This window comes from Pinus tabuliformis, chromosome J, assembly GCF_031772625.1.
Source record: "Pinus tabuliformis cultivar Carrire ecotype Pingquan chromosome J, CPIR1, whole genome shotgun sequence".
Taxonomy (NCBI): domain Eukaryota; kingdom Viridiplantae; phylum Streptophyta; class Pinopsida; order Pinales; family Pinaceae; genus Pinus; species Pinus tabuliformis.
Genome location: NC_142295.1, coordinates 665702581 through 665827410, shown reverse-complemented (window position 1 = coordinate 665827410; position 124830 = coordinate 665702581). Strand labels below are relative to the sequence as shown.

At 37.7% G+C, this 124830-nt stretch overlaps 1 pseudogene; it reads left to right on the top strand.

Annotated features, from left to right (window-relative positions):
- The first annotated feature begins 45632 nt into the window (after positions 1-45632).
- LOC149228640 (polyadenylate-binding protein RBP45A-like) lies at positions 45633-99388 on the top strand (annotated as a pseudogene).
- Positions 99389-124830: the final 25442 nt, after the last annotated feature.

Below are 124830 nucleotides of genomic sequence, written 5' to 3'. Positions count from 1 at the left end.
GGCATCCGAGGTATAGGCTCTACTATGGGCCTCTCTAATGAACAGGTTTTGGAATATCAAAAGTAGTTTTAGCCTTAGAAGGCTCTGCCTCTCCATAATCATGAGCTCTAATTGAAATATCAACATGATACTTAACCATATATACATTTGATGTAGATTCCCCATCCTGGTTTCCCCCTGTAGGGGTTCCAGTACTAGCATTCACAACAGAAATTGGTTGTTTCCCTTGGGAAAAAGGGTTGGTAAGCACAACTTGGGAACTAGAAGAACCTTGTTGAGCTAACAAGCATTGAGCATCCTAAATCTTGGGGAAAATATGGGTAAGGTGATCCTCACTACATAACTTGCATGGGAACTTAACCTTCTTCTTAGATTCTTTTTTTCCCTCACTAATGTCATCACTGGGTTTATTAGCATTTCCCTTCCCTCCCTTATCTTTTTTCTTCCCACATCCCTCTTCTTCCCATCATATTTTTTATTTCCTTGGGATTTGAGGACTGGACAACATTATTAACCACTAAATGTTGAGAAGGAAAAACACTTAGATCGTAGTTTGTGTTGCAGAAACATATTGTAATGACAATTGTTGTAATTGATTCAAAAAACTAGTTGTATTACTATCGATCGATCCTATAACTTTGTTGGCATGGGGGCCCAGTTTCGGCTTGGCGAGATCGATTTTTGATCTAGGAGCATCAGGAAAAATTTATAGAGAACTCCTGACTTGGAATAAATGAGCTCTAATTGTTGGGCTCTAAAGATAGCTTGTTCTTCAGTGAACACCCTGGAAAGTGACACATCCTTAGAAATATTTGGTTGCAATGATTTCAAAAACCATTCCAGAAGAAAATCATTAGGGATATAGGCCTTGATCAATCTCTTCCTTTTGCACCACTCTTGAATGTGGTCAAAAATATGGGTAGCCTTGTCCTGCTCAAAATTGTCCAGGAGTTTAGTTCTGGCATCATAATAGACATGCAACTAAAAATGGTTTAGAAACATTGTAGCTAAATCACCAAACATAGAAAATGTCCCCCCCTTTAACTCGATGTACCATTTAGCCACATTTCCAGTTAAGGTGCGTTGGAATAATATCAACCTAATTGAATCATCAATCAGGGAGTTTGAGGAGCACCATAAATGGAAAGTGGTTAATGATCAGCCGGATCCTCACTAGACTTCTATCCAAATTTCAAAATATCGGATGGAAGTTTAGTAGGGACCAGAGGCCAAGCTGGATTATAATGGATCAGATCATTAGTCAATTTCGAAAGATATGGCAAATTAAGTGTTGCCAGGAATGGTAAGCATGGAGGAACAAGAGAATTCCAAGCTCCAAGAGTGGAATTTCCAACATTTGAAAAAGAGTATCCTAGATTTTGAGAGGCACCAAGCTACCAAGGGTTACTCATAGAAGCACCTAAACCATAAGGAAAACCTTGTAGTCCAAGGGTATATGGAGGGTATCCACCCCCTACTACAGGGTTACTAGTCATAGGAAAACTTCCTCCCAGCGGAACATTATATGAAGGGGAAAGCCCCTAGTAAGGATTCCAAGCACTAGCCAAAGGAGGAAAAACCTGTGAAGTACTAGCAGTAGGGAAGGGCATACTCCCCTACTAACCAAATAAATGGGAAAGATTCCCTGACCCAAAAACCACTCACAGAAGTATGTTCCACGCCCTGGTTCCCTTGAAAATGATTAATGTTTTGAGCGTGACCAGAGAAAGGAATTGATCCTAAATTCAACAATGGATTGGAAGGAGGAAATTCCAAATTGAAAACATTGTAAAGGAATTGAACTATTAGCCATCGAAGTCGTAGATGTATAAGCAGCACAAGGTAAAGTTGAAGAAACTGAGGGAATCCCACTAGATGGCATTCCAAAAGGATAATTTCCCGTGAAAGGAGCTAAAGGTTGGGTGCCCCCACTCAGAATCGGGATGGAGGTAGAGCCAATAGCTACTGTACTAGGTGTAATAGTAGATATAGGAATAGTACCACCTCCTAAAACTGAAGGAGGAGTATGCACACTAGTTGTATTGATAGATCCACTAAGATTGCCCATTGAGAAGAGAGAAGGAGAATGAACATGTATAGCTGACCTATGAGTCAGAGTACCCACGTATGATACAACATAAGGAAGATGAGAAGGAAGAGGTTTTGTAGGAGTCTTAGGAGGCTCTGAAACATCTTCAATTTCTACTTCGTCTTCTGATTGGAAGAGTACTCTAGCAAGCACCAGAGCATTTCCATCCAGATTATGGACTAGACTAGGTTCACCCTGTGGAATAAGAGCCCTCGAAGAAGGATCTGTCTCTATTGTGTTAGCTAACACTGGTTCAAAAGCACCAACATAATTACTCCTACGCCTTCTAGGTGAAGGCTTGACACTCATAGGTGAAAGCCCATGAAGCCTTCTAGATTGATGAACCAGTCGGTCAACCACTTTTATATATAAAGATAAATTAAAGACTCAAATCACCTATGGCAAGCTAGGATCATAGAGCACTCACTAAAAATATCCTAAAGATACAACCAAGCAAACAAATTCTAGGTATTTCCACTCCGGGTGATTAGGATTGGACACCAAAATACAAGAAAGTGAAGATAAGGATCTCCTGAAGGTAGTTTGGGATGATGAGGGCCCAATCCTACTAGCGAAGATATCAGAAGCAGTTACATTGACCTCTAGAAAATAGCCTTTGTCGGTGCAAGTATCCAAGCTTTGAAAGGGCACCCTCTAGAAGTACTATGAAAGTGATGCAACGTCTGCCTCAGGTACCACATGCATTCCCCCCCACAATCACTTGTGTGGTCCCTAGGAAAGGCAACTAAGGTCACCAGCTAGTGATCAGAAGATGGATGGAACAGTCGCAGGCGCACGATCCAACAAGTATGAGAGGGGTATCTCTCTTTCCTTATATTCACATGTCCTCGTGCTTAACTCCTATGTTAGAGGATATTTCCTAGAAAAATTCATGTCGACTGGATTTCAAATCTTTAGTAAATTTAAATACTCTCAGTTTAAGTGGCCTTGGAGAGTTTACTCTCCACACCCCTATTCCAAGGCCCTAAATGTCATAGACTAGTTGATTTTTATATGACAAAAATAAAAAGTCTAGTTCATTTTAATTTTAAACACTTATTTTAGTTGGTTGTTATTTATGGCAAGGGAAGTAGAAGTGCAACTGATGATGTTATGACGTAAAATAAATCAATAGAAAACCTAGGCTACATGCACATGTAACACTTTTTTTCTTCAATCAAAGCGCTTTTTACACAAGTTCTATGACAAAGCTAAGAAATTAAAACTCGGTTTCTTTTTCTTTTTCTTTTTTAAGCACTCACACATTCAACACCTAACAAAAAGACTAAATGATGTCCAAAATGAAACTACCCTAATGCACACTAGAATGAAAATGTAAGATTCAAGTAAAGATACATATATAATGAACTCAAAATAAAAAGCAAAATTATCAAGCAAAAATAAGAAAATATCAAAGAAGAAACACTCCTCGAATCAAAAAGACTCTTACCCTTAAACTAGAATTGACACCTTTGCCAAAAACCAAAAAACCAAAAAGAAGAGAAAAGAAACTCAAAGCAAATGTTTTCTTTTTATTTAAAAGCTTTTAAAAGACCAAGAAATTGAGAAAGGAAAACAAGTATCTATTTGAAGACCAACAACATGAAAAGACCAAATCCCTCTAATCACCAATGATCTCAATGATAATTGATGAAAAGACAGAATAAGAGACTTAATCACCCTAAATAATTTGATCAACAAGATACCAAGAATTCTGGAAATTAGAAAGATTTTAGAGGACTGAAATCTCTCACTCATCCAAGAATAACCACCTCTCACAAACAAACAAATAAAATCAAAAAACAAGCCAACTTCAGGGTTGAACAAGAAGCAATCTAAATACTGGGTTATAAACAAGTTCAAGAACAACCAAACCTATTCCAAAAGAAAAGAATAATCAGAGACTTCGTAAAGAAGATATGGAACCCAAATTCAAACACCAAAAGCTTCAAAAACTACAAACCCTAGGTTGACATAATATTTTCACAAACAAGATGAAGAACACCAACAACAGCTGATAAAAAGATAATTTCAGGCCTCATTCATATTAGAAATTCATAAAAAACTTGGTCAAACCCCCAAAAAAAGCCAGAAATGAAAAAATCCAGTATGTGCATGACTATGTCTAAATAAATTCGTGTATACACAAGTTTCTTTGGAAGAAAATGTGTATATACACTATTGTCTACAATAAAAACCGCGTATAAATGGAAAACTAGAGAAAAAATAAAAAGACAACCCTGATCCAAGAGATCAGGTTTAATGACCATATTGTTTAAGAGTCAAGAAACAGAAAACCAAAACCCAGTTCAAAGAACAACAACCCTTCTAGGAAATACTTGATGGTATTTCCCCATTGGAGTCGCCAATTTTGTTGGTGGGAAAAGTTCCCTAAGGTAAGGGTTGAAAACCTCAAAAGAGAAAAACAAGATAATAAACAGAGAGCATTCAAACAAGAATTCCAAACATATGAATTGCTAAACACGGATGTGGAAATGTACCCAAAGGTCCTACGTTTGATGATGTTTTCGTAGGGTTCAAACCCTTTGCTTCCTCTAGAACGAGCAAACATGCAAGTCAATTCACAGAAGCATATACATGATAGATAATTTAATGTGCATACATAAAATATATGTTAGATCATCATATATAAGCATATAAATTACTATTCATGAGACAATAACATATCAGGAACAAGACATGAGCTTCTTTATTGATTAACAGCAATAGGTATAGGAAAGGTACAACCTGATCCAAGCCAAAAGCACCGACGAAGCCTTCCTCCGAATCCATCCAGCTCGAGCCACGAAGACAACCTCTCTAACAAGCACAAGGAGATGCTATAAATATGATGAACATAAAGGAAACCAGGGTTTCCTAGAGACTGGGAGTGCAGGAGGCACGAGAAAAACATACTTGATCTGGGAGAAAAATGGGTATAATGTTGATAGCCCTTCTCTTGTATTTTTTAGGCCTACCCAAGGGGTGTATATATACCACCTGAAATTAGTTAATTCAGTTGTGCCACAGGCTCCTGTAGGTGGGCTCTCAGTAAAACCCATGAACCCTGCCTGAAAAATAGCATTTTATTTTATTTTTTCATATTTTAAAAGGTATACGCGGGTGCAATGTTATAGGACCCGCGTATGTATGTAATTTAGTGTGGGCAGAGTCACGTATGGAATTTGAAATATTATTTTTTAATATAAGATAAATTTTGTATGGAAAAAGGGACTGCCCAGGGCCATAAAAGAGCATCATGTCTACAACAGTGCTAAATGATGCTATAACAAATTCTATGCAATGAAGTTCTCCTAATAACTTCAAATTCATAAGAATAATCATCATCTGAATTTGCTGATTTTAACTACTTCTTTTCTTCAAAGAAACTAAAATTTTCTTCCCATGAATGCTTACCTGCATATTGAGTTTTGAAGGTAGTATCTAAAACGGGTGATGGATGTAAATTGGTATCTTTAATCCTTGCAGCCTCATTTCTTCCCATGAGTTCATACCTGCATCTTGATTTTTGAAGGTAATATATGAAATAAGTGATAGATTGAAATTGGTGTCTTCAATCCCTAGATCATCAATGACTTTCATTTTCATTTTGATCTCCTGAAATGTTTGTCTGGAAGCCTGTGTTTTTCCCTTTCTACCCATTTTCAAATAGCCTATAATAAAAGTAAGAAAAGAAATGACAAACATAATTTATTAAAGAAGTTGAGCAATTTTAACCTGAAATTTCAAAATAAACTAAATACCAACTAGAAAAAAGAAAGTTTTTGTTTTTTCGCAGAAAATGAGGAGTTTTTAGCATACGGGACTTGAGAAACGTTAACGCGGAAAACTCAAGTTTTAAGCATTTAACAGTTTCTCCGGAGAAATAATGGTGAATTATTCACAAATCGTGCAGAATCAATAAAATATGAAAAATGTGTTCTAGTTCATTAATTCTCATCAAATCTGAAATGAAATCCAATTGTTTAAACCGCTCGCAAAATGAGTTCGTACCCAATTGAAGTTTGGAGGTCAGAACATTTTTTCATTTCAAAACTTACTTAAACGATGACTTATCAATCTCTCGATCTCCTATGTTATTTCATTAAACAAAGTGAAATAAAGAAATAATAGAAAAATGAAAAGAATCACATAAGTTAATCGGAGGTTGAGGGTTGGGATTATTAGAGAAGTCGAGAAGTTGGGAGTCAAAGGCTCAAAACTATTGCAAATCAATATATACCTTACGATATCAGAAAATAAAGATGTTCGGAATAGTCGAAGGTCAAGGCAATCGTGTTCAAAAATCAAGGGAAGCTAGATTAGGGTGATTTCTCTAACTTTGATAATTGCTTGTGATGTTCTTTTACTTAAATTGGAGTAATTTGTAGTTAGATTCATATTTACTTGATTATTATAGTGTTCTTATCATCAAACAACTACCAAACTATGAATATCAAAAGAACAACAGGACACAAAATATAGTCTGCTAGTTAGGGCCAAAACCTCTCTTGTTGAGAGGAAAACCCACAAGAATTATTCTCTTCTTATAGAATGTTCTAATGATGAATTCCAAGACCTAATACCCTTGACAAAGTCCCCTCCAAGACCAATTCAAACTTCTCTTTGATGAACTTGCTTCTCAAAAAGTCAACCCAAGTGAAACCTTCTTCACAATTGCTACAACTTCTCGTTCAACCTCTGTTTTGGACCTGCAACTTATGACTGCAATTTTTGGCCTAACTGCAGAAACCCTAGCTCAGATGTGTGGTTGGAATATGGTATAATTGGTCTCTTTTCTCCTTTTCTTAGGGTCTTCTTTTATCCTTAGTAACTTGGCCTTCAAACTTGCTCCTTATTATCCCAAATTTTGATCTTAAGATGACTGCAATCTTCTTCTAGCTACAACAAAATTTTCCCTATTTCCTTCGCTCATGTGGGAGATTGTAGCCCAAAAAAGTCCTTTCAAATTTAGTTTTGTATTCTTATTATTCTCCTCTTCTTCACTAGTTATTTTTTTCCTTCTTGTGCTTCAACAAGCTCGACGGATGACTCCTTGATGAGGTCGAGTTATTCCTTATATATAGGCTACCTTGAGATGTTCGAACAACCCAAATGAGGTTGAATTGTCTTCTCACAGGCCGACTTGGTCCTAGAGGAGGAAATTTTAAGTTTTTTACTCTAAATAAATTATTTTTACATGGTACAACATGCCTAATAGGGTCTTTACATATGACAATGACATTTTGACTTCTTTGACTCTTTGACAAAGACCTAGAAGCACTCAGTGGATGCTTGAACTATAAGTAGATTGATCTTGAGAATGGAACCCATGCTAAAAAATAATAATAATAATTTTTTTTTCTTTACATCAAATACACAATATCAATATTACAAAAGACATTATGAAGACTGAACCTAGTTACATTTTTCAACGCTCCCTCTTAACTAGGGAGGTATTCATAATACATAAGAGGTACACGGACATTCTCATACTAAATAATTCTCATAAGAAGATTTTGATTGCTAAGTAATATCATAAGATATTTATTCAACTTATACTTGTGCATCTCATCATATTAACTAGCATTGTCACATAGCAAGGTGATGACTAACAACTCTATCTCTCCACTAGATTATAGCACAATTTTGGGGAGACAAATGATTTATAGGTACCATCATCATTGTCTCTCAAGGCGCATACCCCATCTGTATGTTCAAGGTATGTTCTTCTAGGACCATTCCAATCTTGGATTTACACATCCTCATGGAATTTCCTCTTCGACTACTCTTATCTATTGGATTCCCTACCTCATCCTCAAAGAGTATCAAAATTTAGATGCTTACCCAATCCTCCATTCTTTATTCATAAAGAAGACAAGAATGATCTATCTATCTCTCCTTCTCAGCTAGGAACGATCTACTCATTCCTATAAAAGGAATATACCCAAGTTCCCTCTTAACTAGGGACTTTCCCATCCTCTCTCTTAACTAGGAACTTGTTTACAACAACAACGAAACATAGTGTTGAACCAATAGTCATGTCATCCTTCTCTTCATAGGAAAGTGTTGTTCTTGTCATTATCTGGCTCTCCTTTATACTGATACCTTTTCCAAGTTATGTTTCTTTCAATATCTTTCATCCAAGCTAAGTTGTAGGTGAACTTCTACAACCCTCTTTTGGTAGCCCTATTCCAATTCAACCAGATGCTTTCTTTTAAAAATAAAAAATGAACATCGAATCAACATTACCTCATTATGATTTCCCTTTCTCAAGACATATGTTTCCTGCAACATCAACATCCTTTCACATATTGTATGAATCCATCTCCAATACATACATTACCAAGGTTCTCCATGCATATCAGGGTCTTTATACCTTCTTCATGGAGATGCCATAGCTAATGCTTCTTGCTATCATATGTTGGATTACTTATCTTACGTGACTATAGATACATATTTCATAAACTCTTCTTTCACCTTTCTTCACATATTGCTTCCTCGGGATCTTCTTTACATATTTCATGTTGTCACTCTTAGAGAGAGCCTCTGGGTTGATGGGAGACCAGTGCCTAGGACATCTTAATTAGTTTTGTCAAATTTATCTTAAAGACTTACAACACCATAGTTTGTCACAAGTAATTCAAATAAGATTGATTCAGAACCATTCATAAAGATACAATGTATGAACCAGCGTACACACAAGAATACACAGGAAATAATCCTCGATCAGTGGTGGCCAAATCAGATTGAGAGCTTGCAACAAATCAGTTGTTAAGACAGATGTAATGGTAGAAGACAATAGAGGAGAAATCCATCATACAAAGCTTAAAATTTAAGAATTATATATCTCTAGATTTAGAGAGAAGTGGGAGTAAGGAAATGCTTATGGAATGCTAAGATACATGGAGCGCTTTTTAAAGACTTTGTTTCCACATCAATACAGGCATTTTCCATCAATAGCTTGATCTAAATGAATCTACATCTAATGATAAATATATCTAGAAGCTACGTGACATGAAATCTGAGAGGAATATTTAACATATATGAAAATACAGAGGGAGATGAACATACTGCAATCCAATAAGTTGGAATCTTGTATTAATCTTTTGAGAAATGTGCATACATCAAGATTCATAACACTGCCTTCACGAAAATAGGAAAGGCCTTTTCCAAGAGTTCTTACCAAAAATTTTGAACCTTCTTTAAGTGTTTCTTCCCTCCTTTTATAAGGAGAGGGAGAGCTTGAAAAATAGTTACAAAAAAATATCTTAGCTGAGTTCTAGTTGTTTGATCAACTGTATGTCTCAGCATGCAAATGCTCTGCCACACAAATCATTGCAATAGACTTGATTCTTTTCTTTAAAATATAAAAATAAACGAATAGAAAATATGGGAAACATTCAATAATGATTATATAAAAATATATCCATGCCACTTCTTTTGATGGCCTCTGATCAAACCACGTCTCTGCCACAATGTTCCTCTTCAGCTACTAGGTCGGTTCACCTATCATTTTTGCATTAACCGCTTGAATTACCCACTCTCTGGAGCTGGGAGTGATCAGTTGTGGTGGCCTGAGTGGTGCATGGAATCACAGTTGCTTACTCATCCATCTCTTTAAACTCTTTGTATTACACTATCGGAGCCTAATATGTCCTGTAATATCGCCATAGTGCAATATCGGAGCTTTGCCTCATCATGATTTTTATTCTTAAAGGACCTCACAAAAACAGATAGTTTTGATGTCCTTGGACCCTTTTGTTTAGCCCCTTTCTATTTTCCTCCATGGGACTTAGGGCAGTGACCTGAGGCTTGGCCTTAAGGTGCTAGGGCATTTAGATTCATGTCGGGGGCCATCCTTCCTTTGTGAACTTCTTAGCGCCCAATATTATTTAACTTCCTCTTGACCATGTGCTAGCCAAATATTGGAGCCCCTCTTCATCGAAAGTTTCTAATCGGAGGATTAACATTGGAACTGCGATATTCCACACCCCCGATATGCCGATAGCTCTTTGTGCTCAGCCCTAGCCTTTATGCCTTTGGTTCTTTGAGTTCCTCTTGACCGTGTTTCCAACCTAATATCAAAGCCCCCTTATCGGAACTTTTTTAGTTTCCATTTGTTATAAAGTTTTGACATCCTCAACCTCTGATATGGCGACCTCCAATTATGATGCCATCACTCCGCATGGCACATCCTGAGTGGTTGCACGCATCACCCAGATATGTCCCCTTAGGCCCCTCAAAATGCCAAAACTGCCCACCATGTGTCCTTCTGTATCACCACCATGTTAAATGTCACTGCAACTTTATCGGAACCAATCAGATGTCTCCACGTGTCCTGCTAGAGGAGAGAGGAAAGGGTCTGTCCGCCATTTGTTTTGTGATCAAATCCTTTGTTAATATTTATTTGATTCCCCCAACGATTTTTACACTATCAGCGCATTACCCATGTCGCAAATTTTAAAAGTTTGTCACCTTCATAATTTTTTATCCTCCTCATTTCCAATGTTTCAATGTGTCGATGCATTGATCTCCTCTGAGCTCTGATACTACCTACTCCACTACATTGGACCCCCGACATGCAGGACCTCCGATATGTGATCATCGATATCATCTGATGATGCGATCATTGATATTTTGCGATCATTGATATTTTGGTGCTATGATGCTGCAATTGCTGATATGTTGGTTCTTTGATGCTGTGATCACCTATCTTCGATGTTGTTGGACCTCCAATATGCGATCTGCAATATTCTTTCCTTCCTAAGGTTTGAATCCTCGAAACTTCATTAGACCATATCTTTTGATCCAGGAGTTCATTTTTGGACTTCCACATATCGTTGGAAATATTTTCAGAGCACTTTCCAATGGAGAGAGTATGATGTGGGCTTTGAGTCCTTCTATGGCTTGGAAGATGACTGCAAGATTCTCTTCTCTTTTACATTCTTTTGACATCATTTGGAACCATACAAACAATTTTGCAGTAGGTGATAATAGTTCCTTCATCATAGGAACCATAGTTTCCAACCACCTCATATTCTTCATGAAGTCGTATCATGTCATCATGTAGAAGAGTTCAAGGCACATTGTATTCATGCCTTAATGTATCATTCTTAAGGAAGAGTCCCTTTCTTCTTCAGTCATGCTCATGAGATAGAGTATTCAAATCATTATATCAGCAGCCATAAGATGACATGACTTTATCTATCTATTACCAAATATATACATACCTCTTCCTTCATGTGGTAATATATATTTTTTTATAGCAGCTTTCTTTTCCTGCTTGAATATAAATATAATTCAACCAACATGACATGATGCACATCTTTGTCATCGTACCATCATCCTTCTAAACTATGGATCCCACACAAGGTGGAATGTAGACCACCTATGTGACACGTGATTCTTATAAGTAGAGGTGAATCTTTTCAAAAACGATTCTATGGAGGATCTTGATTATCCTTATTTTGCACATGCTTCCTTCTAATGAAGATGAGTTGCAACAAACATTTATCTTCCTATCTTGCTAGATGACATGCTTCAATCATTCAATATGTTACTTTGGTTATCCTTTTATGCTTCCAATGAAGATGTCATGAGCTACTTCCTTTCTATCATGTACTATGACTACTTCAACCATATAAACTTCTACTTCGACTATCCTTCCATGCCTCTATGATGATGTCATCTCAATATTTGCTACAATGCATCCTATCATACTTGTGATGCTTTCCATCATGACTCTTATCTTCTACAAACTGAAAAGAATTAGTTATATGATGTTATCTCAGTCATAGTATATATCATTCACATATTCCTTCTTTGAATTCTTCTTTTTAGGTTCTTCTACTTCTTTGGTGACATGGGCTTCATTTCTTTCCTTTCCCTTCTTGTTGTCCTTCTTGAGTTTAGGACAATTCCTTTTGAAATGCCCATATTCATTACATTCATAGCATTGAATCTTAGACATGTCAATTTTCTTTTGAAATCTTTTTCAATACTTTCCTTTCTTCCTTGCCATAGCTGCATATGATTGAGTTTTCTTACTTGGACCAATGTCCTTCTTTTCCTTCAATCTTGTTTCTTGAATTTTACATAATTACCATAGATAATTGAACGGGGTAGTTTCCTTCTTTCCACAAATACTTGATACAAAGTTTTCCCATTCATTAGGTAGTGAATTGAGCACAACAGTGGTCATTTCTTGATTAGACATCACTTATCCTATCTCTTGTAGGTGTAGATGATCTCTTATTTGAGATACCCTCATAAGGTATGAGGCTACCCCTTCTTCCTTTGATACCTTCATCTTGTATAGTTTAGTTCTTAACGATATAATTTCTCTTGTAGTACCTATAGAGAAAAATTCCACCATTTTTTTGTAGATCTCTTTCGATGTCTTCAACATTGCTACATAAGGAATGAGATAATCTTTGATTTATTCAATAAGGATTATTTGAGCTCTTATTTCTCCTTTCATATACTTTGATAGTGCTTGAGATTTCTCTCAAGGAGGTTTGGTGAATGAGCACTTGACATATTCACTAACCTCATTTTCTATGAGGATCAAATCTATTCTCTTCTTCCATGCACGGTAATTCAATGTACCAAAAAGTTTGTTGTTCTCCTTGAAAAAATAATTCACTGTAGATTGAGACATAAAATATAGAATACTTACTTGTCAAGTGAATATGCTCATTTGATGATGATATCTTCAACTAGATGCCCTCTTGATGATGTTGACTTCCACTACTTTGTTGTTGATAATTTAATATGCCTCCTTGATGATGATGAAGTGTTTTTTCTTGCTTCTTTTTCATGTATAATGTAGAATCAGAGAAAATTTTAGGGGTTAATATTCATAGGTGGGCTAATATTCCATGCTTTTTCCAAAAAACGATTCGCCAATTTCCAATTTTCTAAAAATGAATTCGTCCAATTTTACATTATAAAATTATTTTACCTTAAAAATATTCAATATTATATATTGACTAATATAAAATAATTAGAAATCTAAACATTTTTACAAAATTATCTTCGAACATTTTAAATTTGGATATTAGGGACTAGTAAGATTTGCCAAGGTTGCTAAACTTTAAGATAAACTTACATCCTTAAAATTTTCCCTGTGTAGAATGTGGAGAATTCTCATGATGCTTCAAATGTGTTAATTCCTTATTTCCTTCTTTCCTTGAGAGGTAGGGCTTTTGAGGTCTTCTTCTTCTTTCAACAGTTCTTGCCTTCAAGATGATGTGTAGACCTGTCCTTCTTGATGCACTTAGCTCTCCTTGATGATTTGAATTGATGCTCCCATTATGATTGGCCCTTATGTATCCTTCTTCAATTGAGTGATCTTCAATAATCCTCTTCTTCTTGTCACTTTAGCTCTAATACCATGTTGAGAAATCAAGGTCAGCTAGATTAGGGTGATTTCTCTTACTTTGATAATTTCTTGTGATGTTCGTTTACTTAACTTGAAGTACTTTGTAGTTAGATTATTCGTTACTTTATTATTATAGTGTTCTTATCATCAAACAACTATAAAACTATGACGATCAAAAGAAAAAGAGGATACAAAATACAGGTTGCTAGCTAGGGCCAGAACCTCTCCTCTTGAGAGGAAAACCCACAAGAATTCTTCTCTTCTTATAGAATCTTCAAATGATGAATTCCAAGATCTAAGACCCTTGAAAAAGACCCCTCCAAGGCCAATTCAAACTTCTCCTTTATGAACTTTCTTATCACAAATTCAGCCCAAGTCAAACTTGCTTCACAACTATTGCAACTTCTCCTTCGACCTCAGTTTTGGACCTGCAATTTATGACTGCAATTTTTGCCCAAATTACAAAAACCCTAGTTTGCACGCGTGGTTGGAATATGGTGGAATATGTCTCTTTTCTTCGTCTCTTAGGGTCTTCTTTTCTCCTTAGTAACTTGGCCTTCAAACTTCCTTCTTATGATCCCAAAATTCAACTTCTTAAGATGACTGCAATATTTTTCTAGTTGCAATAGAATTTTCTCTAGTTCCTTCACATGTGTGGGAGATTGTAGCCCAAAATAGTCCATTCAAACTCGGTTTTGTCTTCTTATTATTCTCCTCCTATTTGTTGGTTATTATTTTCCTTCATGTGCTTCAACGAGATTGATGGATGACTCCTTTGATGAGGTTTCCTTGAGATGTTCGAACATCCCAAATGAGGTTGACTTGTCATGACTAGGTTGAATTGTCTTCTAGCAGGCTGACTTGGTCTTAGAGGAGGACAATTGACTCTTTTGAATCTATATAAATTATTTTTACATGGTACAACATGCCCAATAGGGTCTTTACATATGACAATGACATTTTGACTTCTTTGACTCTTTGACAAAGACCTAGAAGCACTCAGTGGATGCTTGAAATATAAATAAATTGATCTTGAGAATGGAACTCATGCTACAAAATAATAATAATATTTTTTTTTTCTTTACATCAAATACACAATATCAATATTACAAAAGACATTATGAAGACTGAACCTAGCTACATTTTTCAACACTCCCTCTTAACTAGGGAGGTATTCATAATACATAAGAGGTACATGGACATTCTCATACTAAATAATTCTCATAATAAGATTTGGATTGTTAAGTAATATCATAAGATATTTATTCAACTTATGCTTGTGCATCTCATCATATTAACCAGCATTGTCACATAGCAAGGTGATGACTAACAACTCTATCTCTCCACTAGATTAGAGCACAATGCCAGGGAGACAAATGATTTATAGACACCTTCATAATTGTCCTTCAAGGCACATACCTCATCCGGATGTTAAAGTTATGTACATCCGGATGTTAAAGTTATGTCCTTCTAGGACCATTCCCATATTGGATTCACACATCCTCATGGAATTTCCTCTTCAACTACTCTTACCTATTGGATGCCCTACCTCATCCTCAAAGAGTATCAGAAATAAGATGCTTACACAATCCTCCATTATTTCATCATAAAGAAGACAAGAATTATGTGTTTATCTCTCCCTCTCAACTAGGGAGGATCTAATCATTCCTATAAAAATAATATACCCAAGTTCCCTCTTAGCTAGGAAATTTCCCAAACTCCCTCTTAACTAGGGACTTGTTTACAACAACAATTATCTTCTCTTTGGTGGACATCATGGTACTATCAACTACTTGTATAGCTCCTCCTCTATGCATCATCATGTCATGGATGAACTTAAACTTCTTCCTCATAGATCCATCTTCTTTCATAACTTCTCTGTAGGGCATCAAACATCTTCTCCGTCACGTCTCTTCAATGAAACATAGTGTTGAACCAATAGTCATGTCATCTTTCTCTTCATTGGAAAGTGACCTTCTTGTCATTGTGTGGATATCATTTATACTATTTCTTTTTCCAAGTCATGTTTCTTTCAAGATATTCCATCCAATCTTAGTTGTAGGTGAACTTCTACAACCCTCTTTTGGTAGCCCTAGTCCAACTCAACCAGATGCTTTCTTTAAAAAAAAAAATGAACATCAAATCAACATTACCTCTTTATGATGGTCCTTTGTCATAGAATTTGTTTCTTGCAACATCAACATCCTTTTTCATAGTGTATGAATCCATCTCCAAGACATACATTACCAAAGTTGTCCATACATATCAATATATTCATACCTTCTTCAAGGAGATGTCATAGTTAATCCTTATTGTTATCATATGTTGACTACTTATCTTACGTGACTATAGATACATCTTTCACGAACCCTTCTTTCACATTTCTTCACATATTGCTTCCTCGGGATCTTCTATACATCGTTCCTTCATCATAGGAACCATAGTTTCCAACCACCGCATATTCTTCATGAGGTCATATCATGTCATCATGTAGAAGAGTTCAAGGCACATTGTATGCATGCCTTCATATGTCATTCATAAGGAAGATTCCCTTTCTTCTTCAATCATGCTCATGAGATAGACTATTCAAATAATTTTATTTACAACCATAAGCTGGCATGAATTTATCTATCTATTACCAAATATATACATACCTCTTCCTTCACATGACCATCTATACTTTCTTCTAGCAGCTTCCTTTTCTTACTTGAAGATGAAAATACTTCAACCAACATGACATGATGCACACTTTATCATCATCCCTGATGGGCCTCCAAATTAGACACAAATTAAGGCCCATATAGCCTTTATTAGGCACATAAATGCTATATTAAATCTCTCATACACTTAATAATGTTTTTTTAGCTTTAATATGTTCTTAGGAAGGTTTAGATGTAATTGCATATTATGTGTCTAATATTACTTATTTTTGCAGAATATTGAGTAAATTCTGAAGGAATAATATAGGTATTTTCTCCCTACTATAGGATAGAACAATATTGGATAATAAATGAACAAAATATCATGAATTATTGACAAATTCTTGAGCTCCACTGATTGAGAAAATCTCGGAATGTGTTCCCTGTCATTTAATGAAAATTCTTAGTGTTGGGAACTAGATCCACTTTTTGAGGGATTTTGGAGGGGAAAGTTGTCTCCTTTCAAGGATAATGCTTACTCATCACTTTTTATAAGTAAAAAATCGAATTTTCCTCTATGGGCATGTATTTCTTAGTCTTCTTGTGATGAAAACTTGTTATTTAGCAGGTCCACTTTCATTTCTAGCAGGGATGTACTTAGATTGATTCAAATAATGAAGTTTGGTGCCATTTTAGCTCCTAAAGCTTGGTTTCCTTCTTAAAAATCTGATTTTCCTTGGGCTTGGCCATCCCATGAGCCTCAGAGCCCCTTTTTTCAATTTATTTATTTCATTTGAATGTCTTTTTCATTTGCATCTCTTATTTTTGCATTTACTATTTATGCTTCTTTTGTTGTAGGTCATATTGGTTAAATAATTAAAGTGAGTTTTTTTGCAGGTTATTTAAAGATTCACAAGCATGATGCATACTTATAAAAGCTTTTAAAATTCATATTCATCATTGAGCTACTTGGATTGGTTTACTAGTTCACAAATCTAAATTTCTAGAAGTCCCTTGTAGAAAAATAGTAGTAATTTTTTGATAGATTTTAGAACGTCTTAATGAGATTCATTTCAGTTGATTCCACTTATTTTGGGTCATAAAAACATTCAATTTAATAATAAAAAATACCCCATAGAATTTTCACTTGAGAAGGTTAGGCATTTGGTTGGTTAACTAGCTCACTAGTTCTTGAATTTACAGTTTTTAGAGTAGTAGTTTTCCGCTATTTTTTACCACATGTTAGCAGGGTTATTTTGAAGTGATTCCACTTGGAACAGAGTCCTTGGACATCCTAATTAATAAATAAATAAAAACATATATCATTTGCATTTTATTTACTTGGGAATTCGACAAGTTATCTCACTCATGTAGCACATGTAAACTTGACCAGATTTGCTCCAAAAGATTGGTTTTTGCCTCTTAGGTTTGAATAAAGACCCCTAGGATATAAATCCATGATCGAGGAAAACCAAAGACCACTTAGGAATTTCCTTTTTACCCCTATAACACATCTCAACAATTTGGGTTAATGGACATATTTATGAATTGGATAACATAATAATTATTTCCCTGATTTCCACATGAAGTATCTAATGAACTTTGTCAATGGATCTAACCTCTATAGAATGCAGTGATTGATTACATTATATTTCCTTCATGCATGTTAAATTAGTTTACTTTCTTTATTATTAAGCTATGGTTTGTATTTCAAGCACTCTTATTTCCCTTCCATAGATTAGGTTTCCTTTTCAATGTGACTTTCACATTCTGCAATTAGGTTAGTGTTTGATTTCATGATATTCATTTCATTGCATTAGATCAGCGAAAGAAGGGTCCATTTCATGTTTCACATATATTTTTTACACCTCTTAAGTTTGTACAAACCTCGGGTTGATAGTTGAAGTTGGCAGCATTGGGAGTTACAACATTTTTGTTGCAATACTGAGGCTCATCACTTTTTGGCATCGTTGTTAGGGAGGTGTCAAAGTATGAATTGTTTTCTTCCATATTTAATTCATTTCTTTTCTTTCTACAAGGAAAAAAAAAATCATTAGGCATATTTCATTTCAAAGACAAAAAAATTGCATTGCATTATCATTCTTCTTCAAAACAAATTATAAGCAAACAAAAAGAAATATTTCTCCAACACCAAACCACCCCATTTGATCATGTGGTGTAGTAAGAACCACATCACGATCCACCTTTGCAAGTAGAAGAAGAAGAGGTGGCATAGAAGTTATAAGAAATGGATGGAGATGATGACAATGAAGAAGATCCTCTTGGATTTCCCATTCAAGATATTGATATCAGTGTTCATATAAAGAACATCCCTCCATCTTTCCTTCCCAACTTCCATGGTATGAGGTCAGAGGATCCATAAACCTTTCTCTTTCAATTTGAAACATTTTTTAGATCTTATGGTTACTTATATAACACTCCAAAATTGATATTGTTTCCGGCAACATTGAAGGATAAAGATTTTAAATGGTTTATGAGTTTAGGGACTAATTCAGTAATATCATGGAATGATATGCAAAAGATATTTCTATAAAAATATAAATATCATGATCTTAAAGAAGAAATCTTTTAAAATGACTCAGAAAGAAGATGAGAGCCTTGAGGATCCAATAGATAGGTTCGTGTATAATGTTAAGAGGGAAAAATTACATCATTTAGGGTCTAACACACTAAAAACCCTCTTACTTAGAACAATTAGAGCTAAGTGGATTGATCTCCTTGATCTCACGAGTAGAGGTGATATATACCAATTATCATTTGAATAAATTTGTGAAACATGAAAACTCATATCAAGAGGAAGGGCAAGAATAAGTAAATCAACATCAAGATTGGTAAGTCAAGTTGAACATGGAAATTTTCTTGATAACTTTAAAATGGAAATTCTTAGCAATCTAAGCGAACAATTAGAAATGATAAGAATGCAAGATGAGAAAAAAGAATATGTTGATATTTGTGTTGTCCATGCATAATCACATGCTATTAAATATTATCCATCATTACCGAGGTTGAAGGAATTTTACCAAGAGGACAATGGAGCAAGTCAACCACCAAACCAGTTATGTTGTGTAGTTCCAAGAAGACCATGGAAACCTTGTCAACATGGTATGATCCAAGAATCTAATTCATAATTTCAAGTTTATGTACATCCATGTCAAAGTAATTTGAACGCACCCTTGTTATCAGGAAATCTAGCGTCCACTCGGAGCTCCTAGTCCCACTAAGACTGTAGCTATCTTAGAAACAAACAAACTAAAACTACTTCGCTTTCCTTTATGAGAAGTAGATAAGAGGGGAACAAAGGAGACCAACCTCAGTCTTTCACTTGGTTCCTTGATTGGTTCCTCTCCCTTCTGACAGACCCTTGCTGCTTTTCCTTTGTCTACCCAGCTTCAAAGAGCACCTGTAGAATCAAAGCAGCATAATACTATCGAAGAATAGAGATCTACAATCATAAACAATATAGGACCAGATATATATTGACCACACAAATGCATATATCATCAAACATACAAGAATGTGGAGGAATTCTTGAATAGCTTTATTAGTATCAAGAAAAGCAAAGAGGATTACAACCAATTATTCTGACCTAGCGTCATCCTCCCAGCATGAAAGCCCTTCTTCACCTCATGAAAAGCTAAGATCACCCAACACTATGATATTCCACCAAGAAACCAGTAGCACTTCCTTACAAGATACAAAATTCCAGCCTCTGGATCTCTGGGATGAGGGATCCATATATAGATGATTGCAAGGGGGTGATTCAGCTTCTGGGATTTTGATCAGTGTCCTCTCTCTGATAGTTCTTGATTCCACTTGGAGATTGATGATCTCTTACTCATCCCTGGGTGAATTCAGAGAGGCAAGTGTCATAGGAGAAGTTTCTGGAAGATTCCATGACGATCAACCTTGCAAACTGTCTCTGCCATTTGTCTACTCTTGCCCATCGCACCTTACAGAAGGGCTTTCCAATATGCATCGCACCCTTTACACTGGGTAGGTGAGATGCATTGCACCCTCTGCATTGGGCAGTCTGTATGGTCCAGCTTTGACCAGTTCTGAGCAGTTTTCTGTGGAGAACTTCTGGGAGATGATGTAATCAGCTGACCTTGTTCCTTTAGGGTGTGAAGCAACACTTTTATGGACTTAGGAGCCCTTGGTTTATGGACATGTATGATTGGGGTTGTAGTGCCCAAAAATGTCTATAACAGTTGCCCCCTAAAGCATGAGGTCGTTAATCTTTTGATGTCGGGTGAAATGCTTTATCATGAGGATCTGAAGTTTTTCGAGCTAGAAGGCGACCTGTAATAAGATACAATACAATACATTATCTTCGTAATATTTTTCATGATCTAGCTGAGGTGGGCATTCCCATGCTTAGCTTTATAGATTCATTTTCATGTACATAAGACAGACAACCATCTGTGTGGCAGACTGATGATTCTGATAGAGCCATCATCCTTTGACTTGGAAGATCATCTGTGCAGCAATTATGTACATTTGATGTCTTTATTTTCCTGAATACATCCAAGCCCAGATGGATGAAACTAGATTTGGGGTCTTCAAATTCATCCAACCTTCACTTAGAGTACAAGTCGATCCATGTGAAAGATGTTCTGGGGTCGAACATGGAAAGACATCGCCTGATTACCAGCCAATGATGTAAGTTGTTAACAGGCGCGAGAGGAATCACCGATAATGATGATGACCCTCAAAGTGCTACAGTACAATTCGTGTGGTGTGAAAAAGGGACTTGGCGTCGAACACCACGCAAAATCTTTCAGTCGAAGGCCATTGATGTAAACATGTCGCCGGAAGTGAGAAACTTGCCATTGAGGCATGCAAGCTTCAAAGTACTGAAAGGGTTGTTCCTAGGTCAACTTCTTGGATAATGAGCTGATGTCGACAAGAAGCGACCCGTCGTAGGAGGGCCTTAATGAATCCCACATATATGACACAGAATGGAGTAAATGATTTTGGACATGAAAACTATCTGATGATAGAGGGTTCAGGGTGGCGGTCTTGAAAGAATGGAGCATGAATGTATTGCAGCAGATGAGAAACAGGTGAATTCTCTGAGCAACTTCTCTTGAACATACCGGTGACACTGACATGGATTGGTAGCGTTAACCCCAAATATGGATGGTGTGATGGACCAATGGTGATATGACCGGTGAACGGAATAACCCAACTCGACTCGGATGTGGAGTGAAAGTGTCATGTTCAAGAGCGACTTGCTACCAATAAAGTTTCTTCGAGTTTTCTTCCCAATTTTTCCCCTGTCATTGCTGACCAGTACCTCTTTATTTTTGTCAAGCTTGAGGAAGATAACATATGCTTGTTCTATAATTTTCCCTTCGGGCAAACCCGTCGCTATGTTTTAACGAGCCTAGCAACAGTGAAACTCGTTCTTTTCTATATGGAAAAGTTTGTCGCTATTTGGTTTTAACGAGTTTAACGACAAAGATAACTCGGTCCTTTTCAATTTTAGAAAGTCTGAAAGGGACATAAAGGAAACTCCAATAATCCTTTTTCGTCATATAATCCCTTAAGTCCGAAAAAGTATAAAATAATATGAAAGGGATGAATTTTCGGTAATTTTAACGAGCTGAACAAAACAAGCGCTCGATCTTTTTGTGTAATAATCCCTCAGGTCCAAAAAGATTAAAATCTAGAGGAGGGATAGCACTCCCGGTAGCTTTAACGAGCTGGAGAGGCCAATTTCTCAGCAATCTTTTCATATTTTACAAGTCAAGTGAAAAGAGCTTAAAGGAGACTCATTTTTTGAGGAACGAGTGATAATTTCATGTAGTCGCTGATTCCAGGTAAGGTTTGGAATTTTCCAATCACGCCAGTGTCACAAGAATGGCTAACAGGATCACTCTTTGCAGTTGTTCCTCAAAAAGGGTAAACAATCGAATGGAGGTGAATGATCGGCTAAAACAGAGTGGAGGTGATGATGAGAACACGACTAGGGCTCAAAAATTGATGATAATGCATTCACAATGGTTATTTACCGGGGATTGGTTCATTTTTTAATGAGCTTAAACTCTGAGGGAAACATTTGCTCATTGCTTTGGTTTAATTTTTAACTAGCTTGAACTCCACATAAAAACTTCTCGTTCCAGTCGTATAATAAGGATGTCTCATCGATAGGTTCAATTTTTAGGGAGCTTGCACCATTTGAAACTTTGCTCTGGATCCTTTCATTATGTAAGCTAGGAACAACCAATCCTACGAGTTTAAAGGGTTGAGAAACTACAAACTAAGAAAATAAATGGTCGCTCTTTACTTTTAGGCAAAAAGGTTTGCATGCCCCCAGGTATAGCAAAGTAGAGTTTCTAGGTTACCATATGAAAGCTCTCGCATTCGCAAGATTGCTCCATCCGCGTCGCAGACAAAACACTTCCTTGGCGATGTCTACCGAAATAGACAAAGGTGAGTGGCGCGGTCGCCTCCACTCACATAACTTTGACGAGGGAATCTTATTCTGGTCTAATCCCATTTTCCTAAATGGACGGGTGTGTCAGACTAGTCATATATCCTCCGCGGAAACCTACCCTATACCCAAGGTTTTCCTGCCGAAACAGACAAAGGTGCATGCCCCCTAGGTTTTAGTCATGTCCTCCTGAATCACTCGCGCTCTTCAGGTGGACGGACTGGAGATTGATGAGACATTCCTTGCGTGAAAAGGCCATTTAGGGATGGAATTTGACTATTAGCTATGTGTGAGCCGAGGAACAAAAGCTGGTCTACGAGCTGTACCACTCGGCCTTCATGCGAAAAACACATTACTCTAAAGAGTGAGGAGACAATGGCCCCCATGCTATAAATATAGTTGCGCCCAAGGAGTATATTATAATCTAGAGGTCCTTGGACTACCATTACATTCATATAAATGATTTTCCTTCTCAACGTTATGGGCACATTGGGAAGGATCCCTAATGGTCAACTGGTTCCTTTGTCGAAGCCTGTCAGATTTCTCATTTCAGGCAGAAGCGATGGCGAACCAAGTGCTTCCCAAGCAGTTGAGGAAAGGATACTCACAGAAGCCCCTTCATCTATGATGGTACCGACCATGATCATTTTGAAAGCTTGTACAATGATTCGTAATGGTACATTAGCCGGTAAACGGGTTCTGCCTAGTAGATTCCAATCGAAGGAAATGACTAGGTCGCTTGGAGGTGGGACCGAATAGACGGCCAGATAGGACTCTGATGAACTTCCTTCCTGCGATAAAGGAACGGGTATATTTTCCCCATATTCATCGGAGTTTGTGTTTACGAAAAGAATTTGAACGGTGTCGTTCTCATTCTCTTCGATGATTGTATCATCTGAAGATGGACCTTCTGAAGACAAGACCGGGTTGATTTCTTCCTCAACCTTTTGACTTTCATCTGGTATGGATTCAGCAGGTTTATCTTCAATGACAAATGCTTCGACCAACCACAATGGTGTGTCGGTCGGATTTTCAACTAGCGATGGACTCGGCAAGAGTTTCTTGTATCCAGGAGGAAGCCGTAGCGGTGAAGCAGGACGGTTATCCAAGACTCTTTTAGCTTCATCTAGGAAGGGACAACGGTGGACGACGTGATCGCCTTCACATAGTTTATAGGGAAATTTACATTTCCTTTTCTGTCCAACTGCTTCGTTTTCACTAGTTTATGGTGTACTTTCAACATGATCTTCAGAGATTGATGACACCGGATTGTGCAAATGAGGATACCAGTCCCTTAAGATCTGGGAGATGCAAGGACAATCTCGATGATAGTGGTCTCCTTTGCAAATGACACATGGAGATTTAGGCTTGGACGGTGCAGTGTGTGGATTTTCACTAGATGATGCCCGGTTACCCCTTTTCGCCTTTGGCTCCTTCTTCTTCTTCTCTTTCTTCTCCTTCCCCTTCTTCTCCTTCTTAGTTACTTGACTTTTGGCTTTACCATCTTTATCAAGCGAAGAGGAAGGAGGAGAGGGAGAATCGGACGAAGTAGAAGGTTGGGGGGTAACTTTAGTATCATCCAGTTGCTGACTCGATTTTTCAGGAATCACGGTGTTCTGAACGATGGAGGTCAAGAAGAGCCATATTGGCAAGCCAATCATCAATCCTGGAAGTGACAATGTGGCCATATGAGGTGCACCAACATCTCCCCAAGAGGAGAAAGGACTAGGATTTCCTCCGAGGGGAAATCCTTGGTTGGTGGACTTCATTTTTCTCAACCTAAGACCAACACGGGAATGGTGATATTATTTCGATTAAAATAAATTTTAGACGCTTTGACACAACTTGTTTTTTCAATTTTTAAGAGTCGAGAAAAAATAAAAGATGACTATAATCGCCTTCAATTTTTAATGAGCCTGAAGTGACAAGTGCTCAGATGGACCTTTTCCTTTAAGGAGTCTGAAAAGGAACAAAAGGGACTACTCTTCAAATCTAGACAGAGGGATTACCAAAGTAATCGCAAAACTGCAGAATACTTTTTACGGTATGACAGTCAATCTTCCTGAATGTTGTGTTCAGTGCATTGCGATCGATATGGCGGCAGACATGGCTTCCTATGGATAAAGGATATAGCCTATTGTGGTCTCCCAATATATACTCGATGGTACATGGGAGCACAAGTCTGTACTGGCACTTGTCATCTCAAAGAGGAGGAATCACCCAACCAACAGTGAAAGCGACAGTTACCAGGCTTTACGACGCCGGAATACGTCTCTAGCCTAGACTTCTAGATGTTGTGTGTTAGGTTCCAAGGTGTTTTTATGTTCATTAAATTTATTTTACAGTTGATCTTTCTTAAGAAATTTGCCTTTCAGGTTCACCACGTGATGTAGATGTACAATTCCTAAAATGCAATCTAAGATGATAAACAATCGTTTAATCTTATTTTTGCAATGAAAATCCTAGCTACTAAAGAAAGAGAGATGATGTTCTTTCAACATAGAGCAGCGAGCACACACTAGATGCACTGTACTAAATCAAACCAACAAGCAGTCTAAATGCAAATGCACATGCATGTATTTGTTTTCAGCTTTCTTAATGTGTGAATTACAAGAAGAATGCTAAGTACAAATCTGAATTATCTTTTCAAAGCGACAGTACTAACAAATTTCTCTTCAAAAACGAAAGGAAGATAATGACGACACTTTGCTAATTTGAATTGAAAATTGCTTTCGACACTTGAAAAAATACTAATTCAAATCAAATACAAGAGTAACTGTATAATCGACTATCAAGAACAATAAGATTCTTTTCTTTGACTGAAAATGACACTTGCGACACTTTCAAATCAAGAAACGACAGTTTGATTATGCTACTTCTTTGTAAAAGAGAACTGAAAATGGCGCACAATACATAAAAACATTCATAGTTCTTTGCACGATGGAGGTGGAACAATGGAAAGGAAGGGGTTTCCACAGTGGTATACTGATCACAGACAGCAAAACTCCTGAATAGAGCTAAAGAGAGTGAAGAAAAACCAAATTCTGTAGGCAAAATTAGCCTTTTCTAATCATCGCACCTGTTACACAGGGAATCCAGTATGCATCCCACCTACTGCACACGGGAGGTGTGATGCATACTGATTTCCTTGAAGAGAGGGTGCGATGGTACTAGGATGAGACTTTGCTTGGTCTTTGGTCACAGTTTGTAGCTCAGTTCAGGGATTTAGGCCGAGCAAGTGATGTTCATTAAATATAAATCACAGGGGTTGATCTAATGAGGTTACTAGATGTTGTGGGGAAAAATGCCTATGCAGGACGATCCTATCCACATAAGGTGTGACAGTGCCTTAGAAACAAACAGAAACAGCTATTCTAGTATTCTTCCTTTATGAATTAAGAATGAAGAGAGATGGATGGACTAACCGGTGTCTTCCGTTTGTCCCTCGATCCGGTTTCTCTTCTCTTTGAGGGTTCCCAGCTACTTGCCTTCTCGCTCGCCCAGCTTCAACAGGTTCCTGCAAGATCACAAGAAGAGAACACTACACAAAGACATAGATTCATATTCATAACTAGTTCAGGATTAGAAATAAACCAAATACACTAATGCAATCATACATCAAAGACACATCAGCATATAGGAGAAACCAAGATAGCTTTATTGATGAATAACAAGGTTCAGGAGGAGATACAACCAAGAGGGCTCCAATCCAGCATCTCCTTCCCAGCAAATGAAATTCCTATCTTCACCCCCCTTCAAAGCATTAAGCACCCAATGATTCCAATCTCAAACCAACAGCAATTCTTTGCAATAACAAAATTCCAGCCTCCTGGATCTCATGGAGGAGAGATCCATATATAGATGTTTGGAGAGAGGATGAGTCAGCTTGAGATCTGACTAGTGTCCTCTCCCTCTGTCAGTTCTTGCTTCCACTTGGAGACTAAGAGCCTCTTACTCATCACTAGTCGAATTCATTGAGGCAAGTGTCATTGGAGAAGATTCTGGAAGCTTCCAGGGTCTTTCCACCTCGTTGAATGAACTTGCCATTTGTCACTTCCCGCTCAGCGCACCCTGGTAGTGCTTCTACCTGCGTTGTAGTGCACCTAGCCAGTGTAATCTCTGCATTTCAGCGCAGACAGCTAGTGGAGCCTCTGAATTGATCCTGAATTGACTTGTTTTTGATCAGTTTCTGGTGGAGAACTTCTGTGAATTGCTTTGGTTTGTTGGCCTTGTTCCTCTAGGGGTAGGAACAACATGTTTAGGGACTTTGGATCCCTTAGATTATGGACATTTCATGCTTATAGCTGTAAGGCACAAAAATGTCTATAACAGTTGCCCCCTAAAGTATGAGGCCGTTTATCGGGTGAAATGATTTATCAGGAGGATCCGAAGTTCTTTCAATGCTGGGAGGAGACCTGTAATAAGATACAATACAATACATTATTTTTCATACTTCTTTCATGATCTAGCTGAGGCGGGCATTCCCATGCTCAGCTTTATAAATTCATTTTTCTGTACATAGAACAGACAATCGTCTGATGGTAGATTGATAATTTTGATGAAATTATCATCCTTTGGGTAGGATGATTATCTACTGCAATGATGTACATGTCAATGTTTTTATTTTTCCTGAATATATATCGCATCCCGGATGGATGAAACTAGATCTGGGGTCTTCAATCTCGTCCGATCTTCACTCTAAGTACAAGTCAATCCATGTGAGAATTGTTCTGAAGTCGAACACGGAAAGACATCGCTTGATTACCGACCAATGAGGTAAACCGTTAACAAGCGCGAGAGGAATCACCGATAATGATAATGACCCTCAAGGTACTGCAGTACAATTCACGTGGTGTGAATAAAGGACTTGGCGTTGAACACCACGCAAAATCTTTCGGTCGAAGGTCATTGATGTATACCTGTCACCGGAAGTGAGAAACTTGCCATTGAGGCATGCAAGCTTCAAAGTACTGAAGGGGGTGTTCCTAGATCAACTTCTTGGATAATGAGCTGATGTCGACTAGAAGCGATCAGTCAAAGGAGGGCCTTAATGTATCCCACATCAGTGACACGAAACGGAGCAAATGATTTTGATGGAGGTGAAAACGATCTGATGATATATGATTCAGGGTGGCGGTCATGAAAAGAATGAAGGATAATGTATGGTAGTGGATGGGACACGGGTGACTTCTCTGAACGACTTCTCTTGAACATATGGCGACACTTATCCGATGGATCGGTAGCATTACCCCAAATATGGATGGTATGGTGAGACCATGGTGATGTAACTGGTGAATGAAACAACCCAACCCGACTGTGGTACGGAGGAAAAGTGTCATGTTCAAGAGCGACTTGCTACCATCAAAGTTTTCTTGAGTTTCTCCCAATTTTTCCCCAGTCATTGCTGACCAGTACCTCTTTATTTTTGTCAAGCTTGAGGAGGATAACATATGCTTGTTCTATAACTTGCCCTTCGGGCAAGCCCATCGCTATGTTTTAACGAGCCTAGCGATAGTGAAACTCGTTCTCGTCTAAAGACAAGTTTGTCGCTATTTAATGTTTTTAACGAGTCTAACGACAAAGATAACTCGGTCCTTTTCATTTTTAGAGAGTATGAAAAGGTACGTAAAGTCAACTCCAAAAGTCCTTTTTTGTCATCTAATCCCTTAAGTCTGAAAAAGTATAAAACAATACAGAAGGGATGAGTTTTCGATAGTTTTAACGAGCCGAACAAAACAAGTGCTCGATCTTTTTGTGCAATAATCCCTCAGGTCCAAAAAGATTAAAATCTAGAGGAGGGATAGCTCTTCCGGTCACTTTAACGAGCTAGAAGGCCGAAACTCGGCAATCTTTTCATATTTTACGAGTCAGATGAAAAGAGCTTAAAGAAGACTCGTCTTTTGAGGAACGAGTGATAAAACGGGTTAGTAGCTGATTCCAGGTACGGGTTGGAATTTTCCAATCACGGCAGTGTCACAAGGATGGCTAGTGAAATCACTCTTCGCAACTGTTCCTCAAAATGGGTAAATAATCATATGGAGGTGAACAATCGGCCAATGGAAAAGTGGAGGTGACGGTGCAAACACAACCAAGGCTTTAGTTGCTGATAATGTTACATTCACGGTGGTTATTTACCGGAAGATAGTTCATTTTTTAACGAGCTTAAACGCGGAAAAACACTGCTCAGTCTTATGTTTATTTTTTAATGAGCATGAACTATGTGCTAAAACTGCTCGGATATTGCGTTTATTTTTTAACGAGCATGAACTGTGTGCTAAAACTGCTTGATAACATGGTCTAATTTTGATTTTTTACCATAACTAGCTTTGCCCTTTTCAAAGATAGTACTGTACCTTCAATTACTCTCATTTTACCATTTCATTTGAACTTGGTTTGTTGGAGCTTTGGAGGTGCCTCTTCCCCCTTGATTTTCACCAACTGATTCCGAGAGGTTCTGTGGACGATTCTCGGCGCCGTCTGGACCAGGTAGGAGCTAAACCCTAGCTCTTTCTTTTCATGGTTTCCTTTTTGCATTCTGTGCCTCTTTTCCTGTTTTTCTGAGCTCCTGGGGTTTCATGAGCTCGTTTTCCTATCAACGCACCCTGTGCCTAGCGAAACCTGCGCTGAATGTCAGCCAGTATGAAGGCAGTTTGACATTCAACGCAGGTGAACCACTCCTGCAGGTGCGTTGGGCGAAAAAGAGGAACTTGTTGCACATTTTTTGATGAAAATTTTGCCTGTTTTGCATCAAAATCAGGATCTTACTCCTTCTCTTGTTTGTTTTGCAGGGATATTTGAGCAAAATGACCCTTACATGGCGAGAACGAGAGTGAAGAAGAGGACATGATTGCCCTACATGATCCTGTCACGGTGAATGCGCTGTGGAACTGTGGCCTGCTGAAGTTCTTCCGTATCTCTAGCATGAGACAACAGATCTCTCTACTACAGTATTTGCTCAACGCTTGGGATCCTATCAACCAAGTATTTCAGATTAGGGGCAAATCTATCCCCTTGACCATAGTAGACATTTACTTCTTGACTGGTTTGTCGAGGCGGGGTGCCCCCATTTCTTTGTCAGGTTCGGCCCGAGGGAGTGACTCTGTGAGAGATTATGTCCGCCAGTATTGCAGGGAAGGATCTCAGCCGAGCAGAGATGGCAAGATCGTTATCCGTGAGATCGCTGACAGGTCCCTTGGGTCTATCTTGTATACTATTGGTAGGATGGCCGGTAGCGCGTCTCTTCACGTAGCCAACAGATCCTATGTGCAGCATGCCTTGGAGTGTCTCCAACCGAAAATATTCAACTGGTGTGATGCAGTACTTCTTCAGATGAAAAGTCAGTTAACCAAGGTAAAGGATGGGAAGCTGAAGAACTTTGGGTTTGGTTCTATTTTGACCGCCTTTTCTTTGGAGAAGATACCACTGATGCAGCCACAATACATTGCACTCGACTTGCCTTCTCCTACTGAACCACGCATGCAGAGATGGGTTGATCACATGTCTAGGCATGCCGGTCAATCTAAGATTTCTTTCACTGATACCTTCTTCAGGGGGTTCGAGCGTCAGGAGATGGTCTATTCTGAGTATCCATATGTTGGTATGGACTTCCGGGGTGATCCGGATTTGGTACTGCCGGACGGCGAGCAGTGGGGCGCTATTGGTAAAATCTTCGACCATATCACTGTTTACTGTTTTTATTTATAATGTCCTTGTGCTTTATTCTATCAAGACTTTAATCAAACTCATGTGTGCATGCAGATGTTGGTCCTGTTCGTCCAGCAGTTCGCCCGAGAGCGCCAGCCGCTGCCCCAGTAGGGGAGACTGCTGGGAGGGTTATTCTTCGTGACCTTGATGTGGCCGAGACCCTTACAGCTGTGCAGGAGCAGGTTGAGAGCCTTACTCTCAGCATTCCAGATGTGAGGATCGACGAGTTACCTTTACAGTTGCAGCGGCATACTACTGGTGTGCCTAGACGATGGACTCGTCTCTTACGCATGATCGCACAGGCCGTGACGTGCTATCATGAGCATCACTAGACTAGGGTGCCCCCTAGCATTTTTGAGTTTTTGGGTCATGTGACCGATTTTGTCTTGGTTACAGAACATTATATGTAAACCATAAACAGCTTATATATATATATATATATATATATATATATATATATATATATATGATTTTCGGGGTTTTATTCTAGTTGAGTTATGTGATCCACATGCACAATACGGATGATGTGTTTCTTTTTATAAATGTCGCAAATGTCTATCTAACACATAGTTTGCTAATGAGTCGGTTAATGTGTTTAAGTTTCTGGAAATATGCTGGTATTGAATTAAATCAAATTGTCTTTCCAAAATCTTAACCCTTAGGAACATGCGATAAATAGATGGGTTGCGGACGGAATATATACCATTGAGTTGTAGTATTACGAGTTGTGAGTCTAGCCTGACGATTAGTCGGCATATACCATGGGTGATGGCATCAGAGAGTAGTTCTATCAACGCGCTATACTCAGCGATGTTATTCGTTGATTGCCCAATACATACACCTCTGAAACTTACTAACTCGCCGCTTGGATCAAAAATGGCCCAGGCTGTGGAGGACAGGTTCTGCGAACTACGACTCGCTCCGTCGACATATCCAACACATATCTCCAAAAGGTTTGACATCTGCAATAAATGTAAAAAGGTGGATTACTCGACCAAAACAAACACTTTAGCGAAAACAAAATACAACAAAAGCATACAGGTTACTATTTAAGCATAGTAATGCTTGAGGTACAACCCATTACGGGGCTGCGCCAGTGGAATTCCGTCATAATCCATTAACTCGTAGGCTCCTTTTGCTAACACACATTTAACAATATAGGGGCCCATCCATAAAGAATTAAATTTACCTGCTCCCAATTTATCGGATTCTTGGTCGTAAAGCAAGACCAAGTCACCTTCTGAGAAGACACGGGGTTTGACATTTTTGTCGAACTGCACCTTGACTCGTTTCTTATGGGCTTCGTTAGCCAAAGCGGCATCACGACGGGTTTCATCCAATTGGATTAATTCCAAGAAACGGGCCTCTTCTTCTGAAGTTCCGGGGAGGAGATCAATTGCGAGTTTAAGAGACGAGATTTCACACTGGACTGGCAAGACTGCCTCCAGGCCATACACCAGTTGGAAAGGTGTGAACCCGGTCGCATTCCTTACCGATGTTCGGTAAGCCCACAAGGCTGAGTACAGGATTAGGTGCCACCTTCTTTTGTGAACTCCGATCATCCTTTGCAACATACGCTTCAGGACTTTGTTGATCGCTTCAACCTGTCCGTTGGCTTGCGGATAATACGGGGTAGAGCTGTCGTGAGATAGCCCTAGCTTGGCAGCTAATTCAACCATCATGTGATTGCGAAAATGCGATCCATGATCCGTAACTATAGCCTGTGGTACGCCGAATCTGGAACCTACATGATTGAAAAAGAAAAGGGCAGTTGTTTCACCAGTGTTATCTAATGTAGGCATCGCCTCGGCCCATTTGGTAAAATAGTCAACGGCGACTATAATATACCCATGCCCCCCGGTCTTACATGTCATGAAATCGATGCCCCATTTGGCGAAAGGCCCAACAATAACTATTGGTTGTAAAGGTGCGGGTGGTCTTCTGGTTTTGCTATCAAAAATTTGACAAGCATGGAAACTTCTGACTGCGGTTATGCAATCTTTGAACATGGTTGGCCAGAAGTATCCTGCTCGTAAGATTTTCTGTGCTGTAGCATATCCAGATTGATGCCCCCCACACGCGCCTGAATGACACTCATTCAGGGCTTTTTCGGCCTCCTCATGAGTGAGGCACCTTCTCAGAACTGTATCGATACCACGACGGTAAAGCGTATCACCGACGATCATGTAGTCTTTTGCTTGGTATCGTATATGTTTATGTTCTGAGTGAGAGGTGTCAGGCCTGAACTTTTGGGTTTGGAGATAAATTATTATATCTCCATACCACTCATTGCTTGTAGATATCAGAAACAAATTCTCGCCCACAATTGATTCCTCGGATGTTTCATCGTTGGACAACGATGGGAGATCGCACAATAATTCTGCGAAAACTAGAGCTTTCTTTGATTTGGATTTTACGAATTCCAGATCAAACTCTTGAAGGATTGCTATCCATTTTGAATATTTGCCCCCCAGCAACTGTCGCGACAATATATAAGTCATGGGGTTGCAATCAGACAAAATGGTAGTTTTCCGAAAGAGGACATAGTGTCGAAACCTTTGTATCGCTTGAACAGCTGCAAGCGCTAGTTTTTCAACATAAGAATATTTACTTTCTGTATCATTTAAGTTTCTACTTAAATAATATATAGGGTGTTCGATTCCATCGACTTCTTGAACTAAAACCATCGCAATGGTCGTATCCGCTGCAGCCAGATACAGGTTAAAATCTCTTTGATAGTCTGAGGCATACATTAATGATGCTTTTACTAGAGAATCTTTCAAAGCGTCAAAGGAAGCTTGCGCCACCTGATCCCAGACAAAAGGTACATCCTTTTTCAAAAGAAGAGTATAACCTTTAGCAAGTTCTGCGTAATTTGGAATGAACCTCCTCAGAAAGTTTGCTTTCCCTTGGAGTTTCTGAATCTGAAGCAAGTTTGAAAGTGTAGGCAAATTTATGATTGCCTGAACCTTGCAAGGGTCGAGACGAATCCCATCTTTGGAGACTACAAAGCCAAGTAAACAACCAGAGCTGACGCAAAATACACATTTGTGTGGATTGAGTCGTATCTTGTAGTGTCGGCAACGTAGAAATATCGCTCTTAAATGCTGCGGATGATCAGTCCGCTTTCGCGAATGAGCCAGAAGGTCGTCGAGGTATGGTTGAACGATGTTCTTGATGTCATGGAAGGCGTAATTCATTGCCCTCTGAAACGTCGCCCCTGCGTTCTTTAAACCAAAGGGTAATTTTCGATATGCGAATGTGCCCCACGAACAAATGAATGCAGTCTTTGACTGGTCCTGTGGGCGGATATTTATTTGATTATACCCGGAGAATCCATCCATAAATGAAAATATTTCACATACGGCGCATTCATCAATTATCTGGTCGATGAAGGGTGTAGGGTAGTTGTCTTTTGGACAAGCTTGATTTACATCCCTATAATCGACGCACACTCTAATTGTTCCTTGTTTTTTCATAACAGGGACAATATTCGATACCCAATCGGTTAGAGGAACCGGGTAGATGAAACCAGCATGGAGAAGTTTTTCAACTTCCGCCTTAATTGCAGCGGCTTTCTTGGGGTGCACCTGCCTGAGCCGTTGTCTTACCGGTTTGACATCTGGATACATCTTAATTTCATGTTCAACGATACTCCAGTCGATACCTGGCATTTCATCATATGACCAAGCAAAGACATCTCTGAATTCGCGAAAAAGAGTGTTATATATTTCCAGTTATGAAGGAGAATAACATTTGCCAACATAAATATTCTCTACAACATCTGCTTTGGTTGAGATATTTATGGCTATAGTCTCTTCAATATTGGATAGGTTTCGCTCGGAATCCATCGTGTTTACAGTATTTGATAGGAATTCAAAGACTGAAGGATGATAAAGGTCATCCTGAGTATCTTCTTCACAATCTGGAAGAAGGGAACGATGGTGGCTATCATTCCATGGTGCCCCCTCAATCAACATTGATTGTATGATTCCTTCGTCGGTTCCATGCACTCGCGACCAAGGATCCAAGGGGGTACCATATTCTCTAGACCTATCTACCCAAAAGCATGATGAGTGTTGATTTGGGTTCGCCTCCCATGCCAGAAACATTGATTGCTACAATATTTCTATTGGGCTTGGGGGTAAAACCATTGCATGATCCATGTCAATATCGTCTTCTGAAAACTTTTGCGCGGAAGATATCATGTTGCAGGCTCCTACCAACGCTACTTCTCCTATATAGATTGGAGGTGGAAGTGCGAAAGTTCCCATTAATGTGGGGTCTTTCAATAGGCCTACTCCGATATTTTGAAGCGAATGGTTGCTTCCATGGATCATGGGAATGCTTCCTGTAACTTGTGAACCATTAGGGAGGAAGTTTTGTTGGTCGACGATTGTAATCCCCCCTTGAAAGGGGAATGCAATCTTTCTAAAATAGGTCGACACAACAGCTGCCATGGCGTAGATCCACGGTCTTCCTAGTAGGATGTTGTAATCAAGATTCCCATCGATGACTTCAACATCTATTTCTACTATTTTTCCCCCTAGTTCAACCTTCAAGTTATTTAGGATACCATACGGGGTATATGTCCTTCCGTCGAATGCTTTTAATGTTGTCGAAGATCGCGACAAGGTTGGATATCCTAAAGTTTTCCAGCAACTCATCGACATAATACATGTAGATGCCCCCTCATCAATAATTGTTCGATGAACAGTTTTGTTGAGGGCTTTCACTTGGATAAGGAAAGCTAGTTGAGCTGGTAACTGAGGATCGTATCCTTTATGGTCAAAGGATACAAGATTGGAATCCTTAGGATCAACCCCACCAATGGCTGATAACAAAGCCTGCCTTTGGGATGGGCAATTTTGTAGTACTTCAAGAGTCGACATAGCGGATGGCGATTGGGCCAAATCTTCCACTATGTTATAATGCTGCGCTACTCTGGCGCGAGGATTAAATGTCGACTTGTGTACTACTCCCTTTGGCGGTTTTATTGTTAATTCAGGAATGACGGGTGGTACAACTTCTGTCGAAGTTGTTGTCGAACTGCTTGGTTGATCTTTATCCTTGCCGTTCGACAGCTGCGGATTCCCGTAATCTTTGTTCCTTGTCGAAATCAAAGCATCATTTTGTTGCTTGGAAATCGACAACATAAGCACTTGCGACGGGGAAGCATTTCCACTATTAACCAGATTTTGTCCTGGATTTGGAAACGGATCAGTTAACACAGCTGAGGTTTGCGAACTCTTGAAGAACCTTTTAAGCTCAGCTTTGTATGGACATTCTTTCGTCCAATGATCCTCATCATATATCTGACACCCCGAGGGGGGAGGTTTCCTATTTCCAGGAGGGTTTGAAGAAGTTTTTTCAGGGGATGACTCACCCTGTTTCTTCTTCTTCCCTTTGTTTTGCTTCTTCTTGCTCCCTGGTTGTTTGGTTTCTTTGCCTTTATCTGTTGATACGGCATTTACTTCCGAAGCAAGAATTTCTTCTTTTGCATTTTGATCTGAAATCTTATGGGCCTTCTTGGAGTTGGCCTTTGTCAATTTCGTGTTTGTCGTGCCAATCACGCCATCGCCGACATGAGAGTCATTGTTTGATTTAGGAGGAAGAGGAATTGAGAATTCCGGTCTAGGGGCGTCAGGTATTTTGTCGTAGAGCGTGCCAGACTGAGTGTAGACTAAGTCTAGATATTGCGCACGAGTGATAACTTGCTCTTCCGTTACGACTCCTCCCTTTGCCACATCTTCCGTTATAGCAGGAAGTAACGACTTGATAAACCATTCAGCTAATAGCTGATCGGGAACGTACGTTTTTACCATCCTACGACGACGTCGCCACTCATGTATATGATCAGATATGTGAGTGGCCGTCGTCTGTTTGAAGTTGGTTAAGATTTCCGTTCCCGTTTCATACCTTATCGGTAATTGAAAATGGGTCAAGAATGTCGTGGCTAAGGTGCTGAAATTGTCGAACGAAGCTCTAGGCAATTCAATATACCATTTTGTCGTTGGACCTGTTAACGTCCTCTGAAAAAGGCGAAATTATCGAATCATCGTTTAGGGTGTTTGATGAACACCATAGATGAAATGTCATCACGTGATTCGATGGGTCCTCACCTGGATTTCCATTAAATTTAGGAATGTCTGAAGGAAGTTTGTGAGGAACCACTGGCCACCAAGGGGCATAAGCAATTGGATCGTTTGTTAACCAGTGTAAATCGGGTAACTCTAAAGTTGCCACGAATGGTAACTGTTGATTCAGGTTAGGTGAAGCATACCCAGGATACGATGGGATCGCCTGAGCAGTTGGCCTTTGCATACCAGCATAATGTAATTGATGTTGGTATGACTGATATGGTTGGTGGACATGACCACTGTAAAGGGGTTGATTTTGACCGTTTTGAATGTACGGTTGTCCACTGTTCACAAAGATCTGCTGCTCAGAACCTTGGTATACTTGTTGGAATTGTGGTTGTTGGTATTGCACCAACCATGGTTGCGAAGCCATGTTCTGTTGCGCTATACTAACCGTTGGACCAAGGTGTGGGGTAATTGTACCCGTTTGGACCTGTGTCACCCCACCAGTAGGCGATTGTGGTTGAGTCACAGGGTCAAGGGGCTGTTGCATTACAACCTGAGAAATCTGAGGTTGACATACAACAGGCAACGTTTGAACTTGCGACACTGTCACAATAGCCGGTGTGGTCGGGATGTTCGACATAGGTACACATTGTTGCATAGAATGCACAACCCTTGGTTGTTGAGGTAGCATAGGTACCCAACCACTTGATGTAACTCCAGTATAACCTGAATACTGTTGTGAACTCCCGTATGGATATCCTCCCGGAGGGGGTAATGAAAGGGCATACTGCCCCCCATACGGTGGCAATCCGGAACTCAAGGGGATTGTTTGTCCTTGGGGACGGGATTGCCCAAATTGACCTCCAAATGGATCAATCTGGCGAGTTTCAACATAAGAGTTGCTGGATATTATTCCGGAGGAACAAACTGCAACGGACCACACTGTCGAAATAGTCCCTGGGTGGACTCCTTCTAGCGGTTGTGAGCTAGTCGGGACAGATGGTATGCCGACAAACATTGTCGGAGTGACGGCAGGGAGTTCTGCTGTCGCTGTGTCATTCGACACAGTCCTAGATGTTGACGATTGTTCAGACATTTTGAGTCTATCCAAGAGATTACCTAGCGATTCTACAGGACCTTCCACTGGTGATAGACTAACTTCTGATGTCGAAGGAAATAGAGTGACCCCGACTCCAAAATGTGTTGGAGTACTTGCTTGCGGATCTTCTACAATTTCCTCTATCGCAATCAAACCAGGTGGAAGGGGAAGACCGTCAGGTCCGTAAAATATTTCTGGTGCCGAAGAAGGGGTTGAATCAACAGCGACAGATGTTTGAAGAACAAGACTCTCTGAACCGGTTACAGATGGAACTGGTTCAGTAACACAAGTGTTTGTTCTCAGACTAGGATCAGTATCACTGTCCCTCTGTGGCTGTTGAACTTCTTTTGTAGAGGCAAGGTTTCCAGAAATGTTTGGAGTAACCGGAATCTCAGATGTTGTTGGAACACTTGTTCTAACTTTGATAGGAGATTTCGAACCGGTTAAACGAGTTTGCTTTGTCTGTACTGTTTTCGATTCTGGAGACAAAGACGGTTGACTCGTAAGCCTCCGCGAACGACGGGGTTTCAATTGACTTTCTTCCATGATTGCGGATTACTCGATCAACCAAAATACAAAAAGCGTAAAGTGTGTTTCCGAATTAAATGAATTTTTTAGACGCTTTAGACATAACTTGCTTTTTCAATTTTAAAGAGTCAAGAAAAAGCTAAAGATGACTCTAGTCTCCTTCGTTGTTTTAACGAGCCCGAAGTGACAAATGCTCAGATGGACTTTTTCCGTTATAGAGTCTGAAAAAGGCCAAAAGGAACTACTCTGGAGTTCTAGGTAGAGGGTGTGCCAAACTTTTCTCAAAACCGCAGAATACTTTTTAAGGTACGGGTGGTCAATCTTCCTGAATGCTGTGTTCAGTGCATTGCGATCAGTAGGGCGGCCGACACGGCTTCCTAAGGATAAAGGTTTTATGCCTATAGGGGTCTCCCAATATATACTCGACGGTACGTGGGAGCACAATCCGTACTGGCGCTATCGTCCCTCAGGAGGAATCAACCACCATCAGCGAGATCGACAGTCACCAGGCTTTACGACGCCGGAACACGTCTCTAGCCTAGACCTCTATGTTGTGCATTAAGTTACAAAGCGTTGTTAAGTTCATTCAATTTATTTTAGGTTGATCTTTCTTAGAAGTTTGCCTTTTGGATCACCACGAGATGTATGATACAATTCCTAAATGCAGTCTAAAGATGATAAGCAAGATTTTATATCTTTTCAACAATGAAAATCCTAGCTACAAAGGGAAAAGAAAGACACCATCTTTTCTCAAAGAGCAATCAGCACACTCTAAATGCACTTTTCCTAAATCAAGCATGCAAACTATTAAGATGCAAATGCACAATGCAGGTGTTTGTTTTCCGCTCTCTTAATATTGATGCCTAAAAAGAAAGTTTTTTGTACAACTTTGAATTTGCTTTTAAATGACAAATACAAACAAGTTTACTTTTCTGAAATCAGAAAGGGTAGAAGAGAATACAACACTTTACGACTTTCGAAATGAACACTTGTTTCGACACTTAAAAGAGACAAACTCAAACCAAAAGCAAAAGTAAATGTATAATCAACTATAAACAGCCAATGACCTCTCTCCTAAGATCACAATCAACAGATCTGAATCAAGGGCTACAGGATGACTATTTCACTCTTACAAAGGAAAACTGTAAATGACGCCACAAACACATAAAAACACTCACAGTCTTTTTGTACAAAAGGAGGCGGAATTTAAGCAGAGAAAAGGAGTTATCAGACAGGTACCTATGCTGGTTACAGGCTGCAAAAAATCAGAGATCAAAACAAGGCAAAACAGAGCAGAGAACCCCAGCTGCACAAGGCCTAACTGGATCAGCACACCCCCAACACAGAGGTTTTGACATTCAGCGTAGGTAGCCTTCACGGGACCTACGTTGAAATGCAGAACCTCTTCACAGAGTCTGCGCTGAAGCAGAAACGAGAGTTGTTTCTGGGTTCTGGGTTACAGTTTGCTATTTAATCTACAGTTTCAGGCCAAATCAAAGCAACAAGCAAGGTACAATCAAAGGGATGCTTTGAAGGAGGACTAAGATCTATCACAAAGGATCATCAAATCATTTGTGAGTCCATTGTTCAGATCATAGACAAATCCAGTGATTGGATCAAAGCAGCAGCTGTCTACTTTGCATCTGAAAATAGCAGATGCAGTTCGATTGCTGCTCTTGAGTCTATGAAACAAACAATGATAGAGACACAAATAAAATGACTAAAAAGATCTCCCCAGTGGAGTAGCCAATTTGTTGTGGGGAAAAATGCCTATGCAGGACGATCCTATCCACCTAAGGTGTGACAGTGCCTTAGCAACAAACAGAAACAGCTATTCTAGTATTCTTCCTTTATGAATTAAGAATGAAGAGAGACGGATGGACTAACCGGTGTCTTCCGTTTGTCCCTCGATCCGGTTTCTCTTCTCTTTGAGGGTTCCCAGCTACTTGCCTTCTCGCTCGCCCAGCTTCAACAGGTTCCTGCAAGATCACAAGAAGAGAACACTACACAAAGACATAGATTCATATTCATAACTAGTTCAGGATTAGAAATAAACCAAATACACTAATGCAATCATACATCAAAGACACATCAGCATATAGGAGAAACCAAGATAGCTTTATTGATGAATAACAAGGTTCAGGAGGAGATACAACCAAGAGGGCTCCAATCCAGCATCTCCTTCCCAGCAAATGAAATTCCTATCTTCACCCCCCTTCAAAGCATTAAGCACCCAATGATTCCAATCTCAAACCAACAGCAATTCTTTGCAATAACAAAATTCCAGCCTCCTGGATCTCATGGAGGAGAGATCCATATCTAGATGTTTGGAGATAGGATGAGTCAGCTTGAGATCTGACTAGTGTCCTCTCCCTCTATCAGTTCTTGCTTCCACTTGGAGACTAAGAGCCTCTTACTCATCACTAGTCGAATTCATTGAGGCAAGTGTCATTGGAGAAGATTCTGGAAGCTTCCAAGGTCTTTCCACCTCGTTGAATGAACTTGCCATTCGTCACTTCCCGCTCAGCGCACCCTGGTAGTGCTTCTACCTACGTTGCAGTGCACCTAGCCAGTGTAATCTCTGCATTTCAGCGCAGACAGCTAGTGGAGCCTCTGAATTGATCCTGAATTGACTTGTTTTTGAGCAGTTACTGGTGGAGAACTTCTGTGAATTGCTATGGTTTGTTGGCCTTGTTCCTCTAGGGGTAGGAACAACATGTTTAGGGACTTTGGATCCCTTAGATTATGGACATTTCATGCTTATAGCTGTAAGGCACAAAAATGTCTATAACACTAGAGCCACCACTAGGGCAATTAGAAGGTCTGCAAATCGATTGTTTAGTTTATAAATAAAACTCGGAGATGGACTGAAGCAGCATTGATCTACTTTGCACTTGCATAGCAAATGCAGTTCAAAGGCTAGCTGGCTTAACTTCAGGCTCCGTCTCTAAGTTTATAAAACAAACAAATATAGATAAGCAAACAATCTATTCGCTCCCCAGTGGAGTCGCATTTTTTTATCGGGAAATCTAGTGTCCACTCAGAGCTGCTAGTAGCACTAAGACTGGTAGCTATCTTAGAAACAAACAAACTAAAACTACTTTTGCTTTCCTTTATGAGAAGTAGATAAGAGGGGAATAAAGGACACCAACCTCAGTCTTTCACTTGGTTCCTTGCTTGGTTCCTCTCCCTTCTGACAGACCCTTGCCGCTTTTCCTTTGTCTAACCAGCTTCAAAGAGCACCTGTAGAATCAAAGCAACATAATACTATTGAAGAATAGAGATCTACAATCATAAACAATATAGGACCAGATATATATTGACCACACAAATGCATATATCATCAAACATACAAGAATGTGGAGGAAAACTTGAATAGCTTTATTAGTATCAAGAAAAGCAAAGAGGATTACAACCAATTGTTCTAACCCAGCGTCATCCTCCCAGCATGAAAGCCCTTCTTCACCTCATGAAAATCTTAGATCACCCAACACTATGATATTCCACCAAGAAACCAGCAGCACTTCCATACAAGATACAAAATTCCAGCCTCTGGATCTCTGGGATGAGGGATCCATATATAGATGATTGCAAGGGGGTGAGTCAGCTTCTGGGATTTTTATTAGTGTCCTCTCTCTGATAGTTCTTGATTCCACTTGGAGATTGATGATCTCTTACTCATCCCTGGGCAAATTCAGAGAGGCAAGTGTCAGAGGAGAAGTTTCTGGAAGATTCCAAGACGATCCACCTTGCAAATTGTCTCTGCCATTTGTCTACTCTCACCCATCACACCCTACAGAAGGGATTTCCAATATGCATCGCACCCTTTACACTGGGCAGGTGAGATGCATCGCACCCTCTGCACTGGGCAGTCTGTATGGTCCAGATTTGACCAATTCTGAGCAGTTTTCTGTGGAGAACTTCTGGGAGATGATGTAATCAACTGACCTTGTTCCTTTAGGGTGTGAAGCAACACTTTTAGGGACTTATGAGCCCTTAGTTTATGGACATGTATGATTGCGGTTGCAGTGCCCAAAAATGTCTATAACAACCCTTTCCTTGGAAACCTTGGTCATCTCAACCCCAAAACCAATATTGGAAACAAGGTTAACAAGGACCTTATGGGAGAAATCCACAGTATCCTCAATATTTTCACCAATATCCTCCATACCCAACTCCATGCTATCCATACCATCCACCTCCACCACAACCACATCCATCTCAAAGATCCACTCCCACTGAACTACTTGTCCAACCATTTCCGAACCCAAACAATCTAGTAACTCAGCCCATTTACAATATTGAGGTACAACACTTCCAAACAAATCCTCTTGATCTAAATGGTATTCATCTTAGCTGAGGAATATTATTGCAAAAAAAAGATCCTAATGATGTCATTGAAGGACAACATTCATAAAAACAAGATTCAAATGAGGAGACCAAAGAATCATGGGTTGCACTTGATGAAGAGCAAACATCAAAACAATAGATTGATAAAGTCCCCCTCATGTTTACCATCAGATCATCCATGTTTTCAAGTAAACAATCAGCAAAAAGAGGAAGATTTGAATGTCACGGTAGAATATGACACTAAAAGAGATCCAAATGTGCAAGAGGACCAAGGGCATCACAACTATATTGAAATAGGGTTCCGGGCAATCGTTAAATTGTAGCAACACACTCTTCTTTAACAATTCTTGATCTCATCTCAACCAAAGAAGTTGGCCTCTCATATTTAGGTACATATCAAAGCATATATTTCGAGCCTACACATGATTTTATCTGTCATCTTAATGTGCACATGGCTCCATTAGAAGTATCCCTATACTTGAAAGAGATTTTGTTTTTTCAAGTAGAGTAGGATAGGAAAAAGAAATAATAAAATGGAAAAAGAAAAAATAAGAGGAAAATAATAAAATCTTAGGTGAAAAACCTCTTTTGACATGCCTTAGATTGGCTCACTGATTGAAAACCTCCATGAGGCAGTCAATGGGTTGAAAAAAAGGAGAAAAAAAGAAAGGAAAAAAAAATGAAATGATCATAGGGGAAAACCTCCTTTGAGGTGCCTAGGAATACCTACTAGTGGAAAACCTCATTGAGGCAGCTAGTAGAAAAAAAGAAAAAAATGTAAAGGGAAAAAATCTTTGCGCCATGTATCTCTCTCTTATGAATGCAGGTGCTCTCCAGCCTTTGCAAGCAACAAAAACAAGTTATCACCAAAAGAAAAAGTTGGTCAAAAATCTAGTCAAAGTCAAACTCAGGCTTTCTCCTCCTTTGTCTAGATGCTCCAATAGGATCAAGTCCATGCCAACCCATCACCCTCATCCATTTCCAACATCCATCAATCATTCACAAGCCTTTTCCCATTCATTTTCCTCATTGTCCTAAAGTGCTACAAGAATGTTATGTTTTGTTATAGGATTTTCAAAATACACAGGGTGGAAATTGTTTCTACCATATCTTGAAAAATGTGCCTCCATTGTCCAAGATGTTCGTGCAGATATGAATATGAATTATGGTAACATCCTCAAGAAATTTCAGCAAATTCATGCATAACCTACAATCATTTTTTTTTCTCAAGACTCATGCATCCATCGGCTAGTATTTTTAATGGGGAGGTGTATAAGGATTATTTAAAAATGCTCAAAAAAATATAGCTCAATCCAATCTACTGTATGAGATATATTGATAAAATAATTCTGCTATAGGAGTGTTCCAGAATTGCTACACGGGTGACTAGAATTGCTACAGGATTGTGATCAGCATAGAGAGAGGGTTCAGATCCTATGTTTTCCTTGGGGGAATGAAGAAATAATTATGCCACACCTCCATCATCCATCATCCATCATCCACATCATTTAGTCACTTCTCCAATCCAAAAATTCATTTATGTTCATGATCAATCCCTATTTTCACCCCTTCTTCCATTACTTTCACCACAACCAAGGATTTTAATCCTTTTCTATAGATTGATCATGAATTATCATTGTTTTTGGAAGCATTATCTGAAGGATATTGTTGTTATAGAATGGTTTTTGTGACTGCTACAGGAAGAAATACATTCATGTAGCAGCCTCAATTACCTTACAAGACCAAAATTAAGAACACTAGAATGAAGAACCAATCATCATAAAGACATCGGAGAGTCATTTCCTCAATTTTGGAAAGATACAAGACCTCTGAAAAGCTGCTACAAGATCATTTTTCATCTCAAACAACAACATTTGATTCATGGTGGCACCTATATTTTGGTCACATGAATCATGGAACTTCAATTGGCAATGAGAAGATTCCATCCAATGAAAAACAATTGATAAAAGTGGCATTTTGTACCTCGAAGAGAATTCTAATAGCTTCATAAATGTTCCAACAGCCTCATGCAAGAATCAAAAAGTTGATCATCAGCTACAACACTCACATCATGAGCATCTCAGCAGCAGTATTTTAGCCAGGGATGTGAAGCAGCAACAACAACAACAACAAAACCTAGAATACCTCCATATTCAAGGCTATCATCAATAGGACCTCGAACATATTATCACATGCAGCTTTAGGATCATCGGTAGTAGATTCAGAACCACTAAAGGAAGCTTCAACAATCATATAAGTAGCCTCAATATCACCTAAAAAAACATATCAAGGGTAAGCCTTAAGTATGCAATCCTCTAAACATTTCCTATGAACTTATTTTAGCTTGAAAAACATTGCAAGTGTATGAAGGAAAAGGTTTTTTTATGGGCAAAATTAGTAGAATAGAAACCTCAGCCTTATCTAGTAGTTAGCTTCGTTTTTCAATGGAGACACCCGCATGTGTGGGAGAGGAACAAGAAAAAAGTGAAGAGGACTTGAGAAAGTGGGTTGTAATCATTTAATCATGATGGAGGACAAGGAGTGTGAAGGGGTAAGTGAGGGCCAACTCAGTGAACAAAAATCACTCTGAGTTTATTTTGCATGTAAAGAAAAAAGAAAAAATAATTAAAAAAAAAGGTGGACCTGCCACCTCTTGGCATGAAAAGATTATTTTCTATAGGATTTGGGTTGTGTGCTACAGGAATAAAAAAAACTGCTACAGGAAGAACAGAGTCGCTACAGGAAGGAACATTACTACTACAAGAAGAACAAATTTTCAACAGTAAGTTAATAGAGTGCTATAGGAAGGAAAATTTTGTCGTAAATCCTTGGGAAGCAAGGAAATATTCAAAGGAAATGGCAAGGGTGAAAACAAATATGCCATAGGAAGGAACAAATTTTTTACATGAAAGAAAAAAAGTGGTATAGGAGTACCAGCAATGCTACTGGAGTACCAGCAGTGCTACAAGAGGTGCTACATAATCGGGTTGAGAGGTGAAAAAGGGGTCCAAAACACCGAGAACCTTCCTCCAAACCCCCTCAAGCATAATAAAGCCATCCCAAGAGGGGTGATTGGCATCTTCTCCTTCCAATTTTCATACACTTGTTAAGTACATTTTGCTTGCTACAAGAATCCTGTAGTAAACCCCTGTAGGCTTGAATTTCTTTAAATAAAAAGTTGTTTTCTTGCACGAGAAGGTCATAGTGGGAGCAAAGTTAATTTTCTTAAGGTTGGCAGAATAATTCCCTCTCTCTCTCTTTGAAGTGCTTACCATTCTCCAAAATTGCAACCAAATGGAATTATTTGAAAGGATAAGGGGATATGATGATAAGATTTCACTTGAGTTTGCAGTCAATTTACAAGATCCAAGTGGCCAAGAATTTGTATCAGCAGTAAGAGGTTTTGACTTCAATGAGAATGACATTAGTAATGAGGTAATGGATGCCAAAAAAATCTTTATTTTTGCAAGGAGAATAGCCAAAGGAATACCAAGAAAATAAACCAAAAGCAAGGTGTTTCCCTCACAAATACGAACCATTACAATTGAAGAATCCCTTGAGAGGAATAAGTAGCCTAAACCTGAATTAGAAGTTCCATGGGAAACTGAGATATGGGAATAAATGCAAATAGAAGAGTAGCAAGAAGAGCAGCAAGAGGAGCAACACCTGTACCAACAAAGAGAGAATGAAATAGGCCTGCATACATGAAGAACAACATGGAAAGGAGTTTTAGAAATTAAATAACGGAGCAATGAAATACATAAAATATTGCATAAACATAAATACAGAAACGCATAAAACAAGAGAGACACAAATATACGTGGTTCACCCAATTTGGACTACATCCATGGAGAAACAAACAGACCTTCCTTTTATATTATCAAGCAAAATGAAGAGATATAACTTACAACAGATCCAATGTAATTTCCTCATCGCTCTCACACAAACTCCTCTCTCTCTCTCCCAGAATAATAATCATACCCAACCACAACACAATTCCCTCACATAGACCGAGGGTTTCCTTCTACGGTAAAAAAACTATAAATTAACATAACTTCTACCGTAAGATAATCTTCCTACTGAACAACCCAGATTGACTACAAAATTACAATATTCTACAAGGAAAATTTTCATCTATTTTTAGCTTGAGGGGAGCTGCCCCTAAACCTCCGCTGGCCCCCAAACCCTCGCAGGGGGGACAAGTCCCCACCATGTGGAGGGGTGTACAATCTTCCAGGGGTTTACATCCGGTTGAAACAAAGACCTCTGAATCAGGAAGATAATGAGGCTCCACACCCAACAAGGAGGATGAATAGGTTTCTCAAAGGATGAGCAAAAGTTTCAGTAGGGGGGAATAATGGGACTCGGAATTAGACACAAATTAAGGTTTTTCTAACCTTAATTAGGCACATAAAGGCTATATTAAATCTCTCCTTCTACATTTAATCATGTTTTTTAGCTTTAATATGTTTTTAGGAAGGTTTATAGATAAATACATATTATGTACCTAATATTATTTATTTTTGCAGAATATTAAGAGAATATTGAGTAAATTTTGAATGAGATAATATAGGGACTTAATCCCTACTACAATATGGACCAATATTGGATAATAAAGGAACAAAATATCATGAAATTATTGACAAATTCTAGAGCTCCACTCATTGAGAAAATCTAAGAATGTGTTCCATGTATTTAATGCAAATTCCTAGTGTTGGGAACTAGATCCACTTTTTGAAGGGTTTTGGAGGGGAAATCAGCCTCCTTTCAAGGAGAATGCTTCCTCATCACTTTTTATAAGTACCAATTCGAATTTCTCTCTAGTTTCATGTATTTCTTAGTCTTCTTGTGAAGAAACCTTGTTATTTAGTAGCTCCACTTTCATTTTTAGCAGGGATGTACTTGGATTGATTCAAATAATGAAGTTTGTTGTCATTTTTAGCTTCTAAAGCTTGGTTTCATTCATAGGACTTTGATTTCCTTGGGCTTGGCCATCCCAAGAGCCTTAGATCCCTCTTGTACATTTTTTTTCTTTCCTTTGAATGTCTTCTTCACTTGCATCTCTTATTTTTGCATTTACTATTCATGCTTCTTTTATTAAATGATTGAAGTGAGTTGTTTTATAGGTTATTTATAGATTCACAAGCATGATTCATCCGTAGAACATATTTGAAAATTCATATTCATAATTGAGCTACTTGGATTGGTTTACTAGTTCACAAATCTAGAATTGCTAGAAGTCCCTCGTAGCAAAATAGTAGTAATTTTTTGTTATTTTTTTGAACATGTTAATGAGATTAATTTGAGTTGATTCCCCTTGTATTAGGTCATAAAAAAATTCAAGTTAATAAAAAAAATTACCCCATAGCATTTGTACTTGATTATGTTAGGCATTTGGTAGGTTAACTAGCTCACTAGTTCTTGAATTTCTGATTTTTAGAGTAGTAATATACTGTTATTCTTTATAACGTGTTAACAGGGATATTTTGGAGTGATTCCACATGGAATGGAGTATTAAGAAATCCTACTTTATAACAACATTTTTCCCATCACATTTTCACTTGATTTACTTTGGCATTTGACAAGTTATCTCACTCCTGTAGCACTCCTATAACACTGTAAACTTGGCCAGATTTTCTCTGAAAGCTTGGTTTTTGTCTCTTAGGCTTGAATAATGACACCTAGTCTCTAAATCCATAATTTAGGAAGACCAAAGACCTCTTCAAACTTTCCTTTTTACCCCTGCAACACACCTCAACAATCTGGGTTAATGGACAGGTTTATGAATTAGATATCACAATAATGATTTCCTTGATTGCCACATGAAGTATCCAATGAACTTTGTCAATGGATATAACCTTTCTGGAATGCAATGATTGATTACATTCTCTTTCCTTTATGAATTTTATATTAGTTTACTTTCTTTATTGTTAAGCTAGGTTTTCTATTTCAAGCACTATTATTTTCATTCCATAGACTAGGTTTCCTTTTCAATGCAACTTTTACATTCTGCAATTATGCTAGTTTTTTATTTTATGATATTCACTTCATTGCATCAGATCAAATAAAAAAGGACACATTGCATGCTGCACATATAGTTTCGACACCTCTTAATTTTGTACGAACCACGGGTTGATAATTTAATTTGGTAGCCTTGGGAGTTGCAGCATTCATGTTGCAATACTAAGGCTCATCAATACCATCATCCTTCTAAATTGTGGATCCCACATAAGGTGGAATGTAGACCACCTATGTGACATTTGATTCTTCTAAGTAGAGGTGAATATTTTCCACAAATATTATATGGCGGATCTTGATGATCCTTATTCTTTAAATGCTTCCTTCTAATGAAGATGAGGTGTGATAAACTTTTATCTTCCTATCTTGATAGTTGGCTTGCTTCAATCATTCAATTTGTTACTTTGGTTATCCTTCTATGCTTCCAGTGAAGATTCCATGAGCTACTTCCTTTCTATTATGTACTATTACTGCTTCAACCATATAAAGTTCTACTTCAGTTATCCTTCCGTGCCTCTATGATGATTTCCTCTCAATCTCTGTGATAATGCATCCTATCATACTTTTGATGCTTTCCATCATGATTGATATCTTATACAAACTGAAAATAATTAGTTATATGATTTTATATTAGTCATAATATAGGTCTTTCACTTCTTCCTTATTTGACTTCTTCTTTTCAAGTTCTTCTACTTCTTCGGTGACATGGGCTTCATTTCTTTCCTTTCTCTTCTTGTTTTACTTCTTGAGTTTAGGACAATTCCTTTTTAAATGCCCATTTTCATTACATTCATAGCATTGACTTTTAGACATGTCAAATTTCTTTTGAAATATTTTTCAAGACTTTCCTTTCTTCCTTGTCATAGTTGCATATACTTGAGTTTACTCACTTGATCCAACGTCACCCTTTGCCTTCAATATGGTTTCTTCAATTTTGAATAATGACCATATATCATTGAATGAGGTAGTTTCCTTCTTTCCATAAATATTTGATATAAAGTTGCCCCATTCATTAGGTAGTGCATTGAGAACAATGGTGGTCATTTCTCGATCATACATCACTTCTTCTAACTCTTGTAGTTGATCTCTTATTGATATACCCTCATAAGGTATGAGGCTACCCATTCTTATTTTGATACCTTCATCTTGTATAGCTCAGTTCTTAACGATATTATTTCTCCTACAGTACTTACATAGAACAATTCCACCATTTTTTCATAGGTCTCTTTCGATGTCTTCAAATTTGCTACATAAGCAATGAGATAATCCTGATTGACTCAATAAGGATTCTTTGAGCTCATATTTCTCCTTTCATGCACTTTCATAATGCTCGAGATTTTTCTTTAGGAGGTTTGATGATTGAGCTCGTGACATATTCACTAACTTCATTTTCTATGAGGATCAAATCTATTCTCTTCTTCCATGCAAGGTAATTTGATGTCCCAACAAGTTTATTATTATCCTTGCAAAAATAAGTCATGGTAGATTGAGACATAAAATATAGAATACTTACTTGTCAAGTGAAAATGCTCCTTTGATGATGATATCTTCAACTAGATGCCTTCTTGATGATGTTGACTTCTACTACTTTGTTGTTAATAATTTAATATGCCTCTTTGATGATGATGAAGTGCTTCTACGTGCTTCTTTGGGATGTAGAATGTAGAATGTGGATACTTCACAAGATGCTTAAAATGTGTTAAGTCTTCCTTTCCTTCTTTCCTTGAGAAGTAGGGTCTTTGAGGTCTTCCTCTTCTTTCAAGAGTTATTTCCTTCAAGATGATGTGTATACTAGTCCTTCTTGATGCTCTTGGCTCTCCTTGATGATTTGACTTGATGCTCCTCTTATGTGTGGCCCTTATGTATCCTTCTTCAATTGAGTGATCGTCAAGCTACCTCTTCTTCTTTTCACCTTAGCTCTGATACCATGTTGAAAAATCATGGGCAACTAGATTAGGGTGATTTCTCTTACTTTGATAAATGCTTGTGATTTTATTTTACTTAACTTGAAGTAATTAATGGTTAGATTATTATTTACTTTTATTATTATATTTTACCATCAAACATATACCAAACTATGAAGATCAAAATAACAATAGGACACAAAATATAGGTTGCTAGCTGGGGTGAAAACATCTCCTCTTGAGAGGAAAACCCACAAGAATTCTTCTATTCTTACAAAATCTTTAAATGATGAATTCCATGACCTAGGACCTTTGAAAATGACCCCTCCAAGACCAATTCAAACTTTGCCTTTATGAACTTGCTTCTCACAAATTCAACCCAAGTCAAACTTGCTTCACAATTGTTGCAACTTCTCCTTTGACCTCAGTTTCGTACCTGCAACTTATGACTACAATTTTCGTCCTAACTCTAAAAACCATAGCTCGCACATGTGGTTGGAATATGGTAGAATATGTCTCTTTTCTCCTTCACTTTGGGTCTTATTTTCTCTTTAGTAACTCAGCCTTCAAAATTGCTCCAGACGATCCCAAATTTTGACTTCTTAAGATGACTACAATCTTCTTCTAGCTGCAGCAGAATTTTCCCTAGTTCCTTCGCATGTGTGGGAGATTGTAGCCCAAAATAGTCCTTTCAAATTTGATATTTTCTTCTTCTTATTCTCCTCTTCTTCATTGGTTTTTCTTGTGCTTCAACAAGCTTGATGGATGACTCCTTTTATGAGGTCGAGTTCTTCCTTATATATAGGCTTCCTTGAGATGCTTGAACAACCCAAATGTGGTTGAATGTCAATGTTAGGCCGGCTTGTCTTCTAGCAAACTGACTTGGTCTTGGAGGAGGACATTTGACTCTTTTGACTCTAAATAAATTCTTTTTACATGGTACAACATGCGCAATAGGGTTTTTACATATTATAATGACTTTTTGACTTCTTTGACTCCTTAACAAAGACCTAGAAGCACTCAATGGGTGTTTGACCTATAAATAAAATCATCTTGAGCATGAAACTCAGGCTACGAAGTAATATTAATTATAAAATTTATTTTGTCCTTATAGCAAATACATAAAATCAAGATTACATAAGACATTATGAAGACCGAACCTAGTTACAGTTTTCAACAAATCGGAGGTCAGGACAAATTTCGAAAAGGATTTAATACTAATGACCTTAGACTTCCCACCTGAACCATTTATTAATGTATTTTTATTTTTTAAAGGCTTTCAATATATTATTTTGAGGAATTTTAAAACTACGATAATAAATAAAGAAAATTGAAGGGACCCTAATTTTTAAAATTTAAAATAAAGGGGGGTTGTTGTAGACCTAACAAGAAATGGCGACATAGTGGAAGATTATCTCTATCAGTGACAATTCAAAAGTCAAATAAAAATAAGGTTTCAGAATTTTTTTCTAAATTATGATTAAACTAGAAATGATTGATATTTTAAATATAAGGTAAACAATCAAATAGAAGTAATTATGACAAGAAATGAAAACCTTTTGCAATAAGAGCCAAAAAATGGGGTTCTTTTATTAACTTTAAAACTTCAAATTAAAATCAAATCTGAACTTTTCATATTAAGTTTTGGGTTTTAATACTACTAGAATAACTTGCTTCACTTTGTCACCATCTCTCTTAATCTTGGCATTGCTTCACTGCGAGCAGGTTTGTTCAGTACCTCGGCGAAGATTACCTTGACATCATAGGAGAGTTTATTCATTGCCTGAAAGTATGTTTAATACTCCAATGGTTTTTCCACTATTTCCCACATTTCATTTTTTGAAATGGTTTTCAACTCTTTGATCATTTAATATCCTTTGTGGTAACTTATAACATATTGCTTTTAGCAAATTTTGATATCAAAAGAGTGAAGTGATACAAGAGTTGTTTTGATTTAGAAAAATTTTGATGTATTAATAATCCTAACTCTATATTTATTATTCATTACTGATAAAATTAAGTTTATTTTAAATGTGAAAGTGATGGAACTCTCATAACATAAGGTAAACAATCAAGCACATTCCCACTAATGAAAGTTTTTATCAAAAGTAAAGTAATAAAAAGCATAATAGATTTCTCATAATTTCATAATACTTTATCCTTATCCTTTGAATTCATTTGAATAATAAATATTTAACCAACAAATATACATTTCTCAAAAAATGTATCCATTGTTAAAATTATACAACAACCAAAAAAAAAAAAATTATGTACAAATGTCTAAAAAAAACTTTAAAAAAGAAAAATTTTAAGGACACCCACGTCATTTAGTAAAGTGAGTTATTTACATATGGTCAAATGATTTTCTCATGAAAAGTATCTCTTCAAAATCTGCCCATTCATAGGCAACTTTTCAACCTCGCCTTCCAATATTTGCAGAATATATGTGGAAGGGCCAAGTTTTGAAGAGATTTGGAAAGGAACAAGCTAGAGATGTTGAAATTTTGAGTGTTTTCCTTTCTCTTCGTGGCTTTTGTCCCACTTAAGCACCAGATAACTAAAGAAAAATCCCTATCAGATGCTAAATGTTTATCAAACCACCTTTTATAATTTTTAGATATTCATGAAACTTAGCTTTAGTTTTTTGTCTTTCTTCCTCCAATTTTACCAATGTATATATTATCACATCCAAATCTCTAATTGAATTTTGAATCACTGATTGAGCTAATTACATAGATGGAAGAAAAATATTTGGAGGCAAGATAGCTTCCTTGGCATATACAAAGAAGGGGAATTACCCAATGCTCACTTTGGAGTAACTCTATCAACCCATAGAGCATTGGATAGTTAATTATGCCAGTTTCTTTGATCGTTTTGGATAGTTTTCTTTAATATTTGGATTAAAATTTTATTATTTGATTATAATAATAGATTATCCTAAGGGTAGTAATTGGTAGAAAACTTAATTTTAAATGCTTTTATCCAAACAAAATCCAGTCATCTTAAGATAGGACAATAAGAGGCGTTATTGAATTCAAAAGACATAGGAACACCAAACTTGGATATTTTATGACTTTCGAGAAAATATATCACTTCTTCATCATTAACCTTCTTAAATTAGATTGCTTCATTCCATCTGGTGAAATAGTCAATGGTAGTAGAATATACTTACTGTAATTTCGAAGAATTTGGATTAATCTCCCCAATAATGTCTAGACCCCATTGTTCAAAAGGTCCTTCAACTTCCACAGGCTGAAGAGGAAGGATTCGTTTTTTTCTTTTCCAAAAGTAGTTTGTCATGTTTTAGATTTTCTTGCATATGCATAAGAGTGTTGAAAAGAGTTGTTCAATAATAGATTTCTCGCATAATCTTTTGTGCACTGGTTTCACCACCAAAATTTCCACCAACAGGTCTATCATGTAATTCAATCAATACTTTTTCAGTATCAAATTTCTTTAAGCAACTTAGTAAAACATCATCATAATTATTCTTAAAAAGAACACCATCTATCATTTCATGTTTAGCACACTTTAATCGCAAAGCTCATTATTGTTTAGTTGCTAAATGATTAGGTGTAGTTCCATGAGTTAAGAAATAGCTAATATTGTAATACCAGGTGTAAATGGGTACAAGAACATAGAGTATTTGTTCTTGGATTTCCTAAAACTCATTGTACCAACCTTCTATGCAATGATAAATTTCTTCTCCATCTGAATGATAACCTTTTGAGTTGACTGACCATTTGCACAAACCTTGTCCTCTTATGACCTTTGATGGTTTAATTTCAAGATCATATTCTTGAAGCATAGTTATCGAATTTGTTCTCTTTTCTCCCAAGTCTTTATGTACCAATAAATTTTGCAAAACATGGTGAGGAATTATGACTTTGGTGTGTGATTTCAAAAGAAAAGGCCTAAAATGTTTGACATATTTATAAACTACATATGCTTGCTTATTGTAAAGTTTTGTAGATGTTCTATGCTAAGAGCAATTTCACTTTTCTCACAGCAATCATACAAGTAGATAAGCAAAATGCAGATAGAACATATAAGCAGATCTTACAGAAGACAAATCAGAAACAAGAAAAATGTATGTGTTTGTTTCGGCGGTCAACAGGATGCTTCAACCAGCAAAGTCTCTTTTGGTCAGCCAGCCCAGCATGTGTCACAACAACCCTCCAACCAGTAGATGAGTCAACCCAAGTCAGTTCTACAAAAGTCAACGCTGTCCTGAAAAGTCAACGCAGGGGCAGCAAGCTAAAAGTCAACGCAGCAGCAAAACGGTCAACCCTTTGACCTCGATTTTTGTGCCAGGTAGTATGGCCTTCAAAAATCGAACCTCCCACAAGTTTTCAGCTTGTTTGGACCAAGCGTTGACCAAAGTCAACGCTGGTCAAACTTATGCGAAACCCTAGCAGCAGAAACCCTAGCAGCAGAAAAATCCTCTTTGTCCTTCCCACGTGTGGCTGAAATTCGTCCTCCAGGTAGCTCGTACTTTTTAGGATGAGAGAGGAAGATGTGAGTTGTTTTTTGTGATCCAATTCTCTCCAACTTTTCCTGTATATATATATCCATCAATGAGGGTGTGTGACACATCTGTTGGGCATGTGAGCCTACATTACAAAACTGGCTGACCTTTGCACATATAATTTATTAAGAATAATAAATTCAAAATATAAGTTCTGCTCATCGGATTAAGACTATTTTTATATGGATTTTACACCTCTCAGAAAGAGGAATCCAACAAAAATATTAGCCTCTTAATATGAGCATCAGAACATGGAGTTTGGACCTAGTTGTCCAAATTTAACACTTATCTATATCGGGGTAATTTAATTCATCCCCTTGAAATCCATTACTCGTGAATGAAATAGGTATTTCAACATTAACAACATTATTTTGAGTAAGGACTGTTGCATATGGGATATCAGATGCAAAAGTACATAATAGAATTTGTTTATCAAAATTAGGACTAATTAATGTTGGAGCAGCAACAATTGCCTCTTTAATATTTCCAAAAGAATCTTTCTCTATTGTACACCATTTATAATTGTGATCCTTTTTAATCATATATTGCATAGGTCTGACAATCTCTACAAATCTAGGAATGAATCTCCTAACAAAATTAATTTTCCTAAGACAATACGACATAGATTTTTTATTGTGAGGAAGAGAAATTTGCAGAATAGATTTAACTCTATCTTGATCTATTACTATACTAGTTTTAGAAAATATAAATCCAAGCAATTTACCTTCGGTGACAAAAAAAAATATATATATATATATATATATATATTCTTTGGATTTAGAGATATACCATATCTGCGACATTTATCATTTTTTTTCTCAAATAATATGTTGTTCTCTATTCTTTGAATAAATAGTTATATCATCTAGGTACACAACCATGAAGTTATTAATGAGACAATTGAAAACAATATCCATTGCTCTCTAAAATGTTGCTCCTGCATTTATTAAATGAAAAGGCATTTTTTGATAAGCATGTGTGCCCCATTTTGCATGAAAGATTGTTTGATTTGATATTCTGGTGCAACCAAAAGCTAGTTATAACTAGAAAATCCATCTAATAATGAGAACATTTCAGAACCAGCAATGACATGTAATATTTGTTACATAGGGGGGACATGGTAATTATCCTTTTCTGATGATTTGTTAAGATTACGAAAATCAATGCAAATCCTTATATCCTCGTTCTTCTTATGAATTGGAACTACATTTGAAACCAATTGAGATTGTCTAAGTGGAAAAATGATTCTAGCTTTCCGAAGTTTATTTAATTCATATTTGATTTGAAATTTTAATCTAGGATGCATTTTCCTAAGTTTTTGTTGAAATGGTTTAGCATCTTGTTTTATTATAATAACATGTTGAATAATCTTGGTATCATATACCTTCAAATCATCACATATCCATGCAAAAACGTATTTGTATTCTTTAAACAACTTGATAAACTTTTTTCTTTCAAGAGGGATACAATTGGTTCCCAAATTAACATTATGTGGATTCTTATAAGCTCCTAAATTTACAACTTCATATTGCATCAAGGAATCATTAGTCTTACAATTAGTAATTCCTTTGAACTTATTTTTAAAATCATACAAATTTTCAAGACAGACTATTGTTTTTGGGATAAAGTTTTGTGATTGAAGTTCGTCTGAAATATATGAATTTAATTGAAAAATACATTGATCCTCGTCTATTATTGAGCCTTTAAAAGTATCTTCCATAGTTAATAAATGTTTTATTTGGTCATCACCATTAAAAACCCTCCAATTAGAGATGTACTCAGGAATAGATAACCTAAAAATGATTTCTATAGAGAAATTTTCAGGTGAAAAGTTATTAACAGGAAGAAGCCTAGAGGCAACATTAGCCAAAAGGTCAGCATCATTGTTTTGTGAACAAGGAATTGAATTTAACTTAAAACTATCAAAATTCTGGGATAAATTCCACACCTCTTGTATGTAATTTTTTAAATGATAGTGATAATGAATGCTTTTATTGTATTACTTAACAATTATCTTTGAATCACATAAGACCTTAATTTTCTTAACTTCCATTTCAATAGCTTTATGAATATCTTGAAGTAAGGCTTTGTACTCTGCAACATTATTGGTGCGTTGAAAGTCAATTCTACATGAAATAAGAAATGTATTACCTTGTGGATCCAATAAAACACAACTGATATAAGTGCCTTCTGTTGATTTGGAACCATCAAAGTACAAAGTCCAAAAATCAATATTTACATCATTATCCAAAATAGAAGAAGAAGAGTATGAAATTTTCTTTGATTCTAAGAAGGGAAATGTGAGGAAATTTAGACTTTCAACTTTTGATTCTAGAATAAAAGATTTTGTAGTTGCATAATTACCCAAAATGGTATCAAAAGAATAATTTCCTAATGAATCTTGAGAAAAAAATAACAAGTTCATTAGGTTTTTCAAGATTAGTTATAGTATGTTTCATGTGTTTCTCTCTTTCTACTTTGATCTTATTAGGTATATGATTTGATGGACACCAAATATGTGACCAATCAATAGAGAAATATCCTTTAAGTTTTTCATACCAATCTCTGTTAAGTAACAAACCATACAATTCTGGAATGTTTGTAACAATTATATCAATAATCTAAAAAAAAATAGGATTAGAAGCAAGTCTTATAAGTACATCTTTTATCTCCCTGAGAACTTTAACACTTGACCTATCTAGTTATACAATCTGAGTAGAAGACTGTATGGGAGCACAATTAATTTTTCAGCCACTGACAAAGGCATAATATTTGATGAGGCCCCTAAATAAACTAAGCAATTGTGTACAATTCAATTACAAATCTCAAAGGTCAAGAGAAAAGGAGGAGTTTTAGAAGATGATCTATCTCTGATGAGAACTGCATTTGTATTGGGTATCCTTTTTGAAGGGATTTTTGAGTATTATTTGAATTAAAAGTTTGAGTTTGAGATGGATCATTTCCTAAGGCTTTAAAAAACTTATTCTTTTGCTAAGTTAATTTTAATAACTCAAACAGGGAAATATTTACCCTGTTTTCGTCATGTCTTCCACCAAATCATACTCAATGTGTTCGATTTGAGGAGCGACACTAGATGTAGTAGTAGCTTTATCATAAGTTTGTGTCTTTTTAGAAGGGCAAGGAGAATCGGTAAAATCTAGGGAGGAAGATTGATTTTGAATTATGCTCCTAATCTAGACAACATTGACTTCTTCTTCATCTTCAACTAATTCACTATCAATTAATCCTCCTTGTGAGACATCCCATGACACATTAACATGCTAAATACAAATTCTTCTTTCTTTTCTTCTTGTGGTTTCTCTGTTTCTCCATTATCTACAAAAACTTTAAACATATTTTAAAAATTTGCACATGTTTTCTCAGAATGATTATCATTATGTGCTCCATCGAAATTATCTTGTGCATAATCATTAATATTAAACACCTCAACATTGGTTTGATTAGGGTTAGGAGGTTTATTTCTCCTAAATGGTCTTGATGGTTTCTTTGTTGAAGGAGTTTCTAAAAGGATGGCTTTGAAATCAGTTATCTCATTAGAAATTCTATTTATGATTTTCTGAACAGAATCAAATTCAACTTCTTCTTTTTCTTTCTTCTCCTAAACAACTTTACTAGTTGTTGGTTTTTTTAGAATATAAATTGTTTTGGTTCTTTCTTGACTTACTGCTTGTTTTGAAGCTATTTTAAGAATTTATTTTTCAACATTAAAAGATTCTTCCATATTTTGAGCTAAAGTTTTTTTTTTTCTCTTATAATGGCAATGCAATTGATGAGGGAAGAACTATAGTATAAACTTCAATCAAAACATCATCACATAATATTGAATTAGTTGGAATTTTATTCAGAATAAAAATAAATCTTTGATGGGCCTATTTCAGTAGATTTATCATCCATACATTATCTGTGGCCCTCCTTCTTGTGCCAAAATTGTTGATGGGGTGGGGGGGGAGGGGTTGTGGGGGTGGGGGTTGTGGGGGTGGGGAATTCCCAGCTACAACGACTGAGTATTGGCCCAATCAGGGTCCCAATTAGAACCCTATTCATTTGAGTTGGTTGTATACTCTCCAGAACAAAGGATCGGTTTCCTATTCTACTCTAAAACTAAATAAATGAATGCTAAAATTAAAACTAAACTAAGGAAAATATATGACGTAAGTTAATATTTACAATTAACTATAAAAAAAGATACAAATTGTTGTGTGTTGGATTGACTTGGTTGATCTAACAACAATGAGGGTGGGGGGATTGGGACTCATTCAAACATAATACTTAAAGAAAAATACTATGATTGTTTGAACTTAACTGGAATATGGGTCCAGTCAGCGACACAAAATAATTTTTAGGACTATTTTCAAGAGTTTATGAATGATTTCTTTGTATTTTTTTTTAGATTTATATTTTACTGCATGCAATTTACTAAAATTAAATAACATGAATAAAACGATATAGAAAAATGAGAGAAACTCATACAACTATATTTTGAATATCAAAAATTAATGTTGATTAACAAAGAAAAGATTATAAATATGAAAAAGTAATTTCAACAATAATCCATGCTAAGTTAATTCAAAAGAAATAACAAATAACACATTCTAATATTCTACATAATTTCGCAGGTAAATGAAAGAGAAAGAAGAATACCATAAGTTTCTGTTAAAAAATTAAATAGATGACGGGATACTAAGCTCATAACTCCAAAAACTGGTCAAAATATGAAATGGTCTTCAAAACTTAAATAACAAAATAGTTGATTACAAAATCAAAGTCTTAGCTTTCAACAATCTCCAACACATACTCCAGTTTAATGGGTTGTTTAAGTAAGAAAGTAAAAGAGATAAGATTTGATCTCAACTAAAGATAGAAAATCTTCAGATATTTTCTCAACTAAATATAGTAAAATAAAAATATTATCTAATCAAAATATCTTCTTCCTTGTAACTGGGTAGGTAATTTCAAACTTCCTCTTGGATCTGAGAAGCTAAGGTTGACTCATCTAGCATCTTCCTAGGAGCATTCTTTAGGATATATGTAGTCCATTCCAGATATTTCTCACAAATATGTTGAAGATAGATGGGCACAAAATTATCAATATTGAATTGATAAGTAGATAAAAAAATTTCAATATACCTCTTTTTGCAATTATATCTTGTTGAAAATTTATAGATTAATTTCATTCGTTCAAGAGGAAGTTGCAGGAAACTTTGAAATTTCTGTTCATTCCATGTACCAACCTCTCTTATCTTTTTTTCATCTGATGCCCTTTGATCTTCAACCTCTTGTTTATTAAGTGTTAATGGAACTGCTTCCCCAAGAGGTTTTGGATGAGGCATATTGAATTCATATGCTTTATCCAATCTTGAATCCCAAACAGAGTCACAAATCTTAATTGCATCTTCAATCCATTCCTTAATTTATTTACAATTGGAATCCCTTTAGTTTAATGAAGCAATCACAAGATTTTTATCTTTCTTTGAGAATTTCATAATATTTTAAGGACTAAATTTCTTTTCCCAGTCAGAAATATACCCAAATTGATTATTTATCATTTTATCTTCCTCCATTGTTGATTCAATTATGTTTGTAAGGGATAATAGCTCCATGAAAAATCTGTAAATTTTTTCCATCTACTTATAAAGCTTCACTTGAACCTTCTTTAACCTCTAATTTATATGCAAAGCTTGTTCGTTCAAGAAAATAACACTTAAACAAATTCTTGGGTTTGTTTTAATTGTTGCTCTAAGGATTCAAACCTAATATTGAAAGCTGAAATTTGATTTTCTTGAGCTATTTTCAAATCTTCAATTTCTTAAGCATGTTGATTGGTTAAATCATTCAACTTTGTCTGCCACGATTGTTCTAATTCTGATTTATCGGAATTTTTCTTTTGCTCTATGTGTTGAAGAGTAATAGAAAAACTTTGTCGGAATATTGTGGAATGTCTCCACCATTATTCTTCATTAAAATATTTGTTTCTTTCTAGATTTGTTTCAAGTTCTTTAATTTTTCCCAAATGTTTAGCATACTGATCAGAAAGATTGTCAACTTAATGTCGAATGTAATTCATGAAGGCTCTTAGTACTCAATTTGACTCTTTGGATTTTTCATGATGGTCTCTTGAAGCTTGCCAACTCAATTTTGTAATCTCGGTAGTATCGTCATGTTTCATTTTCTTTGTTCTCTCCACCACTGATTTGGTTTGTGATTTGAAATAATACTCACTCAGGGAAGGGAATATTTCATTTGGTTGGTTCCACCTAAGATAATGGTCTAGATATGGAAGAATGAATTGGGATATTTGTATAAATAGGAGATAGTGTGATTCTTGGAGACGAATTTTTTGAACGTTGCATTAAGGATATATGTGCCTCTAAAGCTTTTTGAACTATCTTCTTATCTTTTTCCTAAACTTTTGGGGTGGTTTCCAGTGTACTTCTCTGGATTTCTTTGTCAACATCTGGAACAATTGACTGAATCGTTTCTTGAACTTCACTTGACTTTTGAATTATCTTTGTTCCTAAAATATCCATGCCTATAGAAGTTTCTTGTTGATCTAGTTGGTCGGGTGACTCAACATCAATCACCTTTTTCTCTGTCATATGATTGTCTTTTTCTTGATTGATTCTTTTTTTGGAATCTGAGATTTTCCAGCTTGCTTTTGTGCACTTCTCTCTTTTCCTTTTTTTGTTAACTCCAGATGAAACATAATAAGATGATAATGAAGAAACAAAATGTAACTGGGGCTTTTGATACCTGAACATTCTCTATGTAAATGTAGAAGAAGTTTATTTACGAATAAAAGTAAATCAGAATATTAAATTTTCAGATAATTTTAATTTCTCTATAAGAACAGACATATTGAGACTTCTTTATTTATAATAAAAACCATATGTAACTTCTATGAACTTCTGGACCTTCACCTTCTCTTTAGCATCCATGAATGTTTCTCTCTCGACCACTTGTTCAAAGTTGTCAGCGTGAATGAAAACATAATCATATAAAGGTTGTTGATGCTGAAAAACTTTTGACAAAGCAATTGATTTATAATGATTGATGATAATATTCTTAGGGTCATATCTAAAGTGGGGCAAGGAATGCAGCCAATTTTTTTCCATTTGCTCAGCTTCAACAATGGCATATCCTCTATCCCTCAGTACGATTTGACCAACTTTAATAGGAAAGTTGGGCCATACTTTCTTTTGCATTTTATGCAACATCCTGGCCTCAAGATGGTGTTGTTTGATTGGTTATTTCTCTAACAGTAAGCCTATCCAAAATATATCTTGGTAGCACATGAGGTCCAACCTCACTTCTAAAAAGCCTAATAAAAAAAAAATTATGTTCAACAAACAAATCTTCCATTTCAAATAGAAATTCTTGAAAATATTTACTAATCCTAGGGGGAGTTATTACAAATAAAACTTCATGAAAATGAATCATGATATTGTTGAAAATATGATTGAAGTGTTGTTTAAAATGATTCTCCCATAAAAAAATCATTATAATCTTGTATGGTATGTTGATGATTAAAATAATAATTAATTCCATTAAAGGAAATGGAATTGAAACCATGAAAATGTCCATAAGATAGGCAAACATACAAAAACACTATTCAAATTCGAGAAGAGAAGCTATGGCAGTTTTAATTGCTTATGATATATTTTGAGACAAAATATCTACCCAGTTGATTTTTTTTTATTTTTTATGAATGTCATGAATAAGAGGAACCCATTCAAGCTTGCAATGCTCTGAATTAGTGTCTCCATATAGTCGGGAAAGCATCTTGACTATATACTTAAAAGGGGGTTTGAAGTTTTCTATTGGGTAATCCTTCCCTATTTTCAATTTACAATTTTCATAATCATGTAGCCATCCTTTAATAACTAAGTTATAATCCTTGTTTTACTTCTTCAAAACAGTATCACTAGATTCATCTAAAATCTCTTTGTTCAAAAGAATTTATGGAGGATTTAACTTATAAATATCATTTAGGACTTCAAGCTTCCAAGAGGCAATCACATTCTGATAACGATAAAAAATACAACAGGTCGAAATGTGAGCATGCATTAAAATCCATCTTATTATGTCATAATAGGGAAAGATGTTTGGTCTAGCTACAGTTATATGTAATTCAATTCTCCTAATATCTTGAAATTCAAAACAATAATAATCATCTAAAATTTCCGATTCTACCCACTTCTTTTCGTCAAAGAAATTAAAAATGTATGCCCATGAGCACTACCGGCATATTGAGTTCTAAAGGTAGTATCCAAAATGAGTGATGGATTGAAATTGTTATCTTCAATCCTTGGGACCTCCACGACTTCCATTTTCATTTTAATATCCTAATTTGTTTGTCTAGAAGCTTGTATTTTTCCCTTTTTACCCATTTTCAAACAACCTGTAATAAAAATAAATAAATAAAGCGAGAAAAGAAATTTATTAAAGCAATTGAGCAATTTTAATCTGAAATTTCAAAATAAGCTTAATATCAACCAATAGAAAGTAGACTCTTAATGGAGTTTCTCTATTGTTTTCGTAGAAAATGAATTTTAATCATACAAGACTTGAAAAAATTTAATGTAGAAAACTCAAGTTTTAGGCATTTAACAGCTTCTCAAGAGAAATAATGGTGAATTATTCACAAATCATGTAGAATCAATAACATTTGAAAAATGTGTATTGGTTCATTAAATCTCATTAGGTTTGAAATCAAAGCCAATTGTTTAAACCACTCACAAAACGAGGTTGTACTCGGTCGGAGGTTGGAGGTTGGAACCTTATTTAACTTATTTAAACAATGAACTATTGATCTCCTGACCTCTTGTTATAGGTCATTTTGTCGCATTCAAAAAAATGGCCCTAAACCCAGATCTATCATCATCCATTTACACCTTGAAATCATCCCTATAAAGCCAAAAGCATTGTCTCTCTACAAGTTATAAGAATCCTAGATTACATTGGATGAAAACCCTAATTTAAGACCTCATCGCACTTACTCTCTTGACAAACTACGATGGCACAGGCTACACACATGGAAATTGTGCTTCTCATCGCAATGCTCTTACAAAAAGTGCGATGACACATGGAAATGAGTAAAATAGAAAATAATTTCGAATTTTCTCTCTCTAGAAGTGTTAACGGGAAAAGTGTCTACTCAGAACGCCCCTATCCCACTAAGGTGTGACAGTACCTTAGAAACAAACAGAGAAAACTAATTTTGTATTCTTCTTTATGGAATATAAACGAAGAGGAATAGGATGAACCAACCTGTGTCTTGCGTTAGTCCTTTGATCCAATCTCTCTCCTCTTTGACAGCTTCCAGCTATCTGCTCCCTTACTTGCCCAGCTTCACCAAGTTCCTGCAAGATCACAGAAGAGGAAAACTACACAAAGACATGGATTTATATTCATAAATAGCTTAGGATCAGATTTAAGCTAAACATGCAAATATAACAAAACATCATTGAAACACAAGCATGTAGGAGAAACTCAAATAGTTTTATTGATATAACAAGAAGATCCAGGAGGAGTTACAACCGATGATTCCTGATCCAGCATCAACCTCCTAGCAAAGGAATCCCCTCTTCACCTCCAACAAAGCATAAATCACCCAATACTCTGATCTCTATCTCAAAACCAACAGCGATTCTCTGCAATGTACAAAATTCCAGCCTCTGGATCTCTGGGATGAGGGATCCATATATAGATGTATGCAAAGAGGATGAGTCAGCTTATGATTTGACTAGTGGCTTCTCTCTGTCAGTTCTTGCTTCCACTTGGAGACTGAGAGCCTCTTCTCATCCTTGGTCGAACTCAGTGAGGCAAGTGTCATTGGGGAAGATTCTGGAAGCTTCCATTGTCTGTCCACCTCGCGGAATGACACTGCCATTTGTCATTTCCCACTCAGCGCACCCTGGTAGTGCATTTAGGTGCGTTGCAACGCACCTAGCTAGTGTACTGGGGTGCTATGCAACGCAGCTAGCTAGTGGAGCAGCTGAAATGATCCTGATTTGACTGTTTCTGAGCAGTTTCTGGTGGAGAACTTCTGTGAGAAGCTGTAATTTGTTGACCTTGTTCCTCTAGGGGTCGGAACAACACTTTTAGGGACTTAGGATCCCTTGGTTTATGGACATTTCATGCTTAGAGCTGTAAGGCACAAAAATGTCTATAAATGTTTCCCCCTAAAGTATGAGGTCGTTTATCGGGTGAAATGATTTATTAGGAGGATCCGAAGTTCTTTCAATGCTGGGAGGAGACCTGTAATAAGATACAATACAATACATTATCTTCATATTGTTTTCATGATCTAGCTGAGGCGGGCATTCCCATGCTCAGCTTTATAAATTCATTTTCATGTACATATGACAGACAATCGTCTGATGGTACACTGATGATTCTGATAGAGCCATCATCCCTTTTGGTAGGATGATTATCTGTGCTGCAATGTTGTACATTTCAATGTCTTTATTTTCCTGAATATATATCGCAGCCCGGATGGATGAAACTAGATCCGGGGTCTTCAATCTCGTCCGATCTTCACTCGAAGTACAAGTCGATCCATGTGAGAAATGTTTTGAAGTCGAACATGGAAAGACATCGCTTGATTACCAGTCAATGATGTAAACTGTTAACAAGCGCGAGAGGAATCACCGATAATGATGATGACCCTCAAGGTACTGCAGTACAGTTCACGTGGTGTGAATAAAGGACTTGGCGTCGAACACCACGCAAAATCTTTCGGTCGAAGGTCATTGATGTATACCTATCGCCGGAAGTGAGAAACTTGCCATTGAGGTATGCAAGCTTCAAAGTATTGAAGGGGGTGTTCCTAGATCAACTTCTTGGATAATGAGCTGGAGTCGACAAGAAGCGATCCGTCAAAAGAGGGCCTTAATGAATCCCACATCAATGACACGGAACGGAGCAAATGATTTTGATGGAGGTGAAAATGATCTGATGATATATGGTTCAGGATGGCGGTCATGAAAGAATGAAGTGTAATGTATGGTAGTGGATGGGACACGGATGACTTCTCTGGATGACTTCTCTTGAACATGTAGGCGACACTTATGTGATGGATTGGTAGCATTTACCCCAAATGTGGATGGTATGGCGTGACCATGGTGATGTGACCGATGAATGAAACAACCCAACCCGACGCAGGCACGGAGTGGAAGTGTCATGTTCAAGAGCGACTTGCTACCAATAAAGATTCTTTGAGTTTCTTCCCAATTTTTCCCCAGTCATTGCTGACCAGTACCTCTTTATTTTTGTCAAGCTTGAGGAGGATAACATATGCTGGTTCTATAATTTTCCCTTCGGGCAAACCCATCGCTATGTTTTAACGAGCCTAGCGATAGTGAAACTCGTTCTCGTCTAAAGACAAGTTTGTCACTATTAATCTTTTTAACGAGTTTAACGACAAAGATAACTCTATCCTTTTCATTTTTAGAGAGTCTGAAAAGGTACGTAAAGGTAACTCCAAAATTCCTTTTTCGTCATCTAATCCCTTAAGTCCGAAAAAGTATAAAACAATACAGAAGGGATGAATTTTCGATAGTTTTAACGAGCCGAACAAAACAAGTGCTCGATCTTTTTGTGCAATAATCCCTCAGGTCCAAAAAGATTAAAATATAGAAGAGGGATAGCACTTCCGGTCGCTTTAACGAGCTGGAAGGCCAAAACTCGGCAATCTTTTCATATTTTACGAGTCAGTTGAAAAGAGCTTAAAGAAGACTCGTCTTTTGAGGAACGAGTGATAAAATGGGTAGCAGCTGATTCCAGGTAAGGTTTGGAATTTTCCAATCACGGCAGTGTCACAAGGATGGCTAGTGAAATCACTCTTCGCAGCTGTTCCTCAAAATGGGTAAACAATCAAATGGATGTGAATGATCGGCCAATGAAAAGTGGAGGTGACGGTGCAAACACGACCAAGGCTTTAATGGCTGAAATGCTTCATTCACGGTGGTTATTTACCGGGGAATAGTTCATTTTTTAACGAGCTTAAACGCAGGTGGAAACATTCGCTCATGTCTTATGTTTATTTTTTAACGAGCTTGAACTATGTGCTAAAACTGCTCGATTAATCCAGTCATATGATAAGAATGTCTCATATAAAACGGCAACTTTTAGATTTTTGCCCCACATCCTTTCTTTATGCAAGTTAGGTGACGACCAATCCTACGAGTTTAAAGGGTTAGAGGTCCTAAAAATTTAAAAAATAAATAGCCGCCCCTTGCTTGCACTCCAAAAGGTTTGCATGCCCCCAGGTATAAAGTATGGTTTCAAGGTTACCCCTTCTTTAGTCCAATAAAACATTTGTTTTACCGGGAGAGGCCTACCTCTTACAGGTCACCCAAAGATTGTTCTATTAGCAGTGCCAACAAAACACTTCTTCGGCGATGTCTACCAAGATAAACAAAGGTGAGTGGCGGTGCTCGCCACTTACATAACTTTGACAAGAGAATCTTGTTCTAGAATAACCCCTCTTCCAATCACGGACGGGGTACAGACTAGTCATATTCTCCCGCGGAAACCTACCCTATACCCGAAGTTTTCCTGTCGAAGCAGACCAGGACGCATGCCCCCTGGGTTTCAGTCATATCCCTCCGAATTACTCGCGCTCATCGGGAGGACGGACTGGAGATTGAGACATTTCTTGCGTGAAGAGACCATTTAGGGATGGTATATGACTATTTGCTATGCGTGATCCGGGAAATGAAAGCTGGTCCACGAGCTTGACCACTCTTCCTTCGTGCAGAAAACACATTACTCTAAAGAGTGAGGAGACGATGGCTCCCATGCAATAAATATAGTCTCGTCCAAGGAGTAGGTTATAATCCAAGGGTCCTTGAACTACCATTACATTCATTTGAACTGTCTTCCCTCTCAATGTTATGGGCACATTGGGAAGGATCCCTAAAGGTTGACTGGTTCCTTTATCAAAGCCTGTCAGATTTCTCATCTCAGGCAACAGAGATGGCGAACCAAGCGCTTTCCAAGCAATAGAGGAAAGGATACTCACAGAAGCCCCCTCATCTATGATGGTACCAGCCATGACCATTCTATATATTTGAACGATAATTCGGAATGGTATGCTTGCTGGTAAACGGGGTCTGCCTAGTTGATTCCAGTCGAAGGAGACAACTAGGTTGCTTGGAGGTGGGACCGAGTAGACGGCCGAGTATGGCTCTGACGAACTTCCCTCCTGCGGTAAGGGAATGGGTAGATTGCCCCCATGTTCGTCGGAGTCTGTGTTGATGAAGATAATTTGGACGGTGTCATCCTTGTTCTCTTCAGTGACTGTATCATCCGAAGATAAAACCTCTGAAGGCAAGACCGGGTCAACTGCTGCCTCGACCTTTTGAATTTCGGCTGGTATGGATTCAGATGGTTTATCTTCGATGATAGGAGTTTCAGCCGACCGCTTGAGCAGGCCAGCTGGATTCTCAACTAGCGACGTACTTGGCAAGAGTTTTTTATATCCAGGAGGAAGTCGTAACAATGAAACCGGACGATCATCCAAAACTCTTTTCGCTTCGTCTAAGAAGGGACAACGGTGGACGGCATGATTGCCTTCGCACAGTTTACAAGGAAATCTAGCTTTCCCTTTTTGTCCTGGGGCTTCACTTTCGCTAGTTGACGGTGTGCTTTCAACATGATCATCAGAGGTTGATGACACCGGATTGTGCAAACGAGGAGACCAGTCCCTTAGTATCCGAGGGATGCAAGGACAATCTCTGTGAAAGTGGTCTCCTTTTCAAATGACACATGGCGATTTAAGCCTGGTCGGTGCAGTGTGTGGATTTTCGTTAGACGACACTCGTTTTCCCCCATTCGCCTTTGGCTCCTTCTTCTTCTTCTCTTTCTTCTTCTTCTCCTTCTTCTCCTTAGGAACCTGACTTTTGGCTTTGCCAACCCCATCAAGCAAAGAGGAAGGAGGAGAGGAAGAATTAGAGGAAGTAGAAGGTTGGTGGGCAACTCTGGACTCGTCTAATTGCTGATTCGATTGTTCAGGAATAGTGGTGTTCTGAACGACATTGGTTGAGAAGAGCCATACTAGCAAGCCAATTGTCAGTCCTGGAAGCGACAATGTGGCCATATGGGGTGCACCAACATCTCCCCAAGAGGAGAAGGGACTAGGATTTCCACCAAGGGGAATTCCTTGGTTGGTAGACTCCATTTTCTCAACCTAAGATCAACGTAGGAAAAGGGGGTGAATATTCCGTTTAAAATAAATTTTAAGATGCTTTGACACAACTTGTTTTTTCAATTTTAAAGAGTCGAGAAAAAACAAAAGATGACTCTAGTCTCCTTCGATTTTTAATGAGCCTGAAGTGACAAGTGCTCAGATGGACCTTTTCCGTTAAGGAGTCTGAAAAGGAACGAAAGGGACTGCTCTGGAGATCTAGGTAGAGGGAGTACCAAACCAATCGCAAAACTGCAGAATACTTTTTACGATACGGCAGTCAATCTTCCCGAATGTTGTGTTCAGTGCATTGCGATCAGTAGGGCGGCCGACACAGCTTCCTATGGGTAAAAGGTTTTAATCCTATAGGGGTCTCCAAATATATACTCGACGGTACGTGGGAGCACAAGTCCGTACTGGCACTTATCGTCTCAAAGTGGAGGAATCACCCAACCATCAGTGAGGACAACAGTTACCAGGCTTTACGACGCCGGAATACGTCTCTAGCCTAGACCTCTAAATGTTGTGCGTTAAGTTCCAAAGCGTTGTTAGATTCATTCAATTTATTTTAAGTTGATCTTTCTTAGAAGTTTGCCTTTTGGGATCACCACAAGATGTAGATGTAATTCCTAAAATGCAATCTAAAGATGATAAGCAAACTTTTATCTCTTTTCAGCAATGAAAATCCTAGCTACAAGGGGAAAAGAAAGACACAATCTTTTCTCAAAGAGCAAAGAGCACATTGTAAATGCACTTTTCCTAAATCAAGCCAAACAGACTATCAATATGCAAATGCACATATGCATGTATTTGTTTTCACTTTCTTAATATTGATGCCTAAAAAGAAAGTTGATGTACAAATCTGAATTTGCTTTCAAGCGACAAACACAAACAAGCTTCTTTTCGAAATCAAAAGGTAGAGATGATTACGACACTTTATGATTTTGAAATAAACACTCGTTTCGACACTAGAAAGTCTCAAATTCAAACCAGAGGCAAAAGTAAAAGCATAATCGACTGTCAACAGCAAATAAACTTTCTCCTAAGATCAAAATCGACACTTACGACAGATCTAAATCCAAGGACAACAGTATGACTATTCTACTTTTTCAATGGAAAACTGTAAATGATGTAACAAACACACAAATAACATTTACAGTCTTTTTGTACAAAGGAGGCGGAATTAAGGCAAAACAAAAGGGGTTTTTAAACAGACACACACTGATCACAGGCTGCAAAATCAGAGACAAAACTGAAAAAATGAAGCAAAGAACCTCAGCTGCACAGGGCTAGGCTGATCAGCGCACCTGTTACACAGAGAAACTGAATTGCAACGCAGGTAGCCCTCTCGGGAACTAGGTTGAAATGCAGAATCTCTTCACAGAGCCTGCGCTGGGGCAGAAACGAGAATTCTATCCGGGTTCTAGGTCACGGTTTGCAGTTTAATCTATGGTTTTTGGCCGAGTAAAAACAATCAGTAATGCACAATCAGAGGGTGGATTTAAAGGAGGTCTAAGAGCTATCACAAAGGGTAATCAGATCATTTGTGAATCAGCTGTTCAAATCATAAACAAATCCAATGAATGGATTGAAGTAGCAGGTGTCTACTTTGCATTTGATAATGGAAAATGCAGTTCGATTGTTACTTTTGTGTTTATGAAACAAACAACAAGAGAAACACAAACAAACTAACTAGACATGATTCCCAGTGGAGTCGCCATTTTGTTAACGGGAAAAGTGTCTACTCGGAACGCCCCTATCCCACTAAGGTGTAACAGTACCTTAGAAACAAACAGAGAAAACTACTTTCGTATTCTTCTTTATGGAATATAAACGAAGAGGAATAGGATGAACCAACCTGTGTCTTGCGTTAGTCCTTTGATCCAATCTCTCTCCTCTTTGACAGCTTCCAGCTATCTGCTCCCTTACTTGCCCAGCTTCACCAAGTTCCTGCAAGATCACAGAAGAGGAAAACTACCCAAATACATGGATTTATATTCATAAATAGCTTAGGATCAGATTTAAGCTAAACATGCAAATATAACAAAACATCATTGAAACACAAGCATGTAGGAGAAACTCAAATAGTTTTATTGATATAACAAGAAGATCCAAGAGGAGTTACAACCGATGATTCATGATCCAGCATCAACCTCCCAGCAAAGGAATCCCCTCTTCACCTCCAACAAAGCATAAATCACCCAATACTCTGATCTCTATCTCAAAACCAACAACAATTCTCTGCAATGTACAAAATTCCAGCCTCTAGATCTCTGGGATGAGGGATCCATATATAGATGTATGTAAAGAGGATGAGTCAGCTTATGATTTGACTAGTGGCTTCTCTCTGTCAGTTCTTGCTTCCACTTGGAGACTGAGAGCCTCTTACTCATCCTTGGTCGAACTCAGTGAGGCAAGTGTCATTGGGGAAGATTCTGGAAGCTTCCATTGTCTGTCCATCTCGCGGAATGACACTGCCATTTGTCATTTCCCGCTCAGCACACCCTGGTAGTGCATTTAGGTGCGTTGCAACGCACCTAGCTAGTGTACTGGGGTGCGATGCAACGCAGCTAGCTAGTGGAGCAGCTGAAATGATCCTGATTTGACTGTTTCTGAGCAGTTTCTGGTGGAGAACTTCTGGGAGAAGCTGTAATTTGTTGACCTTGTTCCTCTAGGGGTGGGAACAACACTTTTAGGGACTTAGGATCCCTTGGTTTATGGACATTTCATGCTTAGAGCTGTAAGGCACAAAAATGTCTATAAGAAGAAGCTTCGAGAATGGATTTAAGCATTTATTGTTGGATTTGATCTCGAAATCCTAGTAATGAGGTATTATCTCTTATCTCCTATAAATTACCTTCCTTTAAAGTGGATCTAATCCCTAGAATGGTAAATCCAAAACTACCTATTTTACCCTATAAATGCAACACCTATCATAGAGTATGGGTTGGCTTTTGGAGACTTTGATTATTCCCTTATGTTGTTCATTTGTGTCTAGAGGTCCATGATCCATCCATGTGTTTTAGGTATGATTAAATGCTTGCCATTGTGGAAAACGAAGGAAAATATAGCTAGAAGAGATTTACAAAGTCAAGGCCTACAAGGGTTGTAATCTTTTCCTGTCATTATTAATACAAAAGTGCATTGTTTCTCCTATACATTATGTCTTGATTATGCATATGTAGAACATGAGTCCTTGACTTCTTGTTTAGAGTTGTTTGTATATGTTATCTCATATATTTTGTTCTCTTGCATGTTTTGGATGACTTGCAGGTTCCACTTTTAGGAATTGGATTTGGAGCTGGAGCTAACAAGCAAGGAAAAGAAGGAAGCTTGCATTAGATTCCAAGTAGATTTTCCTTTAATATTTCAAACATCTCTAAGGAAAACATTGTAGTTTTGTCTTGGTTATTTCTATGCTAAGGTAATAGGTCTAGGGATATTGCTTCTATCCGCAGAAGGAATTTATCCACAAAAGACCTATGGTGTTATTTCACTAAAACAAAGCGAAACAAAGAAATAATGGAAAAAATCGAGAAAAATGAAAAGAACCGCATAAGCTTGTTAGAGACAGAGGGTCAGGATTATTGGAGAACTTAGGAAGTTGGGATTCAAAGGCTTGGAACTATCGCAAATCAATATAGACCTCGAGTGACCCAAAAATTGTGACATTTGAAATAGCCGGAGGTTGGGACAATCATAAGTCATGATAAATTTTAAAAAGTATTTAATACTACGAACTCTGACTTTTGACCTAAACCATTTATTAATGCATTTTTATTTCTTAAATGTTTTAAATATATTCTTTTGAGGCATTTTTAAAAATAAAACAATAAATAAATAAAATTGAAGAATGCCTAATTTTTAAAATTTAAAATAAAGAGGGGTTGTTGTAGACCTAACAACACACATGTACATTTGTATGTATTCCCAACTCCATAAAGGCTCAAAGGTTATATTAAAGAATTGAAACATTATCAAGTTCTCAATGAGATCCTTCCTTGCATTGATTCCTTAAAATCATGAACTTTCATCTCTTCATAAGCATTGATTTTGAGAGAAAGCTAAAAACTATATTCATGTTCTAGTCAATCTACATTTCCAAGTGAGGTTAAGTATCCTCCAAGTTTGATATAACAAAGTTATATGGTGTTATGCTCCTATACCAATAGGTGTCATATTTCATGATTGACTGATGAAATCCCAAATATGTTCATCCTTTCCATGCTGCAAAGGTTCCATATTTTGAAAAAATCAAAAGAGGGTATGCCCTAAAAGAAAGATCAAATGGCAAAAAGAATGAATTGGTCAAAAAGAAAGAACATGAACCCCAAATGAAGAAGACCAGGAAAGTGTGCTAGTCCAAAATGCCACTACTATTCTATTTTTTCAAAGAACTTCATCATGTGTAATTAGTTTACTTTTGTCACAGTTAATGGATGGCCAAATAGCTTAATCTTGGCTAGTTCATGTTTAAATTTCCTGTTTTAGAGGTAGAGAATAAAATCTGTCCAAACAGTTCAAGCTTGGTAGATAAGTAGTTAGGTAGAGAAGCAAAGGTGCTCAACAGTTAAATATCAGCCCCTGGAGGAAATAAGGGCAGACTTAGATAGGATGGCAGTTAAAAGAAAAGAAGAGAGTAAGGGTTTGCTAGTTTAAATGCACCCAAGGAAAAAGGAAGAAAAAATGTTAGATACAGTAGGCTGGGTAGGTAGTTTTGATGTTGCAGAAGCAGGTTTATGAGTAATTTTGTCTTTCAAAGATAATTCATCTCTCATGGATATCATAAGCACAATGGCAATGGTTTGGCTACAAAACAGATGAAGCATGACTAACTTCCCTCCACATTTCTCCAAAAAACACTTACTAACCTCCCCTCTAAAGATGTTGGGATCTGCTCAATACTCTAAAATCACTCCATTTCATGAGAAAACCAGAGGGAAATGGTATTCCTATTTAAATACAAAGAAGCCACATTTCTTGTGTAAAAATCCTATTGTTCCCTAAGCCTAAGTTGATTCAACCATGTAAACTTGGCGCTTACCTCTCATAAACCCATATTAACCCTTAACTTTATTATATAATTCCCACATAATACTTCCCCCTCCCCCCCCGTATTATATAAATATATGAAAAAACCCCAAAAAATTTAATACCCCGCCCCGGCTAACTATAGCTATACCTCATTATTTCGTTGGAATTATAGGTTCACCCAGAACCATGTAATAACCACCCCGCCCATTGCTTATGGAACCAATTAACCCCACGTTAATTGGTTAACACATCACCCCACGCACCAATCGTATCAAGCCCCAAAAACATTTAAAACAATGATTTAATACGTGGGCCCTCGCGTCATAGCCCTCTGCCATGTCCATTAAGCGCTGACCGTCAGATCATGGCCCGCAGATCGGACGGCCCAGATCCATATTGCGGCACCCTTTCATGCCAACCTTTAGTGCCCGGGGGACGGTGGTATTCCCGCCATACCTTGGGACAGGTGGCGGCCTCCCGCAGTGCTCGCTGCCCTCCCCTCTAATACCACCTTTGTCCAAAAGCGGTGCGGGGCCAAAACCGCTTACCACCCCCCGCTGCCTCCCTGCTGACGTCATCACCACAAAATCCATGACGTCACCTCCTCGTCATCGCCACATTAGCACCACGTCACCCCGCTATGTGACAAGCCATTACATCATGCTGACGTCATCTAAAAAAAAGGCGCCAAAAGCCCGCCAAACCAATTTTGGTCAAAAACCCGTGAAGAGTGTTGTTTTCGCTCATTTATATTGGTTGCTTTGACGAGACCGGTGCATGAGAATTTCATCAAAGCTGCTACCAGAGCTCCAGCCCGCCACCCCGGCCAGCCTAATCCGGCATCCCACTCTGCAAATTCGTCGTCCAAACCTCCAAATTACTCCCGGGCGCGTCCAAAAACGCAGGTATTTACCCGTTTCACTTCCCAAAACCGTGTTTTTTTAGCTTTCCTCTACAAAATTTTCCAAAGAAGCCAAATTCGAGTTCAATTCACCATACCACCATCAAATAAGCGCACCAGAACCACTGTCTTTACCCATTTTTGCCAAAAAAACCCTGCAAATTTCACCCAGTGAGTTAAATTCAAATCGACTTCGGTCTGCAATTCCCTGAGAAAAGCCCCAGAACTGTTATTTTACCTACTTTTGCTTTAAAAACCCAAATTCCCAGTTGAAAATTACAGAAAATTGAGCAATGGAAGCTCAAGTGGCCCTGAACATTGCTCCCCTTAATGCTCCTCATAAGGACCTGGAGTGGTTGCCCTTGGCTAATAGCGATTTTCAAATACAAGACTTAACTGGTTACAAAAACCACCTCCAAGCATTCTGTGAAATTAGGAACAATCACCTAAGCAAAACTGATCTCTATGGGATATGGGAATCCAATTTTCCCAGATACTACCTCCCCTCAGTAAATGTATTCCCAGATGTGATCCGCCTGAGCTGTGCCAATTATGAACCTGCCAAAAGAGTAGTTATGACTCCATCTGGAACTGTTCTCTTTTATATAACCCCTGAGTCCATAAATGAAATGCTACACTTCAAACCTACTCAGCCTCTAGCTCGTCTTTATATGGGATTCTTGCTTAAGCAAGGCTCTAAACTGACCAATGCAGATATAACCCGTGTTGTTCAAACATTTGTGAGAACAGATTGCCAGCCCAAAGAGCCACCTCCCTTTCACCATGTCTGGTTCAATGAAGCTGGAAGATTCATTATTGATATGATATCATATGTCCTGGGATTTAAGACAAGTGAATATGTTGATGAGACAATCTTAGCTTTGATGTCCATGTTTACTCCAGGACAACCCCCTGCTATCAAATATGACTTTGCTACTTTCATTGCCAACAAGATCCATGACCAATTCATAAATCTGGACAGAGAAGGAGTCTTCAAGTATATCTCATATATATATCATCTGTTCTTGTATTATCAAACAGACAGTTTTTAGTTTCCCATCAGAAAATTGGATTCTAAAGGAGAAAGGAGGTCTGTGATCTTTTGGACCTCAGTCTTCCATGAAGTCCATAGCTCTCCTTACACTTACTGTGAATTCATTGATTTGTTTATACATCCGGTCTCCTCTCTACTAATGAGAACTCCTCCTCCTAGACTCTCCGGTGATATGCAAAAAATTTTACAACTCTCCAAAAGATACAAAATAGGTGATTGGTACTTCTACCAGAATCACACTGAGATCAGGATATATGGCTATGAGTTGTGCCCTTACAAGCTGCCAAAATATGTGCCTATGAGACTGTTTTCTCTAGAATATTTCAGGAAATTTATCAATTCAGATTTGACTCATTTTTATGGTGCCAAGAAAAAAGCTCAGCTGAAATTAAGAAACCAGTTAGGCCCTTTTATCATTAACAAAAAGGAAGCATGGCAAGATGATGACAAGATATTGGGTGAACAACTCAAATTAAAGAGGAGCTTTTGGTGGGTACCCTATGACCCAAATGGCTTTATCACTGAAAGAAAAGTAAAAAATAGGCTATCAGCTTACAAACATTGTAGGATCCCTGAAATAGAGCAATTTGCTAATCAGGATGAGTGGGTAGAGGGCACATTGATAGAAGAGCTTACTGAGGAAGAAAAAATGGAACAAGCTATGAAAAATCTTGAAAAGACTCTTGACCTGGACTCTTTTGGACAAGTGTCTTTCAAATTGCCTCAGAAAACCAGAGTGGGTACATCATCTGCTGGAACTTCACAGCAACCTGCCTAAGAGAGAACTACACCAGTTGCAGGGACATCTAAAGGCAAAGAAGTGCTGGATACAGAGCAGCACATAATGACAGATCAGCCAGCATCATCAAAGGAACAGGGCCAAGGGAAAATTCCGCCTATCCACACCAAAGCACCAGAGATACCAGCATTACAGACTCCTCTAAATGAGGAAAATGGCAGGAAAAGGAACAGAGAAGAGACCACACCTGTAAGTGGACCAGCAGAGCAACCAAGGGAAAAAAGGCAAAGAATAAATCCTCTACCTGAAGAGGAAATTATTGAGGAAATCATAGAAAGTCCAAGAGGCGAGAGGGAAACCAGCCCACAGACATCCCCAGTGGTAGAAACATCCACCAGCTCTCATAGGCAGGACCTAGAAAGGCAACATAGTGTGGAAGTTTCATCCACAAGACCATCAAGAAAGCAGACCTCAGATGTCAAAAGAACATTCACATAAATTAAGGCTAGAAATGATCCATTGAGGCTGCAACTTTATGACCAATTTCTCAAGATGACCCCTGCCAACCAGCAAAGGTTAATGTCTGCATATGACATTAAAGAAAGAAAAATTATCTTGAGCCACTTTAAGCCCAAAGTGCAGCAACCACAATCAGCAGCTGACTACATTAGAACAAATCTGGAGGTCCTTTCCAAAGACATTCACCCTATGGACCAAATTGAGTTGCATAAGAAAACTGGAGAGATGGTCTACTCTACATTGGCAGATAAGGCAATGTTAGCTCACAAATTGCAGAACTCATTAAACAACACATCTGCCCAACTAGATTTGGAAAAGGCATCTTCTTTAGCCAAGGACAACAAGATAAAGTCCTTGGAGGATATTATCATTGAGCTGGGACATGATCCCAAGGATGCCAAAGGAATAAAAGCATTGATGAAGAAGAAGGAAGAGGACATTGCTGCCCTCAGGAAACAATTGAAGCTGCCTATTACTATGCATCCACAAACTACAGAGGTTGTGCAGCAAAAAGCAAAGGAGGACATGATGGACTTGCTTATGAGAATGAATCAAAGACTAAGTGAGACAAAGCAGGAATTGGAGAAAGCACTACAAGAAAAGTAGGGAGTGTCAACCTCCCAACCATCTCAAATAACTCCAACAGTCACAACTGCTCCTCCCACAGTTACAACAGCAGTGCCTCCCACTGTCCCAGCATCAACAGCACCAGGTACTTCAGCAACAACAACAGCAGTAGGCAGCAGCACTACCATGACCACAGAGGAGTTAATAAAAGCTATGGAGGATTTAAAACTCCAAGTATCAGAATTAAAAGAGGCCAAAGAGAAATTGGCAAAGTTAGAAATAAGTTATGACAAATCTAAAATGACTGTGGCAGAAAAGACAAGAGAGGTGAAGGCATTAGAGAACAGGGTAAAAGCATTGGAAAAAGACCTCTCTTTAGATAAGCCTCTGGGAGAAATCAAGGGCATTTTGTGGGCTAACATCAGCGAATCCATTAGTAATGTCTGGAGATCTATTCAAATTATATATGAGCAGATTGACTTGATAGCAGCAACCCAGGTGGAAATTCAAAGGGCCAGAAATTTATTGGGACATATGCCCGAACAGGCCAATAGGTTAATACAATTTTTGAACACTAAGACCAGTGAAGAACTAGCAGCACTGGACATCAGAGACAGGACAACCACCATTCTAACAATCAAAAGAGTTTTGACCATGAGAACCCTGATGCAGAATTTGGAGAGGAAGAGCCAAGATATGCAGGTGGAGATAGACTCTTTTATGGAAAGATTTGCAGTTTTGCATGAAAGGGGCTTGCCAAGTCTGGTGGGAAACAATGAATGCCTGTTGAGACAAGCTAAGTAACAGCTCAGGTTGAATAAACATGCTGCTGATAAACTAAATGCATCATCAAGTAATTCAACAGAGAAAGCCCTTCCATCTGGCCAAACTCTCTACAGCAACTTGGAAAATTTGTTTTATATTGAGCATGAAGTAAAGCATGTTTTTACATTCCAGCCTAACTTCTACAGATACACAGACACAGATGAGACTTTGAGAAAGCTGCTAAGACATCAATTACCAGAAGAGCAGTGGTGGCAAAGCATGCTGGAAATCCTGTAGGCGGGTTTCAAACTTTTGTTTTTCCCAGGATACAATAGATATCATAAAGTGGAAAAGGGAACGGGTGAGAGTCTTGCGGGGCGACAGTTTATCAAATAAAAGTTGAATATGCCTGAGAAAGTTGAGCCAGCAACACGGAATATCAGTGGAAGCAGCCACCAGCCGACTCACTGAGCTAACGGTCAACACATCTCACCTACTGAGCGGCCAGCACAACAGCATTTACTTCTTCATTTATTTCTCCCTGTTTCCAAGATCATTTACTTCTCCTGTAAAGTAGGTAGAATAATTTATTACTAGATATTATCTATTTGAGATATTTTCTAAACATTTTTGTACAAATACCTCCCCAAGCGAAGTATTAGGGGTTGGTGATACATTTCTGGAACTGTGTTGTAACTCTAAAAAAAACTTCTGAATACAAAAGCTGTTGGAATTCATTGATGCTGGACTGTTTGGATGTGGAATTGATGGCAGAGGACTATGTTACAGAATTCCTGAATCATTTTGTGGATCAATAAGTCTCTCTTACTTTTGTTTTCAGTTTCTATGTTTACTATATCATATATGTTTCATGATCTGAATAACAGGGAAAAAGAATAACCCAGAACTTGCTTGACTGCACTCTGTGTTCAATCTCTGTTATTGTTTATGTTTTCTTCATAATTAGCATAAGTAGGAATTCTTAATTGCTCATGTTTCCCCTAGTTCTTACATATTGAAAATTAGCTAAGGAATTCTTAACTGCTCCCTGGCAATATTCATCCACTTTCCCTCTGTCAACATGATGAAGGATTCTTAATTGCCCTTCACCCCCTGACTCCATCCCACCTGATTCCAGCTTACAAATTGTCCCATGGTTGATTACCTTGCTCTGTAGTACCACCCTCTGTCAAAGAAACCATATCCAGCAGTTCATCCTCATAGACTCCATTAGCCCAATGGACTGAACTTCTCAGATTTACAACCTTGTTCTGTAGAATATCACCATCCAAAAACCAAACAAACCATTGTTCTTCATAACTAGCCTAATATACTTCAAAACAAAACTAAATTATAAAGAGAGAGCCCTCTCTGGATGCAGATTGGCTAGAACCTTCATCTAAAAGATTGGTCTGTGGTTACCTTGACCGTATTCCCTTTTCCTACAACTTTTGGGGAACAATCTGAGTGATAACATAGGGTAGCTTGAAAAAATTCTAATCTTTTGTGCCATCTCTGTGGTTTTCTTATGAGCATGAACATATTTGTGATTGATCATATAGAGGCATGAACTCAACATTTAGGACAATAGATTTTATCCCAAACTTTTCAAGAAAAAAAATCAACATTTGTAACAGCCCTTTATGTTGCACCCCATTTAAATATCACCATGTGAATTTGTTTATGTAAATTATGTAAAAATGCAATTGATGGTTGAGTTGAAGGAGAGGACATTGATTCAGATATCTAAGAAGGGAGGGTTGCTTGTGATGTGTTAAAACCAAGCCACACCCACCTCATTTAAGTATGTTACCTATCACCCATATGAACTGAATGCCTTACATATACAAGTAGAAAAGTTTTGGTATGGGCCGCCTGAGTGGAGGACAATGCCCATATTGTCCCCCTTCCTTGTGGGACATGATGGAGAGGGGGAGGACGACCATCCAGGCATAAGAGAAGTCAATACGAAAGGGGGATAAATAAAGAAAAAAACACATGTAGATCACGCAGAGGCAAGCAAAGAATCAAAAGAGATGCAAAAGAATGAAAGATGCAATTGGGAGAAAAAGTGCAGAAGAAAAAAAATGCTCAAGCAACTACAGAGAAAAATAAGAAACATCCTTGAGCTAGTGCTTTGTGTTTTGGGGAAATCTTTCCCTGTGATTGGCTAGTGGGAAGCTCAATGGAGATTTGAATCACTTAGTGCTCACTAATTAAGATGATAAACCACTAAGTTCTTGTTGGATAAGTTTTCAAGCCACTTAGTGCTTGTTGAATGGTCTGATAAACCACTTGGGTGCTTGTTGTAAGGTTGATAAACCATTAGGAAGGTGAGTTGAGCCAATGTTGTGCTTGCTGAAAAAAAAAAAGTTGATAAACCACTAAGTGCTTGTTATGGAAGCTAATAAACCACTTAATACTTGCTAAGTAAGTTGATAAACCACCTAGATAGTGTCATATAGACTCCTACAGTTCTTTCCTTGAAAATCCAACTGATAAACCATGTATATAGTGTATTCAATTTCCTGGAACCTAGTAGTCCTTCAACTTAGCCATGGGTGAGTCCCTGTGATTGATTTCAAAGAGGAAGAGAGTCATTGTGGTGCTTACTACCAAAGAGAAGTTGATAAACCACCTAGACAATGGACTTCATCTCTTATTTTGTCTGACTAAATCCACGGCGGCTTCACTGACAAGGCAACACCATATCACGTGCGTTCATATTGGAGTATAAAAAATGAAAAAAAAAACATAAAATAATATATTGGCCATATAATAAGGGGTAAAAGGGTTTATATATATATATATATATATATATATATATATATATATATATATATATATATATATTTATTTATTTATTTATTTATTTATTTATTATATATATATATAGATATTAATATTATAAGGAATTTTTGTTGCATATATGGTCCAAGCAAAGGCCAAAAATAGGCATGAGTATCATGGGAGTACAGAGCGTAGCGAACTTGGCCAAACTCAGGAGCCACACCTGCTAAGTTCCACTCTTGATCATAGCGAACATGGTCACAATCAGGAACCACACCTGCCGAGTCGTGTTCCTATCTCTGGATAGGGTGTTTTACGAAAACCCTCGTCTCTGGATTGTTCTCATCACGTTCCCATCACAGTAGTTCCCATAAATAATTAGTTTATCTTTATGTCCCTGAGATTTGGGGGCCAATTTTGTTAGACTAATTGGGCCAAGATGAAGAGAGCTTGTTCAATTTTGGCCAAGGTTCTTGCCCTTACAGCAGAAGTGGTGAAGCCTAATGAAGATTGGGGTCTTGGTGAACTTTCCATCTAGAGTATAGAGAACGCAACAAACTTTGTCTTACTTCCTAAGACAATCAGTGAGCAGTATTCATCTATTTTTGGTGTGGAAGCAAGGGTATTTGGCATCTATTCTCTGGAGTATCAAGAGTGAAATGAACTTCGGGTTACTTCCTGAGACAATTAGTGAGGAAACATTCATCTATTTGTGGCATAGAAGCAAGGGTATTTGGAATTTATTTGGGCAATGAATTATCATCCAAATGTCTTCTGAGGCAACGAGATTGGGCCAAGGTTCAGTTAGAGGTACCAAGGGATTATGTGCTCATATTTGACATTGTGACACATCTTGAGCATATTCTTGTGGTAGCACAGTTGTTGTGGGGTCAAATATTTGGAAATGTACTCTCCTGAAGTTCAGTCTGAGGTTCGCTCATCCCTCTATGACAATGGAAGTTTTAGATAAACATTATTGTGGAAATAGTTACCTCATAAGGATCATTGATGGCAATAGCTCACACTTAGGGTTAAATCGGAGTTATGTTAAGAGCAGTGAGCCGTTAAACCCTCCTGAGGTCCGATCCAGGAAACGAGGGTCTATTTGAGGCAATGTGGGGTGATTCAAGAGAAATTTCATCACCTTTGTGAACCTTCTCCAAGGCATTTTGTGGCAAGATATTGATACTGGGGCATGATCTAGGCATCAGACCACCTTTGTGGTATTTTTGGTAGCGGGACAATTCGGAGGTGTCTTTGTAGCATCATAACAACTCTATGGTATGAATTGTGGCAAACAAAGTATGATTGGTTGGAAAGAGGCAACAATTACTAAGGTTGGTTGCAAGTTCAAACTAAAAATATTAGGATAATAAGGTTTGTTGATAATTTAGCAATTGTTGTATATCTAATACTAGTTAGAATATAAATCCACTATTTTTTCTAGGCATGTCACAAACAAAAATATCCCCCATGTTTGGAAATATAATTTCCACTTGGTTACCAACTATATTAACTCCAGACGCAGCATAAAATCCCTTGTCATATGTCACTCTAGAGTGTAATACTACCTCACATTCTATGTTTCTACCATATCCAAGAGATTCCCCTCCCATAGACTCATTTTCTCTATTGGCATAACAGATCCTATGATACGCTTTCTTGACGAGTTATGGTAAAATAAGAAACTAAAGGCTTTGGTACTCAATGAAACCACTACATAACTATTAGAATCATCTTTTCAAGATGTTATTGAATCGTTTCCAAGGAAACTAGAACATGATGAATTATTATTCTATAGCTAGCTAAAACTGTTGCTTGTATCTTATTTTGTTGATGGGATTAATATGCAAAGCCACTAATAACTGGCTCCATACAATGAAAATGTTTGTAACCATGGATTGAAGAGTGCAATGAAGATTCTCCAACTGACCTTGCCATGTGATCTTTCCAACATTTTACCCCAAGGGATGTTTCATTGGCTAGTAATGCTTGCACTAGCCTCTTCTCCCTTTTTCCCACTTCTCTATTCTTTTCTAGACATGGTTCTGCCTCTACATTGCATTCCTCTGCCTCGAGAAATACTTGTAGGGGATTTGATGGGGCCATGGGAAGGGGAGCCCATGCACTCTAAGATTAAGCTCTAGGGCTTCGTAGATGTTCAATTTTTTTTGTACCACCCCTTCCACCATGGTGAGTGGGGGAGGCTATTGTGATCTCATTTTCCTTTTTTTTAAAGGGCTTATTGTGATCTCATCTCTAGCTATATTTTTATGTTTCAAGATTTTTTTTTTGTCGTGTCGAGGAGTCTACAATTGGTTTTCGTAAGTGTATGTTTTCATGTTTTTTCATTTCAGAAACCTGTTGTTTGAGGTCTAGTACCTCTTAATGGAGTTGCTTGTTTTCGTTCTCAAGAAATTCTATTATCTAGCAGCAAATTCTTGACTTGTGAAATCCAATATTGAGAAGTCATGCACCATGGTAATATGAATGGGGCTATAGATTTGTCCTTTGTTGTTGTTACAATTATTGAGGGTCCAGTCCTGTGTATCAGTTGTTAATTTTTACTTGAGTGGTGATGATGGTGGTGAGACCTCCGTTGAAGTATTTGATATTTTTAAAAACTACCTCCATTTCTGTTGCCACTTCTTTGAGGCAACACCCTGCCACCACCATTGTAGAGTTGCTTGAAGTGATTGGGGCTACTAAATTATGAGTTGGCATTGTTATACTATGTATATTAATTGTAATTTATTCCTTTTACTTATTTTTTCCAATCTCATTGTACTATGTATGCAAATTTAAATTTTACTGAATATTATTTGCATTTTTATTATTAGAAATGTTTGTTTGGATACATAATTGTTTTGATCATATTCATATTGTCAATGTGATGCAGGAGGTTGATCAAAATAAGGTGGTCATCTTGAAAATAGACTATTGGTTAATTTATGACCAATCAAATGTGTTCAAGTGGATTCTATACGTGGCTTACTTTATCTTGAGGGTCCCATTTTTTTCCCTAAACACGTCGGTTCCACATTGACTCTCCCTTTTTAAACAATCTCTTCACCATTGATCTCCTCTCTCTAGATCTAACGATCATCACTCGCCCCGATCACTAACTAGCCCTTTGATTCTCTATCGTCAATCTATTCGTCTGATCCAACAATCGTCATGTGATTTCACGTGGATTCAAGCACGGTATTTATCACTTCGGAGGCATGCGAAAAAAGCAGTTTTCTCTCTCCTCCGGTTGCGAGGTGTCAAGTGTTAAAGCTAATCGCACGGACTCGAAATATTACCTCTTACCACTTGAAAGGCATGCGATATACTGCTTCCTGCTTTTGTAGAATTTTCTACAAATCAACTACCTCTGATACCATGTGGAAATTTCACCTGCAGATCAAACTGATATATGCAATGTACTAAAGCATAATACTAGATCTACATCTACCATAAACTTTGCGTAAGCTTAATCAAGCATGAACAGATATAACTGAGAATGAGAAGTAATCAACCATAACACAAAAGATGTAACCTGGGGAAAACACCAGCCTAAAACCCCATCTCTATATTATCAATCAAGTGGAAATCCTCAACAACATACAAAAAGAATCAGCTCAAAAGCTATCCTGCTCTCTCTGTACTCTAATGATAAAGCTCATGGACTACCTAGGCCTGAATATATAGGCTACACAAGTCCTCCAAGCTCCTATTTCCTTGCGCAGTTTTGATTGGGGTCCAATGTCATAACATGTGTGAATTGGCCACATCATACCTGCTATAACCTCAGGTCCAACTACGCAATCCATAAGGAATAATATTCCTTATGCATGCAAGGAATATTCACAAGGAATATCCTAGCAACTGATAGTACACTATCCCTCCATCTGATCTCAACTGGGTCTCTATCTGAACTGACATGCATGAGTTATCCATGAGTGAATCTTCAGTTATATGAAAATACCAGTTGTTACATGCATGCAAGCATTAACAAACTGAATCTCATTAATTTAACAACTTGTTAAATTAATCTAACTGGACTTGACTCAGTTAACCGAGCCAACTAATTACAACTCATCCTCATTCTTTAACTAATGGTTAAATCCCTCAATCAAAGGAGAAACTATTGCATGCCCTCACATAGACTTCAAGTTCATAATTCCTTAACTAATTAACTCAAATTCAATTAATTAATTAATTTACAAACTATTGTTAATATCGAATTCGAATTTAACTTCCTATTTCTAGTCCAGGGACTGGCTAAAATAGGAATCCACATTGAACTGCTAAAAATAGAATGTTATTTTTAGCACTTCCATTTTTCATTCCATGTTTCTCAATCCAGCACTCATACCCAAACCGCTATTTTTAGCAGTGCTATTTTTAGCACTTATATTTTAGCAATTTCTTGTTTCCATTTTCAACAAATTTTTCCAATACAACCCATGTGCATTAAATCAAACTTTAATAAAGCACTTATTAAACGTTTAGTGCTTAATTCCAAGATTACCCATTAACACTAAATGACCATGATTAATGATAAACACATAAACACTGAGATTTACAATTAAAGCGTGAAAACAGAGGAAATACCCGGTTAGGTTTCACAATGTAGATACACAGATGTAAACGAGATTCTGCATCAGGATTAACACACAATTACACACTGAATCAAGTAATTCAAAATAATAGAAGATACAGAGTCTTGGCCCTCTCGGCTCAATTACAACAATTTATTTGACCTCTGTCTCAATCTCAAAACCATATCTATCACTCAAACTCTCGCTTCTCACTTAATTCTCAATCATCCCAGCCAATTTTTCCCCATTACATTTTCTTCTCTTTTATGATTCAAATCCTATTCTAACTGCACTAACAACTCGATTGCTATTTTAATCAATCTAACAATCAAATGCTATTCTTAAGCTCTGTTACACACCTATGCTAACAACTTATCTCTTAGTCTAAAATAATACAATTTTCTAGTTATTACAATAATGAAGTAAAAATAATTTTCGAGAGATCCAACCCTCTCTACCAAAACTGACTTTTGACCACTGTGGTCAATGAAATTTAACTCATTTAGCCACAACATGTGAACAAAAAATCACATTGCTGGATAAGTCCATATGCTCCTGCATCAGACTCCCGGGGAAGAAAAGAATCATTCCTCAGACTTTCAGGGTTTACTCCATACTTCTGTAACTTTGTTGTTGTCAACCAACTATCATCCTCCACTGGATGTCCTTTCCATTTGACTAGATATTGAAAATAAACATGTCCTTTGGTTCTTTTGGATACTCTTTTCTCCAAAACAGCTTCCACCTCTTTCTTAATTGTCTTTGGCATTTTTTCTTCCCAGTTCAAAGTTTGAACTTCATCTTCTGTAGCTTCCTTCTATAGCTCTATATTTGTCTCTTTATATTGATACAAATCTGCAACATTGAAGATAGGTGATATTCCAATTCCTTCTGGAAATTCAATTTCATAAGCATTAGTTGAAAACTTTCTTACAATTCTACATGGTCCTATCTTTTTCATTTTTAGTTTATTGTAAGTCTTAGCAGGAAATCTTTCTTTTCTCAAATATACCATCACTAAATCTCCCACTTGGAATTATTTCTCTCTTCTTTTCATATCAGCTCTCTGTTTGTATTTGCCACTGCTTTCCTACAATCTGCCTTTGACATCTTCTTGTAGTCTCTGCATTTGCTTTGCAAACTCTTTAGCTTTTGCACTTCTTGTCTCCTGTTTACCCAAATTTCTGAGCTGATACACACCTCTTGGATTCATCCCAAAAACAATATGAAATCCCACTACTTAGGATTTTGATACACTAAACTTCTCAATATGTTCCCCAATCTTTTGTTTACCACTTTGGTCTGTCCATCTATTTGAGGAAGGTATGCTGAATTGAAACTAAGGTTAGCACCTAGTTTCTTCCAAAGAGTTCTCCAGAAATGCCCTACAAACTTTGTATCTCTATCAGACACAATACTTACAGGCAATCCATGTAATCTTACAATTTTTGAAAAAAAATAGATTAGCAATATGTGTTGCATCACTAGTCTTCTTACATGCAAGGAAATGTGCCAACTTGGAAAATCTATCTACCACAACATAAATGGAATCATTCCCCCTTTGAGTTTTAGGTAACCCCAAAACAAAATCCATGCTAACTGCATCCCATGGTCAGTCTGGTATTGGAAATGGCTGGTACAATCCTGTATTTTGGCTTCTCCCTTTAGCATGCTGACATATCCTACACTTCTCAACAAATATTTTAACATCCGTCTGCATCTTTGGCCAATAGTAAAAAGAATTTACCTGAGCAAAGGTTTTGTCTTGTCCAAAGTGACCAGATAATCCTCCGTTGTGTTTCTCCTTTATTATGTTTTCCCTCATAGAACATTTGGGAATGCACAATTTGTTTCCTTTAAACAATAAACCTCCTTAGATAAGATAATCTAACCACCAACTTCTGTTATGAACTATTGGATTTTGTACTGCTGCATAAATATCTTTGAAATCTGCATCATCTTTATACATATTAACCATTTCTTCAAATCCTACAACACCAACTTTTAATTCTTGCACAATGAAATTTACCCTGCTTACAGCATCAACAGCTTTGTTCAACTTATCACTTGTGTGTTTTATCACAAAAGTAAAGCTCTGCAAAAACTCTACCCACTTGGCATGTTTCTGGTTCAATTTTGGTTGGTTTTTTATGAATTGTAATGCATGATTGTCAGAATACAATATAAACTCCTTTGGTAGCAAATAATGTCTCCATTTTTTTAAGGCTTGTACAATAGCATAAAATTCTTTATCATAAGAAGAATACTTCTTCTTAGCTTCATTTAATTTCTCACTAAAGTATGCTATTGATCTCTGTTCTTGACTCAAAACTGCTCCAATTGCAACTCAACTAGTTTCTGTTTCAACTTGAAATACTTTTTCAAAATCGGGTAAAGCTAAAATTGGTTTCTCTGTGATTTTCCTCTTCAGCAACTTAAAATTCCTGTCTGCTGCTTCTATCCACTTGAATGGTTGATTAGTCTCCTTGATTGTTTCAATAATTGGTGCACAAATTTGACTGAAACCTCTGATAAATTTCCTATAAAAACTTGCAAGACCATGAAAACTTCTTACCTCAAATATATTCCTTGGGATAGGCCAGTTCCAAATTGCTTGGACTTTCTCTGGATCCATTTTCAGCCCTTCTTTAGAAACTACAAATCCCAATTAAATTAATTCTCCTTTCATGAAATTGCATTTCTTCATATTTATCAGTAGTTTCTCTTTCTGTGAAGTCCTTAAACCAAATTAAGATGCTCTAGATGTTCTTCTTTACTTCTACTAAAAACTAGAATATCATCAAGATAAATAATAACAAACATGCCTGCATATTCCTTCAAGACTTCATTCATTAATATCATGAATGTGCTAGGTGCATTAGTGAGTCCAAAAGACATCACTAACCACTCATACAACCCACAGTTTGTTTTAAATGCAGTCTTCCATTCATCTCCTTCTCTAATTCTTATTTGATCATATCCACTCTTCAGATCTATTCTAGTAAAATACTTTGACCCACTCAAACAATCCATCAAATCATCCATGCTGGTAAAGGAAACCTATACCTGATAGTGATCTTGTTTATGGCTCTGGAATTTGTACACATACACCATTCACCTCCTTTCTTTGGACTAACTAATTTTGGTACAACACATGGACTAAGACTCTCTCTGATTAGTCCCTCATCCATCAATTCTTGCCCTTGTTTTCCAACTTCTGCATTCTCTTGAGGAGTTAATCTGTATGCTGCTTTATTTGGCAAACTTTCTCCTAGTATTAGGTCAATATGATGACTAATACTCCTGATTGGTGGCAATGCATTTGGCAACTCATCCACAATAATATCAGAAAAATCATTCAACAGAGTTTTGATTTCTTCAGGTAAATCATCTAAGTTTGTGGAAGTCAAAATTACCTTAAATCTCCCTATGACAAAAAAATTCATTTCTTCACCTTTTCCAACCTCTTGCAACAACTCCTTTTCACTCATTAGCATAACACTGTTTCTAGGTTCTCCTTTGTCAGCTTCATCCTTCAATGGTAGCAGTGTATGTTTATTTCCATCCTTCTCCAAAGTATAAGTATTTCTCCTCCCATCATGAATAGCTTTCCGATCAAACTGCCAAGGTCTTCCTAGCAATACATGGCATACATCCATTGGCATTACATCACACAATATCACATCTTTATAAGTACCAATTTGTATCTCTACCTTGCATTGTTCTATCACAATAATCTGATGTCCTTTCTGCAACCATGACACTTTGTAAGGAGTAGGATGTACTGTCTTCACTAATCCTAGCTTGTCCACCATCTCTATAGAAACAAGGTTATCAGTGCTTCCACTGTCAATTATCACTTTACAACATTTACCTTTGGATTTGCATGTAGTTCTGAATAAACTCTTCCTCTGAGCTGGTTCTCCTGTCTCTTTCTCTGCCTTAAGCAATACCCTTTTCAACAACATGGATTCTCCTACTTCAGGGGATTCTTCCTTTTCTGTAATTTGAGGTGTTTCTTCCTTTGCCTCAGCCACATTCACATTCCTCTGACTGGTTTTTCTATTATGAGGACAGTCCCATGATCCATGTTCCCATTCTCCACATGTGTAACACCGAATATCTCTTCCTCGACCTCTTCCTCTGGGTGCAAATCTTCCTCTATTAAAATCTCCCCTCTGTGGTGGTCTACTACTTGAACTTCCTGCTTCACTTTGATGTTGTTGAAACCTTGGTATGGTAGTTCCTCTACCTCTTACTGAACTTTTCCCTCTATTCCTCTGATTTTGTTTCCTCAACATCTTCTCTTATGCCTTCAAACCTGCTTGATAAGCATCTTCAATGGTCTTCAAAATTAGCAAGTTGATCTCATCTTGTATGTCATATTTTAAGCCATTGATATATCTAGCTACCTTATCCATGTCATCCTCTACATGTCCTACTCTAATACTCAATTTATAAAACTCTTTTGTATATTCTTTAACAGACACTCCTTTTTGCCTTAAATTCTGTAACTGTTTGAAAAGATTTAACTGATAATCTTTTGGCATAAATTTAGCTTTCATTTTACTCACCATTTTGTCCCATTGCTTGATCTTGGACTTTCCTTTTCTTATTCTGGATGTTGTAGTTCATCCCACCAAATAGCCGCATGACCCTTCAATCTGGTAACCGCAAATTTCACCTTCTTTTTGTCATCAACCTCCTCATAGTCAAAATATTTTTCCAATGAACTAATCCAATCCATCAGCTCTCTGCATTGAGACTCCCTTCATACACAGGAATTTCCACCTACTTTATCCAACATCTTGATAACTTTGGTAGTTTCGTTTTCCTCCTCTTCTTCTTCCTCAGAAGATTCTTCTGTAGCACTGGCAACTCCTTCATCAGTTTTTCTCCTCTGAGTAGTCTCCATTGTGTCCATCCTTGTATGCAAACTCTAGATCTCCTCCAGCAAAACTGCATTTGCTTCAAGTCTTCCTCGACCTATGCCAGCTCCCCTCCTCGGCGGCATGTTTACTGCAGTCAAACTCAATCTTTATGCTCTGATACCAAAATGACGCAGGAGGTTGATCAAAATAAGGTGGTCGTCTTGAAAATAGACTATTGGTTAATTTATAACCAATCAGATGTGTTCAAGCGGATTCTATACGTGGCTTACTTTATCCTAAGGGTCCCGTTTTTTTTCCTAAACACGTCGGTCCCACGTTGACTTTCCCTTTTTTAAACAGGCGCTTCACTCTATGTCATTGATATCCTCTCTCCGGATCTAACAGTCATCACTCACCCCGATCACTAACTAGCTCGTTGATTCTCTACCGTCAATCTGTCCGTCTGATCCAATTGTCATCACGTGATTTCGCGTGGATTCAAGCACGGTATTTATCACTTCGAAGGCACGTGATAAAAGCGGTTTTCTCTCTCCTCCATTGCGACGTGTCGAGTGCTAAAGCTAATCACGTGGACTCGGAATATTACTACTTACCACTTGAAAGGCACACGATATACTACTTCTCGCTTTTCCAATACAACCCGTGTGCATTAAATCAAACTTTAATAAAGCGCTTAATAAATGTTTAGCGACTAATTCTAAGATTACCCATTAACGCTAAATGACCACGATTAATGATAAACGCATAAACACTGAGATTTACAATTAAAGCATGAAAACAGAGGAAATACCTAGTTAGGTTTCAGAATGCAGATACACAGATGTAAACGAGATTATGCATCAGGATTAACACACAGTTGCACACTGAATCAATTTATTCAATATAATAGAAGTTACAGAGTCTTGGCCCTCTCGTCTTAATTACAACAATTTATTTGACCTTTGTCTCAATCTCAAAACCATATCTATCACTCAAACTGTCGCTTCTCACTCAATTCTCAATCATCCCACCCAATTTTTCTCCATTACATTTTATTCTCTTTTATGAGTCAAATCCTATTCTAACTGCACTAACTACTCAATCGCTATTTTAATCAATCTAGCAATCAAATCTCTATTCTTAAGCTTTGTTACACACCTATGCTAACAACTTATCTCTTAGTCTAAAATAATACAATTTTCTAGTTATTACAATAATGAAGTAAAAATCATTTTCGAGAGATCCAACCCTCTCTACCAAAACTGACTTTTGACCACTCAAGTCAATGAAATTTAACTCATTTAGCCACAGCATGTGAACAAACAATCACATTGCTGGCTAAGTCCAGATGCTCCTACATCACAATGCCAGGTTGTTTCTGTTAAAATTATTTGCAATAAACAGATTGGACAATCATAGGGTTATGGCAGGGTTATGGCTTTATGGAGTTTGCAAGGCACATAGGAGTTAAGAGAGCTTTGCAAACTTAAAATGGTGCACAGATGCCCAACACTAAACAATTTTATAGGATAAACTGGGAAACCTTTGGCATTTGAGAAAAGTGGACTGAGATTGCACCTGATTATCCTATATTTGTTAGATATTTGGCATCTGATATGACATACCATTTGTTGCAAGAGGCATTCTGAACTAGATACCAAACTTTGAAAGGACCCAAGGTTGTTACTGATAGGGTTACAAGTTGTTCAAAAGGATATGGGTTTGTAAGGTTTGGGGATGAGAATCATCAAGTTTGGGCTATGACAGAGATGAATGGGGTGTTTTGTTCCTTAAGACCTATGCGAATAGGTCCTACCACAACAAATAAGACTACAATTTTTCAGCAACCATATCCTAAACGTAAGTTGTGCAAATGTATACATAAATGTATTGATTTTTTGAATATTTAATTAGTCTTGTATCTGATGCTAGCCTTGGTGGCTAATGGTTGTGTTGGTTGGAAAAAATCATATTTTCCATCGATATGGATCAAATATGCTTTTTCTTGCCTCTATTTTGTGTAGCTTTAGGCTCTAGTCTATGTATCGAGTACTTTCCTTTCTAAATTAGTAGTTGGATGGTATTGCATATGCTTTTTTGTATATTCTTGATTCCAATTATGTTTGAATCCATTATACCTTATTAACATCTTTTTTAAATTACACTAGAATATGGTTAGGTGATGTGTGAGGTTTTTAAAACTAGTGAGTTCTATACAAGCCAACTTTTCTAATCTTTGGAATTAATTTATATTTTAACTACCTCAAGAGAAACCATGGTGGTTGCTTCAGGTTATCTGCAAAGTCATTTCCTTCCAATTATTTTCCTTTCTTTTTTGAAATTGGGAAAATTTTAATTGGAGATCAATGTTATGAAAGCTTATAAAATTAATGTTGTCTCAAAGCAAGATGCTGAGAGGCTCTATTCCCTTTGGCACCTGGAACAAAATTCGGCATAGAAAAAACATCTTTTTAGTGGACTACCTCACTTAGGTCAGTTTTACTATTTACATAATGAACTCTTATTTTGTCATTCGACATTTTTGTAGCATTTTATCCTACCATCGAGCAATTGTTTTCTTGTCTATTCATGATTTGTCCACCTTGTTAGCTTTCGTTTTCCAAAATCCTATTTATATAGTCACTTTCTCCATTTCTTATTTTAATATGGTTGTTTCCTTTATTTTTTATAGAAAGTTTACTATTCAATTCTTTTTTTTTTAAGTTTCAACATAGAACGATATAAGCTTTTTCCCCCAATTTCTCATTGTCCATATTATTTTTCATCTTTTGTATCTTTACAAAATATTTTCAACCATTCAAGGCATCTTGTAGGTAGGCATGGTATATGGTTGGCATAGGTCGTGTTGCCATGAATGATTGATTAACAGTTTGGAGGCTTTGAGACTATCTTTTGGATTTTTTGTAAAGGATACTCAAGTGGATGTCACCTTCATGGTGTGGTTGTCCTATCATATAACTTAGCCTATTTAAATTGAGTTGAAACAATTTACTACTGTAGACGTATTTGGAACAGTGCTTGAGTAGTGTTTTGTATTATAAACTACTTAAACTGGATGTAAGGAAATGGGAGGCTTCAACATTATTTTTGTATTTTGTGTTTGTACATCCAAGTGGATGCCACCTTCTTTGGTGGATGCCTATCTAAATTGATTTGAAACAGTTGGCAACGTTTGGTATTACAAACTTCTCAAACAGGATGTAAGAAATTGGGTTTAATGAAGTTATTGTATATCTTACATTGCATCTTTCATCTTTTGTGTTGATACCTGACATTTACTATTACATATAATAGGTTTTATTAGATACTTTGGATCCAATCATCTACCTTTGGGATTAGTGTTAACTTTACAGGTTACCCAACACATGAAAACTGCATACTCTTGTGTAAGAAGTTATGTGATATGAGCTAGACTGGAGATCCTCTTGCATAGGAAGGTAGGTGATATGAACTAGAGTGGATTGTTGTTTGTCATTGTAAAATATTATCAATACATGATGTTCCTATCAACCCACAAGTCAAATTTGTGAGAGTTTCCTTGTGTGGAAATTAGATAGAGCAAAGAAAAAGGTTTCAGTGTGAAACAATTTTTTTGGAAGGATCTCACAAAAATTGTATGTGCAGTGCAGTGAGCTACTTAGGTTGATTCTATTATTAAAAAAAAATGGTGGTTACCCAAATGACCTACGGTTAGGATTCTAGTTTGAACCTCTCTAAATATATTCATTTCAAGGTCTCGATTCAACCCATATTATAATAATTAACTGCAAAGGTAATCATGAGAAGTTTATTGAGTAATGTACATTTAGTCTTTATTTTTACTATTCTAGGGGCATGTTGTATTGAAACATACGTGTAATGCATTGAAAGCATTATAAGCTTATCTTTGATTCAAAGCATGGTAAGGTCCTTATACACAACCCTTATTGTAATAATTAAATGTGAAGGTAATCATGAGAATATTGAAGTTAGTGAATAATGTACCTTTAGTCTTTCATGAAGATACAAAGCGTAAACCCTAAGATCTAAGCAAGGACTAGTGGCACTAGGTAGGAGAATGCAAATTATGTCTTAATTGCTTGCATGCTACAACAAGGAAACAACAATCCTTGGCACAATTTTAGCTACATCTAAGATGCCACATGCCCCTATAGTATGGTATACCCCATGCAGGGTAGTTGATAGCTTGCCAATATTTGAACTTGTTGTGTTGTATGTGTGTTATATATCTGTTGAACCCTGGCCCTTGTATTATGGGGGAGAGGAGGGCATTGAAGTATTCTTTCCAAGCAGTGTGAGTTTAGGAAGATATAAAGGGTAAACCCTTAGTATGAGCAAGGACTAGTGGTACTAATTAGGTCAATGAAAATTATGTATTAATTTCTTGCAAGCTACAACAAGGAAACAACAATGCTTGGTACAAATTGTTCTTCCAAGCAATCTCAGTTCAAGAAGATATAAAAGGTAAACCCTAAGATCTAAGTAAGGACTAGTGGTACTAGGTAGGTCAATGCAAATTATGTATTAATTGTTTGCACACTATAGCAAGGCAACAATAATTCTTGGCACAAATTGTTATTGCATATGAGAGGCCACATGCCACTTTAATATGGTAAACCCCATGCAGGGTAGTTGATAGCTTGCCAATATTTGAACTTGTTGTGTTGCATATCTATTAACCCTGGCCCTTTTATTATGGGGGAGAGGAGGGCACTAAAGTATTCTTTCCAAGAAGTGTGAGTTCAGGAAGATATAAAGGATAAACCCTGAGAACTGAGCAAGGTCTAGTGGTACAAGGTAGGTCAATGCAAATTATGTATTAATTTCTTGCACAATATAGCAAGGAAACAATAATTATTGGTACAAATTGTTCTTTCCAAGCGGTCTGAGTTCAGGAAGATATGAAAGGTAAACCCTGAGATCCAAGCAAGGACTAGTGGTACTAAGTAGGTCAATGCAAATTATGTATTAATTGCCTGCACGCTATAACAAGGAAACAATAATGCTAGGCACAAATTGTGGCTACATCTAAGAGGCTACATGCCCCTGTAATATGGTAGAACCCATGTAGGGTAGTTGATATCTTTCCAATATTTGAACATGTTGCGTTGTATATTTGCTAAACCCTAGCCCTTATATTATGGGGGAGAGGAGGGTATTGAAGTATTATTTCCAAGAAGTGTGAGTTTGGGAAGATGAAAACGGTATAACCCTAAGATATGAGCAAGGAGTAGTGGTACTAGGTAGGTCAATGCAAATTATGTATTAATTGCTTGCGTGCTACAACAAGGCAACAAAATTTCTTGGTACAAATTGTTCTTTTCAAGAAGTCTGAGTTAAGGAAGATATGAAAGTTAAACCTTAAACTTTGAGCAAGTAGTATTGGTACTAGTTAGGTCAATGAAAATTATGTATTAAGTGCATGCCTGCTATCACAAGGCAACAACATTGATTGGCACAAATTGTGGTTACATCTATGAGGCCACATGCCCCCGTAAAATGGCAGACCCCTTGCAGGGTAGTTGATAGTTTTCCAGTATTTGAACCTGGGTCATCTCTACAACAACTGCCCCAAGTTTCCTCTAGACATGAAAATTTCAAGGTACCATTTTTGGGAATCAAAATTGCCATTAGACCCGCAAGTGTTAGTTAATGATTGCACCATGAGAGATAAGGATCCACTAAAGGTGGTTATTCCATGTTGTGAAAAACCCAGGGAGAACTAGTCTATCTAATGTGCAAGAATCCCCCCCCCTAGCCCAAGCCAGGTGTGGATCAAACTTGTGACCTATGCTTTGATACTACTTGTTGGGAATCATGATTGTCGTTAGACCAAAACCTGCAAGTGTTTAACAACGATCACATCGCCAGAGATAATAATCCACGAGAGGTGGTTAGTCCATGTTGAGAAACACATGGGGAGTGTTGATTTATTTAATGTCCAACAAACATCATTTGTGAATTTCAAACTTGGAAATAAATCCAAAAGAGGAGTTACTGGAAAATTTGAAAAGTGATGAATGTTTTGAGTCATGTTTCCAATGCCTAGGGGTGGAATTTCCAGTAACATGGGTTATTTGTTGAGCCCCTCAAGATGTTGTCAGCTTCAAAATTTTAAGGCTAATTTAATCTAAGATTAATATTTTATGGATGGATGGTGCAACATATGAATGTTCGATCATATAAGCCAAGATTTGATTTTTTCGGAAGTGTAATTGTTATGGATCTTGGCATAAAAGATTGAGGGCATGCCTAATTTGATGTAAACCTAATTTTCTATTGATCTAGAAAAAAATGTCTTGCCCTATGTTGCCTTTGGTTTTGAGAAACTAATAATAGTTTCCCATATGTTGGTATTATTATTATTTTATGTTATGTTTACCCATTCTGAATGCATGCCTAATATTCCTATCATACATCATTTATTTTAACTTTTTGTAAAGGATTTTAGCAAGTTGCTTGCCATTGGTGGCAACTGATTACACCTTGGTTACTAGTTCGTCATATTAGGTATGATTGTTCCTTTTAGTGTAGTTTCTTTAGCCATCAATTTTGGCTATGTTTATTGTTTATGAAATGTTATGTGATTATTTATTAATGTAGGGTTTTCTATGTGATAATTTATTGAGATATATCATTTGTTTAATATCTGTTGTTTTCCTTTATTTGTTCTATATATTTCTTATACCCCTCACAAGTTCTTTGTTTGCAGCAACGGCGGTTCTTCCTCAAGTAGTTGCCTCAGATAATGATCCAAATGATACAGTAGTGTGTTCCTTTGTTTTTGTTTGTCTCTTCGTGTGCTTTCATTTCTTCAAGGAATTTGTGACTTTATATTCTTATTCCAATTTCCTTTTGGACAGCTATTTGTGGGTGGATTAGACCCAATTGCGATAGATGAAATGTTGAGATCATTATTTGTCCAGTTTGGAGAACTTGTGCATGTCAAAATACCAGAGGGCAAACATTGTGGATTTGGCTAGTTTAGTAACAGGTATTTCTTATGAATATTTTTAAGCACCTATTGCACACTTTCTTGTATAGTATATTTCAACATGTCAAGATACAATGCAAAGCATTAGAATGTAGCTTTCTACTCTTCATTTTCTCGACATGCATAAGCTTGCCACTTCACATAGAATCTGAAATTTTAGAAACCAATGTTGGTTCAAATTTTAATAGTTTAATTCTTGTATTGATTTTGACAAAATCATTTCATTTACAAGGCTTTTGTAGATGAAGCATTGCAAATGCTACATGGTACATTTCTTGGTCAGCAAGCCATTCGTCTTTCTTGGGGATGAAGTCCTGAAAACAAATAAGTAAATGCTTTTAATGGTACAATTGTTGCTTAAGTGATTATTCTTGATGTCAATTCATATGATGGATTTATATTGTTGTAGTTGCAGACTGTTGGGTGGGTTCAACCCCAACAACCAAATCCAAATCAATGGAATGGAGCTTATTATGGTTACTAACAAGGATATGATGCAGGTTATGGTTATGCACCACAACCTCAGGATCCCAATAAGTAAGGTTATGCCCCTTATGCATATACAAATTATCAGCAGCATGTAAATTAGTCTAGAGCATTTCCACTTGGTAAATGGGAAGCTATAAGTGTCCTCCATTCACAGTGCAAATTGCAGTAGAGTCTGTCTTTGTAAGCTAGTGTATGTCTTTGTTTCGGTAGTTGAAAATTCTTAAATTCTACTAGTTGGGATTAATAATATCCACAAAAACATTATAGCAACAATTCAATATTTTATTTTACGTACCTCCCAAAAACTCAAAACACATGGAGAATTGAAGTTTGTGATGTGTGCGATAGCATTAGTATTTTATTCAAGATTATCAAATTACATGGGAACAATTTGTAATTATGTTGAGGAGTTCCATTAAAGTTATTTTGTTTAATTATAAGATAAATTTATGTAAATTCACTCCCAATGTTAGAGACATTTTGTCCCTTTCTTAATTGGATAAAATTGATGAGGGTGTTTTCACAATACATTTCATTGGTTTTTTTACAGATCATCTGTCCCTATTTGTAATTTGTAAATTAAACTATGCTCTTTGTCGACTTACATTTGTCTATAAGAATAATCCTCCCATAAGTATGCTATTAAATCCAGTGTGCTTGTAAATGTTAGCTTTTCACCCATATTCTATAATATATCTTTTTTGGAATGAGTTTCATCATGCTTTTATTCCCTATCTGGGTAAAATTTATATCGTGGATAATATGTTCATTTGTTATATATGTAGTGACCTTTAATTGGGTTCAGGCTCTTCTAAGGACATGGAAAGATGGGTTCATTCTTAGATTTGCCTATGTAAATAGTTGTGTTTAATGAGCATCCAATCAACTTATCTATATTAGATTTAATGAAGAGGAAAGCCTCTTGTGGCAATAGAACTTGTCTCACCAAATTGAGAGCTAGGGAATCTCATTATTGTTTTAAAATAGTTTGCATGTAGGAACACATTGTGGGTATCTTGTCTCACCACATTTTGATCCAAGTCACCATTTCTATAAAATAACTTTCTTGTAGGAACATATTGTGGGTGTTAGTCATTTGGATTGATGAATTTGGTTATCCAATTTCCTCATCCCAAATTATCTAGCTTGTTTATGTGATGATGCCCTATATACGTTATCACATCACATTTTTGGTTCTTGGAAAAATGGTTCAACTTGCAAAATGTGATTTTGTCTCGTTCTACTATCATGTCACATTTTTGGTTCCTAGCAAAAAGGTTCAACTTGCAAAATGTGATGTTGTCTCCTTCTGTTGTTGCGAGTAAGTGAGTTTATTAATTTATTTTATTCATTGTCCAAGTTAGTTGTAAGATAACTTAGACTGATCCGAACTCTATGAGATTTTTGATAAAAACCCATTTGTTGTGATCACATTGTAAATTTTAATTCATCTTTGATCTATTAAAGTGATGTACCACACGACTTAAAAGATGCTAATTATGGCCTCTTTAGTTTATTATCTCAAAATTAAACCATATTTTTCCTTCGAAATATGTCTCAAGGAAACTCCTTTTTTTTAATATAGTAGGTGTCTTCCTTTTTCGAGCATGATACTTACAATAAACTAGGGATTTACTACAGATTTTCCTCTTTTCGTTGGGTTGTACTCTTTGTTTTATGTTTTGGAGTTTTTTTTAAGACATTTGTGTTAGAATAATAAGTTTGAGCTATGAATTTCATAATTTTAGTGTTCCAGGGATTTTGCAGGGTGTTGAATCCACTTATGCATTTTAAATAACAAAAATTCACAATCTGACTAAAGGTTTGTTGAATTCTAGTCAAATTTCAAAATGTAAAACTGTTAAACAATGGTTATTCAAAATAATATTTTGGATAATCGATCTTTAGGAATTTTCCTTCATCAACAATTGTTTCCCTATTGATGTGTCCCTCCAAGGGTTTTTTCTTTATCAACAACTTTTCTCTATTGATATCAATTTGAATTGTTAATTATAGTTGTTCTAAATTATTACTTAAATTGATATAAATTTGAATTGTTAATTATAGTTGCTTTAAATTATTACTTAAATTAATTTTCCGTTAAATTAATGATCATATTTTTTTGTCTCCTTGAGGGTTTTTTATTTATCAACAATTTTCTTGTTGATGTCAATTGATGTCAAAAGATGGTAATTGAAGTCATTTTGAATTATTAATTGATGTCAAAAGATGGTAATTGAAGTAAATTTGGATTGTTAGTTGATATCAAAAGATGATAATTGAAATACATTTGATTATGTAAAAATTTGAGCTTTAGTTATTATAGGGTTCAAGATCATGTTACAGGGAAAAGTGTCTATATAGAACTGCTCTATCCCACTAAGGTGTGACAGCTGCCTTAGAAACAAACAGAGGAAATCTACTTTCATTTTTCCTTTATGAATTATAGATAGAGAGGAACAGAAAGACCAACCTCTGTCTTGCACTAATCTCCTGATTTGATTCCTCTCTTCTTTGATAGTCTTTAACTACCTGTTCCCTTGCACGCCTAGCTTCACAAAGTACCTGTAAGATCACAGTAGCATAGCACTATACAAAGACATGGATCTATAATCATAAACAATCTAGGATCAGATGTAAATTGACCATACAAATGTAGCAAACATCAATGACACAAGAGCATGGAGGACAACTTGAATAGCTTTTATTGATAAACAAGAAAGAGCCAAGGGGAGTTACAACCAGTTGTTCTGACCCAGCATCAACCTCTCAGCAAGGAAGCCCCTCTTCACCTCATACAAAGCTTAGATCACCCAACAATCTGATGTTTGTCTCAAGAAACCAACAGCGATTCCTTACAATATGCAAAATTCCAGCCTCTGGATCTCTGGGATGAGGGATCCACATATAGATATCTGTAATGGAGATGAATCAGCTTATGATTTGATTAGTGTCTTCCCTCTGATAGTTCTTGATTCCACTTGGAGACTGATGATCTCTTACTCATCCTTGGTCGAATTCAGAGAGGCAAGTGTCACAGGAGAAGATTCTGGAAGCTTCCATTGCTTCTCCACCTCGCAGAATGACACTGCCATTTGTCATTTCTCGCCCATCGCACCCCATAGAAGGGATTTTTGAAATACAACGCACCCACACAGTGTATTTAGGTGAGATGCAATGCACTTGGCCAGTGGAGCAACTGAAATGATCTTGTTTTGACCAATTCTGAGCAGTTTTTCATGGAGAACTTCTGGGAGAAGTTGTAATCTGTTGACCTTGTTCCTTTAGGGGTTAGAACAACACTGTTAGGGACTTAGGAGCCCTTGGTTTATGGACATTTCATGCTTGGGGTTGTAGTGCCCAAAAGTGTCTATAACAGTTGCCCCCTAAAGCATGAGGTCGTTAATCTTTTGATGTCGGGTGAAATGCTTTATTATGAGGATCCGAAGTTCTTTCAATCTGGGAGGAGACCTGTAATAAGATACAATACAATACATTATCTTCATAATATTTTCATGATCTAGCTGAGACGGGCATTCCCATGCTCAGCTCTATAAATTCATTTTCATGTACATAGGATAGACAATAGTCTGAGTGTAGACTGATGATTTTGATAGAGCCATCATCCTTTTGATTGGATGATTATCTGTGCAGCAATGATGTACATTTGATGTCTTTATTTCCCTGAATATATATCGCATCCCGGATGGATGAAACTAGATCTGGGGTCTTCAATCTCGTTCGATCTTCACTCGAAGTACAAGTCGATCCATGTGAAAGCTGTTCTGGAGTCGAACATGGAAAGACATCGCCTGATTACCAGCCAATGATGTAAGCTGTTAACAGGCGCGAGAGGAATCACCGATAATGATAATGACCCTCAAGGTACTGCAGTACAATTCACGTGGTGTGAATAAAGGACTTGGCGTCGAACACCACGCAAAATCTTTCAGTCGAAGGCCATTGATGTAAACCTGTCGCCGGAAGTGAGAAACTTGCCATTGGGGCATGCAAGCTTCAAAGTACTGAATGGGGTGTTCCTAGATCAACTTCTTGGATAATGAGCTGATGTCGACAAGAAGCGATCCGTCATAGGAGGGCCTTAATGAATCCCACATCAATGATACGGAACGGAGCAAATGATTTTAATGGAGATGAAAACGATCTGGTGATATAAGGTTCAGGGTGGCGGTCATGAAAGAATGGAGTATAAATGTATGGTAGTGGGTGAGACACAGGTGAATTCTCTGAATGACTTCTCTTGAACATATCGGTGACACTGATGTGATGGATTGGTAGCATTAACCCCAAATGTGGATGGCATGATGGGACCATGGTGATGTGACCGGTGAATGAAACAACCCAACCCGACTCGAACGCGGAGTGGAAGTGTCATGTTCAAGAGCGACTTGCTACCAACAAAGTTTCTTCAAGTTTTCTTCCCAATTTTCCCCAGTCATTGCTGACCAGTACCTCTTTATTTTTGTCAAGCTTGAGGAGGATAACATATGCTTGTTCTATAATTTGCCCTTCGGGCAAACCCATCGCTATGTTTTAACGAGCCTAGTGATAGTGAAACTCGTTCTCGTCTATAGACAAGTTTGTCGCTATTAAACTTTTAACGAGTTTAACGACAAAGATAACTCGATCCTTTTCAATTTTAGAGAGTCCGAAAAGGAACGTAAAGGTAACTCCAAAATTCCTTTTTCGTTATCTAATCCCTTAAGTCCGAAAAAGTATAAAACAATACAGAAGGGATGAATTTTCGATACTTTTAACAAGCCGAACAAAACAAACGCTCGATCTTTTTGTGTAATAATCCCTCAGGTCCAAAAAGATTAAAATCTAAAGGAGGGATAGCACTTTCGGTCCCTTTAACGAGCTGGAGAGGCCAATGGCTCGACAATCTTTTCATATTTTACGAGTCAGTTGAAAAGAGCTTAAAGGAGACTCGCCTTTTGAGGAACAAGTGATAAACTTGGGTAGCCGTTGATTCCACGTAAGGTTTGGAATTTTCCAATCACGGCAGTGTTACAAGGATGGCTAGTGGGATCACTCTTTGTAGCTGTTCCTCAAAAGGGGTAAAAAATCAAATGGAGGTGAATGATCGGCCAATACAGAGTGGAGGTGATGATGAGAACACAACCAAGGACTTAAAGGCTGAAGTACTACATTCACGATGGTTATTTACCGGAAAATAGTTCATTTTTTAATGAGCTTAAACGCGGGGAAAAACATTTGCTCATGACTTATGTTTATTTTTTAACGACCTTGAATTATGTGCTAAAACTGCTCGATGCGGGTTTATTTTTTAACGAGCTTGAACCCTGCAGTAACACTGCTCGTGGTGGGTTTATTTTTTAACGAGCTTGAACCCTGCAGTAACACTGCTCGTGGTGGGTTTATTTTTTAACGAGCTTGAACCCTGCAGTAACACTGCTCGTGATAAGTTTGCATGCCCCCCAAGCTTCATTGCATTCAACTCGGTGGTTGGAATGAAGGTTTACCTTTGAGATTTGGAAAGGGGATTTGTTTCATTTTTTAATGAGGTTGACACAGTAAAAGAACTATCCTCATGACTCCTTGTTTCATTTTTTAACGAGGTCGACACGAGATAAGAACCATCCTCGAAATCCACCGTATTTACAGTATTTGATAGAAAATCAAAAACTGAAGGATGATTAAGGTTGCTGGAATAATCTTCGTGGTAATTCGGAAGATGGGAGTGATGGTGGTAATCTTCCCATGGTGCCTCTCCTATCATCATTGATTGAATGATTCCTTCGTCTGTAGAATGTACATGCGACCAAGGATCTGAAGAGGTGCCATATTCCTTAGACCTATCTATCCAAACACTCGATGAGCGTTGATTTGGGTTTGCCCCCCAAGCCAAGAAAATTGATTGCTACAATATTTCTATTAGGGCGGTGATCCATGCTGACAAAATGTTTAGGAATCTTCCGAATCCATTAGATATAGAAGATTTCATATTGCAGGTTTCCACTGTGGCCACTTCTGTCAGATTACTCGGAGGCGGTAGGGCAAAAGTACCCATTAAGGCAGGGTCTTTTAGGAGGCCTACTCCAATATTTTGAAGCGAATGATTGCTTCCATGGATCATTGGAATGCTTCCCGTAACTTGTGAACTGTTGGGGAGGAAGGTTTGTTGGTCGATGATTGTAATTCCTCCTTGGAAGGGAAATGCAATCTTCCTGAAGTAGGTCGACACAACTGCGGCCATGGCATATATCCAGGGCCTTCCCAGTAGGATGTTGTAATCGAGGTTTTCATGGATAACCTCAACATCAATTTCTACTGTTTTGCCCCCCAGTTCAACTTGCAAGTTACTTAAAATCCCGTATGGAGTGTATGATCGTCCATCAAATGCTTTTAATGTCGTTGACGATCTCGACAAGGGTGGTGAGCCTAAATTTTTCCAGCAACTCATCGACATAATACATGTAGATGCCCCCTCATCAATAATTGTTTAATGAACAGTTTTTTTGAGGGCTTTCACTTGAATAAGGAAAGCTAGTTGAGCCAGTAATTGAGGGTCATATCCTTTATGATCAAAGGCCACAAGATTGGAATCCATTGGGTCAATCCCACCTATTGCTGATAATAAAGCTTGCTTTTGGGAGGGGCAATTTTGCGGTACCTCAAGTGTCAACATAGCGGATGGCGATTGGGCCAGGTCCTCCACTATATTATAATTCTGTGCTACTTTTGCACGAGGATTAAATGTCGATTTGGGTAATACTCCCTTTGGCAACTTTATCATTGGTTCAGGAATGATGGGTGGCACAACTTCGGTCAAAGTTGTTGTCGAACTACTAGGTTGTTCATTAGCCTTGTTATTCGACAGTTGTGGATTCTCGTAATCTTTATTCCTTGTCAAATCATCATTTTGCTACTCTGAGATAGACAACATGAGCACTTGGGATCGGGAAGCATTTTGATTAGTAACCAGTTTGGTTCTCGGGTTTGGAAACGGATCAGTCAATACTGCTGAGGTTTTTGAACTCTTAAAGAGTTTCTTAATTTCAGCTTTATGTGGACAATCTCTCGTCCAATGATCCTCATCGCATATATGACACCCCGCAGGGGGTTTCCTTTGCCCAGAAGGGTTTTTAGAAGGTTTTTTAGGAGATGACTCATCCTGCTTCTTTTTTCTCCCTTTATTTTTCTTCTTGCCCCCTGGTTGCTTCAGTTGTTTTCCCTTGTCGGTCGACACGGCATTTACTTCCGAGGCAAGAAGTTCCTCATTTGCATTTTGACTAGAAATCTTACGAGCCTTTTTAGATGTAGCCTTTGTCGATTTCGTGTCTATTGCGCCAATCACGCCATCGCCGGCATGAGAGTCATTGTTTGATTTAGGAGGAGGAGGAACTGAAAATTCCGGTCTAGGAGCGTAAGGTATTTTATCGTAGAGCATGTCGGACTGAGTGTAAATCAAATCCAAATATTGCACACGAGCGATAACCTGCTCCTCGGTGACGACCCCCCCTTTTGCCACATCTTCCGTGATGGAAGGCAGTAATGACTTGATAAACCATTCAGCTAAGAGCTGATCGGGAACATAGGTTTTCACCATTCTACGACGACGTCGCCACTCATGTATATGATCAGATATGTGAGTGGCCGTCGTTTGTTTGAAGTTGGTAAGAAGTTCCGTTCCCGTTTCGTACCTTATCGGTAACTGAAAATGGGTTAAAAAAGTTGTGGCTAGGGTACTGAAGTTGTCGAATGAAGCTCTAGGCAATTCGATATACCATTTTGCTGCCAGACCAGTTAACGTCCTCTTTAAAAGGCGAAGCCTAATCGAATAATCGTTTAAAGTGTTTGATGAACACCACAGATGAAATGTCATCACATGATTCGACGGATCTTCACCCGGATTTCCATTAAATTTAGGAATATCTTATGGAAGCTTATGTGGAATCGCTGGCCACCAAGGGGCGTAAGCGATTGGATCGTTTGTTAACCGATTTAAATCAAGTAACTCTAAATTTGCCACGAAGGGTAACTATTGATTCAGGTTAGGTGAAGCATACCCAGGATAAGATGGGATTGCCTGAGCAGTTGGTCTTTGCATACCAGCATAATGCATTTGATGCTGGTAACTTTGGTAAGGTTGGTGGGCATGACCATTGTAAAATGGTTGATTTTGACCATTTTGAATATATGGTTGCCCACTATTTGCAAAGATTTGTTGCTCAGAACCTTCGTATACTTGTTGGAACTGCATTTGTTGGTATTGCACTAGCCATGGTTGTGAAGCCATGTGTTGTTGTCCGATACTAACTGTTTGACCAAGATGAGGGGTGATTGTACCCGTTTGAACCTGTGTCATTCCACCAGTCGGCAATTGTGGTTGAGTTGCAGGGTCAAGGGGCTGTTGCATTACAACCTGAGAAACCTGAGGTTGGCATACAACAGGTAGCGCTTGAACTTGCGACACCGTCACAATAGCTGGCGTAGTTGGTATACTTGACATAGGTAAGCATTGTTGCATCGAATATACAACTCTTGGTTGTTGAGGTAGTATCGGTACCCAACCGCTTGATGTGATTCCAGCATAACCTGAATTTTGTTGTGAACTCCCGTATGGCTGTCCTCCCTGAGGGGATAATGAAAGGGCATACTGCCCCCGATACGGTGGTAATCCAGAACTCAAGGGAATGGTTTTCCCTTGAGGGCCAGACTGCCCAAATTGACCTCCAAATGGATCAATTTGTTGAGATTCAACATAAGAGTTTCTGGATATTATTCCGGCTGAACAAACAGGGACAGACCATACTGTCGAAACACCCCCTGAGTGGGCTCCTTCTAGCGGTTGAGAGCTAGTTGGGACATATGGTATACCGGAGAACATTGTTGGAGTGATAGCAGGGAGTTCTGCCGTCGCTGTGTCAGACGACACAGTCCTAGATGTTGACGGTTGTTCAGACATTTCTAGTCTATCCAAAAGATTACCTAGCGATTTTACAGGAGCTTCCGCTGGCGGTAAACTAACTTCTGATGAAGAAGGATATAGAGTGATCCCGACTCCAAATTGCGATGGAGTACCAATTGGAGGATCTTCCACAATCTCTTCTATGGCAATCAGACCAGGTGGAAGGGGAAGACCATCAGGTCCGTAGAATATTTCTGGTGCCGAAGAAGGTACGGGATCGGCAGCGACAGATGTTTGAGGAGTAAGACACTCCGAACCGGTTGTAAATGGAACTGGTTCAGTAACACAAGTGTTTACCCTCAAACTAGGATCAGTATTACTGTCCTTCTGTGGCTGTTGAACTTCTTATGTAGAGGCAGGGATTCCAGAAATGTTTGGAGTAACCGGAGTCTCTGATGTTGTTGGATCACTTGTTCTAACTTTAACAGGAGATTTGGAACCAGTTAAACGAGTTCGTTTTGTCCGTACTAGCTTCGATTCCGGAGACAAAGACGGTTGACTCGTAAGTCTCTGCGAACGACGGGGTTTCAATTGACTTTCTTCCACGATTGCGGATTACTCGATCAACTGAAAATAAAGGGGAAGTATGTTTCCGAATTAAATGAATTTTAGACGCTTTGACACAACTTGTTTTTTCAATTTTTAAGAGTCGAGAAAAAACAAAAGATGACTCTAGTCTCCTTCAATTTTTAATGAGCCTGAAGTGACAAGTGCTCAAATGGACCTTTTCTGTTAAGGAGTCTGAAAAGGAACGAAAGGGACTGCTCTGGAAATCTAGGTAGAGGGATTACCAAACCAATCGCAAAACTCCAGAATACTTTTTACGGTACGGCAGTCAATCTTCCCGAATGTTGTGTTTAGTGCATTGCGATCGATAGGGCGGCAGACACGGCTTCCTATGGATAAAGGATTAAGCCTATTGGGGTCTCCCAAAATATACTCGACGGTACGTGGGAGCACAAGTCTGTACTGGAACTTATCGCCTCAAAGTGGAGGAATCACCCAACCATCAGTGAGAACAACAGTTACCAGGCTTTGCAACGCTGGAATACGTCTCTAGCCTAGACTTCTAAATGTTGTGCGTTAAGTTCCAAATCATTGTTAGATTCATTGAATTTATTTTATAGTTGATCTTGTTTATGAAGTTTGCCTTTCAGGTTCACCGCAAGATGTAGATGTAATTCCTAAAATGCAATCTAAGATGATAAACAAACTTTTTATCTTCTTTGTGCAATGAAAATCCTAGCTACTAAGGAAAGAAAGACGGAATCTTTTCACAAAGAGCAAAGAGCACACTCTAAATGCACTTTCCTAAATCAAGCCAATCAGACTGTCTATATGCAAATGCACATGCATGTATTTGTTTTCGACTTTCTTAGTATATGAATGCTAAAAAGAAAGTTGATGCACAAATCTGAATTTATTTTCAAGCGACAAATATCAACAAGTTTCCTTTCGAAATCAAAAGCGGAGACGATCACAACACCTTACGATTTTGAAATGAATACTTGTTCTTGACACTAGAAAATTACAAATTCAGACCAAAAACAATAGTAACAGGATAATCGACCATCAACAACAATCAAACTCTTTCCTACAATTGAAATCGACACTTGCGACAGTTTCAAATCAAAGGACGACAGTACGATTATGCTACTTTTGCAAAGGAGAACTGAAAATGACTCAACAAACACACAAAAAACATCTACAATTCTTTTGTACAAAGGAGGCGGAATAATAGCAAGGAAAAGGGGTTTCAAACAGACATATACTGATCACAGGCAGCAAAATTCAGGAATAGAACTGGAAAGAATGAATCACAGAAACCAAAACTACACAGAGCCTAGTCTGATCAGCGCACCTGTAACACAGAGAATTTAAAATGCAGCGCACCTTGTCCACTCGGGAAGTGCGCTGAAGTTCAGATTCTCTGAACAGTACCTGTGCTGGGCCAGAAACGAGATTCTGTTTGGGTTCTGGGTCACAGTTTGCAGTTCAGTTCTTGGGTTTTGGCCGAGCAAAAAGCAATCAGTAATGCAACAATCGGGTGTAGATATAAGGAGGATCTAAGAGCTATCACAAGGGCAATCAGATAGTTTGTGAATCAGTTGTTTAAATCATAAACAGATCCAGTAGATGGATTGAAGTAGCATTTATCTACTTTGCATTTGTTATGGCAAATGCAGTTCAAATACTACCTGTAAGTTTATGAAACAGACAACAAAGAATGATAAACAAACAAACTAATTCTTCCCCAGCAGAGTCGCCATTTTGTTACAGGGAAAAGTGTCTATATAGAACTGCTCTATCCCACTAAGGTGTGACAGCTGCCTTAGAAACAAACAGAGAAAAGCTACTTTCGTTTTTCCTTTATGAATTATAGATAGAGAGGAACAGAAAGACCAACCTCTGTCTTGCGCTAATCTCCTGATTTGATTCCTCTCTCCTTTGATAGTCTTTAGCTACCTGTTCCCTTGCACGCCTAGCTTCACAAAGTACCTGTAAGATCGCAGTAGCATAGCACTATACAAATACATGGATCTATAATCATAAATAATCTAGGATCAGATGTAAATTGACCATACAAATGTAGCAAACATCAATGACACAAGAGCATGGAGGAAAACTTGAATAGCTTTTATTGATAAACAAGAAAGAGCCAAGGGGAGTTACAACCAGTTGTTCTGACCCAGCATCAACCTCTCAGCAAGGAAGCCCCTCTTCACCTCATACAAAGCTTAGATCACCCAACAATCTGATGTTTGTCTCAAGAAACCAACAGCAATTCCTTACAATATGCAAAATTCCAGCCTCTAGATCTCTAGGATGAGGGATCCATATATAGATATCTATAATGGAGATGAGTCAGCTTATGATTTGATTAGTGTCTTCCCTCTGATAGTTCTTGCTTCCACTTGGAGACTGATGATCTCTTACTCATCCTTGGTCGAATTCAGAGAGGCAAGTTGTTGGAAATAATACTGAGAGGGGGGGTGAATCAGTATTATCAGATCAATAAAACTTTTTCAATACTCAGAAACATATACGCTACTTCAGTTAAGTGAACCAGTGTGTACATGCTACTGTGTCTAAAGCAACCAGCGTATAACTAGAAATCTTATGATTCAGTTAGTTTATCTTCAGTAAATGCATCATGACATTATTAACCATATTAAAAGTAAACAGGTGCAGTATAACAGAACAGATCATCACACAAAAACCACACACATGAACACCATGATATAAGGTGGAAACCCAATGTGGGTGAAAACCACCTGCTTCAAATCGTCTCTATCTTTCTTTAATAAGAAACTTCAGTTTACAATCTTTTGTACTGGTGCAGCCTTATACCAGTACGTAGGCTACAACCTGCAGAAGGCTACAACCTTCTCTCGTTTTCCAAACTCTCCTAGAAGGGAGCTCCAACCCCCTTTGCTCTTGTACTAGCTAAGATACTAGTACATAGGTGCTTGCCTACAATCTTCTTTCCTTCAGGTACCACTTTTCATCAATTTTCAGACTGGATACTCCTGAAGCACAACATTTCAATCTGAAGACCACGATTCATCCACTTTTCATAGCAAATCATAGAAGCACAAAACAACCAATACTAGCATCATCAAACTTTGAATCATTGAACCACTGAAACCCTGTCAACACCCAGTCACCAGAACACAGAGTAGACTACAGAACCCTGCAATAACAGACAGACCCAACTGCAACCCAAAAATTAAGCTTCAAAAGATATACGCTACTTCAATGAAACAAACCCGCGTATACACGCGCTTTTACCGAAGCCAACCTGCGTACAGATCTAAAAATAATTTCTCATAACTTGCAGTTGTACCAGTCATCAGTCATACTCAGAACATAACATTGTGTCAGTATGCAGATCTAAAAATATGCGTAATCAACCATATACTGATAGTTCATTTCAAACAATTTGATCCCGATCTATCCTTCCATCAACCGATGTGATCTCTCCTTAGCTCAGATCAAGCAATGTATCATCAACGCAGAACCTGCATACTAGATCTCTTTCTTCATTAGATATTCAAGACTTTTTCAATACCCTAGCCTAATGATCTTCTTCTCCTTATATAGCATTAGGCCCTCCTCAATACCACAGGCCAAAACCATAGTAATACAATACCATCAACTTCAAAACTCGGGATCAACACGACTGTCGAGATACCTTGGTCCAAAAACATAGGCTCAAGTACTGAGGACTAACTACCACGGACCAAAGGGAAGCTTCTCGACATGTACGCTCTTTTCTGTTCATAAAACTGCGTGTATACGCGACTTCGTATATAGCAAGCCTGCGTATCCGCGACTTAGTATATAGAGTACCAGCGTGTATACGCATCTTGGGCTTAATGAACCTGCGTATATGAAATTTCTCTTCATTCTTATAGTCTGGACTGAGATCTGTCATCAAAGAGAGTTGCCATCAAGGACAACACTTGTACCGAAGCGCCACACCTGTGCCAAAATGCCAACAATCTCCCCCTTTGGACTTGATGGCAACCCCAAGATCCTTAGAATCATTCTCCCCCTTTGTCATCAAGGGCAAAGGGTTGTGCTCCCCCTGTGAATGTGTTGATATCTCTGCTCTGTTGTGCTGAACATGCTCCCCCTGACTGTAGGCAAGATCTGCAAAAGATGTTCTTCAAAAAGAACCAAGACTTATACATCATAAAGGACCTTCCTATCACCAAAAGACTCAATACAGACATCCATACTCCCAACCAAGAGGGGATACATCAGAAAATAACAACTAATTACATTACATCATTCATCCCAGGCATAGTGGGGAAACCAACATAGGCTGTTACATGACCTTGACACCATAGAAGAGATATCACAAAAGAGATACATGACATAGAGACGAAAGAACTAGACCAAGACTTATGAAAGTCACCAGTAGCATCTGATAATCATCTTTTTAGATCAGCAACCAAGATTTCCTTCTGTGCTCCTTCAACAATAGTTGTGAACTGGGACCAAAAGCATCTAAATGGCAACAATGCTTTATTAGACTTTAAGCTGCTCCCCCTGAAACTGTGCCTGAAGGACTCTGTCATACCCATCTCAGACCTTCTCCAATCAGAATCTGCCCTTGCTGTTCAGAACTCCATATACGCGACTTCACCTGCATAAATCAGCGTATGTACGTGGATATCCCTTATACAACACGCGTACACCAACTTTTCTTTAGAACAGACAAGCTTCAACAGCAGGATGAAGCATCAACTACTCCCAGCTTCTGTCTGAGATATTCAAAAGTCTCCCTGGGCAGTGGTTTTGTGAGAATATCAGCAACTTGTTCTTTAGAAGGAACATACTCCAACTTGACCTTTTGTTCAAGCACTTGTTCCCGGAGGAAGTGATACTTGATTGGTATGTGCTTGGTCTTTGAATGCATGACTGGATTCTTTGAAATGTTGATTGCACTTGTATTATCACATAAGATAGAGACAGGTGGAGTGCAAGTGATTTGAAAATCCTGCAAGGTCTGCATCATCGAAAGAAGTTGTGTGTAACAAGATGCCGCAGCCACATATTCTGCTTCAGCTGTAGATAGAGCAATCGAACTCTGTTTCTTGCTGAACCAAGATACTAATCTGGAACCCATGAAGAATGCACCACCACTTGTGCTTTTCCTGTCATCCACACTTCCGGCCCAATCTGCATCTGTGTAAGCATGAAGAGTGAGATCTGTATCTCTAGGATACCATAGGCCATAGTTTTGAGTCCCTTGAAGATACTTGAAGATTCTTTTGACTGCCTGAAGATGAGTTTCCTTTGGGTTGGCTTGAAATCTTCCAACAATTCCAACTGCATGCATAATGTCTGGTCGGGTACCTGTCAAATAAAGAAAACTCCCAATCATGGATCTATAAGTTGGTTGATGAACTGCTGTTGATTCATCATTTGTATTGAGGTTGCATCCTGTAACCATGGGGGTACATACTGGCTTTGAATCTTCCATGCCATACTTCTTCAAGATCTGCTTGAGGTACTTGGTTTGAGACAAGAAAATACCTCCTTCATTTTGTTGGATTTTCAATCCAAGAAAGTATGTCAATTCTCCAAGTAATGACATTTCAAATTCTTTCTGCATAACCAAGGCAAAGTTTTGACTCATAGCCTCTTCATTGCTGCCAAAGATAATATCATCTACATACACAACAAGTATTAGCAATTTGTTATTTTCAACTTTCATATAGAGATTGCTATCTACTGATCCTTTTGAAAAGCCTTGTTGGTGAAGATATTTGTCCAACCGATAGTACCAAGCCCTTGGAGCTTGTTTGAGACCATAGAGAGCCTTTTTCAATCTGCATACAAGGTTTGGATCATTCCCAAGAATGAAACCATCTGGCTGCTCAATGTATACTTCTTCTTCTAAGTCTCCATTCAGAAAGGCTGATTTCACGTCCATTTGAAATACCTTGAAGTTTTGAAAACTTGAGAGAGCAAGGAACATTCGGATGGCCTCAAGTCTTGCAACAGGAGCAAAGGTCTCTTCAAAATCTATTCCTTCTTGCTGTGCATACCCTTTACAAACAAGTCTGGCCTTGTTTCTAATTACTTCTCCATTTTCATTCAATTTATTTTTGAAGACCCATTTTGTCCCTATGACATTCTTATCTTTTGGTCTAGGAACCAATTCCCAAGTGTTGTTCTTTTCGATCTGCTCAAGTTCTTCATCCATTGCTTTGACCCAACATTCATCTTTGCATGCCTCTTTCACATTTTGTGGTTCAATGGAAGAGAGTAATGCCAAATAGCTTGAAGCTTCTGCAATTGTTCTTCTTGTTTGTACTCCTGCTTCTTTCTGTCCCACAATCTGAGATTCTGGATGATTCTTCTGGACATATCTGGATGGAGTCTTCTATTCTATTCTTGTATGCTCCTCTCGTTCTTCTTGAGGTTCTTCTTCTTCTTGGGGTTCTTCTTCATCATTCTGTCTTTGAGGGTAGCCTTCATCTTCTTCGATGTCTTCATGATGAACTTGCCTAGGAATGTATCCCTTCTCATCAACCACAACATCAATGCTGTCAACAATTCTGCCAAGTCTTTTATTGTAGCACTTGTATGCTTTGCTATGTGGAGAATAACCAAGAAGAATGCCTTCGTCTGCTCTTGGTTAAAGTTTTCCAAGTTGCTCATCAGTATTCTTAATATAACATTTGCTCCCAAAGATTTTGAAGTGCTTCACCGAAGGAGTCTTACCACACCAGAGCTCATGAGGAGTTTGAGTGTTGTTTACTCGGACATTTGTTTTGTTGAGAATAATAACCGCGGCATGTGCAGCTTCACCCCATAAAGTTGCGGGAGTACCTGATTCATCAAGCATAGCACGAGCCATTTGTTGGATTGTTCTGTTCATTCTTTCCACAACTCCATTTTGCTGAGGAGTTCTAGCTGTAGAGAATTCTCTTCTTATCCCATGTTCTTCACAGAAATCGAAAAATTCATTTGAGGTAAACTCCCAACCTCTGTCAGATCTGAGGCACTTAATATTGTGTCCTGATTCATTTTCAGCCAAGGTTTTGAAGGATTTGAATTTTTCGAATGCTTCATCTTTGTGCTTCATAAGTCCTAACCAGACAAACCTGGAGAAATCGTCAATGAATAATATCAAATATTCTTCTCCTCGAGGTGTTCTTTTTCTGAATGGACCACATGTATCTGTATGTACTAGCTCAAGAGGCATGCTAGCTGATCCTTCCTTCTCAGGAAAATTAGTTCTGGTTTGCTTTCCAAACTGACATGATTTGCATATGGTGTTGTCTGGAATTTTGATATCTGGAAGATCACGAACTGCCTGATATTTGCATGCTTTCCTTATTTGTGGAAAGCTTAGATGCCCCAACCTCCGATGCCATAGCCAGTGTTCATCATTCTTGCTCAAATAACATTGTTGTTGTCTTTCTTCAAATATGTATAGATTATTTGGAGTCCTTCTTCCTTTGATCATTGTTTCACCTGTATCAAGATCACGAACACAACATCCATTTGATCTAAATATTACCTCTGTTCCTTGATTGCACATCTGACTGACACTCAGAAGATTATGCTTCAATCCATCAACATACAGAACATTTCCAGCTTTGACCTTCTCTTTCAACGGAGCAATGCCTTTTCCTTTTATGGCTGCAGAGATATCGTTTCCAAAAGAAACTTTCTTTCCCTTTTCTAATGCGGTATATGATTCAAGTTTTTCTTTGTCCCCTGTCATATGCTTCGAACATCTGCTGTCAATGTACCATAGACTTTCTTGACCTTCTGCATAAAAGGCTATCCCACACCTTTCTAGTTGCGGTTCCTTTATTCTCCATGTTCTGACATTTGAGGTTTGTTCCTTCTGAGTTGTCTTCCAGAACCTGCTCCTGCATTCAGAGTCTTCATGACCAAAGTTATTACAAATAGAGCATTCAACTTCATTTTCAAGAACCGAAAAGTTGTTATAAGTCCTTTTCATGGTTCCAGTCATACTTCTTTGCTTTTGAGCTTCTCTAGTCATGATTGTCTTGTAGGCAACACATTGAGCTGCTTTGTGACCGAAGTTATGGCAAGAAAAGCATTGGCCATTAAAGAAATTTCTCCGATAATCAGATCTATCATCCAACCGATTGTAGCTTCTTTTGACATCCATTCTTGGGGCAAATTGGGAAGATTTTACCTGTGGCTGATTGTAGCTTCTGTTTGTCCTTAAGGCCGCTTGTCCCCAAACTTCTTGATAGTCTTTATTTGTTCTTGAGGTAAACTATCCCTGATTCACCTGATGACTTTTATTTGGTCTTTGTTCGCTCCTCCTTGCTGCATCAAGATAACTTTTAGAGGTAGAAGCTTGAGATGTTTCTCCATTATATCCCAGACCTGTCTTGATCAGAGGAGAACGCTGCACATTGATAATCTCATCCAAGGTTTCAGATCCTTTAACAAATTTAAGATTAATTGCTTTTGTTTTCTCAATCTCCTTTCTAAGACAAACAATCTCACATTCCAATTTTTCAAGATGTTTTTCCTTTTCTGCCAGTTGACATTGTAGAGAATCAATAATAGCACTTTTCTCTTCTAAGCAAACTTTGAGATTATTCATTTCTTCATAAAAGCCTTCTACATCTATAGCATCTATGTAGTCATCATCTTCAAAAGCCATTAAAAGTTTATATCTATAACCCTGTTCATCTTCGTCACTATTTGAAAGACCATCACTATCTTCATGAGTGTAATAGCTTTTCTTCTTTTCATTCTGTTTCTTGTTCCATTTAACAGGTTCCTTTCCCTTGTCATTCTTATCTTTGTGAGGACATTTGGCAGCATAATGACCTACTCTTCCACAAGCAAAGCATTTAAAAGGTAGCTTACCTCTGAACCTTCCAGAACCCCTTTGAAGATTTCTAACAAAATTTGATTCTTCTTCTTCATCTTCTGGCACGTGACTTGCTTCATAATAATCTTCTTTGCCTGAAGCCTTGAAAGCAGCTTCTCTTCTGTCTGATGGACCTCCTTTTCTCATTTCATAAGCAGTTAGAATTCTGTGAAGCTGAGACATAGTAAGAATTCGTAGATTTTCTTTTTCTTCTATTGCAGACACTTTAGATTCAAATTTGGGGGACAATGATCTTAGAACCTTTTCAACCACAATAGCCTCTTTTATTTCTTCACCCAAGTTTTTCATGCAATTAACAATCTCATCTACCCTAAGGAAATAGTTAGCCACACTTTCATCATTATACATTATGAGAGTCTCATACTTAATCCTGAGAGTTTGAAGTTTAGCACGCTTTACCTGTTCGTCTCCTTCATAGCTCGTGACAATTTTGTCCCATATTTCTTTTGCGGATTTATAGTGCATTACCTTCATGAATTCCGATTGGGATATACATCCTAATAGGGTACTGACTGCTTTCGCATTTGTTTCATACTTATTTTTCTCGGCTGCATCTGTAGGAGTAGCTGAAGGAAAAGTGTAGCCTGTATATACGATGTCCCAAACTTCTGTACCAAGAGATTGAAGATAGGCAGTAACTCTTACCTTCCAATAATTGAAGTTTGTCCCATCAAAAACCGGTGGCCTGATTGATGCTTCTCTCTCGTAGTTGCTCATGATGAACGATCTACCTTCAAGCAATCAAGCTTCTCTGAAGGACCTGCTCTGATACCAATTGTTGGAAATAATACTGAGAGGGGGGGTGAATCAGTATTATCAGATCAATAAAACTTTTTCAATACTCAGAAACATATACGCTACTTCAGTTAAGTGAACCAGCGTGTACACGCTACTGTGTCTAAAGAAACCAGCGTATAACCATCATCTTCAGTAAATGCATCATGACATTATTAACCATATTAAAAGTAAACAGGTGCAGTATAACAGAACAGATCATCACACAAAAACCACACACATGAACACCATGATATAAGGTGGAAACCCAATGTGGGTGAAAACCACCTGCTGCAAGTCGTCTCTATCTTTCTTTAATAAGAAACTTCAGTTTACAATCTTTTGTACTGGTGCAGCCTTATACCAGTACGCAGGCTACAACCTGCAGAAGGCTACAACCTTCTCTCGTTTTCCAAACTCTCCTAGAAGGGAGCTCCAACCCCCTTTGCTCTTGTACTAGCTAAGATACTAGTACGTAGGTGCTTGCCTACAATCTTATTTCCTTCAGGTACCACTTTTCATCAATTTTTAGACTGGATACTCCTGAAGCACAACATTTCAATCTGAAGACCACGATTCATCCACTTTTCATAGCAAATCATAGAAGCACAAAACAACCAATACTAGCATCATCAAACTTTGAATCACTGAACCACTGAAACCCTGTCAACACCCAGTCACCAGAACACAGAGCAGACTACAGAACCCTGCAATAACAGACAGACCCAACTGCAACCCAAAAATTAAGCTTCAAAAGATATACACTACTTCAATGAAACAAACCCGCGTATACACGCGCTTTTACCGAAGCCAACCTGCGTACAGATCTAAAAATAATTTCTCATAACTTGCAGCTGTACCAGTCATCAGTCATACTCAGAACATAACATTGCGTCAGTATGCAGATCTAAAAATATGCGTAATCAACCATATACCGATAGTTCATTTCAAACAATTTGATCCTGATCTATCCTTCCATCAACCGATGTGATCTCTCCTTAGCTCAGATCAAGCAATGTATCATCAACCCAGAACCTGCATACTAGATCTCTTTCTTCATTAGATATTCAAGACTTTTTCAATACCCTAGCCTAATGATCTTCTTCTCCTTATATAGCATTAGGCCCTCCTCAATACCACTGGCCAAAACCATAGTAATACAATACCATCAACTTCAAAACTCGGGATCAACACGACTGTCGAGATACCTTGGTCCAAAAACATAGGCTCAAGTACCGAGGACTAACTACCACGGACCAAAGGGAAGCTTCTCGACATGTACGCTCTTTTCTGTTCATAAAACTGCGTGTATACGCGACTTCGTATATAGCAAGCCTGCGTATCCGCGAATTAGTATATAGAGTACCAGCGTGTATACGCATCTTGGGCTTAATGAACCTGCGTATATGAAATTTCTCTTCATTCTTGTAGTCTGGAATGAGATCTGTCATCAAAGAGAGTTGCCATCAAGGACAACACCTGTACCGAAGCGCCACACCTGTGCCAAAATGCCAACACAAGTGTCACAGGAGAAGATTCTGGAAGCTTCCATTGCTTCTCCACCTCACGGAATGACACTGCCATTTGTCATTTCTCGCCCATCGCACCCCATAGAAGGGCTTTTTGAAATGCAACGCACCCACACAGTGTATTTAGGTGAGATGCAGCACACTTGGCCAGTGGAGCAGCTGAAATGATCCTGTTTTGACCAATTCTGAGTAGTTTTTCATGGAGAACTTCTGGGAGAAGCTGTAATCTGTTGACCTTGTTCCTTTAGGGGTTAGAACAACACTTTTAGGGACTTAGGAGCCCTTGGTTTATGGACATTTCATGCTTGGGGTTGTAGTGCCCAAAAATGTCTATAACAGATCATTAGAATGATGATAATAATTTTGATAAGAGCAATGGTTTTGATAAGAGTTCAAGAGCTCAATATGACACTGGGAATTGCATTTTGGTGGATATGAGGATTATTTTTTTTAATTACTGAAGAAAAAATTGATTTGATTAGAGTTCATTATAAAACTTTTTGAATTGAATTTTGGTGGAGCTAAGGATTATTTTTTTGAATTTCCCCAGTTAAATGTGTTTGGGAACAATCAATTTTTTTTGGACTTGAAAACAATTCATCATTCAACTTATAAGAAAAGAATGAATTCATCATTGGGAACAATCAAATACAATTCATCATTTAGCTTTATAAGCAAAGAATGGTTTTTTCTAGCACCGTACAATTGTTTTTAAACAACAGGTTGATCACATGAACATATATACCCCTATTGGAATTGAACATATGACCTGTAAGGGGAAAGCATATGTTCTTAATTATTAGATCCATTTAAGTTGTATAAAAAACAATGTAGGGGATTAGTTTCATTATTACTAAATTTTGGATTATGTGTAAATAGATGGCATGATCAAATTTGAAAAAATTGATATCAATTTGGACTTCTCTCTTTTGTCAAATTTCTATGGTATGTTTGCATTCTTTTCGAAAATAATTTTGTAATCCAACATTAAGAAGGTTCATCATAATGGTTCCATATGTAGTGATTTTATCAAGTTTCAATAATTGCAAAGCTTTATCAATATAGTGTTAAAAATTATATTGAATTTTCATGTTAAAACAAGGTTCTTGTTTAATCTTAAATGGTTTTTCCATGTTAAAACAAGGTTCTTGCTTAATCTTAAATGGATAAGGTTGGGGATGTTGTTTAATGTTATATCTTAGTTGTCATATCATTAAAATCCTATAAATAAGAAGATGTCATCTTCATTGCTTGGGTTATAAATATATATTTCTACATTTTATATGAACAACTTACAAGTTACAACTAACAATTTGCTAAAAAGATTTTGTTAGTATAAATGTCTCACATCTCCATATATAAGGGGTTCTTAGTTATCAATTTGTTCTCTGTTTAAGCTATGAATTTAACTATATTATTATTATTAAAAATATATTTCTAATAGAACATGTGTTCCATATACAAGGGGTTCATAGTTATCAATTTGGTCTTTGTTTAAGATATGATCCTAACTATATTATTATTGTTATTAAGCCAATGTAGGAAAATAGTACTTATGTTACATGGTTTACATGTTAGGATCTTTGTTTCCATAGTGGGTTGCAAAACAGTTTTTTTGTGAGGATGTTACATTCTTCATGGTTCAAAGTCTAAACACTCCATATGATATGAATTTCTATTATGATATATTGTAACATCTTTATAGGTATTCAACTTTTTTTCTTTGAGGCTCCCTGACTTCAAAAAAGAGCCTTTGCCATTGCACCCACACTTTATGCCCATGAACCTTGGCCACTTACCACATGTAGTGTAGATTTTTATTGTAGATTCAATAGCTTAGGTGATTTTCTAAAATATAAGACAAGAATCTACTCTACTCTTCAACAGAAACCAAAACTAATTGACGAAAACTATAAGCACAAAAGGAAGAATTTCAATCGCACATAACACAATATTTATTTGGGAAAAGAAACTGCTAAAAACCCAAATATCTATATTGCATTAACCAAAAGATCTGAGAAGAAAGTACAATGCTTGTTCGTCCTGAACAATTCCTGCACTAGTACAATCTATCTCTCTGCTTCCTAGGCTAACTTTGGCAAACACTTAGCCAATTTACTAGCCTTCCAAACCCCTACTTCCTTGCACAATCCCTAAGGAATTAGCCTTTATTTAATGTGGAAATCCCCTCTCCATAACTGCACAATCCAAACATAGGTCCTCAACTGATTGCATGCACCATCCGTACAACTCGGAAAATTATACAACTGATAGTACATTGTCCCTGAACTCTAATCTCCATTGGGTCTTCATCTGAACTAACATGCATGAGCTATTTTTTAGGGAATTATCAGTTATCTGATTGATCACTACATGTGAATTAAATCCAATTTAATTCACTTGACCACTCACTAGTTCCTCCAACAGTTAGAACTAGTTTAACTGAATTTAAATTAGTTAAACTGGATTAAATAATTACAACTCAATAAGAACTCAACCTGGGCCCCTAAAATTTAGGGATCACTCTACATGACTCTAAATAGACTTCCAACTCGAAGTTAATGAGCCAACTAAGTCAACTTAACTTGGTTAACTACTACAAGTTGTTATGAGAATAGAATTACAATTTAATTCCTAATTTAATTCAAGGACAAATTAAATTAGAATTTCTAGATGTTATTTTTAACTTTTCTTGTTTCTATTTTCAACACTCCCTCTCAATAAGAAAGGATTTCAACTCTGTCCCGATCTGGTACCTTTGTAATGTTCTACATGCAACACTTCTCTCTAGTGTTGTTGCTACTGCAACTTCTAAAACTGGAAAACCATCCAAACTAAATCAATATGATGCATCTGTCACCAAAGTCACTGACTACTACTAGCTCTTGCACTTTCTACTGAAAATTCTGCACTGTGCTATATGCATTGCTACCAACTCTGCTCTGCGCTCCCCAATATCTAACTGTTACTAATCTCTGCCTCTATCACGCTGACATTTGATTGCATGAACTGCCATTTATCCATTCTGCTAATGTGTATTGTTGGCTTCTGCAACAAGGTAATGATCCATGAGACAAACCGCCTCAATGGACCCTGCCCAATTATTGCACTCTTGGGACTATTGCTTCCCATTGCCCCACCTCTCACCTGGAGGTATGGTTACATGTGATCCCTCTTCCCACTTGGCTCGAAATTTCCCCCTACTAGAGGTATCTGCTTGAGTGGATGTCTCCACTCAGTCTCCTCTCTTCTTCTCCAATTGTGGCTGCTCCACAACTTGTTGAGGCTGCTTCTGAGGCTACATTTGAGGCTACATGTTGAGAGGTAATTTATGCTCCCTCTCAACCACCAAGTCTCTAACCTTTTCCTTTCTCCTCAAGGCTTTGCATGCATCTTGCATCTCAAGTGCATATAGGTTCTTGACTCGAACATTGATTTGTTTCACATCTCCTGTGGCAATGTGTCTAAGGAAAACCTTTCCCTTACTAAAAATCACATCATAGCCACGGTCTTCCAATACCATGACGAAAACAATATTATTCTTTAGTCTTGGAACATACATCACATTTTTTATTCTGAGAGGGGAGCCAGACTCCCTCTGAAAGGTAACTGTGTCAATCCTGGTAGTGTTATACCTCTCGTCATCTGCAAGCTCTATGTTTTTCTTAAGGTCTTTCTCCTCAAAGTCACTGAAGAGATCTCTATTCCTTGTCATATGGAACAAGGCATTCTTGCCAAGATACCACACGCTTCCCATTACAATGTTGGTCATGCATGCAATGAGAGTGAAATCAAGTTTGAATTGTGAAGCTAGAGCTTCACCTGCTGCTACTATTGTTGGCTCCTTCTTGCTTGCTTTCTTCTGTGGGAAATTGGTCGCACAGTGCTCGTACTCATGACAGTGAAAACACTTGAATTTCAACAAGTCCTTCTTCTTGTCACCCGCCTTGCCTTGGGAATTCTTTCCCTTGGATTTCTTTTCTTTGATGATTAATGCAAAGTCCTCTTCCACTTCTTTGGAAGAGGTCCCATCTCTGGTGTTATGTCAAATCTCTTCCTGTACCAAATCCGATAACAATCGTTCCCAATTTGGTAGCTTCTTCCTCCCATTAACAGAGTCTTGGTAACTATTCTAGCTCTTGGGAAGTCCTAGAAGAGCTAGGCTCACCATATCATCTTCGGCAACAGTAATCCTGACACTTCCAATCTCATCCCGACAATGGGTGAACTTGGTCAAGTAATTCGGAATCGAGTCACCCTTCTCTATCTTGATCTTTCTGAGTTTGTCCTTCGATGCCAAATTCCTATGGTCACTGATATTTTGAAACAAATATGTCAATGCCTTCCACATTGAGTATGGAGTATCCTTACCGTGGAGGCTCGAGACAATGTGATCTCGAACTCCTTCCAGGATAATCCTTCTCACTTTTTCCACACACTTTCTCTATTCGGCCATATCTTTAGCATCTGATGTTGGAGGCTTAGGAATGTCATGATCCTTGATCCCATTGTCTTCAAACATTGCTTTCATCTAGTCCTTCCAAGCAATGTAATTTGAGTTTCCCTCAAGGGCATACTCAAGTCGCAAACCGTAGAATGACATATTGCTGACTCTAAAGTACAAACGTGCAAATTCGATTTCACCTGCACACCAAACTTGAATTCTCCTCTTCTATATTGTCTTCACCTCTGATACCATGTAGATTTTTGCTGTAGATTCAACAGCTTATGTGATTTTCTAAAACACAAGACAAGAATCTACTCTACTCTTCAGCGGAAACCAAAATTGATCGATGAAAACAATAAGCAGAAAAGGAAGAATTTCAATTGCACATAACACAATATCTATCTGAGGAAAGCAACTACTAAAAACCCTGACTATATATATTGCATTAACCAGAAGATCTGAGAAGAAAATGCAATTCTTGTTCATCCTAAAAAATTCCTTCACTAGTACAATCTATCTCTTTGCTTCCTAGGCTGACTCTGGCCAACACTTAGCCAGTTAATAGCCTTCCAAGCCCTAATTCCTTGTGCAATCCCTAAGGGAATTAGCATCTATTTAATGTGGAAATTCCCTTTCCATAATTGCGCAATCCAAACATAGGTCCTCAACTGATTGCATGCACCATTCGTACAACTCGGAAAATTATACAACTGATAGCACATTGTCCCTGAACTCTAATCTCAGCTGGGTCTTCATCTGAACTGACATGTATGAGCTATTTTTGAGTGAATTATCAGCTATATGATTGATCACTGCATGTGAACTAAATCCAATTTAATTCACTTGACCACTCACTAGTTCCTCCAACAGTTAGAACTAGTTTAACTAAATTTAAATCAGTTAAACTGAATTAAATAATTACAACTCAATAAGAACTCAACCTGAGCCCCTAAAATTTAGGAATCACTCTACATGACTCTAGATAGACTTCCAACTCAAACTTATTGAGCCAACTAAGTCAACTTAACTTAGTTAACTACTACAAGTTGCTATGAGAATAGAATTACAATTTAATTCCTAATTTAATTCAAGGACAAATTAAATTAGAATTTCTAGATGTTATTTTTAACATTTCTTATTGATATTTTCAACATGTAGACATGATTATGCACCCATATACTTATAAATGCTTATTATTTCCATTTTCCATTTTAGTGGTTCGGTCTACCTTCATTACCAACTGTTTGATTTAAGTTTTGATTTGCATTTTCCATGTTCTATTTTATAAAAATTGCATTTGTGTCTTCTATTGTATACAACATAATGCAAATTAACATGTATGTCTCATGTCACAATAATCAATATATAAAATTTGGATTTCTATGTGT